This window comes from Aethalodelphis obliquidens, unplaced genomic scaffold (genome assembly GCF_003676395.1).
Source record: "Aethalodelphis obliquidens isolate GAN/ISIS:26980383/991018 unplaced genomic scaffold, ASM367639v1 scaffold6, whole genome shotgun sequence".
In the NCBI taxonomy this organism is placed as follows: domain Eukaryota; kingdom Metazoa; phylum Chordata; class Mammalia; order Artiodactyla; family Delphinidae; genus Aethalodelphis; species Aethalodelphis obliquidens.
Window position 1 is genome coordinate 23,451,010 of NW_020837950.1, and position 144,179 is coordinate 23,595,188.

General features: G+C 38.4%; 1 protein-coding gene and 1 pseudogene across 3 annotated transcripts; both read right to left on the bottom strand.

Annotated features, from left to right (window-relative positions):
- Positions 1-3,005: 3,005 nt before the first annotated feature.
- LOC113618882 (recombining binding protein suppressor of hairless) lies at positions 3,006-120,599 on the bottom strand. Of its 3 annotated transcripts, XM_027103208.1 has the most exons (12): positions 120,217-120,458; positions 77,545-77,727; positions 47,420-47,458; positions 30,950-31,045; positions 23,865-24,030; positions 19,463-19,637; positions 15,491-15,628; positions 15,223-15,335; positions 9,073-9,213; positions 7,859-8,014; positions 7,369-7,472; positions 3,006-7,208 (listed from the first exon to the last, which is right to left on the bottom strand). In XM_027103208.1, exons 2-12 carry the CDS (start codon positions 77,559-77,561, stop codon positions 6,893-6,895), a joined length of 1,461 nt encoding a protein of 486 aa, XP_026959009.1. In that variant the 5' UTR covers positions 77,562-77,727; positions 120,217-120,458; the 3' UTR covers positions 3,006-6,892. The 3 variants fall into 3 exon arrangements, with proteins under 3 accessions (XP_026959009.1, XP_026959007.1, XP_026959008.1); XM_027103206.1 differs by lacking the exon at positions 77,545-77,727 and having other exon boundaries at positions 120,450-120,599; XM_027103207.1 differs by lacking the exon at positions 77,545-77,727 and having other exon boundaries at positions 120,217-120,465.
- Positions 38,645-43,667, bottom strand: LOC113619219 (60S ribosomal protein L9 pseudogene; annotated as a pseudogene).
- Positions 120,600-144,179: the final 23,580 nt, after the last annotated feature.

The window sequence follows — 144,179 nt, forward strand, 5'->3', positions numbered from 1 at the left end:
TTTTGAAAGCACCCAGTGAATGTCTAGCATGTGTTTGAAAAAAAAAAAGTGTACAGCAACATATATGTCAGTGTACAATTTTAGAAACCAAGGATTGACAAAAATCCTAGGGCTTCCCTGGTGCCGCAGTGGTTGAGAGTCCGCCTGCCGATGCAGGGGACACGGGTTCGTGCCCTGGTCCAGGAAGATCCCACATGCCGCGGAGCGGCTGGGCCCATGAGACGTGGCCGCTGAGCCTGCGCGTCCGGAGCCTGTGCTCCGCAACGGGAGAGGCAGCAACAGTGAGAGGCCCGCGTACCGCAAAAAAAAAAACAAAAAAAAACTCAGTTGTGAAGGTTTAAGCAGGGGAAAACCACGATCACCGATTTTGTGTTGTGTTGTGAGCAAGGACAAAAAGCAGCCTTGTGTGGAGAAAACTTCGTTTCACGATAAAAGAACAGCTGCCAAAAACGGCCCAAGAGGCTGCTGGGAATGACCTCGTCACACTCTTTACTCCTTTATATGAAGAAGATGGGGCGGGGGTGGCGTTCTGGATTGAGAGTCTGGGATTTCAGCACCAGTGGAAATGATCGACCAGGCAGAGGTGCCAGAAATGACGGACCTGCATGTTGACTGTACTCAATGCGCAGGGTAGTAGAATACAAGGAGGTGAAAAGCAGGGACTACAATCAATCATACACACCTAAACCTCATACTTCCCTTTTAAAAAACTTGTCATAGAATTCCACATTTTCAAGTGCTACTTCCAAGATTGCTCTAGGTCCTGTTGGGATAAGTTCCTGGACTTGGCCCTATTCAGAATTGGCTGGGAGCGGTAGGACACGGAGATCAAGCCGTGGTGGATGGTGCCTGAAAACTTTACCTTTCCTTTAGAATTTTACATAGAAGAGGACCAGGAGGAGCCCCTCTTTGGCCACCTGGACTCGCACCTGGCCCGCGTCGAGGCGCACAACCAGACCCTCATCCAGCTGGAGACGCGCCTCACGGCCACGAGCCTGACGCACGTCCTCACGTGGGACTGGTTGAGTTGAGGCAGTGGCTGTTCCACATGATCTGGAGCCTTGGGACTGGGACCCCCAAAGCCGGGCTGGAGGGTGCAGGATGCTGCGGCTGGTGTGGCGCCAGCCCCTGACCAGAACCACCTGGCCGAGCCCCCAACCCCATCCATCGTGCTGGACCCGCCTGGCCTGTTTTCATCCCACAGGAAGGGGAGGACCATCCCTCTTCGGCCTTCTCAGGCTTGCCCTTACCGCATGCTTGGTTCTAGATACCTTTAGATTTCACTGTGTCAGTAAAAGGATTTTGCTCTCCCCTGGGCAGTCGAGACTTGAGGGGGGTTTTGGCTCGGGCATATGGGTAAAAACACCTGAAGGGCACTGACACGAGGCTGCATTTGTAGCCCAGTCTTGTCCCTCAAAGGCCTAAGTCCCCCGGGTGTAAGAAAGTGGTCCACCAGCAAAGATCCAGTAAAACAAGTGGCCCAATGTAAAAAAACAATAAGAATAAAAATTTAAAAAATAAAGTGCTACTTCCGCAAAGCAAAACATTCTATAAATTCCATTATAAAACCACCTAGCTGTGTTCATCATGAATGTTTTTTGTTATAGAGTTAAAACCTTGTTCCTTTTCTGTATTAGATAATACTTACCTGCCTTTTCTTTAAACCAAGATGAGTCATGAGTTCTTACATATGTGTGCAGGACACCTTACACTATTTATTGAACACCTGCGTGCCAGCCACACAAAAAACCTTATCCTTAACACAAAGAACTGTGGATAACTGTCCAGTCTTGCAGGTCCTATGGGAGCTGTGGCACCAGTTCTATCCCTCAGCCGTAAGCTTTAGGGTCTAACCTATAGGTCAGGACGAAGCACCTCATTTGTACTTTACATACATCAACTTAATTTGTCGTCCTCATTGCTGTCTAGCGCTAAACTAGGGTTTTTCAGGGGTTTTTGGTACTGTATCTTTCTAGATTTTTGTTTGTTTAAGGAGAGGACTTGCTTCTGTGATCCCTCACCACTAGCACCTGATGCAGCTTGCCCTCTGCATGTTTTTAACTGGCAACCATCTATGGGTTCAAGGACAAAAAATATACACATATATATACTTAATTGGACCTTTCATTAGGTTGCTTAGAAAGTGATCATATACTATTTATAACAAGGGGTAGAAAACATATTATTCCCATCTAAATTCTAAACCAAGAAGCTATTACCCAATCTATACGTAGACTGGGAGTTTGGAACTGACATGCACACACAGCTATATTTAAAATAGATAACTAACAAAGACCTACTGTAAAATAAATAAATAAATTGTTTTTTTTAAAAAAAGAAGCTATTACCAATCCTAGCCATTAAAGCCTCACAACTCAAATTCCAACTATATTGTTTCTAAATTATTTAACGATCACTATTTTTAGATGTATTTAGCAAAAATCCTGATAACTTTGCTTATATTTTTTTCTTCTGGGGGAGATCAGATAAATGAACTTGTTATGACTGAAAAAATACGTAACAACTTCCCCCCTTTACTTTCTGTTTCCCTATTAAACAAAGTACGCTTTCTCTCCAACGAGGAGCTCCCACCAAAAAGGAAAAAACATTCTATGTTCTTTCATACACCAAACCAAATGACAACCTTACACTGGAAAAGCAAGCTACTGTTAAATAATGCTCTCCAACCTTGTTGAGATTAGCTCGAAAAGTTCCTGAATTGGGAGACAACCCTTGAGTGGCGAAGCCCATTTCCCCGTGAAGAAGAAAGAACCACCCCCCGCAAAAAAAACTTTCTCTTTTTAAAGCACTGTGTAGTTTAAAACATTAAAAAAAAAAAAAATCAGCACAGCCATCACTTTGATGTGATGTAGATTAGATAGCAAGGTAAGACTGTAAATGTACCAACTGTAATATGGAATTTAATTTTATCTCTATGAAGTATTCTGAAATCAAAGACGATAATACATGCATCAGGCACATCCAACAGAAGACTTTTACAATGGTTTACATTTCCTTTTTATTTATTTCTTGAAACTGCCCATATTGCAGGTTTCTCATGGATGAAATATGGAACTGAGCAGATTCTTTTTTCTACAAAATTATGGTATAAACTTGCTCAATTTTCTATCTTATTGCTAATAAACCTTACAGGTGCACAGTTTGTAAAATAAACCCCTTAAGGACTGAATGCATAGAGCATGCTGCAAGGTACAAGAAATAAGCTAAAAATGAGCATATAAACCTACATCTGGACCAACACAGTACTGAATGCTGGCAAACATTTATCACAACACATGGAAAAATTAATAAAAGGAAATACAGTTCAGTCCTGAAAGGGTTAAATAGAAACCCTAATATATTATTGTTTCTAACCATCATCCCACATTACAGTGCTTGAAAACAAAGTCGAAAGTCTGGCACAGAAAATTACACACATTTGTTCAGTACTCATCAGAAACACAGCTGCTTTTGAAATCAAAAATAAGTAACTTGGTTAATAATTGAATAACATTTTGTTTCAAAAAGGAACACCCCCCCACCCCCTGCATGGATTATCTGATTAAACATGACTAGTTAGTTTAGTTCTTAAAACCTGTGTTGGAAATTGAGGGCACAGATGGTACTCGTTTCATTAAAAAAAAACAAAAACAAAAAACCCCCCAAAAACAAAAAACTAACCAGTTACAACTGCAAATAAGTCTGTGCAGTATGAGTGACAAATATTTCACTAATTAATATATATATGAGGATGCATTTAGTTGCCACAGTTTAAGAAAAGTCAGCAGCAGGGTAAATTTTATACTAGTGTTCAACTCTGAAATCATTTAAAATAAAAAGGGCATTTTATATTTAAAGCCTTTAGCTTGCCATCCCAATCTACGTGATCAAATTCAACAGAATAAAAACATATTGGATAACAGACTCAGCTTCTATGCATATTTTCAGAAACTGCATAGAATCATAAGAGCATAGCCTACACTTCTAGTACAGAATTAAAAAAAAAAAAGCTTGGACGTACTATACTTTAACTGAAGTGGTTACCATTCTGAGAGTCTTTATAAGGGATAATGACCAGCATCTCTAACAATGCCACCATTGGAGGAGGGGCCGTGTTCTACCATAACCAGAGGACAAGGCTCCTGAAAATAATTCACAAAAAAATTTTAATCAGCTGATAAAAGAACTACTAGTAAACAATAAGCCACAACAGACAAATCATTTCAGTCTTTAGTTTGTGGTATGTAGAATGTCATAAAATAGTGGGGGGGAGAATGCCTGTATAAGCATATTCTTGGACTTTTCAAAAATAAAGAGGAAAAGGGTTTACAGTCTAATATTTCAATTATCTTATTAAAATAAACAAAGAGCCAAAATTAGATATAGCTAAACAGTAAAAAAGCAAAAGTTAATTTTAATAAAGCCATAAACTTGAAAAAATTATTTTGAGTTGCAATGCTGGGTAGGAATAGTTTGTTCTTCAAAAGCATCTCATCTGTTATCAGTTAATTTAATATAATTTGGTAACTAAATACCAAACCTGGGAAGTGGAGGAAACTTGTGGCCCATTCAAAGTAAGGCAGCACTGAAAACATTTCGGCGCTCTGAACAAAAAGCACTGTGTAAAGACTACTTCCAGACTCAACAGAGAGAAGAATAAATACTACTCATAAACAAGCAAGTTTGCAAGAAAAAGCCAGTAAACAGTTAAAACAAAGAAAGATAAGGCCACAATGAATTCTGCCCTTGGTCACTGAAACAGATTTAAAGTGTGAGGCAGGATTAGCTTACAAGAGAAGCTAGTGACGGGAGCAGACTTAAAGAGAGAAAGGCTATATATAGTATAATGCAGCCTGTGAGTAATTAAAAAGGCTTGCAGTAAAGAGAAGACCACAATAACTTTTATTTAACCACTAACATGTTTTACAAATGACTTCCCCCTTGAAAACTGAGGAAAAAGTGATGTAAAGATGTTAGGAATTGTATTTACAATGGCAGAGTCTGAGCAGAAGAATGAGTAATGAAGATATCAAAGCTGGGGGTGGAGGGGAGTGGGGGGAAGCTACTAACAATGATGTTTTAAAAAGTCTACTGACGGAAACTTTTCAAAATAGCCCAGGACACCAGAAAGACAATTTCTGTATGGAAACTGCAGGAAGTTAGTTTTGCATTCTTAAGGTACTTGTGGCTCCTGTTTTATGGGACAGTAAAAGCTTACCACAATCTAGAGGTAGTTTTTACTCAAAGAAAGATGACTGTATTACTAGACCATGTCCTGTAACATCACACACATAGTTCCTGTAGAAAACGTAGCCCAATGAGGCTGCTGCAATTTCTAAGACACCAAACATAGGCGTGCCCAAAGTGCAGGAACAAAACCAACGTGAAACCGGTGAGCCCAGCACACACAGCCAGCACACAACCCTGAATGCAGCCAAATCTTAACTGAATGGAGAAGAAATGCTTTCTGAGTAGGAGACATTTGTGAAGATGCTCAGTACTGGGGAAGAGAAAACAAAAAAAGGCAGGGAGAGAAATGGAAAGATAAAGTACATTTGCATTTTTATAATCTTACAGCTATCTGTTCCTAAAGTACTGTCTTCCAGCTATTTTAGTTGGTCATCTAGTAAAAGCATCTTGTTTCAAGGTTACAATGATATTTTGGCCTAGGCTACCCCCCACAAAAGAAAGTAAGTAAAAACATGCTTTTGCTGAGATTTTCCTCATTATACAATAAGGGCACCATCTACCAACTGGTAGCAAATACTTCTGATGATATTTTTTTGTCATATGCCAACAAGGCAGAAAAACACCCTGCTGAATGAAATCACTGGGAATATTCTAGCTTCAAAATAAAATGTTTAACTTACACATAATACAAGTTATGTACAAGATTAGGAGGAGGGAAAACCTGAACAAATCCTGGACCGCATAGATACATTTCTGCACAGGAAAAGGGAAGGGAACACTGTAAAAACCAACATGTTCCACGCCATTAACTCATTAATGGCTAAATGGCCACATTTAATTCCAGGTAAATGTTAGAACCTCTTGGATTACAACTATAAATACATTTTTTTAAAAAAAGGAACACAGAAATAACTATCAACGGTGTCTGAGAATAGAGACTAAGTCAACGTACGTTGCATGTATTGCAGGCAAGGCAGAGGCATTTTTTTTAAAGCTTTTGCACAGACTTCAAATAATCTTAAAAGAAATATGCAGGCCTTTACAAGATTTGACTTGCTGACATCAAAACACCTTCCACTCATGAAAAGTCATAAGACTTCAGCTTTTAAAGAAAATAATAAAATAAAAAGAACAGTTCCAGCCTTAGACCAAAAAGACCTGGAGGAGTATGGTAATTAGATTAAACAAGCATGGTCAGGCCTGGAACTTGAATGTACTTAAGAGCAAAAGCTCAAAGGGGGTGGGGAGGAGAACAACCTATTTGGTAACAAAGGTGTACTATATATACTGCGATATAAAAAAGGTATGGTGAAAATGTACCTTTTACTAAAGCTTATACAAGTTCCTTGGTCCATAAAAACTATGTTAGATTTTCGTCTTCTAGTTTGATTACCTTTTACTCCAGCCACATCTCTATTTCTTGCCCATTTAAACAAAACCAAACAAAAACCAACCAAACAAAAATAACAGCTGAAAAAAATCAATTTCCAAAAGTTTGCACATTTTGATGTTTTTTTGTTTGTTTTACTGTGGCTTCTGCACTTCAAATCAGCACTTGCAGGTAATGGGGTTTTTGAATAGTATCACCGGGTACGAAAAGTTTTCCCAAGAAACCACAAAAGATTGTTCATTTTTTTCTTTCTTTTTTTGTCAACATTTTGCTGCACTCAAGTCAGTGTAAGTCCTAGCAAAAAGACGGTAGTTAGGACACAACTGTTGCTGTAGATGACGTGACATTGGTTGAATTTGTGCTGACATTTGTGTAACTCCCCTCGCTGTTTGTGTTTGACTCATTAGGGGGCACTTGGCTAGAGTTGGCTCGAAGGATTGCTCCTGCCGCGCTGCAATGTGGCCGTGGCCCCGGTTCTGGGGTGTAGGTAAAGGTAAGGCTGGTGGAATAAATGATTCCATCATTACGGACCAAAGTTACTGGAACCTGGACTGGCTGCCGGACCCATCTCCAACCTTCTCGGAATGCAGAAATGTCTGGGACAACACAGAGCATACTCTCTCCACATCTGAGGAGGAAATAGAAATCACTTAAAAGCACAGAAAATTTTAGAACTGAAACTTAAAACAAGGTTGCTTAAATACAGGACAACCAGTATCAGGAAAGAGTCTCATGTACCCACACCCCCATCCAAAACTCTAGATGATGTAAAAAATTATATTAAGTACCTGTACATAGTTTCAGCTTCTACATCCCCAAACCACACTCGTAAATTTGGAGTGAAATTCTGTCCTGTAAGTTCAAGCATTGCTACGTCCCCACCGCCATTCAACTGCAATTCACAGAAAATCAGAACAATGTTGAGAAAACTTTTCATTTTTCGTTAAAGTACAGTTTCTCATTCGACTATCATGTGCAAAAAAATGGATAAATAAAATGCTTCTTTTAAATGACATGATTATAAAGACAAAGTGAACTAAAAATATCGCAAGCTAATATACAAACTGATTTACATTTAAATTTTCTTGCATAAAATTATGTTCCTCTCATTTTCTTTTTTTAAAAAATCAACAAATCATGTGTAACAAAACCTCCAAAAAAAAAACTCCAAATCACAAGATTTGGAGAAAAATCAAATTTATTGTGAAATAAAATTATGCCATGTCATAGCTGAGATCAGCTGCAAAGAGCTAAAAGTCAACTTGTAAGTGGTCTCACCTGAAGACTTTCTACAACAGGCACCGGTGTGACTGGGGCAAGGACAGGGCCCATCCCCTCGTAAAATGTATACTCTGCCTTATCCGTACTAATGATTGTCCAGGAAGCGCCATCATTTATCATCTCTTTATTTGGTTCTTTTGGGCATGGAGTGGCCTTATGAAAAAATTGGTTAGAAATTGAGTTTTATATACACTGCAGTATAAGACACTTTAACAAAGTAACACTCATAGACTGGCATTAACATGAAGAGAATTTAGTACAAATTTATAAACTTCCCAAGCACGATGCTTCGCCAATCCCTAAACAAACAGAATGTTAGCATGGAAACCTCACATATGGCAGGTTTTATTTTAATACAAAATATTTCAATGACATACTAAAAACTAATAATACCTTCAGAATACCATTTGAGTATACCAGTACCTGTATAATTTCTTTAATAAAAGATCAGTATCTGTGATGTAAATAGCTGTTTAAAACTCTTTAGGGATCCCTGAGAGAGAGAGAATGGGAGCCCCCTCCTGCTCAGAGAACAGCTAGAAACTTATGTACTTTCAGCTGGAAGGAACCGAGATATTGACTGACAATCCCCTACCCCTATCTCGAAACACCTAGGCCAGACCATCAGTGCTGGGTTGAGGAGACTGGCTGTGTGTGCATCTCTCTGGAAAGTCTCCAGATGTTCAGAAATGAGTTTCATGTGAAAGTATAACTATTCTATTAAGTCATCTGTTCATGTCATAAATGTCCTCATGAAAGCCTTCTGAGTAAATATAGTTAAAAATTAGCTTTTGAAATGTGTCATCATTACTATCTTAGAAGACCCCAATATAAATCTGATGAGAATTATGAACGCTCCTCCAAAATAGGCATGTATCATATACAATGTTGTCTGCACATAATTTCAGGTGATTTACTGAATACCCAACATCTAGTTTTGGATAATCTGAGGGGCTCTTTGTTCCTCAGAACTAGACGTTAACTGCTTCTCTTAGAACATTTTCATAGTTTTGAGTTCTTCCTTGATGTAAGATGACTGCTATATCCGAGGAACATGTGGGCTAAGGACCCTTGAACTTGAGATAAATATCTGAACACACAGCTTCATGTATTCGGATACAATTAACATTAAGCGAGAGTTTCATGTTTCTAAATGCTGCTAACCTAATAGTTTGCACATTTTAGATTTTACCAGTAATTTAAAAACATACCTGAAACTGAATTATTCTTTCTTGAGAAAGGCACAAGTACATTCTTTCTGTATCCTTAAGGTAAAATGCACATTTATGGAGCTGTGACACAGGATCATCTGCATCCAGTAATGCGGTCTGCTTATCAACTTTCCTAATTATCTGTATTTCAACAATTAAAAAAGAAAAGATCATCACATACGGAGTTTTCATTTCGTACACTGTCAAGAGTACACAGAAAGAATCTGCTATATAATAATACATCACAGTTATTTGTCACATACCTACATACACAAAAGAATTTACAAACAATAAAGCTAGGTATAAGAATACTTTTAGATTGCAAGCATGTTAAGAATGTAGAGATGTTACCTTTTTCCTTGAACTCCTAAAAAAACAGGGCAGACTGGCACCTGTTTTCTAGATCAGTGGTTTTCAAACTTTAATGTCCATACAAATCATCTGGGGTTCCTGTTAAACACACATCTGTTCTGATCCCACAGATCACACACGGGGCCTGATATTCTGCATTCTAGCAAACTTCCAGCTGATGTTAATCCTGACCTTTCCAATAATATACAACGACAAATATTCCAACATCAAAGGGGAAATTATCTCTAAAGGCTACTATGGGTGTGCTAGTCAGTACCTAAGTCCAGTATCATACTTATACGTTGTTTTAATTTTAACCTAAAAGAGGTTATCATTTTGCAGATTAGGAAACAGGCTCAGAGGTCAGGTTAAGTTCCTCAAAATCACTTGGTTAGTAGCTCAGGGACCAGAATATGATTCCAAGGCAGGCTGCTTGTCCAGCCTGAACTCTTTCCATTACACACCATGACCTTATAATCCAAATATTCCACAAAACACATATGGATATCTGAAAGATAATCCTATCAAACCTTAGACGTTACTTATCACATGGAAGGTAATCACTAAGTGTTTGAGGACTACGAAAATCACTCCCAACAGCATACAAACATGTTAGAACTATTTCTCATCTAAAATCAGAAGAAACCCCTTCCTTGACTACACATCCCTGTCCTTCCCTCTCACCACCCTGTTTCTCTGCTCTCCTTTACATCAAAACTCCTCTTCCTCACCACCCCAACTCCTGAAATCTCTCCAGCCTTTTGTCTCAAAATTGCTCTTGGTGAGGCCACTAAGGACTCCAAGACTGTTGAATCCCATAAGCACTTCTCTGTCCTCATCTTATTAGCTTTCTCAGAGGCATCCGACCCACACATTCTTCCTTCGGGGATACACCTGCTCTAACCGGCCTTTAGTCTCCACAGCCGAGTCCCCAGATCTCTTCTCTATCCATACTCTATACTTCCTATACTATTTAGAAGTTGGCAACTCCTAAATTTGTATTTCCGGCCATAGCCTTTCTCAGGCACTCGACGTGTATATTTAACTACCTATTCAACAGTTACACTGAAAATGTCTATTAATAGGCATCTCAATCTTAATCAAAAACAGAATTTTTTATTTCTCCCTAAATGTGATCCTCCCTCAACTCATAGCTCAATAAATGACACCACGTTCACTCAATCCTAAAACCGTGGAGTCATCCTTGACTCCTTGCTTTCTCTTATACCCAAGCTGTCAACAAATTGTTAGGTCTACCTTCAAACAAATCGGTCACCTCTCATCACCTTTCCAGTACCATCCTAGTCTAAGGTACCATCATCAACTTCTTGCCCGAATTTTGACAAAAGCCCAACCACCTTTCTCTTTGTTTCCACAGCTATGTCCCTATGCTCTCTTATCCACAAAGTAGCCAGAATTATTCTTCCAAACATAAACCAGCCATCATTCCCTGTTTAAAACTCTCCAGTGGGGATGTCCCTGGTGGCGCAGTGGTTAAGAAGCCGCCTGCCAACGCAGAGGACACGGGTTTGATCCCTGGCCCAGGAAGATACCACATGCCACAAGCAACTAAGCCTGTGTGCCACAACTACTGAGCCTGGGCTCTACAGCCCACAAGCCACAACTACTGAGCCCGTGCACTGCAACTACTGAAGCCCACACGCTCTAGGGCCTGTGTACCTCAACTACTGAGCCTGCGTGCCGCAACTACTGAAGCCCACGCACCTAGAGCCCGTGCTCCACAACAAGAGAAGCCACCGCAACAAGAAGCCCGTGCACCACAATGAAGAGTAGCCCCCACTCGCTACAACTAGAGAAAAGCCCGCGCACAGCAATGAAGACCCAATGCAGCCCAAAAAAAAAAAACACACACACACACAAAACCCTCCAGTGGCCTCCTATCTTACACAGATAACAGAAAGTCCGTAGTGTAGATAGAGAGAGGGACTTGACAAGATGTTGCCCATGGCTAACCTTGCAGAATCATGTCCTGGCACTTCCCCCCGCACCCCGACTTGGCTCTAGCTACAATGGCTTCCTTGCTAGTCCTCACACATTCCTGTCTTAAGTTCTTTTTGCCCTCATTCTGTCAGCCTGAAATGCTCCTCACCCAGTTTCTGCTTTTCCAACTTCATTCTGGTCTCTGTTCAAATAGCCCCACTTCAAAAAGACTTCTCTGACCACTCTAAGCACTCCCTTTTCCCTATCCCTTTATCCTGTTTTAATGTCTTATCACTTACATTAACCTTTTAACACATTATATGGGTATTTCTTTAGCTGGTTTTCGTTGACATCCCTTCCAAAATGTAAGCTCCGGGCTTCCCGGGTGGTGCAGTGGTTAAGAATCTGCCTGCCAATGCAGGGGACACAGGTTCAAACCCTGGTCCGGGAAGATCCCGCATGCCGCGGAGCAACTAAGCCCGTGCAACTACTGAGCCTGTGCTCTAGAGCCCACAAGCCACAACTACTGAGCCCGCATGCCACAACTACTGAAGCCCACATGCCTCACGTGCCTAGAGCTTGTGCTCTGCCACAAGAGAAGCCACTGCAATGAGAAGCCTGCTCGCCGCAACTAGAGAAAGCCCACACGTAGCAACAAAGACCCAATGTGGCCAAACATAAATAATAAAATAAAATTAATTAATTTAAAAAAAAATGTAAGCTCCAAAAGGAAAGAAAGTCTACCTTGTTCACCAATGTATCTCCAGCATCTAGACAGTTCCTGGCCCATGGGTTCAGGGCTATTTGTAGAATGCACGTATGCATGTAGGACTGTAATACTTTGCTCCACAATGAACACCCTTAACAGTAGCTACTCACAAGATATTGTGAGGACTAAATGAATCAATATATGTAAAAGTGCTCAGAACAGTGCTATTAATATTATGCAATATTATTGGGTTTTTATTACTTGATTCACACCGGACATATTCCAAGATGATTTTTCTTTACTTAAGCCACAGCTATTACAAATCCCAATCTTTTAAAGTCAACATTCTTCATATTTACATATTTTTAGCTCTGCAGTTTATTAGTCAGAATATTTGTCATTCTACTCACATCACCACTAATTTTTGAGTTTAAAGGGAGACACTACACTTTTAGCAATTACAGTTTCTAAGATATTCTGTGAGACTAATTAAACTCAAGCAAAATGTTTCCATTCAATGCTAGTCTTAAAGGTTTATTTAAATTTAATGATGTTTGGATTTTAGGGAAATAAGTGAATTTTGAATGATGTAAGTTTAAAGCTTACTGTAAGTCTACCACACTCAACTATGACTTCACCACGTAAGAGTCAACATTTGCCTATGACACTGTCATTTCTGTAATCCACTGTTTCTCCACTACCTAGTAATAATAAGCATATTGAGAACATGGGCCATGTTTGGTTCAATTTTATTTCCCATAATAGTTCTCTGGACATAGACACTGCTGAATGACCTAGTCTCACCAATAAAGAAACCAAATATGTCCCCTACTATTTGGTATCAAACTTGCTGTGATCATTTCTAATTATTAAGAACAGGAAAGAAATCTGAGAAACCAGATAGTATGAATGTTCTAACAAGCTATGTGTGATGAATTCTACATTCATAAAACACCAGATGTTACTCCAACCAGCTCTCTCTCTTCTACGCTGGCTTTGTAGGTTACTGGTACAGTATTTTCCATATTTCTGAGGTAAACAGGATACAGCTCTTAAGGACGGAAAACATATCTTATTCATATTCCTAGACTATACCTGGTAAATGCCCAGGCTGAATTCATGTCGCTGATTAGTTTACCTAACAGATTTTAGATGTCCCAAACCTCTGGGGCATCTGACAGCCTTGAGGAAGTGGGATAAATACTAATCAGTGTTTCTTGTTAGTTGGCTAGACCTACATAGACTATGCCTGTTTTTAAAGTATCCTAAAAACCAGGATTTCTCATTAGAACATTCATCCCATTGAAACTTGGTCTTGGAGGGAGAGTGTTTTCCAAGCAAAGATCTCCAGTAAGGCTAATATTCTAGGAAGCATAGCATGCAATGTTCAGATATTAAGACAGTGTCATCCTTCTTGAAAGCACATGAAAGCCTCCTCTGAAAAACGTGCCTTTGTTGAAAACTGCACGTAAGTGGAGGTATAGGAGGGCCTGAAGTAGTGCAGACCATATAAAGCCTAGCTATGTCTCTGAGGAATCTAATTCCTCAGTCACACAACCTCTAGAAAGAGGTATTTACCGGTACATTGTTAACGATGGTACTGCAACTTTTCCTAAGGCATTCTCTGGATCAGGTTTTTTATTGCAGCATTTTTATAATCAGAGCCCCATACTTTTACATGTTGAAAATATTCAATTAAAGATGATGTTCAAGGGGCTTCCCTGGTGGCGCAGTGGTTGAGAATCCGCCTGCCAATGCAGGGGACACGGTCCAGAAAGATCCCACATGCCGCAAAGCAACTAAACCCATGCGCCACAACTACTGAGCCTGTGCTCTACAGCCCATGAGCCACAACTACTGAGCCCGTGTGCTGCAACTACTGAAGCCCGTGTGCCTAGAGCCCATGCTCCACGACGAGAGAAGCCACTGCAATGAGAAGCCCGCTCACTGCAACAAAGAGTAGCTCCCGCTCACCACAACTAGAGAAAGCCCACGTGCAGCAGCGAAGACCCAACACAGCCAAAAATAAATAAATAAAATAAATAAATTTATTAAAAAACAACAAAAAAAAGATGACCTTCAAGCAACGCAGACCGGTACTTTACATGAAACTAAGTGAAAACACTATTTTAAGATTTGAGTCTGTCTTCTAAGTGGCCCATATATAAGCTGTTGCTGATCAGAGGCAAAGGCCTCTGAATAGTGATTCTATAGTACAAGCATTTAATACCAAAGCAAATAAACATTATCCTTGGAATACAGTGACACATAATGAATGAAAAGAGAAGAACCTGAGTAAATGTTGATTCAGCTTGTTTTTTGGTGTGTCTTTCTTTCTAATTTATGTACCCTTCTTTCCCTACCTTTCCCCTTTTTATAATTTGCCTCAGGTTCAAGGTTTTGTAAATTTATATTACTATGTTTCACATATTTTGGCTTATGAAGTTGAAATGGGAAATAAAATCACCTTGTACAACCATGACACAGAAAAATATAAAACAATTCAATAATATGATGCATTTACTTAGATAGTTATAGATCAACCCAGCTCCTGCTGAAATAGTCCCAGAAAATATCAGCCAATGAAATACTTCATCAAAGAGATACAAAGCATATTCAGGCAAGTAATACTAAAAGTTCTTCCATTCACTTAACCCCCTCCCCCAACCTGACCTTGAATCAAACTTACTCATAAACCCCCTCCATCTTTAATATAACTAAATTGTGTTCTGCTTCAGAAAAGGAGGGGGAAGATAACAAAGGGTATATGAGGGGCTTTTGCTTCATTCTGCTAAGAAAAGCAGTTTTTTACAGTTTTAAAAAGCCCCAAACACTATGCCTCTCTACCAGAGTAAGAAACACCAATTTTATTGAATTTTTAAATCCATCTTCCTTTGGGAGAATAAAATAATAAAAATTATGCTTGTATTTTTAAAGAAATTTGAAATTCTATGCTTTTGAAAACTTCGTCCTGTGTTGGGATGAAGCAGGTACCACAAAGAATGAATAATGTATCTACATTAGTTAAGAAAATAAATCCTAATGTAACTTTATAGTGCCCTCTATTGAACATATCCAGATATACAACCAAAAAGGGAAAAGGCCACCAACATTTATTAGAAACAGTCATGAAGTCATTAAGGCCGTACCAATCTTGGGAGTGCCATGCCAGTAACTGAACACACAAGTTTGACTGTTTGTCCATAATGGATGTATCCATCGCGGACTGTGAATTCTTCTCCTTCTGATTCATCGTCATCCACTGCAGTGCAATGGAAACAGATCAAATTATCACCTTTTAGAACTTATTAATCTGCTTATAAAAATGACGAAACTTAATATATCTGTATGTCTTATTAGTAAAATGAATTTAACAATTTCACACGAAAAAAATCAAATGCATATTTTTATACTCACAGAGATGAATGTAAAATGCTCCCCACTGCTGAGAACTGGCATGGAAATTACCTCCTTCTACATGCAAGTATCTGGTACTAACTGTCTGGGATCGAAGTCGATTAAACAGAGCCACCTTTGTTCCTGAGGCAATGCATACTGCAAAGAAAACACAGCTCCTATTTATGTGAGTGGGGTTTGGGGGCGGGGCAACAGTGGAGAGCAAGAAGGGACCAGTACCTGGTGAATGAGGACTATGCATTACTATCATTTAATAATTAATGGATTCTGCTAACAATTCTTTTAACCCTCTAAGAAAATACAGATGATACCCCCAAAAATCAAGGTTAACTCTTTATCAATAATGTCAAGCTAAAGATATACAATATGTCCATAAAAATCTTTTTTTTTTTTTTGTGGTACTCGGGCCTCTCACTGTTGCGGCCTCTCCCGTTGCGGAGCACAGGCTCCGGATGCGCAGGCTCAGCGGCCATGGCTCACGGGCCTAGCCGCTCCGCGGCGTGTGGGATCTTCCCGGACCGGGGCACGAACCCGTGTCCCCTGCATCGGCAGGCGGACTCTCAACCACTGTGCCACCAGGGAAGCCCCATAAAAATCTTTTTTAAATGAGAGTTACACAGTATGTTTAATGCGGTGCTGTTTTTAAAAAGGAAGTTACTTTTAAAATAATAAGTGTCCAACAGTAGGAAACTGATTAAATAAATTATAATATCATTCACCTATTTGAATGATGTGTATTTAAATGCATTGGTAAGAAAATATCTCCCTGATATATCACTGAATGGAAAGCACACTCTTTATACTGTGGTTCCATTGGGTAAACATATACATTTTTATGTGACAGCATGTGTCTCCATGTGCTCACATCTATTTCTATGGAATACATTCATAGAGAGGGGTGTGGAAGGATGTTTACCAAAGTTGATGGCAACTGCCTCTGGATACTGTGATTTTAGAGATTTTGCTTCCTTCTAAATACCTTACAGTATAGCATTGCATGAAATTTCTTGAAAAAGCAACCACATCTATGTAAGCAAGAAAATACTCTGAAAATGAAATATGTTCTCTGCCATCAAGTAACTTAGAGTCAATAGAAATATAAAATTAAAGAGGTAATCCTGTAATTTGAATTGGAAACAGCCTAAATACATGACATTATACCTCCTGATGCAAGAACACTACATCGCTGTGAAGTAGGCTTGCCCTCTAGTAACAAACAACAAAAAAGAACCAAAGAACAACCACCTTAAATCTGATCAAGTTTCTAAATTTACTGACAAAGACTCTCTCCTTGACCAAACTTTAGACAGGCTCCTCTGAGCCCTTTTTCCACCGGGACTCTTCCTTGGGCCCTGGCATTGGCCTGCCTAGCCCGGTTATTGCCAAGAATCCTGCTAAATCATCCTCCCATCCTTGATATCTGTTCAAGTTCCTCCCCTCCACCTTTATATCTGATCATCTAGGCCTGTCTTCATAAAAATTCTGGTAAGCTAGTTTGTCAAGAATCCCCCTTCCCTTCATGTCTCTCTCCTCTTAGTAACTTTCCATCCACTGATCCCCTCAACTCTGTTCCTTGGCTATAAATCCCCACTTCTCCTTGTTGTATTTGGAGTTGAGCTCAGTTCTTTACTGAAATCTCTTTTCCCTACTGCAACGGTAGTGAATAAAATCTGTTTCTAACCATCTTTAGTGTCCAGCTCTGTTTCTCTCTGACACTACAATTTACAGAAAATACATTAAACTACACCAAGGAAATATAATTAGCAAATTCCAGTATATGGAAATCTCTCATGGTCAACTGACTCAGTCTCTTGAATAAATAAACTACAAGAAGAGAGAGAGAAACAGAGAGATGTAGAGAAAATCCACAGATTAAAAAAAACTCAAGGACATGTCAACACAATATATAGAATAATATCTGGTGGATCTTATTTGAATTTTGATTCAACCAAAGGGCTAAAAAAAAAAACCCACATTTTAGATAATTTTAAATTTGAGCACTAGCTAGGTATTTAATGATACTAAGAAACTATTTCTTTTTATAGTTGTTTTATGTTTATTTTTATGTGATCATGGTATTGTAATTATATTAGAAAACAAGAGACCCTATCTTTCAGAGATACACAGAAATATTTACAGATGATATAGTGTCTTGGATTTGCATCAAACTAAAATGAGGGCAGAGGAAAGTGTGTGTGGGGGGTAGGGTTACAGATGAAGATAAATCAAGACTGGCTTGAAGTTAAGATCACTGCTCCAAGTTAGAGGATGAACACAAGAGGTTTCATGTCATTAATGCAACTGTCTACTTTAGTATGTTAGAAAATTTCCATAATATAAAGTAAATGATGATGATAATAATGACCAAGCAGACTAAAAACCATCCACTACATAAAATCCCATTAAGTTCATAATAAAACAAAACAAAATAAAAACAAGCAAATAAACCAAAATCCTAAAACCTCACTGGTCACCTTCAAAGAATACTATTGTTATTCTGCAAATTAGTAAATAAGAACCTATCCTGGCTTTTCTCCATAGACTATACTTAAAGCAAACAGCTAACAAATGCAAAAGTTAAGAATAAAAGAATTAGAAAAGTCATCATTTTGCAGCCCTTAATGAAATACTAGATTTAAGCAGCCATCATGAAGGGCTACTGAAATCATTAGGTTAAAGGTCGCTGAGGAACTTTATAACTAGTGGATTAGACTAACAACAGCTCAAATTACTATAACCAATCTTAACATAACAAGAAGTGGGATAACCAGATATTACATGACTTCTGATCTGATAGAAATGAACATACATAGGAGCAGCTAATTCTAAAATAAAAGTTTAACCAACAGTTTGTAGAAAATATGAGAGACAGAGGAACACGTAATCAGCCAGATCCAGAATATGGAAATTCCACAGGAAAAATGACCCAGTTTCAACAAATAAATAACACAGAAGGAAAAACAGGCTGGTGGAAAGAGAAGAAACCATTACAGATTAAAATGTATGAACCTTGTTTGGATCCAAGTTTGAACAAGCCAACTGTTAAAAACAACAACACAACTGTAAAAAGATATTTCTGAGACAATGTGATAAATCTGCACACGGACTAGCCATTAGATGGCATTAATGAACTACCATGAACTGTTGTTGGGTATAATGATGTTTAAAAGAATATTATCAGTTAGAGAGTCACTACTGCAGAAATGGTTGAAAGGATAGGATGTCTGAGATGTACATTAAAAAATTCCAGCAGTTGGAGGAAGAAGGAAGGGGTGGTGGTGATAGAGATGATAAAACAGAATTGGTAAAACCTGTTGAGGCCAGGTGGTCACCTTATACTACTTTCTCCCTTTTATGTAAGTTTGAAAGTTTTCATAATAAAAAGTTAAAATAAAGAAAACTGGGTACAGAGGTTGAAGTGTAAAATTCAAACAGCATTTATCTGCTATAGTCTAAAAATGTGCTGATGAGGCAGCAGTCTCTGCCAGTGCAACTACATCAAAATTTTTGTTCAGGTTCTCAGGACAGCCTTCCAAAGCCCATTTGATATAACAGTGTTTCTCAAAGGGGTGCTTTTGATATTCTAAGTGAATCAATTCTTTATGGAATGGGAACCTTCTTGGGCACTGCAGGACATTTAGACACCCTAATGCTAACATTACTCCCTCCAGTCACTGTGACAGCAAAAGGAAACTCCCATTTCTCCAAATGACTCTGGGTGGCAGTGATGAACCAATTCTGTTTAAAAACCACTTCCCTACCCCAGGTATTGCCCATTTTTAATTAAAGAAAAAGACAATAAAGCAGCAGTATAACTGAATATGACTTTTTCAGATAAAGTGAAGACCACAAAAATATTTGAAAAAAAGGAACTGGCTACTGAAAAGCAATTTTTAATTTAAAAAATAGCTGAATTTGTCTTATTAGTTCATGTTGGGAGTTGAGGACAAAAAAGAAAACAAGTATACATACAGTCAGCATTTTTCAATGACTGCTTCTTTTTGGAAGGTTTGGAGATGACTTTTATCCGCTTGCTGAGGAACACACCAATGTCATCACTATTGCCATAGAACATCTTTACAGAGAGCATGAAGTGCTTTCTCTTGTCTGAATCAGATATATACAATGTTTTGGCCGTGCAATAGTTCTGTGAAAGAAAAGGCAAGTTTTAATAGCACCAAAACCCTGTCAGCTATGTACCTACAACTCAGTATGGCCACGTCTAAGTTTGATCAGACTTAAAGGCAGTAACTCCACAGAAGCGCTGATAAAACCAACTGTGAAAAGTACTGATCTCTGAAAACAAAGTACAAAGTCTTCCTTATCAAGTCTACGAAATACTAACACTGTGTTGTTTTCCCCTCTCAAAAAGGCTTTTAAAAAATAGTCTTTTCTTGTTTTATACAGCTCTACATCTATTTCACAGAATTACCAATGTTATAGCAGTAATTTTTTAAAATAAAATTTTACAGTTAAAAAATTCCATGACTGTCTTTCTGCAAATAAGATATAAAGAAGGCTATCAGAACTCAATTAAATTATGTAAAAGATTTTAGCACTGATCCTTCTCAAAATAGTGCATACAACGTTTTTTCTTATATAGCCGAACACTAGAGTAACCACCCATGAGTCTGAGGAAAACAATATTTTTTGAAATAGCTAACACTTTGCCCAATGGGATAATTCCTATTGCATCACCAAAAGAACTGAATTTAAAGGTACTAGAGAAAACAAACGCAGCAAAGTACTATGTCAGTTTATCAGAAATTAAATTCTGGTAACTGAAAGGATAGTATTAAAGAATTATAGCACTTGCAAAACAACAAAGATACTTTGAAATGCTACTATTTCAATTACATATGACAATTCTAAAATCTTTCCTATTCCCTTGATCCCTGTGAATGAGGGAAGAGGCTAAATTATTGATCTATTTTTCCAGATTGGGTAAATAATGCTCAAGTACAGCTTAAGTATTTAAAATTCTGAAATATATATATATATATTTTAAAATCATTGCTCTACTTTAAAATTAGGCTAAACAAGTTTCTTGACTACCTCTGCTGTGTGTTCCTGTTAGAAAGTAGTGCAAATGCCACTCATTTAGAAAATAACTAATGGGCTCTAGGTGTTTAATCTTTAAAATATTACTCACAGCCAATTTTAGTACCAGAACAAAAATCATGCCATACTTTATTGCATTTCTCAACAGCAAAGTTATATAAGAAAATTTAGGTGCCGTCTTGAATATTTTACTCAATTAAGTTTTTATAAATTCAAAAGGGAGAGAAAAGCTTTGAGAGGCTTTGTTCTGCACAAGGCAAAGTTAAGATAAAGCTCATAATAGTAATAAGAAAAATTAAAACAACAGCCTTTGCACTCACTCAGCTCCTTTCACTCCAGGATCTCTAAGTGTTCAGGGATGCTGAACCATGGCCCTGCCGTACTTTAAAAAGCTCTGAAAGTCAAATAAAGCCTGCACTATGGAATTATTCTACAACGTAAGACAAAGTCTAGGAAGATAGGTATTGATACACTAAAGAAGAGTACTGCCATGTAACAAAAATAAAATGTGTACCTAAATGAAAGCAATTAAATTCTAATGGCAAAACTTAAAAATGATGAGATCACTTAATTTGAGTGTTAACATTAGGGGATATGATCTATATCAGAAAAGAGAAAATACTGAAATCTAGCATAAATGGTAAGGTAGACTGGCAAACAGGAAAGGAAAAAAGAGCAGAGAAAATTGGGTCATAACACAGACACTCAAAGGGCTTTATTTTGTTTGGAAAAAGCAAACATACATATATCTCCTTGGAAGGAAAGGAAATATACCCCTAATTACAAAAGTGAGTAGTCTGAATCCACAAAAAAATTCTAATAAAGCTATCTCAGATACAATTTATTATTTTTTAAAAGCTACAAAGCTACTGACCACAAACTACTCAAATTTCACAAGGAAAAAAAAAAAAAAGGACAAGTCACTGATTCAGAAAGAGTATTACAGCTTTAAGACGCTAAGTAAATAAAAACTGAAGTTACATTTGCTTCATCATACCAAAAGGCTAAATTAGCTAATAAAATTCTAAAACAGAAAATGGCATATAATAAATCTGTCTATAAACAATGAAGAGTTTAACTTAAAAAACATCTTTCTGAAGACAAGATCTTCAGGAAAGAAAAAAAATCTGCCCTGAAATAAAAAATACCAAATATAATGCTACAAAAGTTTATAGAAATATCTGAATTGTAGAATTTGAATTATATAAACAAAACAATACTAGCAACATAGGTGTAGGGGATGTAATTCTTTAAAATAAAAATACAAGTGTGCTAATTAGGGAAGTAATTCATGTTGCATAGCTTACCTAGTTCCAACTATGTAAGATAAAAACTGAGGAAATGAATAGTTAACAAATTAAAAACATCAGATGCAAAATATTACCAACATACAGTTAAATGTCATGACCATAAGGGCTGCATATACTAGAACTTTGTTGTAATGAAGATTAAAATAAGGACAAATACCCAAAAATGCAAAATAAAATCCCTCCTTTTTCAATAATGACTAATTGTACCATTCAATGAACAGGCTGTTGAAAGAAAATAACATTACCTTAAATGAATGGAGGTTAAGTGAGATAGGACCAAAGTGCCTCTTTCTGAAGCTCAGCATCTATCCACTGCTTGGTCCATCTTTGCCTGCCTGGACCCAAACTTACCTTGTTCCTGTACCTTGATGATCCAAGCATATGATTATGCTGTTCTTTCTGCCTGGAATGACTTCTGCTGACTCTCAACCAGTCTTATTCTCTATAGACTTCTCTAATAGCATTTTTCATTATAACTAAATATTAACACATAATTTTGGCATACAGACACTGTACTACCCTGTAAGTAGGTGTTTTAAGCACTATTTAATGCTCAAGCTCTCAGGTATTCTCTTCTGCAAATTTGTAGGGCTTGGGGAAAGGATATAATGGCAGAAGTTGAAGAAAGATGTACTAAGCCATTATGCTGAGAAAAGCAAGTGGCGGTGCTGTTTGTTTGTTATTACCTCCCTTAAAATTGCTGGAAGCTGGAAGTGTTAAAGCAAGCAATGAAGTTCAATTGACACAATTATATACAATGGTAGCTAGAATCCCTGGCTTCTTACTACCTATCTGATCTAATTACCATTCACAGTTCCAAATGTCTAGATGTACAGCTTAGAGACATATCACTAAGACTTTCTATATAACAGAAAAATAGATGAGACATGACTAAGGCCTATTTGTTCAACCCACTACTTAAATATATCTTTTACCTTGGCTCAAGGGTCATAATTCAGAAATATTTTACACTGCTCTATTTTAAGATGAAACAACCTTTACTGTAGTAAGTTTTATCCCAAACCTAATTTAAAATACATAGTTGACAAGCCTTAATGATAAAAATATAAAGATACAAATGACATAAACATACTCAAATTTGAAGGAGGTTGAGGCTCCTTATTCTCAGTGCTCATTATCTGTAAAATGACTAAAATTGAATGAAAGTACAAATCCACTAGCTCACCACCCTCAACCTTGCCCTCCAAACTCCCATTCTTAGTGTCGGCTACAATACAGCAAACACTAAGACATTCAACAAAGACTTACTGAATGAGAAAACACCTATTTATGCAGTACTTTAAAAGACATTCATGTAGTCACTGAAATCAGAAATAACCATTTTTCAAATTTTAATATCAAGAGAAAACAAAGTAATAACTAATGCTAAGTCACTGAAGAACTACTTTTGAAAACTAAAGGTACAGACTGAAATAACTGCTTTCTAAATCGATAAAATACAATTAGTAAAACTAACTCATAAATTTTATTCCCTAGTAAAGTAATCAAAGAAAATACCTAAAAGTTTGAGTAAAGGTAATCATGGCTGTTCCTGTCTACACAGCATATTTCTGTTCTACACTGAAGCTAAGTAAAACATTTATGATGTTTATAACCCATAATACTTTGTTTCTAGTGTAAGACTAAGATTAAATGAGTAGAATAAAACATTATTGAACTATGTATTTTCATTGTTGTTTGACTATCATGCCCCTGTCAGATGGATGAGCAATTAGCCTCCTATACTGGCACCCAACAGAAATCTGATTCACAGCCTGCTAAAACTGCTAGCAAGCTGAGGAAGCTTATTGTGTGCCACCTTTAGATGTCAACAGCTCAAGCTCCATCAATCACGACTAAACCACAGCTACTTGAGAAGTTTATTTCTGGTTCTGATTTATATATTCAAAAGAGTGCTACCAATAGCCATAAAAGGAAAAAAAAAAATCACCACTACAAAAACAAGTAAGAAAATTGCATTCTGGTACCATGGTTCTCTTTACCTTTCCTTCCAAGTTCAGCTGCTGCATTTCTTGGTCACTATTTCCTATTCCAATAAATGCACACGGTTGAGACTCTTGTTCAGAACAACCATCGCGTTCCATTTGTTCTTTTTTTTTCTTCCATCCACTGCCCATAAGATATACACAAGGAGGAGGGCAAAAGAACCTGAAACAATGAGGGGGAAAAAACACAATGCAATTACATTCAAGAAAGCATTTCCTTTTCTTAAACACATGAATACAAAATCATGCTGAACTGCACAAAGTTAGCTCCTAATGAAACATTTTGGTGAAGTCTTTTGTAATGCAAATAATCATATCCACAGCACAGAAATCAAGACTTCCACTTCCATTTGTTCAGGTAAGGTTCATCTATATTGATGTTATGCATTCACTTAGCCTAGATATTTTTTAGAGCAGGGAACGTCTCTTTTCACATAGCTCAGAGTTTTGAACTACTGCAGTTCAACAAATCCAAAGTACTCTAACATATACAAAACATGGTATACCATCACAGAATCTGCAGTTACTGATTAACGTCTACTCAAAATGATGTATCATTAATTAATGACATTCTTGGTATGGATATTACTCTTAACTTCATTTGGTAATTAACCTGGAAAACAGAATTAGAGCAATGCCCAAAGTAGAAAATTTCGAAATACTAATACAACTAAGTAAAAGAATTGAAAGCAAAATGAATCATTGGATTACTATATATCTTACATCCTGAACACCTGCTGTATGTGGATGACTGAAAGAAAAATATACTGTATCCTTTCAACTCACAGACAACCAAGAGATTTGTTTCGCTAGTTGCCAAAAACCCATCCTCACAAATTCTTCCCACCTAGAATAATTTCCTTATAATCTTCTCTTAGTAATTACAAAATATCTACTTCAAAATCCCAGCTCAGGCAGGCCCCACATTTTACATAGTTCAGACCATCAATCCAGTCCTTGTGTAGGGTGTAATTCCTTTGCTCAATCACACACTGACTTACACATACTTTAAAACATTTATGTCGGGACTTCCCTAGTGGCGCAGTGGTTAAGAATCCACCTGCCAATGCAGGGGACACGGGTTTGATCCCTGGTCCAGGAAGATCCCACATGCCGCGGAGCAATTAAGCCTGTGCGAAGCCCGTGCTCCACAACAAAGAGAAGCCATCTGCAATGAGAAGCCCTCGCACCGCAATGAAGAGTAGCCCCCGCTCACCGCAACTAGGGAAAGCCGCCTGTGCGCAGCAACGAAGAACCAATGCAGCTAAAAATTTAATAAATAAATAAATAAAATAAAGTTTAAAAAACATTTATGTCATGTCTCGTCAAGGGGCCTGAAAACTCAAATACCTACTCAAATAGTAGCCAAGTAAATTCAAATAGCAGCCAGGTAAGCAATATAAATGGGTGGGCCAGCTGTACAATAAATAAGTAGAAATATCCCTCAATTACCCAAAGAAGTAGGTTCCCTCCCTTCTTTCTTGAAACACACAGCCCTCATGGTAATTCCAACTTTTTGTACAGCTATAAGCATAGAAATTTCTTTCTTAATCTTTTAAGCCCACTGAAAGAAAAAAAAAAAAGAGCTTAACTGCAAAGAGCATCAGCCAATGCTGTGTGGCTCTGATGACAAGGAAACAATTGGGATCAGCAAGCATGTGAGTATACACTCACCCACCCACTCACAGGGCTGAACTATGGGCGTGGAGGCCTAGTGCTGGCCACATCCTCCAACTTTCCAATAGTTGCCTGAAATCAAGTTTTACATGAAATTCCTAATTTTAAAATTTTGCAAATAATTTATGCCTTTTAACACTTTTTAGGCCAACAATGTACAGACTTAAAAAAATAAAAAACTAAAGAACTGTACACAGGCATGTGTGTGTACATACATACACACAGATACCATCATGCTGGATTTAGCTTTCAGGCCACCCTAAAGGTAGTAAATTGGGAGGCTGGGGTCAACATATATATACTACTATGTATACTAATGAGAATCTACTGTGTAGCACAGGGAACTCTACTCAGTGACCTGTGGTTACCTAAATGGGAAGGAAATCTAAGAAAGAGTAGATATATGTATACATATAACTGATTCATTTTCCTGTACAGTAGAAACTAATAACACTGTAAAGCAACTATACTCCAATAAAAATTAATTAAAAAATAAATTAAATAAAGGTAGTAGAGTAGTGTCTACTTGTTTGCTTCCCCCTCAGCACCTACTACAATACTGACTGAATTGAATCAAAATACATGGCACCTACTTTTTGCTCAACTCTACCAAAGACTACTTTAGAGGCAATCTACATACAATTTATAGGAAGTGAGCTGGGTTTATTTAATTTTCATTAATTCACAAAAATTTATTACACCCCTAGTCTATACTAGATACTGGGAATATATTAGTAGTTAAAACAAACAAAAATTCTTGTCCTAATGGAACTCAGAGTCTAATAAGAAAGACAATTTTAAAAAGCTAGATGACTAAAATAACATATATACTCTGTTAGCTGATGGTAACTACTGAGGGAAAATAATAAAGCAGGGAAGGGGTACTTAAAAATGTAGAAGACCTGGGTGGCCAGAGAAAGCCTATTTAAGAAGATGACTTTAAGTCATGACCTAAAGCCATGGGTTTCTAGGGTAAGAGCATTTCAGAAGAAGGAATAAATAGCAAGTGCAATGGCTCCAAAGTAGAAAGGACTACAATGGATGGCGGAGAAACAACAGACCAGCGTGGCTGGAGCAGAGATGAGAACAACAGGAGATGAAGCTGGAGTAATGGGGAAGTAGACCTAGCAGGTCGAAGGGGTCAGGCTGAGTTAGGATGAAAATCTTCTGGGGTCTTCTCATATGTATCTAAACCAACAGAAAGGAATCAGAGCAGCCTTTGTTCCTGCATACTCTCTGTCACCATGGACATAGAGGTCACAGCCGAGGCAGTGGGCTCAGTTCCAGGTCACTCCAAGTTTGGAGGGATGCCTGGATTAGCTGGGCTAGTTCAGGAGTTGGCTCAGTTCAAGTCTGCACCACGGATCTTTCTGGCCTCTAATGCTGGGAACCACCCAATACTTACCATGGCACAGATTCAAATATCTAGCTGGCACACTATCAGGAAGTTGAGAAGGCATCAATTTTGGAAGCTTGTCTACTATTAGTATTTTATTGACAGATGTTAAGCCTCCTTAGTAAGTTGGTATATCAGCTATAAAATTCGAAAAGCTTTGTTTTACTATAGTGTACCAAATGTAGTGCTGGTTTTCTCAAGAGTACTGTGATAAAATGGCATGAAACCAACAGGGCATAAAAATCAGACAGGTTGACAAGAAATTCTTTACCACTCAAAACACTGACCTAGGTTCTATATTGAAAGTGCTTTCCAATCTTGTAATAAATGTAAGAAAAATGAAGATTCTTCAACTGCCTCTGAACTAGCCTTATTTTTATATCAACTCTACAACTATTCAAGAAAGCTGTGATGCAAGAAAATTGCAAATCCAATATAAACATTAAGATTATTTCTACCATGTGATGATGAAATCATATTTTAAACATCCCAATATTGTCACTCCCTAAAAATCAGCTAATGAATCAAATCTTCATTTCCAGAAACTTCAGTAGTAATATAATAATCAAATAGAAGATAAGCATCAATACAAAAAAATTTACAGACAAATGAAAGGAAATTAAAGGGAGGAGGGTAAGGAAAAAATGCCACCTAATTAACAAAAGAAAAATTAACATACACCTTTATAAGGTGTATGTGAATCGATGATTCTTTGAATTTGGACAGCTGGTCAATATGTACCAAACATTCAGTGAAAAGTCTGACCAAGTGGCTAGCTTTTGGAGTTTAACAGCTGCTATAAAAGGACACTTTATGAAACAATGTGCCTTTATTTTCTAATCTAAGCAACTATGACAAACAATGCTTTTATTTGCCACTTGGTGGCGATATGCACACATTTATGATTTCATTCATTTCCTAGTTCAACAGTCAGGCTTTATTTTCAGAGAGTGATTCAACAAGTTTTTCCTCATATCCTGAGATGAGGTCTGGAAAATACCTTACAGATTCAAAGAAACCTTTTTATTTAGCGCAATATATAAGATTAGACAAAATCCAAACACATCATTTACATTTTTTTATTTTGGCAGAATCATTATCCTTTGATGATTATTCATACTTCCCCTAACACAAAGTTGAAGAAATGTTAATATGTCTACTGGCATTTCCATATCTTTAATAGAAATTTGCCTCTAGACAAAATAATTTTTTCTTTAAGTTTATTTTTCAATTTGAAAAGACCTTCTTCGATTAAAAAGTAAAACTAGCCACTAACATACTAAGTGGGATACCAAATATGTTATGCAAATAAATAATCATCATTAGGTACAAAAGTGAATCCTGAGAATGATTTAAGATTTTAGGATAAAACTTCCTACCCCAATATTTCTAGCGTCATTCACTGGAGTTATTTTGTAAGCCAAGATGACTGTGGTCATGTCCCCAGGTTACCTCATGCCTAATGCAAGAAAGAAAGCAGATCTTCCTCTTTCCGCTGCACTCCACTAAGGAGTAAGGGAAAAGAACTCTTCCAGTAAGAGCCCTGCCAGTTATCCAGGAGGCTGACCTGTGTTAGCAGCCCCTGATGACTAATGCCTTTTTAAAATCAAGTAATTTTAATAGGTTTTTACCTTTACTGTGAAACTAGTGTATGTCTCTTCTGGAAATTTTAATAATACAATAAACATAGAAAGTAGTTACTCTGGCTTTTTCATCTTTTTTTTTTCAGTCTTTGGAGTCAGAAGCTTAGATTCTTTGCGCTTTCCTCTGACTGGGGTTTTAGACCCACCAGGCTATACCCCAAATAATAGAAAGAAATTGAAAATAAGGGCAACCATAATAACAGTTAACCATTAAATCACCTATTTTAACTTGATAAACCACTATAGCTTTGTATTTTTAACAGTGACTAACAAACAGGAACCTTATCTGGACTAATCTTTTGAGTAGCTCTTCCCCTTCTGTTATCTGCACTGGGCCTCTGTTATCCACCGAAGTATTTAAATGACTTAGTGACTTTTAAAATTCCCATCCAAGATGCTTTTGCACAGTACCTGGAACCTTACAGGTTGTGAGAAATAAAGAATAAATGAGTTAATAAATGAATCCAATTGTATTAAACTGAGCAACACTGCCCAGGTTGGCAGCTTATACAATGAACATATGTTTTCCTATCTTCATTAGATCCAGCCCAATCTCACTCTGCTAATGGTAAAAAGAGAATCCCAGACAAAGTGAAGTTTACAAAGTTTGTGTTTTTTAGACGTCTTTAGGTTCTTCAGGTACCTTTTCCATCTTCAAGCCTGCTGTAGATAATTAACACTCAAACATAAAATGCAAGGCTATGAAAATTAGGGAAATGAAAAAAATATGAAATTTGGAATTACAGACCCAGGAGTTCTAATCCTGGTTTTTATCAACTCCTAACTAAAGTGAATCTGGGCATATTTAAAGTCTCTGATCTTTAGTTTCCTCACTCACAGAATGGGGATTAAAGCATGCCTACTTTACAAGATTATTCTGAGGATTAAAATTTAAAGACATTTGTAAGGCATTTCCAGAACAATGTCTAGCTCGTGACTGGTTAAAGGGAAGCTGTTCCTTCTTCAGATTCACCATGAAATACAAGGCTGACCATTTAGACCCATCTCAAGTAATGAGGGTATTGACTTATGCTGTTTTGCTTGGTTGGGGGGAAGGAGACAATCTCCTATATACACGTGATTTCATTATTGGCGGGGGGAGGGGGGGAAGAGCAGACAGAACACCTGAATTTCCAGTAGCAACTTCATGCAAAAAGGGGTCACTATCTCGATTTGGTTTCTTTGTCCCAAACTGCAGGTACCAACTTCTTCACACATTTAACTCTAAATCAGATGATTTAAGTTCCATTAGTAAAGTAATCAGAAATTTAGTAAACTTGAATAACTAAAAAAGAACACTTGGCAGTATGAGTCCTCAATGCTGTTTTCAGCTGTTCATCCTCTTTGAGGATAACATTATCAACTAAACAGTTTCACCTTTTTTTCAGCTCAGATTTAGAGGACTTTGAGAAAGAGACTATTTAAAATTCTTCCAGCCTGTAAATTAATATACTACCTTTCCCTTCTCTTATGCATATGCTAAGATCTCCTTTATCTCACAAATTCTAAGATTCCACTCATTCCTTTCAATCCAACACCCAAACCTGAGTTTTCATTCCTTCTCCCAATTCAGTTTTGGTGCCTTTCTAGCGAATCCAAAAAAATCTTTCATCTTCCCCCATAAGCAGCCTTTGTCTACAAAATGCGTAACACAAGAATGCTGTCTGAAAGACAAAGGCTTGAGAAACTATTAACAAGAAAATTCCAGGAACCAAGTGAAAAAACAAATAACAAAAATCCACAATTATATACCAAAAATGCTGAAATTTTAAAAATACTAAGACAAACACTAAATATTAAAATCCCTATTATAATTTAATTTTGGCTAATCTGATTTATAGGTCATTTCTGTAGTGCCACATTCATGTGGTATGAGTACCAGCTCAGCTTTGCTGGGTTTTTTAACCTGAACAGGCACAGGGTCAGGGTGGAGAGGGCTGGGAGTACTTTTCTTCACAATCACTGCATAATTCAACTTGGGGGTTTAAGCCTTTTTCTTTTTAAAATGGTACTTTTGGGGTCACATTTCTTTATAAAACTACATTTTCCACCGAAAGGAAAGCTACTTTTTGAATGAGCTAATGTATCACAGAAATACTTAGAGAACACCATGCAGCCCCAAATAAAAACTATGGATTATTTCATTTTGTGAAATCACGGATTTAACCAGAAGATCTTTACTAAATAAGCCACAATTTACTTTGTTTCTCCCTCTTCAATAGAGATAAATCCCCCATTTTTCATTTTGTACTTGCAAATTAACCCAATAGAAACCATCCTCTTACTTGTATATTAATACATCACTTGCAAATTCATGATAGCCATTATTAGCCATTAATTATCTACCAGAAAAACAATAATCTTACCTTTTTTCATTTCCATATGACTTCTGTGCAACTTTTGCATGAAGAATAAGTACTGTTTGATCCCCTCGCTCTTTTAAATAATTTCGCATAGCTTCCCTAAAATAAAATATAAATATCACCATTACAGGGGTAAGATTTAGAGTATTACTATGCTCTATAATGAGAATACTTAAGAATATGTTTCAAACAAACAACTCCAAAAATGAAAACAATGAAGCAAAACAAACCCATGAACTAAATTTAAAGAATATTATACAATGGGGAAATATATACTGCTCATCTTCAACTCTATTCTTTGTTCTTTGAAAGAAGCTGTCCCTCGCTCTTGGAATTTATGATATAACTCAATTAAACCACAATTACAACTTAGAGAATAACTAGAATCACTATGTACACTGCTAATTAGGCTTTAAACCCTTTATAAAATTAATGCATGCAATACTTTTGTATTTAATAATCTGATTCACTACCACCACTAGCCCCTCTCCTCCAGCTATTAGAATGAGTATTTTTTACTGAATACAAAGCCATAAGAAATCCTTAGGTCATACAAATTTATTATTACATGTTCTTAAAGTAATAACCCTACAAAAGGACTAAGAAAGGGCTACCATTTATATACAGATACATAATTACTCTCAAGGATGTTACTAAACACATAAAGTTAATAAAAGCTAATGCAAATTAGTGAAAAACAATTAAATTTTGGAAAAAATACAATGTTAATTATTTCAAGCACAAAATACTCCAACTATCTATTTACTATGCAAGTGTATAAAAAATTCAATGTCTTAAAAATATTCACCCAATTATTTTGCTAAGCAATATAATAGAGTATGAAGAACACAAGGTCTACACAGATCAAACTTTACATTTCTGAATCAGTAGAATCCCAGTTCTTGAGATGTTTAACACATTACAAAATAAAGCAAAAGTGCTTCAAAGGCAATCATCAAGAAACTTTTAATAAAGTGAATGCTATTTTTATTTATAAGTAAAAGACAAATGTATAGGGGATAGCTACAGAATAGTAGTAAGTTATTAAACGTGGGGAATTCTAGACTTCTGGCACTTTGAAACTAAGTGGCCTGGGGCAAATCTCTTAACCTCATCTAGCTTGAGTTTCTGTATCTGATTATAACAATAATGCTGACATAACATAGAGTGGTTGTGGGGATGACAGCGTTTATGTTTAGTGACTGAAAACCTTTTGGCTCAAGGCAGGAATGGTAACACTGGAATCCAACAGATTGCACGTTATTCCTTACCACTGTAACAAAGCTCAAAGTCCAGTAAAGACAGCAAAAAATGTTTGGAAAACAAATTGTAATGAGATTTATGTTCCAAATAGAGGTATGACCAAAGAGCTCCAATAGGGAGTGCCTATGTAAAGGAGGGGAGGGGTGATAAAGGACCACTCCTAGGAAAATTTTCTTAGAAGAGCTAACTTCTGAAGGAAAAGGAATAGTCACAGTAAGTGGGAGGAAGAAAGAGTAAGGCATTCCAGGGCCAGGGAGAGAAGTATGGATGAGCAGGAATGACCCTGCAAATTTGGGTACAGCAAGAGATTCAGGCTGAGGAGTAAACCAGCCACAAAAAACAATAGTAGCTAAGATTTCTGGAGTGTTTACTATATGCCAGGCCCTGAATAAATGCATTATTTCACTTAATCCTCAAAATCCAAAAGGTAAGTATTGTTAATACCATGGTGAATGTCTTGCAATTAATAAATGGTACTCAGGAAACTGAAACAAATTCTCTAAAATTCTAAAGTGAGCCATGGCAGTGAATAAAATTGAGAAGTTGGGTACAGTCAAATTGTGAAAAGCCTATCAAATCCCTTGAAAATCTGACATTTGTAAACTTAAATACTAAGTATAAAAGTTTAAGCTAATTCAAATATCACCCTATGATAAGATGGTGATAAAAGTGGTAGCAGGTAATAAAAATTTTAAGACACCTAGAAAAAACTTAAAATAAAAAAATCCATCTCTTTGAGAGTTAGGAAAAGATCATCATTTAATTTTATCTCCACTCCATTATAGAAAAACACCATGCTGTGGAAAGTGGATTTTCAATCTACACAAAAGGCAATGCAAGATCTTGAGGTTTCTTTTAAACATACAGTTAATTTTCCTTTATAGTTAATTCTAGTGGTGAAATAGAGAAGGGGTTTTAGAAAGCATAGAGAAAAGACAAACTTGAAAAAAGGCTGACACACCAAGAAAGAGGTAATAGAAGACAGTACAGGAGAAGACAGGTTTTAAGTCTTTTGTTTCAGGAGAAGCAAGTGTTAATAGGTTCTACTGGACAAATGTCAACTCTGAAGTGCCCCAGAACTCCAAGCTGGAAGTATTTAATAGGTTGTTGGAAACAACCATCTGTAGTTCCAGAGAGGGATCTGGGCTGGAAAAGTAGGGTTCATTGGTATACACAGTTCATAAATAAAGCCATGGTAGTCAATGAAGTCTCCCAGAAAGAAAACACAGTGATAGGAGAGTCAAGAAGAAAATGTATAAAAGGAAATGAAGAACCGGTAGGGGTAGAACTGAAACTGTCTATTAGATGCTATGGAAGGAGACAACCTCAAAAGAGGGGAACAATCAAAAGGTAAGATGCTGGAGAGGTGAAGGTCACTTTAATTTTAGCAAGAAGTCTAACAGCCACCAGCTAAAGCCTCACAAGTTATTTGTAAAATGAGAGGCCACTGTGATGCCTAACAAGTAAGAAAAGAGCCATAGGTACTATCTGGAAATACCCTCTAGGGAATGGAGAAAGCAGCTGACTATGTACAATGATTGAAAATCGGTATTGAAGGACTGGCTAATGTTGAAATCCATAAATGATAGTGTCAAGTCCCACTAACATTCCAAGGGAATAGAGACAGCACATTCTCAAACCTGCTGGGTACTGGACAAGAAGTGCAGCGTGGAGAGGATAACGATTAATAAGGGATTTGAGGTGTTAATAAGTCACGTGACTGACCATAGCATTCAAGGTAGATAAGAAAACAAAAGCTAAGCCAGGAGAAGGTCAATATCTTGACAAAACTGGCACAGAAGCCCAGTCACTGGCATAAAAAGTTGCTATGAAAAAAAAAATTTTAAGAAACCATTTTAAATATATTTCCATTTTAAATATATTTCCCCACGCTGAATTCTATTTGCATTTACAGTCTCTATTTTATCATTTAGCAATTACTTAATATGTTGGTCACATTTCATGTCTTTTTTCCTTGTCTTCCCAAAGAGTATGCAAAGCCTTTAAGACACACTATTAGGTACATTTTAGAAATGGAGGAGGGGTTAAGTAACTTTCCCAAGATGATACTGAAGTCCCAGGATTCAAATTTAGGCAGTCTGGCTTTGGAGGACAAAATTAATACTATCAGATACTTTTGCACTGGTATTATGAGCACAGCTTTGGTATGAAACAAACAGGGAGAGGTCTGACTCTTGACGCCTGTCAATGACTAAGCCTGAGTTTTCTCACCTGTTTTTTTTTTTTTTTTAAAAGACAGTAATAGCTCATATTGTGAAAAATATTTTAAATTAAGTACCCCCACAAACTGACAAATATCCAGTGTCAGTAAACTCTACCTATTATTTTCTGAGAACAGTGGCAGGAGGGAGGGGAAGATGGAGGTCGGAAGACTTACACTGAAGTTTAAGGGCAAACTTGAAAATGACCTGGAGGTAAATCATCAGGTGTCTCACCTGACTTGCAAGGCACAAGTTTTTGCAAGCATAATAGGTAAGCTGCACTTTTATACATCTTCCCATTAAAGATTTATTGAGAACCTATTACATCCCAGGCACTGGTTATCGTGCTAGCTGAACTGTTCACAATAATGATTACAACAAAAGATTACAGATCTCAAGGTATTTATGATGAATACAAGATGACAGCTCTAGTTTTCCTTGTCTTTTCCCTTCATATTTATAATACAAATTCTTGAAAAAAGCAATTAGAACCTTAAGTAACCATTAATAATAGTTGTCCTGTAGTAGTAATTTGCCAAATAACTTCTTTCAACAAGAAAAAATTTTCCTTTGTTAATAGAATATCAAACATTAAAATTATGTTATCTGGCAGTTAAAGGTTGACAGTTTTGTTGTGCACCTTAAGGAGCCATTAAAAAAGATATAGGCAATATACTCAAAAGAAACACAATTAAAAAGTAAAGACCATGGAATGACAGCCCATGTGCTCTTCATTTAGTCTAAGGTTTGGTTAATTGAATAGGGTTTCAATTTCAGCAGTGTTGACATCCTGGGCTAAACAATTCTTTGTCCTGAAGGAGCTGTGCTGTGCATTGGAAGGTGTTTAGCAACATCTCTAACTTCTACCCATAAGAAACCAATAGCACCTTTCCTACAGTTGTGACAACCAAAAATGTCTCCAGATATTGCCAAACGTCAGAGGGGTAAAGGGGGAGGTCACCTGGGTTGAAAACCAGTGGATTAAAGAAAACCAAAAATGTTCCAACAGTAAGTTGAGAAAATCACTCAGTCTTTTTAAGAAAGAATGAGGGAAATTTTGTCATTTGAAAACATAATATAGGTGCTGTAAAAACGTTACCAGTAGAATTACTACTTTGTATTACTGAATTGTTAAAAAACAGTAACAACAAAGCTAAAACTCATAATTTGTTGTAACAGTTACTATCTAACAAGTTTTGAAGCTTATGTATTCTTTGTTATTTCATTTAATAATTCCTTATAAAATATTCATTCTGAATGAAAGCCAATTAACAATTATTTGAAGAACACCATGGAGCAACTATTTTTGAAAGAGTTTACTCACTTAAAACACATTAGCTTAAACGTTTAGAAAATCAGAAAATTTTACCAGTATTTTTACTCACATGAAAGCATGGCAAATGCCATTCTAGTTTGACATGTTTAAACTATCACCATCTTCGTCAAACTTCTGGCTCTTTTTTCCTTTATAAACGTCTTTTTTTTTTTTTTTAATATCGCAAACAAAATTCACAAAAAAGAACATCCTTAACAGTGTTAACCCCTATTCTTCTGAAAATAGAACCCTTACTTCCTCACCACATTCATGTACGCCGCCATGATTAGGCCAAGGGGCACATAAGTGATTTAAACCAGATGTACATGTGCGTGCACACGTTGGGGGCTGGGGGGAAAGCATTTGAGCTGGGAGCTAAACATAGCCAGTCCCAACTACTCAAGGAATGAAGTGGCCCACAAACTTGGAAAGTCCAGACAGCCATCCTTACAGATAGGATCAGTCCCTGTATTACTCAAATTGGAATTTTGTCACTTGTAAAATCCAAATAATAAAGGTTCCAATGTGAACTGTCTTCTGGTAAAGAAACCTAGTTTTGCTGTATCAAGTGTGCCCAAAGTAATTCCATACACACACCTCTGTACCTGCAAACATTTTAGAGAGCTGCAGTGTATACTTTGAGTAGTATTCAGTATACTGAATACTACTACAGGCCACAGGTCAGCAAACCACACTAGCAGCCTGTTTTTGTACTCTCTAGGAGCTAAGAATGCCTTTTACATTTTTAAAGGGTTGTAAAAAAGAACAGGAGTCTATGCAACAGAGATAGTATGCAGACCTCAAAGCCTAAAATATGTACTACTTGGCTCTTTACAGAAAACATTTGCTGACCCCTTCGTAAGCAATAAAAAATAAAATGATTTTAAAAGAAAAGTTGCAAAACTGGAATTTCCCTGGTGGTGCAGTGGTGAAGAATCCGCCTGCCAATGCATGGGACACAGGTTTGATCCCTGGTCCAGGAAGATCCCACATGCTGCAGGGCAATTAAGCCCGTGTGCCACAGCTACTGAGCCTGCGAGCCACAACTCCTGAAGCCCATGCACCTAGAGCCCATGCTCCACAACAAAGAGAAGCCACCGCAATGAGAAGCCCACGCACCGCAACAAAGAGTAACCCCCGCTCGCCGCAACTACAGAAAGCCCACACACAGCAACAAAGACCCCAAACAGCCAAACATAAATAAATTTATTTTAAAAAATTTTGTTTAACTGTGTCAGAAAAACTGTGTTTTTAGAACACTATCTAAAAGATCATCCTCTAAATAACAACACACTTTTTCACTGTTGTTTAAGTTGGAAGATGGGGGTTAGGATAGAATAGGGTAGGTTTAAGAGATTTTTTTTAAGGGAAAGAAACCCTCTCTGAATTGAAGTGTCCAACCTCCATACACCCCAACGAAAAGCGATATAAAATTCCTTATTTATTCATTCATTCGTTCATTTATGGCTGTGTTGGGTCTTTGTTGCTGTGCACGGGCTTTGTCTAGTTGTGGACAGTGGGGGCCACTCTCCACTGTGGTGTGCGGGCCTCTCATCGTGGTGGCCTCTCCCGTCGCAGAGCACAGGCTCTAGGCACCCAAGCTTCGGGAGTTGTGGCTCGCAGGCTCTGGGGCACAGGATCAGCAGTTGTGGCGCACGGGCTTAGCTGTTTCGCAGCATGTGTGATCTTCTCGGACCAGGGCTCGAACCCGTGTCCCCTGCCCTGGCAGGTGGATTCTTAACCACTGCGCCACCAGGGAAGCCCTAAATTATTTTTGATCAAATACAAGACCCTAAAATTTTCCTAAAATGGAAAACTCTTTAAAGGAGAAATGAGAAAATATGGTGAAAAAGAGCCGATGGGACCTAAACTTGCTATACTGTCAGAAGGGAAAATGTCCTGACTTTTGAAATTAAAGTTAAATTTTTATCACAGAATTGGGAATTGATTTTACATTCCAATTTTCTGTTTTATTCAAACTGTTTTACTAAATTGCTTTATACTAGCTTTGATAATAAAGAGTAAAAAATCTAAGTTTGCCCTCTTTAAGAGATTTAAACAGAAATAAAGCTTACCTAAATTCTCCCCTAGAAGACACACTAATTTCTTTTATGGTATTTTTAAAGGGTAAAATGCTACTAACATTTTTTACAGCTTTACTGAGGTTTAATTGAAATACAGAAAAATGCATTTATTTTCAAGTGTACAATTTGCTAGGTTTTGGCATATGTATACACCATCAGCACAATCCAGAAAGACAGTCATCATTCCCAGTTTCTGTCTCTCCCCAACCCCAAGAAACCACTGATCTACTGTTATTATAGATTAGTTTGCATTTTCTACAATTTTATATAAAATTGTACTTTCTCCTGACTTCTTTAGAAAATTGGACATAATTATCCTAAGATTCCTCTATGTTGTTGCATGTATCAATAGTTCATTCCTTTTCATTGCTAAATAGAAAGCCATTGGAGAATATACCACGATTTGTTGGTCCATTCACGTGTTGGTGGGTATTTGAGTTATACCTATATGGCTATTATAACTAACACTTCCACAAACATCTGTATTCAGGTCTTTGTATTAATACGTTTCCATTCTTCGTAACTGAATATGTAAGAATGAAATGGCTAGGCCATATGGTAGGGGAGTTTTAACTTCTTAAGTACCATTTTATTGCGCTTCACTTTATTGCACTTCACAGATAGTCTTTTTTCTTTTTTAACAAATTGGAGGTCTGTGGCAACCCTGCATCAAGCAAGTCTTTCAGCACCATTTTCCCAACAGCATTATTTTTTAATTAAGGTAAGTACTTTTTTCCCCCAGACATAATGCTATTGCATTAGACATAACGCTATTACATTATAGCGTAAACATAACTTTTACATGCAACAGAAAACAAAAAAATTTGTGACTTTTTTCCCCCAAATCAAAAGAGCTTTTATTGCATCTTTAAAATATCACAAATGAGTCCGAAGAATCATCTGGCATCTTGCTGTTTCTGTAGCCAGACCACTCAAGTATTATTCATCAGCCTGCTGAACTGTTTCTTTTTCCAGAAACATAGATACCATCCAAAAATTTTCTGATATCCTTGTTTTTAACTGTTGGGGCTTGCTGAATCAAAGCAGCTAAATTCGACACAAGTTCAATGTCGTTTCCTTCAAGAATCAACTCATCTTTCTGGACCTGATACTGAGGCAACGCCTGGCCTCATCCAAACCCTGAGGATGTATTTTTCACCCCCAAAATTTTGGATTTCAACAAGAGAACCATTCTCCTGAATATCAACATTGATGGGGAACTGAGCATATACAGACCTCATAACAGAAGTCCAGTGTAACATCCTTGATCATGTTCTGTATACAACTACAGACAGTGCAAACAGTCGCCAGTTCCCTTCTATTTCCCCACCATTTGTGAAGCCAGAGTGTCTTCTTTTTCTTTCCAAGGAGACTGAGTTCTACATTGATGTGACTGAAGTCCCTCTAGAAAATTTGTGTGTCTTTCCTGTTTTCGTCTAAAAGCTGTATAATTTGACATTTTACATTTAGGTCTATTTTGATCTAATTTTTGTATATGGTTCCAGGTATGAATCATAGTTATTTTATGTTATGTAAGTGGTGGGTGCATATGGTTATCCAACTGTTCCAGAATCCTTTGTTAAAAACCCTTTAGCTGACTAAACTGCCTTTGTACCTTGACTGAAAAACTTATCTCAAGAACAATTTCTGGCCACTATTCTGTCGCAATGATCTACTTGCTATCTTTAAACCAATACCATCCTTGGTTACTGTAGCTATCTAACAAGCTTTGAAATCAGGTAGTGTTAAGTTCTTACTGCCCTTTTTCAAGGTTGTTCTGGCTAGTCTAAGACATTTGCATTTGCATCATAAATTTCAAAAACAGCTTGTCAACTGCTATAAAAAAGCCCATTGGGATTTTGATTGGGATTATGTTGAATCCATAGATGAATTTGGGAAGAACTGACACTATTGAGTCTTCTGCTCAAAGAACATTTATTTAGGACTTTTCAGCAATGTTTTGTAGTTTTCAGTACATAGTTTTTGCACATCATGTGTCAGATATTTTCCCCTAAGAATCACATATTTTTTGATGCTACTGTTTTTTAAATTTCAATTTCCCACTGTTCATTACTAGCATAAAAAACACAATTCATTTTTGTATGCTTTATACGTTGACTGTGTAGCCTACCACCTTGTTAAACTCACCTATTAGTTCTAATAACTTTTTTTTTTTTGGAAGATTCCATAGAGATAATACTGATGTCTACAAATAAAGTCAGTTTTACTTCTTTACAATTTAGATGCCTTTCTTTTTCTGGCCTTACCCGTACTAATTAGAACCTCAAGTACAATGTTAAATGGAAGTGGTTAAAAGTGGACACCCCTGCATTGTTCCTGATCTTGAGGGAAAACATTCAGTCTTTCACAAGTATGGTGTTAAATGTAGTTTGTTTATAGGTAACCTTTATCATAATGAGGAAATTCCCTTCTATTCCTAGATTGATGAAAATTATGATGAAGAATGAAATGTCAAAAGCTTTTTCTAAATCCCTGAGATGACCAAATGATTTTCCTTTTTTGTTAATGTATTAAAATGACATTGATTGATTTCCATTTCTGACATAAATCTCATTAGATCACGATGTATCATCCTTTTAATATATTGTTGGGGGACTTCCCTGGTGGTTCAGTGGTTAAGAATCCACCTGCCAATGCAGGGGACACGGGTTCGAGCTCTGGTCCAGGAAGATCCCACATGCCATGGAGCAATTAAGCCCATGCGCCACAACTACTGAACCTGTGCTCTAGAGACCGTGAGCCACAACTACTGAAGCCCACACGCCTAGAGCCCCTGCTCCACAACAAGAGAAGCCACCGCAATGAGAAGTCCATGCACCACAACGAAGAGTAGCCCCCGCTCGCCGAAATTAGGGAAATCCTGCGCACAGCAATGAAGACCCAATGCAGCCAAAAATAAAAATAAAATTTAAAAAAGAAATAAACAGATCAAAAAAAAATACTGTTGGATTAATTTTGAAAAACTGTTAAAACATTTTATATCTGTGCTCATAAGGAATATAAGTCCACAATTTTATTTTATTTTAATGTCTTTGTCTGCTTTTAGTAACAGGGCATCACTGTCCTAACCGAATGAACTGGGAAATGTCCTGCTTTCCAGTTTTCTGGAAGAGTATGTATAGAACTGGCATGATGTATTTCTTAAATGTCTGGTAGAATTCAATAGCAAAATCATCTAAGCCTGGAACTTTCTATGTGGAAGGTTTAGAATTACAAGTTCAATTTCTTTAGATATAGGGTTATTCAGGTTATCTATCTGTTTCTTCCTGAGTAAGCTTTGGTAGCTTGCCTGTTTCAAGGAATTTGTGTATCTCTTCAAAAGTTGTTGAATTTATCGGCAGAAAGTTATTTCTAATATTTGCTTGTTATCCTTTAAATATCTGTAGAATCTATAGTGATATTACCTTTCTCATTCTTGATGCTAGTAATTTATACAGAAACAGATTTCTATTTGATATGATTATCCTTCTGCATGAAGGATTTCTTTAACATTTTTTGTAGCTCAGGCCTGTTTATGATTAATTCCTTTTCAGTTTCTTATGTCTAAAAATGTCTTTATTTTGCCTTTGCTAGGTATAGAATTCTAGGTTGCCATATTTTTCCCCCTTGAGTACTTTAAAGCTCTTGTTCCACTGTCTTCTCCCTAACAAGGTTTCAGATGAGAAACCTCTGTCATCCTTATCTATATCTTTTTTTCCTCTGTATATAATTTATCTTTTTTTCTCTGTTGCGTTTAACATTTTCTCTTTATCACTGACTTCAAGCAATTTGATGATGATGTGGTTTAAAAAAAAATGATAGTTTTTGCACTTGGGATTCACTGAGTTTCTTGGAACTGTGGTTTTATAGTTTTCACCAAATTTAGAAAATTTTCAGCCATTATGTCTTCATATATTCTTTTAGTCATACCTTCCCCTTAAATGACTCCAATAACATGTATATTGGTGTATTTGAAAATAAACCACAGCCCATTAATGATCTTTTTTTTTCCCGATATTTTCTCTGTGTGCTTCATTTTGGATAGTTTCTATTGGTATGCCTTCAAGTTTGCTAATCTCTTCTTCAACAGTGTATATCTGTGATTAATCCCACCAAGTGTATTTTTTCATTTAAATACTTTAGTTTTCATCTCTAGAATTTGCTTTTGATCTTCCCTTTTTTATCTTCCAGGTCCTCTACTTAAGTTGTTCAACCTCTCCTCTAGCTCAGGGATCTACAATTACAGCCTGCATGTCGAACACAATCCACCGCCTATTTTAGAAATAAAGTTATACTCCAGTATACAGAAATGTCCATTGGTTTACACATTGTCTGAGGCTGCTTTTGTGCTACAACAGAGTTAAGTAGTTACAACAGAGGCTGTTTGGGTCACAAAAATACCTACCATTTTACCCTTTAACAAAAATTTTATACACTCCTGGTCTTAGCTTCTTTTTTTTTTAAACATCTTTATTGGAATATAATTGTTTTACAATGGTGTGTTAGTTTCTGCTTTATAACAAAGTGAATCAGCTATACATATACATATATCCCCATATCCCCTCCCTCTTGCGTCTCCCTCCCACCCTCCCTACCCCACCCCTCTAGGTGGACACAAAGCACCAAGCTGATCTCCCTGTGCTATGCATCTGCTTCCCACTATTTATTTTACATTTGGTAGTGTATATATGTCAATGTTACTCTCTCACTTCGTCCCAGCTTACCCTTCCCCCTCCCCATGTCCTCAAGTCCATTCTCTATGTCTGTGTCTTTATTCCTGTCCTGCCCCTAGGTTCTTCAGAACCACTTTTTTTTTTCGATTCCATATATATGTGTTAGCATACTGTATTTGTTTTTCTCTCTCTGACTTACTTCACTCTACATGACAGTCTCTAGGTGATCTTAGCTTCTTAAACATAAAGAAGACAAATGTAATAACTGTTTTAATGTCTTTGTCTAATTTTATCATCCGTATCATTTCTGGGATGGTTTTGACTGATTTTTCTTATTATGAATTATATTTTCCCTACTTCTTTTTACAATTGGTTATTTTGATTAGATGTTAAGACACAATGAATTTCATCACCTTTTTGAGTGCTGCATATTTTTTATTCCTTTAAATATTCTTGAGCTTTGTTTTAGGACACAGTTACTTAGAAAAAGTTTTATCCTTTCAACCTTGCTTTTAAGTTTTGTTAGGTGAAACCAGAGCAGCATTTAGCCTAGGCCTAATTTTGTACCACTACTGAAACAAAACCCTTCTGAGTACTCTTGTTGATGCGCTGTGAATTATGAGATTTTTTTCCACTTTGGCTATTGGGAACAGGCACAATTCATAGTATTGAGGGAGCTCTAGGAATTCTTTCCTCTAATTGTTTAGGTTGTTTTTCCTCCCAACCTTCGGTAGTCTCCTCACACAGGTGGTAATCAATACTCAGCTTAAGACTAGAGAGGACCCTCTGTAGATCTCTGGAACTCTGCATAGCTCTTTCCTCTCCAGTTCTCTGCCCTAAGAGTTCTGGCCACCTTAGCCTCCTTATAGTCCCAGCTCTACCTCCACAACTCATGGTGCTTACTAGGCTCCACCTGGATTCCCCTTCCCTACATCATGTACTGGAAACTTTCTCCAGGCACTAAGCTGAGGCAATTGTAGGGCTCACCTCATTTGTCTCCTGTCTCTCAAGGATCACTGTCCTTTCTTGCCTGCCATTCAATATCTTGAAAACCACTGTTTCATATATTTTGTCCAGGTTTTTAGTTGTTTTAGGCCGAAGAGTAATTCTAGTCCCTGTTACTCGATCTTGGCTAGAAGCAGAAGTCCTAAAAGCTACTAACATTTTCCAAACAGGGAAAACTGCTTAAAGGGTAAATGGAAAATCATGATAAAGTAGATGGGACCTAACTATATTATTGTTTATATTTAAGGAAAGGAAAGGAAATTTTATATATGCAGGTAACTATTCATCAAAATATATTTTATCAGGGACTTCCCTGGTGATCCAATGGTAAAGAATCCACCTTCCATAGAGTCTGTCATACAGAGTGAAGTAAGTCAGAAAGAGAAAAACAAACACCGTATGCTAACACATATATATGGAATCTAAGAAAAAAAAAAAAAAAAGTTCATGAAGAACCTAGGGGCAAGACGGGAATAAAGACACAGACCTACTACAGAATGGACTTGAGGATATGGGGAGGGGGAAGGGTAAGCTGTGACAAAGTGAGAGAGTGGCATGGACATATATACACTACCAAACGTAAAACAGATAGCTAGTGGGAAGCAGCCGCATAGCACATGGAGATCAGCATAGCACAGGGAGATCAGCTCGGTGCTTTGTGATCACCTAGAGGGGTGGGATAGGGAGGGTGGGAGGGAGGGAGACGCAAGAGGGAAGAGATATGGGAACATATGTATATGTATAACAGATTCACTCTGTTATAAAGCAGAAATTAACAAACCACTTTTAAAACGCCAAAAAAAAAAAAAAAAAAGAATCCACCTTCCAATGCAGGGGACATGGGTTCAATCCACATGCCGTGGGGCAACTAAGCCCACGTGCCACAACTACTGAGCTCACGCGCCTCAACCAGAGAGCCTGCGTGCCACAAACTACAGAGCCCACATGTGCCACAACTACAGAGCCCATGCGCCCTGGAGCCTGTGTGCCACAACTAGAAAAGAGAAGACCTGCACGCCACAACTAGAGAGAAGCCCGTGTGCCACGACAAAAGATCCCGCATGCCTCAACGAAGATCCTGCGTGCCACAACTAAGACCCGACACAGGGCTTCCCTGGTGGCGCAGTGGTTGAGAGTCCGCCTTCCGATGCAGGGGACACGGGTTCGTGCCCCGGTCCGGGAAGATCCCACATGCCGCGGAGCGGCTGGGTCCGTGAGCCATGGCCGCTGAGCCTGCGCGTCCGGAGTCTGTGCTCCGCAACAGGAGAGGCCACGACAGTGAGAGGCCCGCGAAAAAAAAAAAAAAAAAAAAAAAAAAAAAGACCCGACACAGCCTAAATGAATGAATGAATGAATGAATGAATATTTTATCGTTAGGAGTCACTTGAACCTATTGCTGCTGGTAATGAAATTAAAATATTTATCTATTAAATTTTAAATTTCAAAATGCCTATATATGTGAATTAAGCAATTCCAGTTAGAATTTCAAGATATATAAAAATAATTGAAAATACATTAACATGGACCTGTGAGATAAGTTATATTTTCCCAGCCCACTTGATCTGAAATACACCTTAAATTTTTTATTTTGAATTTCAGGCATACAGAAAAGTTACAAAAGCACAAACAATTCCTAGTCCCCATTTCCCCCAGACTCTCGAATGTTAATATTTTACCATATTTGTATATTATGGGTTTTTGTGGGGTTTTTTTGCGGTACGAGGGCCTCTCACTGTTGTGGCCTCTCCCGTTGCGGAGCACAGGCTCCGGACGCGCAGGCTCAGCGGCCATGGCTCACGGGCCCAGCTGCTCCGCGGCATGTGGGATCTTCCCGGACCGGGGCACGAACCCGTGTCCCCTGCATCAGCAGGCAGACTCTCAACCACTGTGCCACCAGGGAAGCCCTATATATTTTGTTTTTAAAACCATTTAAGAGCACATTATAGACATAAAGTCCCTTTTTCCCAAGATACTTGTGTTTATTTCCTAAAAAGACAGTCTCTTATACAATCACAATGCAATTATCACTGGTAATAGATTTTATTCATATGTCTCCAACTGTCCCTCTAATGTCCTTTATTGGGGGTGGGAGTATGGAGCAGTATTGAGAAACAGCTGTCCTCAGGCCAAATCAGAATAGCCTTCAGTTTGTTTGTTTTTTTAATTAATTTGAGCTGGAACACAGACACACCATTCATTTACATATTGTCTATGGCTGATTTGGGGATGCAAGAACAGAGCTGAAAAGTCAAAACAAACTCAGTGTGCCCCAAAAAGCCTAACACTTTTATTATCTGGCCTATTACAGAAAACGTTTGCCAACTCCAGCTTTAGAGCACAAGAAAAATTTGTTCCTGCTCCAGGTTCAGTTGAATTTGTCATGTTTAACTTAGTTGTCATGTCTTTTTGGTCTCCTTTACTCTGGTACTCCTCAGTCTTAGTTTTTCGTGATTTTGAAAATTTTGAAGAATAGATGCTGTTTATTTTATAGAAATGTCCTTCCATCTGTGTCTGTCTGATGCTTCCTTATGCTTAGATTTAGCTTATGCATTTTTGGCAAGAACCACTACAAAAGTGATAGTATGTCCTCAGGATGCATATGATACTTAGTTGTCCATTATTAGTGATGTTAATTTAGAACGCTTAATTAAGGTGGCATCTGCCAGGTTTCTTCACTGTCACGTTACTGCTTTTCACTTTATAATTAACCATACTTTGTGAAGATATGCTTAGACACTATAAAAACACTTTGTTTCTCATCAGACTTTAAACCAGTAGTTTAAGAATTCACTGATGATGTTGGCCTGAAACGATTATCACTGTAACGGTTGCCAAAATGTGCTTTCCTAGTTCCATGATTCCTTCTACACTTATTAGGTGGAATTCTTCTGTAAAGAAAAGCTATCTCCTCTCCCCCATTTATCGAATTATTTATTTAACTCAGTGTAGACTTCTAAACTGTCCTTTTATTTTATGGGTTTTAATCTATTACTATCATTATTTATTTTGATGACCAAAGTGTCCATGATTTGGCTAAAAGAAGCCTCTTCAAACTAGCTCCCTTTGTGTGTACTTCTGGCATGCCCCTGTCATTCTTTGAGTGAAACAGCTTTTTTAATAATAGTAATAATGTGGAAATAACCCAAGTGGCTATCGGTGTGAATTAAATAAGGAGCAGTAGGAAGACAAGGAAAATCTATGGATACACTAAGGAGAACAAGGTAGAAGATCTACAGTTAACAGAACAATGGCAGAGTATGATGCCAGACTTTAAAAAGAAAAAAGACAGGTATATGTTTATACACACATACGATTTTCTTGAAAGATACTAACGACACAGGGTAGCATTAACTCTAGGACTGTAACTGTGGAACTGAATGTCTTATTTTTATTTTACAATCACTGATGGTTAGAAATTTTTAAAATCATTTTCAAGACTAACACTTTTAAATTTAACATGTGTAATTAAAATGCATACCGTAAAAAATTACATAATTAGAATATAATATTTATAGTCTCATTAAAAATGGATAATATCTTTGTTTTAAAATTCTTTTCTAAAAGCATTTAAGTATCTTTCAAGTTCCAGTTGTGATCAACAAATTGTGACTGGCTAATGAAGCTAGATATAGGAAACTATCTTTACATTGTAACCCTTGTTATATTAACTATATAATACTCAATATTAATTCTTGAAAGGTTTCATTTTTCCCTTTGAACTGTATCCTCTTACCCTGTTTTTTGAAGGAAGAAAAAGGGGAGATGTGGGGAAGGGAGGGTGGAAATACGCTTATGATCTAGATACCATTATGTGAATAACTTCTTGCAAAGAACACCTAATATAACTTCCAAAATGACAGGATCTAACACTTTTATAAAATGTTTGGGTGAAAGACTAACATAATGCTTACCTAGTAAGTCGTTTAGGTGGAGGCCGCTCACCAAATTTTCTAGAGAAAAAATAAGAAAAAAAAATTAAATAGGCTGTATGACCTGCTCCACAGTAAGCTTTTTAGGCACCATGAAATCTCCTTTACGACTTATACTTCAACCCTACTAAAGTCCAGTGTAAAAAGAAATCCTCTAGTAAACACCTATACCCAGTTATAACAAAATACATTCTTTAAAACCATTCCTAAACAAAACAACAAACTCTAACTAGGCCTGACACATCCACTCTAAGCATGTACCATGCTGATTAGATGAGGATGACAGGTACCTTCCAGAGACACCTTGCTAAAAGACATCTAACCAAAGACCCCCCTGCCCCAGTCTCACATAATCTGGAGCACTCAAAAAAATCCTCACAGCCCAAGAGGCGGTGTAGAGCTCACAAGTGTTTACCATGTGCCAGGCACTATGTTATACATTTTTTCCCCTTTTTAATCATTATAAAATAATTCTGGAAGATACATATTGGCCCATTTTAAAGATGTAGAAAGCAAGTTGCCCAATATCACAGAGTAAATTAAGTGACAGACAGAGTTAAGATTTAAACCTAGATGTTGACTACTTAATTAGTTTATAGCATATGGCCCTTCAAAAATAAATATGCTACATGTACTAGCATAAAAGCATTTCAGTTGTTTGGGAGAGGGCAAAGAGAAAAGCATGAGCAAGGATAAGCACAATTTAGGTTGGAATTAGAAATACATACACCATGCAGGTTAAGAGAAAGACTCAGAGTGAGATTAGCTGAATTCAAATCTATGATTTGGTATTGGGTTGGCCAAAAAGTACCTTTGTTTCTTAAGTAAAAATAAAAGACACATTTTTCATTTTCACCAAGAACGTTATTGAACATATTCACTGTTTTGTTCTACCACCTTCTGCCATTTTTCAGGTAACTTCGTAATTCCATTTTCCCAAAACTTTTTATCTTTTTGAGCAAAGAACTGTTCCAGGTCCTTTTATAGTCTTCCAAGGAATTGAAATTTTTTCGGTTAAGAGAATTTCGTAAAGACCAAAATAAATGGAAAACCAAAGGTGCAATGTCTGGTGAATACTCGAATGAATCAGAACTTCCCAGCCAAGCTGTAACAGTTTTTGCCTGGTCATCAGAGAAACGTGCAGCCGTGCGTTATCCTGGTGGAAGATTATGCATTTTCTGTTGACTAATTCTGGACGCTTTTTGTCGAGTGTTGCTATCAGTTGGTCTAATTGGGAGCAGTACTTGTTGGAATTAATCGTTTGGTTTTCCGGAAGGAGCTCATAACAGAGGACTCTCTTCCAACCCCACCATTACACGACATCCCCTTCTTTGGATAAAGACTGGCCTTTGGTGTGGTTGGTGGTAGTTCATTTCGGTGCCCCACGATCTCTTCCGTTCCACATTGTTGTACAGTATCCACTTTTCATCGCTTGTCATAATTTGTTTTAAAAGTGGAACGTTTTCATTACATTTCAGTAGAGAATCGCATGCGGAAATACAGTCAAGAAGGTTTTTATCGCGCTATGTGGAACCCAACCATGAAAGCGATTAACATAACCAAGCTGGTACAAACTATTTTCAGGGCTTGATTCAGATATTTTGAGTATGTCTGCTGTCTCCCACGTGGTAGAACATTGATTGTACTCAGTTAATGTCTCGATTTGATTGCTATCAACTTCGACTGGTCTACCCAATGGTGGAGCAGCGTCGAGCGAGAAATCTCCAGCACAAAACTATGCAAACCACTTTTGACGTGTTCGATCAATCACAGCACCTTCTCCATACACTGCCCAAATCTTTTTTTTGCATTTCAGTTGCATTTTTGCCTTTCTTGAAATAATAAAGCATAATATGCTGAAAATGTTGTTTTTCTTCCATCTTCAATATTAAAATGGCTAAAGAAAAATTCATCAATTTTTTTTTTTTTTTTTTGCGGTACGCGAGCTTCTCACTGTCGTGGCCTCTCCCGTTGCGGAGCACAGGCTCCGGGCGCGCAGGCTCAGTGGCCATGGCTCACGGGCCCAGCCGCTCCGTGGCATGTGGGATCTTCCCGGATCGGGGCACGAACCCGTGTCCCCTGCATCGGCAGGCGGACTCTCAACCACTGCGCCACCAGGGAAGCCCCAAAATTCACCAAGTTTGATAAGTCTTTTTTTAAATCATGCTGATATGACAGCTGTCACATACAATCTAACAAAACTGTCTCGAATGAAGTTTTAGACAACTAAGCGCTACTAAAGCCATCTTACGGACAAAACTGAACGAACCTTTTGGCCAACCCAATATTTACTTCCTGTGCAGCCCTGAAATTATTTGACTCTCTACACCTCAGTTTCCTTCCTCATCTGTAAAAAGGACACAGTGGTTGTACTGACCTCAAGGAGTTGCTGAAGGGATTAAATGTGCTAATTAACATATAGAAGATACATAGAACAATGCCTGGAATACAGTAAATGACGAATAAATGTTAGTAATTATTACTGTTTTTTAGTTATAAATGGTTATGCCAAAATAACTAAAGATATTAAGTGTGATATTAATAAAGATAAGTATAAGAGGAAGAAACGAATCCCTATGTGATGACCTCCCTATTTCCTCTGAAATAAGATCTTCTGAAAGACATGGTGGAGGCACACAGCACTTGAAGAAAAATGATCAATAGAATTTTGTTTTCTTTTTAAAGCAAGATTGCAGTTATAGTTTAAGTGACTTGTTCATAATCACAGTTATAGGTTTGTGAAGCCTAATTTGACTTAAGATTTCTCTACTATATTTGTCGTATTTTACATAATTATTAACTTTGATGACTGAAGTCTTAGAATCCCATGTACTTCCTTTTGTTGAGTAATTTAATGCTATATGACATTGTTTATGAACTCCATTTATAAACAATGGGCATCTGTGACTTTGAATATTTTGGTATTTAACTCTAAAATATTAAAAAGTGACTTTAACTGAAATAGCACTAAAAATGAGCAAATAATCCAAGTTTCTGTCAGAAGAATTAATAACAAGTAATTCTCATTGATTTTATCCTATAGGATGTTCAATTTTAAATACAATGATTTAGTAGTAATATAAGCAAGGCTGCTGAAGACCGTAGTTTTAAAACACTGAACTATTGGCTAATCTATGATGTGAACTCCAATTATGAAGTTAAAGGCTCTACTCCTGAATCTTTTTCCACAGGAAAGATTTTCTTTTGAACCTTTGAGATTGACTAAATGTACCACTGCAGCATATGATTAAAATAAAACTGCCTCACTAGAATATCTTACGAAAACCAGGAAGTTTAAGACAATCTTTAAATTACTTCTTCACATATGTATTTAAGAGCAGTTATACTTTATAAAAGAAGCAAAGTGAGGTGTGGCCAGAATCTAACTAAGGGCTTAAAATGGTGAAAATTTTAGAGAGAGACACAGTCAACAAATGAAATAAAACTTTTCAGTGAGAATCACGATGCCACTAACCCTTCAAACTAGCTAATAACTCCAACCATTAAGCATCCTTTGGGATCTAACACAGAATTGAACATAAGTTTATTACATGGCTAGTAAGAGATCCACTGCACTCAAAATACAAATGCAAATTGTTTCTTGGTGCTGTGAAATGCTTACAAAATTAGATTAACAACTGAATGCTGATTAAAATATGTCTACATTCTTTTTTGGAGCTACCCATTAGATGAAGTCAACAATCATATAGCATGCTTGTGCAATATCACTCCTGCCCCAATAAAAAACATGAGCAAGAGAACTCAGCAATTTGCCTGCTAAGCCTAAACAGCATTTCAAAATGATGCAGTATTCTGTCTAGGTGCTATCCTAAGGCTAGAAAGCTTATAAATGTTAATAAGATTCAACTGGTTCTTCAGTATATAATAAAGCATCTCCAATTGTGTGCAGTCTCAATCCTCTCTTCAATGCATATGCCATCACATTCATATCTATCCCATTAAAAACTAATGGTTGGGGCTTCCCTGGTGGCACAGTGGTTGAGAGTCCGCCTGCCGATGCAGGGGACACGGGTTCGTGCCCCGGTCCAGGAAGATCCCACGTGCCGCGGAGCGGCTGGGCCCGTGAGCCATGGCCGCTGAGCCTGCACGTCCGGAGCCTGTGCTCCGCAACGGGAGAGGCCACAACAGTGAGAGGCCCACATACTGCAAAAAACAAACAAACAAACAAACAAAACTAATGGTTACTGCAAATATCATATGATATTGCTTATATATGAATCTAAAATAAAAGGGTACAAATGAACTTATTTACAAAACAGAAATAGAGTCACAGATGTAGAAAACAAACTTATGGTTACCAGGGGATAAGGGGGGAGGGATAAACTGGGAGATTGGGATTGACATATACACACTACTATATATATATAAAATAGATAACTAATAAGAACCTGCTGTATAGCACAAGGAACTCTACTCAATACTCTGTAATGGCCTACATGGGAAAAGAATTTTAAAAACAAAACCAAAAAAGAGCAGATATATGTATATGTATAACCGATTCACTCTGCTGTACACCTGAAACTAACACAACACTGTAAATCAACTATACGCCAATGAAAAATTAAAAAAAGAAAACCTAATGGTTACTGTATTTATTAGAATGGGGGAAGGATAAGAAAATGAGGTTTCCGAGAAAATTCATAAAAGTGTTTAGTAGGTTCACAATGCACAATTCTGAAGCTCACAATTGAACTAAATTCTAATTATTCAATAAAATTCATAGGTCTACGTATTTAAAACTGTCATTATACCAAGATACTATATGCACCCTATGCTTATCAAGATCCATTTTCCTCTACTAATCTGATGTATTGATAGAATATACAAAACTTCAGGAATTATCTACTACAGAAAGAAGGCCCATCTTTAAACATGAGTGACTTAAGAAAATTCATAATGTATATTTACATTATGCAATCAAAATAACCAGTTTTCAGCAGAAATGACAAGTCAGCTAACAATTACTCAGAGACTGATTATGATTTAAAGATTAAGTTCTATCCCTCCCTTTTGCAGTAGGGAATGGTGAGACAGGCCGGTACAAATTTATTATCTTTACTTGTAATCTATTTTTTGAAATTTTATTTATTTATTTATCTTTGGCTGCTTTGGGTCTTCATTGCTGCGTGCGGGCTTTCTCTAGTTGCGGCGAGCGGGGGCTACCCTTCATTGTGGTGTGCAGGCCTCTCATTGCAGTGCCTTCTCTTGTTGCGGAGCTCGGGCTCTAGGTGCACGGGCTTCAGTAGTTGTGACGCGTGGGCTCTAAAGCACAGGCTCAGTAGTTGTGGTGCACCGGCTTAGTTGCTCCATGGTACATGGGATTTTCTGGAGCCAGGGCTCGAACCCGTGCGCCCTGCATTGGCAGGTGGATTCTTAACCACTGAGCCACCAGGGAAATCCCTTGTAATCTATTTTTAAAACAAGATATCTATTGATGTGTTGACAACTGAAAACCAGAAATAAATTGGATCAAACAAGTTTAGGCCACTCTTCCGTAAAACACTTTCATAATAGGTGCCCACTATATTTAACAATGCAAAAACAAAAAAATCTAAAACCTTACGTACCCTAGGAACACCTTTGATTTTATGAAGTACTGACTTAATTCCTCATTGTAACAAAGAATCACTGTTATCCAATTTCTCTTTTTGATATTATAGGTTGTCAATATCTCATTTGCATGAGTAGGTTTCTCAAATTTTTTGCACACTATATAAAGCATAGTTTTGATTAAATGTGATCATCAACCCTGTTATATATTTAAAAGAAAAAAGTTGTAATTCTGGACTTTTTTTAAGTAACAAGCAAAGGTTAGCTTATATAAAGGTAATTACACCCTTTTCTTCTGTTATGTATGCTTCTCCCTCATATTGGGATTGGTGAACAAAACACAAAAATCTATGTGCTGGATTTCCCTGGTGGTGCAGTGGTTAAGAATCCGCCTGCCAACACAGGGGACATGGGTTCCAGCCCTGGTCCGGGAAGATCCCATATGCCACGGAGCAACTAAGCCCGTGTGCCACAACTACTGAGCCTGTGCTCTAGAGCCCGCGAGCCACAACTACTGAGCCCACGTGCCACAACTACTGAAGTCCACGTGCCTAGAGCCTGTGCTCCGCAACAAGAGAAGCCACCGCAACGAGAAGCCCGCACACCACAACGAAGAGTAGTCCCCGCTCACCACAACTAGAGAAAGGTCGTGCGCAGCAACAAAGACGCAATGCAGCCAAACATAAATTAGGAGAAAAAAAAAAAATCTATGTGCCATCATTAGTAATGCTCATATAATACTATGGCTCAAGAAAACTTACACTGCCCAAAGTATCTATGTTGTAAGTATAATTTTAGGCTAGCAAACTCATTTTACTTTAATTTCACTAGCTTTCCCTTTCTAAGATAACAATGATCTTTTATTCAAAATAGAAAGAGCTAGGGAAAATATTATTATAGCTAAATCTATTTTCATATACCTGGCAGTGTGAGGATTTTTTTAATTTTGCCATCAATCACTAAACATAGCACTTCCTACCTATAAATAGTATTAAGATTCCCACATATCCTCCAATCCATTTGAATTTTCAAATAAGTAAAAAACCTGCATACACTTTACACACTTCTTTCACTTCTTTTTTGCTCATGGTGGAGATGTAATATTGTTTTCCCCACAACAGATACATTTCCTTCTATATTAACCAATCTGTTAAGGAAGTATATGACTACAAATGTATTGAGGACAAACATGATAATATCAAAACTTCACCATCTTAACACCTTTTCTAGCTAACAGATGATTCACGTGAGAAAAACCAAGTCAAAATTCAAAAGGCGGGGGCTTCCCTGGTGGCGCAGTGGTTGAGAGTCCACCTGCCGATGCAGGGGACACGGGTTCGTGCCCCGGTCCGGGAAGATCCCACATGCCACGGAGTGGCTGGGCCCGTGAGCCAAGGCTACTGAGCCTGCGCGTCCGGAGCCTGTGCTCCGCAACGGGAGAGGCCACGACAGTGAGAGGCCTGCGTACCGCAAAAAAAAAAAAAAAAAATCAAAAGGCGGGTGTGGAAGGATAAGAAACAACTTTTTTGAATATAGAACAACTTAGTAATTACACTGCTAGAATACTGTCTAGTAACAATATTAGAACTTCCAAGTTTAAAAACATAGAGCTGGATGGAAAAGCAAGCTCAAGTAATGTGGGAAAAACACCTTTTCTAGCTAACAGATGCTTCACACAAGAAAAACCAAGTCAAAAAGCAAAAGGCGGGTGTGGAAGGATAAGAAAAAACTTTTTTGAATATAGACAACTTAGTAATTACACTTCTAGACTACTGTCTAGTAACGATATTAGAACTTCCGAGTTTAAAAACATAGAGCTAGATGGAAAAGCAAGCTCAAGTAGTGTGGGAAACTATTCTGCCCTTGGGTGTAGAACTAAAAGTAATTTCCTCTATTTTTTTGTATTTCACAAATTTTTTGCTTCATGCAGAAACGATATTACAATAAATTAACTCAAGACACACTGGTGTGGTATTTGCAGGAAAAATGTAGAAAAGAAAGCATGAACAATTCAAACTCATAATTAAGCCAAACTCTGCACCAAATCTGCTGTAAACAGTACAGTTCAAAAAAGTACTAGAATTCTTGAAACATGATTCAAGATACTGAAATTAAACAACATTTGCTGGGAAAATTAGGAAACCTGATTCATATACTCAAGAATCCATACCTGATCATTCCACCAGGAGAAAGAAACAAATAGGTGATATACACTATCACTATAGTCTATGCTAAAATATAATACGAAAAACAAAGCAAGTGGTACTAGGAAGCTGTTTAGTAATTTACTCACAAAAATAGAAGATGCTAGTTAGAAAGGACTACATATAACATACCGTCTTTGTCTCTAGATTCATTCATTCACCTAGTATGTACAAAATATAGGTACTTGGTATACATCAGTGAACAAAAGAAACACAAAATCCATGTCCTTATGGAACTTACATGCTACTAAGACAAATGGACAATGGCATATGTTCAAAGATATTATCTATATAGTTTATAAAACAAAAATGTAAGAAACAACTTAAATATTGTACTTATTGAATATGATTTAAAAGATTAATATTTGACTAATCTAAAAAATATATTTAAAGTAAATATGTAACTTATTTTTACTTCTAAAAGCTTATTCATTCTATACCTATGGCAGAAAACAGCCTACGTATTAAGTCACATAACTTTGAGCAAGACATGTCACCCTTTGTCGCATTTCAACTTCTAGCTTTGAAACTACTCTTACTTTAAGAACCATATTTAATGGCAATAATGCTCAAAACCTGTCAGGGTGTAACTAGTGGTCTTGGATACTGTAACAAAGACAATCAAGGCAGGAGACTGGATACTGTAACAAAGACAATCAAGGCATGATGTAGTCTCCGAAACCATCACATTTATTAAGCATGTTTCTGTTAGAACAAGTATCCTATGGGGTAGACTTCAAAGACATGCCACACTTGCAGCTGACCCCATCATGCTCCCCTTCTTACTAGTATACTGGGTAGAGAATATTTGAAAAGCACTGCTTCCTTAATTTTTAAAGTCCCTTTATCCTACCTTTTCTTTTTCAATTAAAACCACAACAACAACAAACTTAACAGTCTGTCAGCAGTTTGTGTAAAGAATCAGGAAGAGTGGAAAGATACAAAGAATGAGTGACTGGGACCATCATTTCCAGCTATTCTCAGCATCTGGCTTTTTAGGTATCTCCAATATTATTATTACCAGGTTAGGGTAAAGATGTCTTTTCTAAAAGCCATACCTGAGGAGGGATTTCCCCCAATTAAATCTGCAACAGCCATAAGCCTCACCACCCAGTTAGCACAACTGAGTTATGAGAACACTGGCATCCATTAACATCACATATAAAGATCTTATATGAAAAGTATATGTCTTAAAACCTATGGCTCAACAAGAGGGAGCAATGAGACACTGAGCAAAGTACTCCAATTTCATGTCAAGAGACTGAATAGGACAAATTGACATCAAATGCCTCCTAACGTGATGCATAAGAGCACAATATCACTTCTGTGATACCACTGACCAAAAAAAAAACACAGAACTTGAATCTAAACATGAGGAAACATAACATACCTAAATTGTAGAATAGTCAACAAAGTAAGTAGACTATACTTTTCAGAGCATCAAGGTTGTGAAAAACAAGCAAAAAACTGAGAAACTGGCCCAGATTAGAAGGGACTAATGATCACTGAATACAACAGACTATCCAGAATTTACTCTGCTATAAAAGGACATTATTTAGACAAGTAACAAAATCTGCATAAAACAGTAGATTAGAAAATAGGATATCAATTTTAATTTCTGGTTTTGACAGCTGTACAGGGGTTCAATAAGAGAATGTCCTTATTTTTTAGAAACACTGTAGTGTTTAGGGAGAAAAGGGCATGATGCCTAATTACCTTCAAAGGGTTCAGGGAAAATAAGTATATATGTGTATGCGTGTGTGTGTGTGTGCGTGCATGTGTAGATACACAGAAGGATAATGCAAATGTGGTAAAATGTTAATGACTGACGTATCTGGCTGAACTTCTTTGTAATATTCTTGCAATTCTTCTGTAAACTGAAATTATATCAAAACAAAAAAGGCCACAATCAGAGAAGCACTAATCTCCTGATCAAGTTGCTGGCCTCACTCTAATTGCCACAGAACCTGGTGGTGACAAACCTATCAAAAAACATTCAATGAAGTTGACACATAAGACACTCTATGGCCAGCTTCCTGGCATAGCTCTTATGTTCTTACGACAATCATTTAAGAATTGTTAGGACTTCCCTGGTGGTGCAGTGGTTAAGAGTCCACCTGCCCATGCAGGGGATACGGGTTCAATCCCTGGTCTGGGAAGATCCCACATGCCGCGGAGCAACTAAGGCCGTGCACCACAACTACTGAGCCCACGTGCCAGCCACAACTACTGAAGCCCACGTGCCTAGAGCCTGTGCTCCGCAACAAGAGAAACCACCACAATGAGAAGCCCGCACACTGCAAGGAAGAGTAGCCCCTGCTCGCTCTAACTAGAAAAAGCCCATGTGCAGCAACAAAGACCCAATGCAGCCAAAAATAAATAAATAAGTAAATTTATATTAAAAAAAAAGAATCGTTGCTGTAGATTTAAAGTTTGATAATACCCGTTGTTGACGTACAAGTAGAGAAACAGGAATTCTCATGCACTGATGGGAGTTTAAATTTGTAAAATCTTTTGGGAAGACATTTGGCAGTGTCTATTATAATTCAAGATGTGCATTTCCTTGAATTCCTAGCCATTTCTATTCTGGAAATTTATTATATAGGTACACATAAACTGTGACTATGCAAAAATTTGTATACGAAGATATTCAATAAAACATCATTTGGGGCTGCCCTGGTGGCGCAGTGGTTAAGAATCCGCCTGCCAATGCAGAGGACACGGGGTTCGAGCCCTGGTCTGGGAAGATCCCACATGCTGCGGAGCAAATAAGCCCATGCACCACAACTACTGAGCCTGCACTCTAGAGCCCGCGAGCCACAACTACTGAGCCCGCATGCCGCAACGACTAAAGTCCGCGTTCCGAGAGCCCGTGCTCCTCAACAAGAGAAGCCACCGCAAGGAGAAGCCCCTGCACCGCAACAAAGAGTAGCCCCGACTCACCGCAACTAGAGAAAGCCTGTGTGCAGCAATGAAGACCTAAAGCAGCCAATTTATTTTAAAAAAGCATCATTTCTATTAACAAAAAATTTTTTAAATCCATATGTACAATTAGGAATAGACTGCTGGTTACACATAGCACCTCCCAGTCGTGCCCGCCCCCCCCCACACACACACAAGGAGAGAAAAAAGAGAGAAAGAAAAGGGGGGAAAAGCTATCCCATTAGTAGCATTGATCTTTTTCTTCTCCCCACCCCACCCACCCCCGGCCATGCCGTGCGGCATGCGGGATCTTAGTTCCCCGACCAAGGATCGAACCTGTGCACCCTGCAGTGGAAGGAAGGAGTCCTTACCACTGGACCACCAGGGAATTCCGAGTAACATTAATTTTGAATGAGGAAATGAGATCTACATTTTCATCTCCTTTCCCCAAGTGCATATGTAAAACAACACACAAATACATACACCCTGCTACGCCCAGTATTAGTGATAATGGTGGGCAGCAGCAAAAATTCCATTTTGCTCTAGAATGTATTATACAATTTGACAGATGTTTTATTCATTACTAATTAAGTCTGGCTTAGGTAAACAGCAAAATAAAATTTCAGTATCTAGACATCAGTTAAAGCCACTCATACACCAAGTCTAGAATACAGATGGCTTAAAATAGAAACAGAGAAAAACATGTAAGTTAAAAATTTACCCCCATGGGGACATATGTATATGTATAACTGATTCACTTTGTTATAAAGCAGAAACTAACACACCATTGTAAAGCTATTATACTCCAATAAAGATGTTAAAAAAAAAATTTACCCCCAAAATGGTCTCAGTAAGCAAATTTCACTAGGGGAAACATTTTAGAAAAAAGTATTCCAGACCCAAATAAAGAACACACCTTTATGGAAAACATACTTCCAAAAAAGGAAAACATAACGCAACATAAAGAATTTTAAAGAGGCTCCAATCTTAGCCGTCTGTTTAATTTTTGCTAAGAACTTCTTCAGACACCTCACTTGATCTTATGCACTACCTTTTAAGACAGTGTTTAAGAGGTGAAAAGCGTCATCTGATGAGAGCACACACACAGTTTGTCACCAATGCAAGTCATGGGACAGGCAGCCACATATTGCGGTAAGGGCATGGACTCAGGAGCTAGATTGCTTAAGCTCACATTCCACCTTTAAAGCAAACTAGTGGAAGTTCCTTAAACTCTCTGTGTCTCATTTTTCTCAACTGAAAACACAGATGAAAGTATGTCCATGTAGGATTCTTGCAAGAATTTTAAAAGTTCGTAAGTGTACAGCACCAAAAAGAGTTCTAGGCCCTGAGTAAGCACTAGACAAACACCACTACTGCTTCAAGAGTGGATTACTGACTATTTGCCCTAACAAATACGGACAAAACACCACTACTGCTTCAAGAGTGGATTACTGAATATTTACCCTAAGAAACATGGTAAAACTGAAATAGGCCCTTCAAGACAAATACATATATTTATATTGCTTTAAAATATATATAATCATACATCTCACAAAGAGATTAATATCCAGAATACATAAAGAACTATAACTCAACAACAAAACATCTGATTTACAAATAGGCAAAGGACTTGAAGAGATAAGAAGATATGTATCTCCAAGAAGATATACAAATAGCCTATAAGCACATAAAAGAAGCTCAACGTTACTAATCATTAGGGAAATGCAAATCAAAACCGTAATGATACCACTTCACACCCATCAGGATGCCTATTATCAAAAAAAACAAAAAATAACAAGTGTTGGTGAGGATGTGGGAAAATCTGAACCCTTGTATGCTGCTGGTGGAAATATAAAATGGTGCAGCCACTGTGGAAAACAGTATGGCAATATCTCCAAAATTAAATGTACAATTACTACATGATCTACCAATTCCACTTCTGGGTATATACCCAAAAGAAGTAAAAGCAGAATTTCAAATAGATACTTGTACACCAATGTTCAGAGCAGCATTATTCACAATAGGCAAAAGGTGGAAATAACCCAAATGCCCACCAATGGATGGACAGATGTGGTATACACATACAATTAAATATTATTCCACCTTAAAAAAAATTCTGACATACGCTACGTACAATATGGATGAACCTTGAATACATTGTGCTAAATAAAATAAGACACACACAAAAGGACAAATATCGTATGATTCCACTTATATGAGGGACCTAGAGTATTCAAATTCAGTAGAATGGTGGTTGCCACGGACTGATGCCAGGGGTGAGGGTAAGGGAGCATGGAAAGTTACTGTCTAATGGGTACAGTTTGGGACGATAAAAAAGTTTTGGAGATGGATGGTGATGGTGGTTGTGCAATAATATGAATGTACTTAATGCAACTGAACTGCACACTTAAAAATGTTTAAAATGGTAAATTTTATGTTTTATATATATTCTACCGCTCAAGTAGTACATTTAGTTTTGCTTAAACTATGGCTTAGTGAGGGATAATAGCTCAGCTTTGAGGGGTATCCTAGGTTACTGCCTGGTTAGGTGGCGGCAGCTGTCCAGTAACTTAGAAAAAAACAAACAAGTGGGTGCCACAACAAACAAAAGAAAACCATGAGGAGTATATGTACATATATAAAAATGGTTCCTACTACCATCAAGGCAAAGATACAAAAGGAAAGAGAGAAATCTGTCCTAGAATCTACACCTCCCAAGGTAGCGCAGCCCAGAAAGCATGCAAACAATCCATCGAAGACTGTTTGGGGCTGAACATCTCCCATGGAAAATGCCAAGTGATCATGGAAAGCAGCTTGTACGTGAGATGAAATCACATAGTTTTTGCCATTGCACCCCCCCATTACTTCTCACCCCCACCTCAAATTATAAGCAATGAAGATCTTTTTTTTCCACAAAACTTCTGCCAAAGATGTTAAGGGTGTCAGTTCTCTGAAGTCATTTGAAAATTCTTTGCAGGAAGAAAGAAATCTGATATTAATCAGAAGTTATTAATTTTCTCTCATCTTTTGAAATGCTCTTTCCAATCCTAGTGAGACTTTTTAAAAAAAAGGAAGGAAAAAAAAGCCAATAAAAGTAAATGGGGCTTTTTCCCCCCTTATCCCCTTATCTAAAATGAAATTTAGAAAGCCATAGATAATAACTATCCATAATAGGATTTCTTCACCTGTTCTCCTTGGGTCCTATTCTTGAAAAGGTATGCAACATTTAGTGTGTAGTTCATTTATCTAGGAAGGGATCCAGTTACCTATATGCTAACCACTGTTCAGGACAGGTGTTTGGCACTGAGAGATCAGATCCCCAAGAAGTGACCATCAATGGTTTCTGGTAGGGAAGCTTGACTATAGCAGAAAGGGCCAAAGAGATTTTTAGTGGGGAAGCATATGAGGAAGATGAATAAGTTACATTTCAGGAGACCTCTCAAAGTAAGTTCTTGCCTCCATGGAATAAACAAACTATGGAAAAATAGGTGATTTTCAGTTAAAAAAGAAAGCTACTAAGTCAAAAGACTTTGCAATTTTAAAGCTGGGCTCTATATTGATTCCTAACACCCTAGAAATAAAAATTTCCAAGTAACTGTTGAGGAATCAAAGGATTAAACTTGGTAGAGAGAAACCAGGCATTGTACTACTTAGCTCCCATCACACGGAAAGTATGAGTAGAAAATAATATTTCCCTGTAAAAGTTAGGTCCAGTGGACCTCTCTCTAAATTAATTGATTCAGCCTGTGGAATGGAACAGCCTCAGAAGCAACATCATGCAATGAGGTGGTACATGAAGGCCCAAGACTTTTCCTTAATGAAAGTACACCTGAGAATATAGTGATACTGATAAACCATTGACAACAGTTTAAAATACATGCTTGTTGACTTGAGATTATTACTGCACATGTTCAAAAGTAGTAAGAACGCTATACCTCCCCAAATGTGTATACATGGGTACCAAAAGACATCTACAACAATGTCCACAGCATCATCAGACATAATAACCACAATCAGAAACTCAAATGACCACTGTCAAAGGATCAAATAAATTATAGAATAATCATACAAGAGTGCTATTCAGTAATGAAAGTGAACAAATTATCATTACATATGCAATAATGTTGATTACTAGCAAAACAAGTCAGATTCAAAAAGGTACAAGAATTGTATGATTCTATTTATATGAAATTCAAAAAAAAAAAAGCAAAACTAATCTACTGTACTCACAAGAATACAGGTTACCTTTGAGAGGGAGGTACAGACACTAGGAGGAGCTATAAGAAGGGTCCCTGAAGAGCTAGTAATATTCTGTAACTTCATCTGTGCGATGGTCACCCATGTATATTCACTTTGTGAAAATTTACTTTATTGTACATTTATGATTTGTGTGCTTTGCTTTTCTGTAGGTATATTACCTTAATTGATAAATATATTTCTAGATATATAAATATCTAAGTTTCTTGAATGAATGGATGGTTTTGAAAAAAAGTTCTTTCCTAGACTTTATTCCTATTGTCTTCAAATTGTATTTTAACATCAAAATTTAGAAGCCAGTGATTTCTAGTCCTCGGCTATACCATTCCCGAATGTATGTATTTCATATCAAGAAAGGTTAGTATAAGGGTATAAGTCCTGACAAAATTGGTCTTCTTCTCTCCATCCAAACTGCAGATCAGAATTTACAATCTCCTCTCCTAATTAGTAGGCAAAAAATCAGGATCAACTATGGTCCTCTGTTGGGGCAAACCTATTCCAGAGTAGGCACTTAAAAAAAAAAAATCACTAATTATGCAGTGTCACAGAAAAAGGTTGAATGTGTACTAGGATTAGAATCTTCCTATTTGTTAATTTTTAAACGGCTTCCTATGCCTCCCTCAACTAAAACCAAGATGAAGAAGAAGGATAGAGAGAGTGGCATAATTAATTGTTTTCCTACAGTCTCACTCCTTTGTTCTTTCATTAACATTTAACATATTAAAGTGCCTACTGTATGTTAGGCACTGTAGTAGACACTTGGAACGTACAACAGCAAATAAGAAACATGATCCCTATGCAGACAGAATACACTACAACAGCAGGATCAGGCTATGCACTGTGCATGCATATCTCACTTCACACACACACACACACACACACACACACACACACACACACACACACACACACACACACACACACACACACACACGTCAATCTTACTAAGGTAGGTGCTATTATCCGCATTACAAGATCAGCTTAGAAACCACCTTGCCCAAATTGACACAATGATAAGTTTGGTTTAAAATGTAACTAGAGAGATAGCCTCATCCACCACAGAGCAGATAGCAGAAGCAAGAACTACAATCCTGCAGCCTGTGGAACAAAAACCACATTCACAGAAAGATAGACAAGATGAAAAGGCAGAGGGCTATGTACCAGATGAAGGAAGAAGATAAAACCCCAGAAAAACAACTAAATGAAGTGGAGATAGGAAACCTTCCAGAAAAAGAATTCAGAATAATGATAGTGAAGATGATCCAGGACCTCAGAAAAAGAATGGAGGCAAAGATCGAGAAGATGCAAGAAATGTTTAACAAAGGTCTAGAAGAATTAAAGAACAAACAAACAGAGATGAACAATACAATAACTGAAATGAAAAATACACTAGAAGGAATCAATAGCAGAATAACTGAGGCAGAAGAACGGATAAGTGACCTGGAAGACAGATGGTAGAATTAACTGCTGCAGAACAGAATAAAGAAAAAAGAATTAAAAGAAATAAAGACAGCCTAAGAGACCTCTGGGACATTAAACACAACAACATTCACATTATAGGGGTACAAGAAGGGAAGAGAGAGAGAAAGGACCTGAGAAAATATTTGAAGAGATTATAGTCGAAAACTTCCCTAACATGGGAAAGGAAACAGCCACCCAAGTCCAGGAAGTGCAGACTCCCATACAGGATAAACCCAAGAAGAAACACGCCGAGACACACAGTAATCAAATTGGCAAAAATTAAAGACAAAGAAAAATTATTGAAAGCAGCAAGGGAAAAACGACAAATAACATACAAGGGAACTCCCATAAGGTTAACAGCTGATTTCTCAGCAGAAACTCTACAAGCCAGAAGGGAGTGGCGTGACATATTTAAAGTGATGAAAAGGAAGAACCTACAACCAAGATTACTCTACCCGGCAAGGATCTCATTCAGAGCCGATGGAGAAATCAAAAGCTTTACAGACAAGCAAAAGCTAAGAGAATTCAGCACCAACAAACCAGCTCTACAACAAATGCTAAAGGAACTTCTCTAAGTGGGAAACACAAGAGAAGAAAAGGACCTACAAAAACAAACCCAAAACAATTAAGAAAATGGTAATAGGAACATACATATAGATAATTACCTTAAACGTGAATGGATTAAATGCTCCAACCAAAAGACAAAGGCTTGCTGAATGGATACAAAAACAAGACCCATATATATGCTGTCTACAAGAGACCCACTTCAGACCTAGGGACACATACAGACTGAAAGTGAGGGGATGGAAAAATATATTCCATGCAAAAAGAAATCAAAAGAAAGCTGGAGTAGCAATACTCATATCAGATAAAATAGACTTTAAAATAAAGAATGTTACAAGAGACAAGGAAGGACACTACACAATGATCGAGGGATCAATCCAAGAAGAAGATATAACAATTATAAATATATATGCACCCAACATAGGAGCACCTCAACACATAAGGCAACTGCTAACAGCTCTAAAAGAGGAAATGGACAGTAACACAATAGTGGGGGACCATAACACCTCACTTATACCAATGGACAGATCATCCAAACAGAAAATTAATAAGGAAACACAAGCTTTAAATGCAACAACAGACCAGATAGATTTAATTGATATTTATAGAACATTCTATCCAAAAACCACAGATTACACTTTCTTCTCAAGTGCGCATGGAGCATTCTCCAGGACAGATCACGTCTTGGGTCACAAATCAAGCCTCAGTAAATTTAAGAAAACTGAAATCATATCAAGTGTCTTTTCTGACCACAACGCTATGAGATTAGAAATCAATTACAGGGAAAAAAACCGTAAAAAACACAAACACAAGGAGGCTAAACAATACGTTACTAAATAACTGAAGAAATCCAAGAGGAAATCAAAAAATACCTAGAGACAAATGACAATGAAAACACGATGATCCAAAACCTATGGGATGCAGCAAAAGCAGGTCTAAGAGGGAAGCTTCTAGCTATACAAGCCTACCTCAAGAAACAAGAAAAATCTCAAATAAACAATATAACGTTACACTTAAAGGAACTAGAGAAAGAAGAACAATCAAAACCCAAAGTTAGCAGAAGGAAAGAAATCATAAAGATCAGAGCAGAAATAAATGAAATAGAAACAAAGAAAACAATAGCAAAGATCAATAAAACCAAAAGCTGGTTCTTTGAGAAGATAAACAAAATTGATAAACCATTAGCCAGACTCATCAAGAAAAAGAGGGAGAGGATTCAAATCAATAAAATTAGAAATGAAAGAAGAAATCACAACTGATACTGCAGAAATACAAAGGATTTTAAGAGATTACTACAAACAATTATATGCCAATAAAATGGACAACCTGGAAGAAATCAACAAATTCTTAGAAAGGTACAACCTTCCAAGACTGAACGAGGAAGAAAGAGAAAATATGAACAGACCAATCACAAGTAATGAAATTGAAACTGTGATTAGAAATCTTCCAACAGGGCTTCCCTGGTGGCGCAGTGGTTGAGAGTCCACCTGCCGATGCAGGGGACACGGGTTCGTGCCCCAGTCCGGAAGGATCCCACATGCCGCGGAACGGCTGGGCCCATGAGCCATGGCCGCTGAGCCTGCGCTTCCGGAGCCTGTGCTCCGCAACGGGAGAGGCCACAACAGTGAGAGGCCCGCGTACTGGGAAAAAAAAAAAAAAATCTTCCCAACAAACAGAAGTCCAGGACCAGATGGCTTCACAGGTGAATTCTATCAAACATTTAGAGAAGAGCTAACACCCATCCTTCTCAAACTCTTCCAAAAAACTGCAGAGGGAGGAAAACTCCCAACTCAACATAATAAAGGTCATATATGACAAATCCACAGCAAACATCATTCTCAATGGTGAAAAACTGAAAGCATTTCTTCTAAGATCAGGAACAAGACAAGGACGTCCACCCTCGCCACTATTATTCAACACAGTTTTGGAAGTCCTAGCCACGGCAATCAGAGAAGAAAAAGAAATAAAAGGAATACAAATTGGAAAAGGAGAAGTAAAACTGTCACTGATTGCAGATGACATGATACTATACAGAGAATCCTAAAGATGCCACCAGAAAACTACTAGAGCTAATCAATGCATTTGGTAAAGCTGCAGGATACAAAATTAATGCACAGAAATCTCTTGCATTCCTATACACTAATGATGAAAAATCTGAAAGAGAAATGAAGGAAGCACTCCCATTTACCATTGCAACAAAAAGAATAAAATACCTAGGAATAAATCTACCTAAGGAGGCAAAAGACCTGTAGGCAGAAAACTGTAAGACACTGTTGAAAGAAATTAAAGATGATACCAACAGATGGAGAAATATACCATGTTCTTGGATTGGAAGAATCAATATTGTGAAAATGACTATACTACTCAAAGCAATCTACAGATTCAATGCAATCCCTATCAAATCACCAATGGCATTTTTTACAGAACTAGAACAAAAAATTCTTAAAATTTGTATGGAGACACAAAAGACCCTGAATAGCCAAAGCAGTCTTGAGGGAAAAAAAGGGAGCTGGAGGAATCAGACTCCCTGACTTCAGACTATACTCCAAAGCTACTGTAATCAAGACAATATGGTACTGGCACAAAAACAGAAATATAGATCAATGGATCAGGATAGAAAGCCCAGAGATAAACCTATGCACCTATGGTCAACTAATCTATGACAAAGGAGGCAAGGATATATAATGGAGAAAAGACAGTCTCTTCAATAAGTGGTGCTGGGAAAACTGGAGAGCTACATGTAAAAGAATGAAATTAGAACACTCCCTAACACCATACACAAAAACAAACTCAAAATGGATTAGAGACCTAAATGCAAGACCAGACACTATAAAAGTCTTAGAGAAAAACATAAGAAGAACACTCTTTGACTTAAATAACAGCAAGATCTTTTTTGATCCACCTCCTAGAGTAATGGAAATAAAAATAAACAAATGGGACCTAAGGAAACTTAAAAGCTTTTGCAAAGCAAAGGAAACTACAAACAAGACGAAAAGACAACCCTCAGAATGGGAGAAAATATTGGCAAACGAATCAACAGACAAAGGGTTAATCTCCAAAATATACGAACAGCTCATGCAGCTCAATATTAAAAAAACAAACAACCCAATCAAAAAATGGGCAGAAGACCTAAATAGACATTTCTCCAAAGAAGACATACAGATGGCCAAGAAGCACATGAAAAGCTGCTCGACATCACTAATTATTAGAGAATGCAAATCAAAAGTACAATGAGGTATCACCTCACAACAGTTAGAATGGGCATCATCAGAAAATCTACAAACAACAAATGCTGGAGAGGGTGTGGAGAAAAGGGAACCCTCTTGCAGTGTTGGTGAGAATGTAAATTGATACAGCCACTATGGAGAGCAGTATGGAGGTTCCTTAAAAAACTAAAAACAGCATTACCATATCACCCAGCAATCCCACTACTAGGCATATACCCAGAGAAAACCATAATTCAAAAAGACACATGCACCCCAATGTTCATTGCAGAACTATTTACAATAGCCAGGTCACGGAAGCAACATAAATGCCCATCGACAGATGAATGGATGAACAAGATGTGGTACATATATACAATAGAATATAACTCAGCCATAAAAATGAACGAAATTGGGTCATTTGTAGAGACTGGATGCATCTAGAGACTGTCATACAGAGTGAAGTAAGTCAGGAAGAGGAAAACAAATATCATATATTAACGCATATATGTGGAACCTAGAAAAATGGTACAGATGAACCAGTTTGCAGGGCAGAAACAGAGACACAGATGTAGAGAACAAACGTATGGACACCAAGGGGGGAAAGCAGGGGGTTGGGGGTGGTGGTGTGATGAACTGGGAGATTGGGATTGGCATGTATACACTGATGTATATAAAATGGATGACTAATAACCTACTGTATAAAAAAATAAAATAAAATTCAAAAAAAAATGTAACTAGAGTATAATGTCCATGATTTTCCATGTAGTCTGCAGTAAGATAGAATTTAATTACACTTCAATTCTGGATACTAACATATGCAGAGGTATGAATATAAAAATTATGAAAAGATTATTAAATGTACTAACTGACCCTAAAAGTTTCTATGCTATAGTATAGACCCGTTTTGCTTCAGTGAGGGGTCAACAAAAAACCTGAAAAGAAACCTTTCATTACACTCCCAATACTTCCGCTACTGACTAAATTTTATAATTGTAAAGGATAATTTTTTCTTTGATTACTAGAAAGTGAAAAAATATTTTCTAAAGCTATAAATGCATATAATTGAGGAAGTCTAAAGACATCTGCTGTGGGAGCATACCTTAGCTATTGCATAAACAGACACACATGTTCACCCATATCTGTAGGTCAAATTTTTGATGATTACTCTTTCGTATTCCCTGCACAAAGACAATATGTTATATTGTTCATGTGATAGTGTCTACCCTATCAATCATAATTTCACAAAGTACGTTTTTTTTCTGAGTTGAAAAGGACCAAGAATACGTAGAAAATTCAATTTTCTAAAAATTATAAAGACAGTACCAGCCCAACCTCTATCAAACCATTTTTTGGCCAATTTCTTAAATAGCCAAACCTCTAAGATACAGTTTGGTATTCTAAAATATTTGAATTCTGCAGTGCATCTGCCTTTTATTATTATTTTTTTTGCTGTACGCAGGCCTCTCACCGTTGTGGCCCCTCCCGTTGCACAGCACAGGCTCCGGATGTGCAGGCTCAGCGGCCATGGCTCACGGGTCCAGCCGCTCCGCAGCATGTGGGATCCTTCCGGACTGGGGCACGAACCCGTGTCCCCTGCAACGGCAGGCGGACTCTCAGCCACTGCGCCACCAGGGAAGCCCCTATTCCCTTTTAAATAACACAGACCAGAACATTTATGGATGTGTAACCAAAATAAGGTCTAATTCATAAAGGAAAGACTACGATTCAGGTTTACAAGGAGTTAAACCTTTTCAAAGAAGCCTGTCCCTAAGGGAAAAAAATAAAAGATGGCAATTATCATTTTAAAACATGCAAAATAGGACAGTGAAGGGAGACTATTCAATAAACAAAAATAATAAGGTGGTCAAAATTCGTATATTCAGAATAGGGAAGAAAAGATTTCCAGAACGTTTTTTATAACACCACTGCATGAATAAGGAAATGCCTTTCTGCTTGAGTGTTTATACCCAAAACAATACATTTCTTTTGAACCGTAACTTAACTTTCTGTTATCACGTCATGTTATAACGATCAAACCTAATTTTTGTGGTAAAGCCAAAAACCACTCTGAAAAAGTGGTCTTAACCACAATTCAAAGCTTAAAGAATGGCTTTTCTGCCAAACCTTATCTGAGCCATTAACCTGTCGTGCTTTCATACACTGCTAGGACCAAAAAGGCAGGCCCAGCAGCTAGCATCTGCTCAGGCAAGCCTCACAAGGAGGGGCCATGGGGCTCTGCAAGGGGAATACACAACACGGGCACGGAGGTTGATGGTACAAAATCTGGCAGCAAACTGCTTTGCCTTGGGTGGTACAATAGGCAGCCTAATACTTCAACAACCATCTGAGGAGCCTTGGCTCGGCACAGGCAAAAGAAAGATTCTGAATTGAGAATCACCATAAAGTGATTAAAAGTATAGACCATGAGTAAATTATAGTAGTAAAACACTAGAACAGGAGGCAAAAGCCTTGGGATTTGATAGCAGCAATGAGGAAAACAAGTCTATACTCTTAGCAGGTGTAGACTTAACTGTCACAGTTTGGGCCATTCATGCTATATATTTACTTGGTATTTTGCTGTGCTATGAGTTCAAATTATGTAAAGCTGTTGTGTTACAAATTTACTAGTTAACTGGCTAGTCAACTGCCCCTAACGTCAGCTGTCTAACTAGAAAATATGAGGGCACAGTTTTTCTTTAAAGATGAGCTGCTCGGGCTTCCCTGGTGGCTCAGTGGTTGAGAGTCCGCCTGCCGATGCAGGAGACACGGGTTCGTGCCCCGGTCCGGGAAGATCCCACATGCCGCGGAGCGGCTGGGCCCGTGAGCCATGGCCGCTGAGCCTGCGCGTCCGGAGCCTGTGTTCCGCAACGGGAGGGGCCACACAACAGTGAGAGGCCCGCGTACCGCAAAAAAAGAAAAAAAAGATGAGTTGCTCCATTGCAGCAGCTAATTCTTAACATTCCTTTCTAACCAACTTCTACACATGCATGTTTCCTAAAGACACTGTGGTCTCTCTTCTCTACAGTACTAGTATTATTGACCTCTTCCCCTCATTCTTGCCTTCCATCACAAGCAATTCACTGACAAATGCTATCAGCTGCATTCCCAAATTATCTTCTATATCTCCCCTCCCTGATTCCATAAGGTTAGATGAAGCTCTTATTACAACTTTTATATCCATAGCATCCTAAACTGGCCTCATGCAGTAATACAGACAAGCACATAAAAACAAACAGAATATATCCACTTATATATGCTCTCATTTAACTCTCATTAACAATTCTGATAGGCATTATTTCAAACTTAGAAGGGAAAACTGAAGCTCAAAGTCACAAGGTAGGACTTTCCTCTGTTTCTGATTACACACTGATCATACTAGGATTGAAGATTACATATAAATATATAAGGAAGCCATAGTCTAGTCTTTAAACCACTTTACTTTGCCTTCGCAAAATAATTGTTTTTTCCCCAATTTTAACTTCTATTTGCTTTTATCCATTAAACAAACCACCTATCATATGAAAATTTATTTAAATGTTTCAGAAAAATCACTTCTTAACTTGTAAACTATTTCTCCGCAAACCAGAACTGCTGATTCTCAAGGATGAAACGCTGTAGTAATCCAACTAGGGAAAACGGAACGATGCCACATTTAAATAAACCAGGAAAATCTGACTGTGTTAACAGCTCTAGGAATTAGTCAAATCTAGAGCCTTTAAAGAATTATAAGTATCCCAGTAACGAAGAAAATGCCAACCTGTTTCCATAATAAACTGAAGATGCACAGGGGATTTTTTTAGGCTGTAACTTTTATGCTGGACAAATTTGTTTTAATGGCATTAGTGTACATTAGAGAAATATGCCCAACACTATAAGCATGTATTGTTCATAATTAAAATTGACTTAACTGCATAAAATATTAAGTTTTCAAATGCAATTCTGTACACAGTGTGTGCTCACTAAGCGAATGAACCATAATAATAGCAAGTCATCTTGCTAAAAGGATAACAAAACAGTCATGAAATCGTAGCTCTTAAACTATAATATTATTTAGACCAACTATTTTGAATTAACAAATGATTATGAACAAACTGATCTGAAATGTCTAATAAGTTATTTTCTACAGTGGAGGAAAAAATTATAAATGGTCCACCAAACGAGTTCATACTAACTTCACAAATTTTATAAGAGAAAAAGGAATTAACTATTTTACCAAGTCCAAAGAGCTAAAACGATGATTAATTTCCTTACCCTAATGAAACTTACTTTTCCCATAAAGAATGCCCTGCAAAGACACCATGCTATAGGTAATTACTGTTACTCGCACTACAACAGCAATGTAGTTTAATGTGGTATGCTGACACTTCAAAAAAGTGATAATCCATGTTGTTGGCAGATTCTATTAGGAAGTGGTATCAAGATCTAAATGGGGCTACAAACAATACAGCCGAAAAGAGGTCCTTAGAAGTTTATGTTCTTTCATGTAATTTTGTTGAGTCTAAAACTAATTGCTAGGAAAACTTACATACACCAGGTGTAAGTCTTCAGCAATTTCACGCAGGCAATTTTTTTATTGTTTTTCTGTGGTACACGGGCCTCTCACTGTTGTGGCCTCTCCCGTTGCAGAGCACAGGCTCCGGACGCGCAGGCTCAGCGGCCATGGCTCACGGACCCAGCCTCTCCGCAGCATGTGGGATCTTCCCAGACCAGGGCACGAACCCGTGTCCCCTGCATCGGCAGGCGGACTCTCAACCACTGCGCCACCAAGGAAGCCCGAAAACATCTTTTTAAATACTCTCAAAGAATCTAACCTTCATTCTTAGAGAGTGTTTTTGACTTGTTTTCAGTAACCAAAAGTATACTGGAGCCATATCTAACAGCTGACCCAGTAATTTATAACATGCTGTTTCTTCTAATCCTAGACCTGCGGTTGGGGTGCTGCCTCCAGTCAGTTCTCTCAGTTCTTGGCCAACTAAACTAGAAGGTAGTTTAGTTTCTTCCTAAACTACACTTCAGGGACTCCCCTGGTGGTCCAGTGGCTAAGACTCCGTGCTCCCAGTGCAGGGGGCCCAGGATCAATCCCTGGTCAGGGAACTAGATCCCATGTGCCGCAACTAAAGATCCCGCATGCTGCAACTAACAAAAGATCCCACTTGCAACAACTAAGATCCTGCCTGCCACAACTAAGACCTGGCACAGCCAAATAAATCAATAAATATTTTTTAAAATAAAAAAAAAAACTACGCTTTAGGAGGAAAAATCTTTGAAAGAAAAAGATGACAAGCTGCTCTTGTGCGTTATGATAACCAAAGTAAAAGGAACACGGTTGTGCACAAACAAATGCCACGAAGTGACAACATGAAACCTTGCACTCAACAGGATAAGCAGCATGAGGCAGAAAGTGATGACGTTGGAAGTAAATATGACTGAAATAATGATGAAAAGCTAAGCAATGCTACTGCTAAGAGGAGAAAAGGTTGGACAGTCTGGGAGAAGACCAGGTTGGGGTGGGGGTGGGGGGACACTTGGGGAAACAGTAATAGAAAAAAGGGATTCAACTCTCCCATTCTCTGAATCCACAGGTTCTTGTTCCCTGCCCGCATCACTAGCAACAGTATGTCTTTACGCACTGACGCAAAGACAAGCCACCAACGTGAAAGCAGTTAACCCACGGGGCGGGAGGGAGGTGGGATTTCTTTACCTATCCTCTATAATTCCAAAAGATAATTTCTAGGTTTAATACATCATTCCCAATTCAGAGAAGGAACATATGTGTTTTTGACTCAATTTCCAAGAACTTGCAGAGAAACATGAATTGTACTTATTATCTTTTGGTCTCTTATTTTGGCAAAGATTTTTATCCATTGTTCAACTCCTGAGTGTAGAAAACTAATGTACAAATTCCATTGTTGTGAAACAATTTACCAGAAATCTTCATTCTCGTATTGTTTTCTAGGAAGGAGGAAACTGTATTTCAAACACAATCTTAAAACATGAATATGCTGATACTGTACTACTGTACTGTACTACTCTGAAGCTTTACTTTTTAAAAAATATTCACCAGAAACTCTGTGATCATCTTCAATATATCTGTAAAGCAAATATCTGCTGTTATGAGGATACTGGAATAGGCAGAGGCACTAATCCAAGAAAAATAAAATTTTAAATATTATCAAAATCCTCACAAAAACAGAAGTTCTAACATTTGACTACCTTAATATTTGTGACGTATCTAATTTAAGGTTAATTTTTTTGGCAACATTAAACTTTTATATTTACCTCCTGAAGTTAAGTACCTGGTATATGAAAAAGTCCTAAGATACAAGGAATGGGAAAATGAAGTGGGTGGATTTTAGTATGTATCATCAGTTTTTTGGTACTTTTTAATTGCATGGGTCATTTTCATCAATGCAAAGAAAGTAAATTCCTTCACAACTAGGAAATATTATAAATTTCTTACCTATGAGCCTTTAAATATTTACGAGGGCAAGCAAGCAAGAAAACACACACACATACACACACCCCAAATAACACAACAAAAAACAAGGTTTCATAGCTAACTGTTTCCTACTGTCAGAGAGAAAACTACTGAGCTAACAATCCTGTTTTAGATATCTGAAGTCTTCTCTGGCTGAGGTCAGTTTGGCAATATGGATTTATAAGACTGAGTGCCATACAGTTTCCCAGATGATCATTAACAGAACTTAGGTCTGCAATACAGTACACATACATACCCTCAAAACAAGAGTTTTACAGCAACTATATCATATGATCCATTCATGGCATTTCCTATCCTGTTCTTTTCTGCTTCATATAATTTGCAGGGTGGGGGGGAGTAGGGGAGGAGAGCAACTTATTGAATTGACTCCAGAATGGGCTACCACTGGCAGTTTGAAAACCACTGATCTATGAGTTGATTAACACATTAACAGAATGCATGCCAAGGGGCAGTTTACTAGATTACTCTACTTGATAAAATATCCTTAGTTAATGCCACTCATCAGCTGCTGCTATTATGTTCCCCTTTTCTCCCTGCTCCTTAGATATTCTCCTGTAACGCAAAGCATGGTAGGAAGATCCTTGAAGATGATATAGAGAATATGGCATACCATTAGAAGCCACAGACTGGAACCTATCCTGGTCGCTTTTTCTCAGCAAGGAAAAACAATATAAACCTAATAACACATCTCAGGGACATCTGTGACTATGGGAGGCATACACTGAGTGGAACCAAAACGATCCAAGCAACATAAACATAAATGTGCATATATCTTGTTTATTTCAGCTTTTTTAAAAAAATGAAACAAGTTTTTTTAAAAAATGCTCTTTTCTACATTCACTGCACTGATTTTATTTTCTATTACAATACATGTCTTAATGCTGATCATAACCCCCACTAAATCGAGTTCTTAACCAACTAAATCGAGTTCTTGACCCACTAGTGAATGGGCTGAAACCTGCAATTTGACAAACACAGCTTTAAAGGACACACAAATCGACCTAGCAGGATAAGAGGACCAGAGATAAATTACCAGTCTCCAGTGGCCACCTTCTTTCACTGATGAGAAAAAAGCTCAAAGAATTGAAAACATGGGCTTCCCTGGTGGCGCAGTGGTTGAGAGTCCGCCTGCCGATGCAGGGGACACGGGTTCGTGCCCAGGTCCGGGAAGACCCCACATGCCACGGAGCGACTGGGCCCGTGCGCCATGGCCGCTGAGCCTGCGCGTCCGGAGCCTGTGCTCCGCAACGGGAGAGGCCACAACAGTGAGAGGCCCGCGTACCGCAAAAAAAAAAAAAAAAAAAAAAAAAAAAAGAATTGAAAACATTAGTCAAAGAGTGATTGTTTATTTAACTCTAGGAAGATCATAGAAGAAAGTATAAGATTCAAGAAAATAAATAATGTAATAGCATCTCACCCCGCAGAAAAGAGGTTCCTGATCTGGCATTTAATAATCATCATCAGGCTTCCCTGGTGGCGCAGTGGTTGGGAATCCACCTGCCAATGCGAGGGACATGGGTTCGAGCCCTGGTCCAGGAAGATCCCACATGCTGCAGAGCAACTAAGTCCGTGTGCCACAACTACTGAGCCTGTGCTCTAGAGCCCACAAGCCACAACTACTGAAGCCCACGTGCCTAGAGCCCGTGCTCTGCAACAAGAGAAGCCACTGCAATGAGAAGCTCGTGCACCACAACGAAGAGTCACTCGCCGCAACTAGAGAAAGCCCACAGGCAGCAACAAAGACCTAACGCAGCCAAAAATAAATAAAATAAAATAAATTTAAAAATAAATAAATATAAATAATCATCATCACTGTTAATCTAACACTGGCTTCTTGCATGCTCAATCCTACACTAAATGTGTATGGAATTTATTTATATATATGTGTGTGTATATATACATATACACACACATATATAATGCAATATATAATTACGGTATTATATTTTTAATACACAAGTTTATTTTTTTTCCAGATCATTCTTTCAACCTGTCAAAACAAAAAAAGTAGTGCCAGATTTGAAACACAGATCAGCTGGCCGCAGAATCTAAGCTCTTAACCACCAAGCTATAAACTCTTCCAAAGAGAAAGGAGTTCCCAAATCTGGCTGTGCATCAAGAATCCTCTGTGGCATCAAAACAAAACAAACAGATGCCCAAGTACTACCCTAAAAAGAGATTTTTTTTTTTAAGTTGAAGTAGCAAATATTATGGAGAAATCTATTTTGTAAACAATGTATCAAATACCGTCTCCAACCAAAGAAACCATCTTTTTGGAGAGTAGACACTGTTGTATTGGACATAAAATACCTGGTGGAACTTGGTTAACAGGCAGCTGACTTCACCTTGAAACTTGATTCACTGTCATTATAGACCAGAATTTAATATAAAGCAGTTTTGTCTTAGGTTTAATAACTAAATTCCATTAATAATTTAACTGCTGACATGTCAAGAGGATCTTAACATAAGGTAGACTGATAAAAATTACAGGCTGCACCAAAGTATTTCTATTACACTTATATATCCATGATTTAAACATCTATCTTCCCAACATGTTTTCCTTCATTACCTAAAAGATAAAGAATTTTGAACCCGATGTAACTTTATGAACTCAGCATTCTCCCTGGGCTGATTCACTTCCACTACCCCAAGAAAACATCCAGTAGCAAGCAAACAGTACAAAATTAGGTTTCCAAGGTTTCCAATAATTTAGAAATGGTTTTGACTACATCACTCAAATAAAATGTTATGAACATAAAAACTTTAAAGATTTTTGATGGTTAAGTGGGTAATATGAAGCCTAGAATTACCACTACTAGCAACCACAAGTAACAGTGGGACTACATACCACAAACACATGAAAGATTAACTGTATACATATGGTGGTGAAGAGACAACAATCACAGTATTAGTAAAGAATTACTCATTTTCCTCTCAGTAAAAATTCTTTGTAAAAGACAAAAACAAGCACAAACTATAAATGGTCCAAGTAAAAATTATTTCGTTTGGTCAAATTAATACTCCAACTGAAGAACTGTATCCAATTATTTCCTGTTCAGGCTACCATGAAATGACAGCACTACAGAGAAACTAGTCTATGATGTAAACCAGAAAGATAATTACAGACTAACATATGAATAATCACTAAACTATTTCGTGAAAGAAACTATAGCCCATTACTATTAAAATCTAGCAAAAATATCTACCCTAGTGTCTCCTATAACCATATCTCAAAGGGGGGTGGGGAATCACTCAACAAGCTTGTGATACATGGTTTTTTTTACAACAACAAATACTTTTGCCATAACCACATCTGCAATCTAAATATTAAAATATCTTAAAATATGCAATAATTAAATATAGAACCATGAGTGTTCACTCTACGCATGACCTTGGGGCCACTGGAAGATTTCTAAAGCATACCTTTTAATCCACGCCATGATACTTCAAGAACATGTTAAGGTAAGTCACAGGCTGGAACACTTCGATGCACCTCAAAACACCTCAGCCAGTTTATCTGTATCATTCTCCTTTCCTTTTGAGATCATAATGGTTCCGAAGAACTATAATGCTTCCATTGGAATGACAGTTTCATAATTTCAATGACTTAAAAACAAAAACAAAAAATAAGAACTTAAGTGTTGGTATGTTAAGCCACTAGTGAGTGCACTGTGTTAATTGCTGCCACGGCTAAGAAAAACAAAGCAGCTACTGCTACTACCACGTAACATTTTTAATATGACCCTGATGTGAATAAGGAGGAGTACATGCTTAGTGGTCAGAGTGACAGCCCTTGCTTTATAGAGATCTATCCAAAGCCCACAAATCTCTTTACCCCAACTGATTCTTCAGTTTTCTTCTCAAGGAAAGAAAATAACCTAAAAGACAGGTCTGAATACTTGGGAGGTGCCAGGTTCACCTCTGACCAACTATTCTGTGTTGAATGAGAGCTGGAAATCACCCACACACCTGCATAAAAGGGAACTCATTAATAGACACAACAGGGATTCCTTCAAACAATGCCCCTTCTGGTGTTAATATTACTGAATCATTTTAATTCCATGGAAGTCATTAAACTGTAAAAAGTTACAGTTTCTAAAGCTTACTTCTATGAAGAGCATGCAGATAAATGAACAGATCCATGGCTAACTATCAGGTTTTAGTGCTTCTCTGTGATTGCCTTGACAGGTTACCTGATTCCTCCTTCCTCCTCACCCCACTCCACCTTTCTTACATAAAAACATTAAAAACACTTCATTACTTAAATGATACAGTAAGAAGTCTATGTATCACATTTTAAATCTAAGAATTCATTCTACTTCTGCTTCAAGTTTGGCACTCTATAGTTACAAGAACGAACGAATACTCAACCTACACAAAGGAAGTAAAACTGATAAATTATCAGTAATACACATACATTTATGTCATAAAGCAGTTAACATTACTTTAGGATGACTGATAGGAAACTTTTAATAAAAGCAAGCAATAAAAGGGGCTTCCAAGGAAAGAAAGTAGCTGGGAGAGGTTTGTTATACTCTGGGTTTGTGGGGCAGCTCGTGCAAAGGTTAATAGACAAGGAATGGCAGACAACAAAGTTTCCCAGCTAGAGCTAAAAAGTACGTGCTAAAGAGAAAGAGAAATTATTTCCTGTTTGAAAGGGTAGATTCAACTGATGAAAACATTTCAGGTCCACTGTCAGAAAAATTACATATTGCTGAGATTTAGATTTATTGCAGGTTGTAGGGAATACAGACTACAAAATGTAGGTCACTCTTCAGAAAGCTGGTAATAGTGGCATAATTGGGAAAATACTAATGAAGAACAGAAACAAGGGCCCTGGTCCAATGAAATCACTGTAGCCACAACCATCTTTAAAACTGATCATTTTACCGCTTTAGTGCAACCTCCCGACCCTTCCCCCTCCAGCTTAAAACCTTTCAAAGGCTCTATATGTGTTACAACCTCCTGGGAGGAAACACACATTGTTTCCTACACTCTGTTCCTCCATGTTTCCTACACTCTGTTCCTCCAAATAAACTCTGGACTATCAGGTTAATGTTCCTGAAGTACAGTTCCTCCCTTGCACATAAAGAATGATGTTAATCACTGGGAAACAAGGCAGGATATAAATACATTAGATAATAAAGGAAAGAATAAAAGCCTAGGTCTGTAACACTTACTCATTATCTCATTTAATTTTTCATAACGCCATTTTACAGAGGAGAAAACTGACACTCTGTGGTCAAGTGACTGACCAAAGAAAACACGCAATATGAGAAAAGAACTAGGCCTTCAATCTAGACCCTCTAGCTGGAATTTCAACACTTGTTCTATGCAACATTGTTGTAAAATATTGCTGGAGGAAGGAGGTGGTATTGGGGCTAACATTTGTTGCCAATATGCCAAGAATCATGCTAGGGACTTAATGGTATTTTATTTCATCCTGATTTACCACTCATAAGACTGACTAGTTGCCTCCTTTTACAGGTGAGGAGATTGAGGCTCATAGACATTTAAGCATTAATCTGTTCAACATAATGCATCTGAGACTGAAAGAGGTTGGTCAGATATTGTCTCATATGTCCAACCCTAAAACTCACACTCACGTTGCTTGGCCAATCTATCTCCCAGAAGCAATCAGAAGAAATCAAATCCAAACTTAAGTTTTATTTTTCAACCTGGCTGATCTAACAATAATCTAATTTTATAAATGCTGCTGACTCAAAATGTAGTCAGTGTATATAAACAGATTTTTTAGCTATGGTTTAACAAGACACTATATGCACATTCACTAAAGCCACTAAGAAGGCTTAGAATCATATTTAATAACTCAAATCAGAAAGTTCATTTGATTCTTACAAATGAGATCCAGTTTTTTCATGAAGTTATGCACTTGAAGATCTTTTAAAACTGACTTGTAAATCATGGTAGTTATCAATATAAATTTTAGTTGACAAAACAAAAATAAGCATAAAAGTTATTTTCCTTAAGAGGGTGCACTACCATGTTTCCCATGGACTGCTGTTACCAGTCTTGGGCTCATGGAAAGCAAACCATTTATTAGGTGAGGGAGGTGAGGCCATTCAGTCAGATTATCAGTAATTAAAAAAAAAAAAGAGAGAGAGAGAGAGCAAGCAGATGGTCAGCTCTCTACAATGCTTCAAACCATGTTAAACTAAGAGTAACAAAAAGCACTGGAAAAATTCCCCAAATTAAGGACAGGAAACTCCTAAGTAACTTCAAATTTGAATAGAATCCAGCACTCACGTTGCATTCCAAAACTGCCTGCAGAAGCGATCAACAGAACTACTATACCAGTGTTTTTGGTAACAAGTTAGATGACTCAAAGAAACCATTTTTTAAATTGCTGAAACAGAATTTTGCAGAATTACCATATTTAAGGGTTCAAAACTGTTACAGGAAGAAATTAAATAGTCATTTAACAAATCTTCATCAGGGACTTCCCTGGTGGCGCAGTGGTTAAGAATCCGCCTCACAATGCAGGGGACGTGGGTTTGATCCCTGGTCTGGGAAGATCCCACATGCTGTGGAGCAACTAAACCCGTGCACCACAACTACTGAGCCTGAGCGCCAGAGCCCACAAGTCACAACTACTGAAGCCCACACACTGCAACTACTGAAGCCCGCGTGCTGCAACTACTGAAGCCCCGTGCCTAGAGCCCGTGCTCCGCCACAAGAGAAGCCACCGCAATGAGAAGCCCGAGTGCCAAAACGAAGGGTAGCTCCTGTTCGCTGCAACTAGAGAAAGCCCACACGCAGCAACAAAGACCCAATGCGGCCGAAAAAAAAAACGAGAAATTCTGATGCCCAACTACATATCTTTTTTTTAATAAATATATTTATTTTTTATTTACTTATGTTTGGCTGTGTTGAGTCTTCATTGCTGTGCACAGGCTTTCTCTAGTTGCGGCGAGCAGGGGCTACTCTTCGTTGCGGTCTTCTCATTGAGGTGGCTTCTCTTACTGTGGAGCATGGGCTCTAGGCACGCGGGCTTCAGTAGTAGTTGTGGTGCCTGGGCTCAGTAGTTGTGGCTCGCGGACTTTAGAGCACAGGCTCATCAGTTGTGGTGCAAGGGCTTAGTTGCTCCGCAGCATGTGGGATCTTCTCAGACCAGGTCTGGAACCCGTGTCCCCTGCATTGGCAGGCGGAGTCTTAACCACCGTACCACCAGGGAAGTCCCCCAACTACATAACTTTAATTTCAAAATTAATGTGTATTAAAACTCTATGCAAAAAAAAAAAAACTCTATGCAATTGTCTACAAAACATTTCACTTCTTTTGGAAGAGACAGAAATACATTTTCATGACAGTTGTTACAGCCTCCTTCACTATGTTGTGTCCAAAGTGGGTAGCTTTTGTCTTTCATCTCTGTAAAACTATTATCTAACCACCAAAGCCTGGAACACAATTGGCACTCAGGACTTAAGCATGTGAAAATGTTATAAACCCCATTTGGGACACACAACTGACACCTAAATATAGAACGTTCGTGATGGAGTGCTTGTTTCATGTGCTCTAAAATATGTTAGGCACACAAATATTCGAGTGATTTGAAGAAATTATTTAGAAATGGCTTATACATGCTGCAACAATATCAAGAACAACAGAGACTTTGAAAGAAGATGATTTAACATGGACACCATTTTTTGACTACTGAATTTTGTTTGTTTTGTTTCTGACTACTGAATTTATAATACACAATGATTATTAAGGTATAAGATTAGCACTGCTGCTAAAACATAAGCTTCAGGAATGTAATTAGAAACAAATGCCAGTAACTTCAAACTTCTATGCTTTTATAAACAGTCTCACATAGAAAGCTGAAATGACAGTAATGAATGCATTCCGAGGCTCACTGCAATATTACCAAGCAAGGACTGGTAATTTCCAACAACACAGGAATAATTAAATCATGATGGCAATAAGTCAGTAATGTTGAAATTTATAACATGGTAATATTCTAATTATAAACATGGTTAGTTAACTAAATATAGTGTTGGGACTTCCCTGGTAGTCCAGTGGTTAAGACTCCACGCTCCCAATGCAAGGGGCCCGGGTTCGACCCCCGATCAGGGAACTAGATCCTGCATGCCGCAACTAAAAGATCTCACACGTGGCAATGAAGATCCCACGTGCCGAGACTAAAACCTTGCACAGCCAGATAGATAAGATAGATAGATAGATAAATGGTGTTTTCTCACATTACATGTTGTGTGTGTGTGTATATATATATATAAAGTACAGAAAATTATAAATATATTTATAAATATAAATATGTTAAGTTCCATAAGATCAAGAACCATTTCAAACGTATCGCCAGCATTTATCACAGTGACTTCACACAGCCGGCAATAAAGCTTGGTGGTTAGAAGAATGGACTCTGAATAGGCTTGGGTTTGAATCCCAGATCCATAACTTACCAATATATAACTCTGAGCAAGTTAATTAATCACTAGGTAACTTAGTTTCTCCTTTTGAGAAATTGGGATAAAAATTTCATGTAATAGGAGACAAGGGATCTAATATATGTAAATCCCTTAGAACAGTATCTGGCACATAGTGATGACTCAATGAATGGGGTTGGGGAGGTATGGAGGAGAAACAGTAGATTCTCAAATACCCAAGTAAATGAATAGACATTATTTTTAAAACATACACAGAAATGTTAGTAGGCATATGCAAACATTAAACAGGGTTTTTCAAACTTTGCTAACCGCAACCGAAAGTAGGTTTTAACGTAACAGCCACACACACATTCTGGTAGATAAAATCTATTCTATTTTATATCATGAATTTACTTAAAATGCTGGTTGTAACCCAATAAATGGATTTCACAATTAGTGAATCACTTTCTAAATGATGGACTCACAAATAATTTCTCCTTTATTTTTATCCTGCCACTTTAACTTTTCTTAACAAGGAGCAAGAAAAATTAACTATTATATCAAGAACCTAAGGTCAGAAAATACTCCAGGTTGGGGAAAGGTGCAGGGGAGGGATAAATTAGGAGTTCAGGATTAACATATACACACTATTATATATACAATAGATAACCAATAAAGACCTACTGTATAGCACAAGGAACTCTGCTCAATGTTATGTGGCAGCCTGGATGGGAGGGGAGTCTGGGAGGGAATGGATACATGTATATGTATGGCTGAGTCACTTTGCTGTGCACCTGAAACTATCACAACATTATTAATTGGCTATATTCCAATATAAAATAAAAAGTAAAATAAATAAATAAGTAAAAATAAAATGGGAAAAAAAAAAAGAATCTAAGGTCAGAAAATACTCCAGACTGGGGAAAGGTGGAGGGGAGGGATAAATCAGAAGTTTGGGATTAACATATACACACTACTATGTATACAGTAGATAACCAACAAGGACCTGCTATATAGCACAGGGAACTCCACTCAATATTCTGTAATAAACTAAATGGGAAAAGAATCTGAAAAAGAATAGATACATGTATATGTATAACTGACCCACTTTGCTGTACACCTGAAACTAACACAACATTGTAAATCAACTATACTCCCGTATAAAGTAAAAATTTTTTAAATAATAAAAAAAATTTTTTAAAACTCCAGAAAAGGCTTTAATCTGTTATATATTTTTAGTTTTGTTTTATAGTCTTCCAAATTTTATTATTTACGTTTTTTTTTTAATTTATTTAATTTATTTATTTTTGGCTGCATTGGGTCTTTGTTGCTGCGCACGGCCTTTCTCTAGTTGTGGTGAGCGGGGGCTACTCTTTGTTGTGGTGTGCGGGCTTCTCATTGTGGTGGCTTCTCTTGTTGCCAAGCACGGGCTCTAGACACGCGGGCTCAGTAGTTGTGGCACACAGGCTTAGTTGCTCTGCGGCATGTGGGATCTTCCCGGACCAGGGCTCGAATCTGTGTACCCTGCACTGGCAGGCGGATTCCTAACCACTGTGCCACCAGGGAAGCCCTTATTTACTCTTAAACCACCAGAAATCTCAATAGAAAACTTTAAAAGATCATCAAAAGGTGATACAAAAATTTGCCTGCTTTTAAAATATACCTAGGTAGACTTACTTGTGAAGTTTTGACAAAGGGAGAACACAACATTAAGAGGTATGAAAGAAAAAAGGTTGCTGGGTTTGGTTTAATTGGACAACTGCTGGATCCTTCCTGATCCAGCTTCTGGTCTCCTCCTAGCCATACAAACAAAACATATGTTCTGGCCACACTGGAAATTTGTACATCTCTCAGAGGACACCATGGTGTTTCAGATCTCTGGACCTTCGCCCCACCCTCCCACATGCACAAACTGCAGGAGCAGTGGGTAAAATAGAATTTAACGTCACATGGTATTGTTTAAAAGGAGAATATAAGAATAAAGGAGGGGGGCTTCCCTGGTGGCACAGTGGTTGAGAGTTCGCCTGCCGATGCAGGGGACACGGGTTCATGCCGCGGAGCGGCTGGGCCCGTGAGCCATGACCGCTAAGCCTGCGTGTCTGGAGCCTGTGCTCCGCAACGGGAGAGGCCACAACAGTGAGAGGCCCGCGTACCGCAAAAAAAAAAAAAACACCAACAACAAAAAAGAATAAAGAAGGGAAAAAATGAAATAGGTGAGACTAGGAATGAGAAACAAAATTTTTTAATGTTTTTGGTGCCTGCAATAGATGACATTCTACATGCTGAGCTAAGTTAGTGTTTTTCCATAAATTCTCACAAGCTTATTATATAAAGATATTTTTAAGAAGAAAAATACTAAATACTGAATTGATGAAGCAACGTATTTTTAATTAGATACCATAATTTAGGGAATGTGTTCTACAGACACTTTATTTTTAAATGAATTTTGTCAACGAAGTACTTGGAAACAGTCTTGTTAAATAATGACAGAAAATTAACCATTGCTATTATCTAAAGTATGAAAATCACATATTCCAGGTATTTCAATTCTAAACTTGTTTTTGCCAGTGCTAATAAAGGTTTCAAATCTGGTTTGAGTAACTTTCCAAGAATCTTTCTGAGAATCATAAACTATTCTGATTCCATCGTAATAGTAAAGCTGTAACTCCTTTTCCAGCTAAACACTGGGGGCAAGGGAAAGTTAAGCACCTAAGAGGCTAACTGAAGATCAATGAGACCCACTGACTAAAAGACGCTTGACATCTAACAATTCTGGAAGATGGAATATTCAGCTAATTTTATTTCTGAGGAACTCCCAACTGGGGAAGCTCTTTTCTCAAAATGTATATCCTAAAATTTTCAGTAACAGCGTTATAAAAACTATCAAAGTGCCTGATGCTGCTGCTGCTCTTAAAGTGGCAAACATCCAGGGTGTCAATTGGCATATGCCTGAATTTTTTGCTAGAATTCTAGATGGCACAGTATGGACAGGTATAATTTGAATATAAATACACACATGCATACACACACACATATACACACACAACTATCTTTTTTCAAACAGATTAGTGTTAGCAAGTTGACCAAAGCTAGGAGGGTGGGGAACGTGGTAAGGGCGATGGAAGAACTACACTGTTCAAAAGTGCTGAGTAAAGGATGTTAAGGAAGGAAAAGTAGTAATACAGTAAATCAGCTCATAAAAACTACTATACATTTATTCAAAACAAGCAAATCAACAGAAGCTTCTTTCCTTTCTAGGATTTGAGAGGAAACTAAGGAAGAAATGCTAAAGAGTCTGAATCAAATTTACCTCTACTTTCTTTTTTATGTAAATATTTATAAAAATGGTTATGAGTGAATTCAGTTTCTCCATACCATTTTCTTTCTCCTTTGGTTTCACTGCTTAGGTCTCTTTTTGTTTAAAATAAAACGTAAATTTTGGTGGCTTGAAAAATAGTGTGGTCATGAGTATAAAGAATGTGCTGATCGAGTTCTGGGCTTGGGAGTCAGGCGTCATAGGTTAGAAACGCACTGGATATGTAACTTCTGACCAGTCACAACTTCTCTGTAGATAATAAGAGAATAATAAACTACAATATTAATGCTTAAATACTGCTTAAATGTGAAAGTACCTAGAACACTGCCCACCAGGGCAGGCATAAACATTTACTGACTCTGAAGGCACAATCTGATAATCAGTTACTGCTAATGTCACAATTCTAAAGCCAAAATAAAACATTTTCCTAAAAATTTTTTAATTTAATGTTCAATAAATACTTATGTTTAAGTTTTAAATTTTTCACACTTATGTTTATTTCAATTATGTGGATGATGATCCAATCTGTAGCTCTTAATTCATGCCTTCAAGCATTCTTTCTCTTGACAAATTCATTAGTTCAACAAATATTTGAACATCTACAATGTGTCAGCCCTTTTTTAAGTACTAAGGATACCTCACTGTACAGATAAGACCAAAACGCTTGGCAGCACAGTTTACGGTGTAACTAGAATGTCAGATAGTGGCAAATGCTACGGAGAGAAACAGAAGGAAAGGATAAGAAAGACAGGAGGTGAGGTGCAATTTTAAATAAGCCCTCAGTGAGGTAATATTCGAGCAAAGATCTGAAGGAGGTGATGAAAGGAGGAAGATTTCATGCAAAGGTAACAAAAAGTAGGTCCAAGAGCCCTAAAGCAGGAGTGTTTCAGCGAGGAACAGAGACTACAGGAGAGGCGTATCAGGAGACGAGAAGTTATGTGAGTTTGTGTGAGTACGGGTGGCGGTGTGCATGTACATGTTCAAGGGACACCACAGATCACGAAGGTCTTGAGCTTTTTACTCCAAATTTTGAGTCAAGGAAGATCAAGATCTAAGCAGAGGAAGATCAGCATGAATTGGCTGCTGAGCAGGGAAAGAGAAAAGGTATAAAGGGAAAAAGCAGTAGAGACCAGTTAAGAGACTATGGTGACTATGTAGGTTAAAGATGAAAAAGTCTCACACAGGGTGGAAGCAGTGGGAAGTGTCACAGGTGATGAAACTATGGCCTTTTTTTTTTTTTTTTTTTGCGGTACGCGGGCCTCTCACTGTTGTGGCCTCTCCCGTTGCGGAGCACAGGCTGCGCAGGCTCAGCGGCCATGGCTCACGGGCCCAGCTACTCCGCGGCATGTGGGATCTTCCTGGACCGGGGTACGAACCCGTGTCCCCTGCATCAGCAGGCGGACTCTCAACCACTGTGCCACCAGGGAAGCCCGGGCATATTTTAAAGACAAAACTAACAACATCTGATGACACTCTGGATCGTGGAGTTGAAGAAAAAAGAGGAAGAGAGCAATGGTGACTCCAAGGTTTCTAGCCTAAGCAACCCAAAGGATAAAGTTACTTAATGAGATGGGGAAAACTTAAGGAGAAGATCTGGGGTGGGGAGGGTTCATTTTTTAATTTTGTATCTATATGAGATTGTGGTTGTTCACCAAACTTATTGTGATGTATGTAAGCTATCATTATGCTATACACCATAAACATACAATGCTGTATGTCAATTATATCTCAATAAAACTGGAAGAAAAAATACATTAGGAAAAAAAGAGGGGGTTTCAGTAGCTCAGTTTGGATATAATAAATTGGACATGCTCAGATATTATAACAGAATTTATTACAGTTTATCAGAACTTTCTGCAAAGAGTAGGGAGGTATGACAAGTCAAGTTAGTCTATTTAGTTCTTGCTTGTAGTTGGAATTTTTAAAAAATGAGGTAAATGTATTATTTACTAAACAAGTGTTCTAATAATCTTAGCATTTTAATTATGCATCCTCTGCCATCTATATCTGTCAGTGTTAAATAAATGATAATGTGGTAAAAATATTTTTTAAAATCTCTAATTACAGAGACTAACTTACGGGAGACAGTCCATATTCAAACACTGTACAGGTAAAATAATAAAGGCAATCTCAGATAAGAACAGGAACCTATTATCTGATGCTCTCTAGTCACCAAAATGCTTCTCAGTCTCAATCCCATAGACTAGAAACAATAAATTTAACAGACAGCACATATGAAGTGCTTTCCACATGCTAAGCATCTCATTTAAATTACCAACTACCTTCTATTAGCTTACCTATTACAATGAGGCTGAAAGAAATTAATAAAGTTAAAGAACTGTCCTATAACTTTAGCCATACTAGAAAGAACTAGTTTAAAAGTCTCTAAGGACTTCTTTTGATCTGTTGCTTTAATTTTCCATCACCATGCTTCATCTAGATTTTGTGTTCTCTTCAGGCTTTTCATTTTCCAATGCCAAATGATAGGAAAGGAACATGAAGGAAAATGATGTATTAAAGAGTTCCAACACATGTTCCTGAGATGGAACTGTGTTGAAATGTATTAACAGAAGTCACAATTTCAGGCTGTGGGCTTAGAATTACAACTCTGCTAAATAGAAATGAACTGTAGAGAACTTGGAAAGTGAATATGTGTTTTCTAGGGAGTAATGAATAAAAAGATAAAGGAACCTCTCTGATATACTTATTCTCACCTCACTGTTCTTATTTTAACTTCAATTAGAAAATTACTGCCACAAAGTATCAAGATTTTAGAGACACTTTCAAAATTAACAGGTAACACTTGACAATTCATCCCTATTTTAGGATAACCTTATCACAACTTTTTTCATCAGATGCAGGGGCTGTTTTATTTCACCTATCTAATAGTTGAAGGTCTTCAAGCAGTTCTTCAGTCAGACTAGAACATGTACAACACCATCTCTGTTTTGGGCACTTCAAAGTGTACATAATTTTGTACATTTTACTTAATCCTCACAATAATCCAATGATTATATTAAAAACCGCAAGCCTTCTAAGTCCGGTTAACTTTATACTATACCTCCATTGTGGTGTCTACCACTAGCAGGATAAGCATTTTAGGTCATTTTTCCAAAAGTCATAATATATTTGAGTTGTACAAAGTATTTATATGATCTTCTGTAATCATCCTTGTGGCAGCAAACACTATTTTCGAACAGTGGGTCTCTACAAGACTGTAGTGGTTTGCACAGTTTTATCAAACTCAATTTTATTATATGCAATCTTCAATAACAAAAAACCGAAGATTCCCCCCACCAAAGAAACAAAAACACAAAAACAAACAAACAAAAAACTCGAACAAATGCAACCCAAATGTCCACCAGGAGATGGACAGATTTTTTAAATGTGGTACGTGCATACAATGGAATACTATTCTACCTTAAAAAGGTAGGAATTCTGACATGCTACAACATGGATGAACCTTGAAGACATTATGCTAAGTGAAATAAGCCAGTCACAAAAGGACAATGCTGTATGACTAGGTAACTAGAACAGTCAAATTCATAGAGATAGAAAGGAGAATGGTGGTTACCAAGGGCTCAGGGTAAGGGGGAACAGAGTTATTGCTTAATGACTTCAGAGTTTCAGGTTAGGAAGATGGAAAAAGTTCTGGAGATGGATGGTGGTGATAGTTGTACAACAACATGAATGCACCTAATACCACTGAACAGTACAGTTAAAAATGGTTAAAGTAATAAATCTTACATTACATATATTTTGCTACAATAAAATAACTGAACACACATCATGGAAATACATCAACAGCAGATAGTGAATTATCTTCTTCCTTATATTTTAATAAAGTTTCCCTTATTTTACCCCAAACCTATTTCTCATTCTAGTTTTGTTTTTGTAAATGGTGCCGCCTACCCACTCAGATAGCCACAACATTCAGTTTCTCTGTTGTCATCCTAAGCTTACAAACTGGTTTTAACTCTGTACCACTGCTTGAATCTGATTCTTTAATTTCTAATGTCACGGTCTTCATTACAGCATTTGATTACTATAACAGTCTCATAGCCAATTTCCCATCTCAAAAACCTAGCCTTCACAGTTACTGCTTTTGAAATAAAGCTCATGTGTTAAAACCTTTCCAAAGGCTCCCATTGTCCATTCAAGTTTAAAGTTCTGAGCTACACAGTAAAAATACTTTGCTACTTGATCCAACCTACCTTTCTAGACTTGTCCACAAGCCCCTCTTGCTTCCTATACTCTACACATCAGATTCTTTACTCCCTTTTGTCTCACCGTATTTACTAGGCTGTCCTGCCTCCATGCTTTTTCTCACACTTCTCCATCTGTACAGAAGTCCCTTCTTCTCAATTCCTATTGAAATCCAGTCATCAACTCACACACTGCTATACATATGGGTGTGAGTTAATATAAGGTTCTGGAGCTGGCAGTATCTATCAAAACTACAAATGTACATATCCCTGCCACCAGCAATTCCACTTCTAAGTGTATGTCTTACAAAAATACTCACAGATATGTGGCTACGACACAGCGTTGTTCCTAAAAGAGAAACACAGGTAGTTGTATGCCAAATGCAAACTGGCTAATAAATTCTGTTACATCTATATTATGGATATGGAATACTACACAGTTTTTTTTGTTTTTTGCGGTACGCAGGCCTCTCACTGCTGTGGCCTCTCCCGTCGCGGAGCACAGGCTCCGGACGCGCAGGCTCAGCGGCCATGGCTCACGGGTCCAGTTGCTCAGCGGCATGTGGGATCCTCCTGGACCGGGCACAAACCCGCGTCCCCTGCATCGGCAGGTGGACTCTTAACCACTGCACCACCAGGGAAGCCCTACACAGATTTTTTTAAAGAAAATTTGGGGGGGGGGCGGGGCGGGGGGTACCGCGCCACGCAACTTGCAGCATCTTAGTTCCCCGACCAGGGATGGAACCCAGGCCCATGGCAGGGAAAGCACCAAGTTCTAACCACTGGATCACCGGGGAATTCCCAAGAAAAATAATTCTAAATGCATGCTAAGAACTCAAGAATGATTAACTTTTTAAAGTAAACATAATATATAACATACAAATACAATAATATGAGCCCATCTGCCCTCTAGAAAGCCCAAAGTATATGGAAAATTGTCTGGAAGAATGTATCTCAAAATTTTAAAACTGGTTACCTCTGGGGAAAGAAGTAGAACTGGAGGCTTCTAAACTATCATAATAATGATACAAGAATATATTCCTGTATTAATTGTATAACATTTCAAGGAAGAAATGTTTTTTATATATATATATATATATATACACGTATATAAATGTGTGTATATATAATATATATGTGTATATATATTATATATATACACACACACATATATATATACACATATACATATATATAAAAGGAAGAGCTTATACAGACAATCTCTCTCACTCCTGATCTATTTGGCCTGATCTGGCTCCTACTCCATTTATCCAATGATACAGAACTTAACTGAATGGCACTGGCTACACAGAACAGAAGCACAAGCAGCCTATCTTGGCACAGATTTATCTTGGCTCAGGCTCCCTAATGACATTCACAGCTGCCAGTGACACACGCCTCAGGTCCAGGGAGAAAACAGCCACATTCTCACTCCGCCACTACTCAGGCTTACTCTTCGACTGACTTTGTTTTCATCCATTTGAAGGAATGTTTACAAACTGAGCACTCATGGTTTTTTAATTAATCCATCTGTCTCCTATGAGAACCACACCCTGACTGGGAGGGACAGAGAACAGAGAGTACCCAGGTATTCTTTTTTTTTTTTTTTAACATATTTATTGGAGTATAATTGCTTTACAATGGCGTGTTAGTTTCTGCTGTATAACAAAGTAAATCAGCTATACATATACATATATCCCCATATCTCCTCACTCTTGAGTCTCTCTCCCACTGTCCCTATCCCACCCCTCTAGGTGGTCACAAAGCACCAAGCTGATCTCCCTGTGCTATGCGGCTGCTTCCCACTAGCTATCGATTTTACATTTGGTAGTATATATGTCCATGCCACTCTCTCACTTTGTTCCAGCTTACCCTTCCCCCTCCCTGTGTCCTCAAGTCCATTCTCTATATCTGCGTCTTTATTCCTGTCCTGCCCCTAGGTTCTTCAGAACCACTTTTTTTTTTTTTAAGATTCCATATACCCAGGTATTCCTGAACAAAATCTCATCTCCCGATTTCCAGAACTCACCTTCCTCTAGCATAATTTAAAAGTTTAAGGGGAATTCCCTGGTGGTCCAGTGGTTAGGACTCGGTGCTTTCACTGCTGAGGGCCCGGGTTCAATCCCTGGTCAGGGAACTAAGATCCCACAAGCCACACAGCGCAGTCAAAAAAAAATTTTTTTTAAGTTTAAAAATAAGAAGAGGAATAAGAAATCCTTCATGAAGGCTTTGCTGAAATCCCCAGTCCAAATTAATCACTCCTTCTTCTTCTGTATTTGTGAAATGTCTCTATTACAGGAGTCATTATGTTCATCTTTATATTACAGTAAAAGTTCTGAGCATAGCTGGATTCTGCACTAAGGTACAAACAGCCAAAGACCAAACTGTCTTAACTCATCTTTTATAAAACTTAAGGTGTTCAAAGATCTTGCCTGTAACAGGTTTTCAAGAAATGACTCCTCAATAGAATTTGTTGAAAATAGTTCAGTGCATAGTACTAAGAATAAAAATGTCAATAGGAAATATCAAATCAAATAAGAAGGATCAATGAGAAGTTTTAAATGGAGTTCCTGTTCAACTTATTTGGTTAAATGAAAGCTTTGAGTTGGAAGAGAGAATATAAACCTTAAAAACCACTACATGTCATAGGCAAAAGCAGTATAGAACTTTTAACAGCGTTCAAACGGAAAAAAGTTCATCTCCTCTGAAACCTAAAGGAAAAAACCTGTTTGTATCCCCTTACATCACACGAGCCTAAATACAATTACAGCCTCTTCACTTTCTGATTATTTTACCAGTTTCCTATATAAAATTTTGCCAAAAAATGAAAATACAAATCTCATTTACCACATTTTGTGTCTGTTTTCCTTGTGACCTACATTTGACAGTAAAAACAAAATCCTGCCTTCTCATATTTTATATTAAATAAAATTGATAAGCATCTAAAAATTATTTGAAAAATGTTAAACTTGCTGAAAATATTTCTTGACAGTGGTATATGTTATGCTATGCTCTGAAGAGTACTATGAATTATAAATGACAACTGCAAATTAAGAGCTAACACTTACTATTAGTAAATTCAGTGTGTAAAAAAAATTGTCAGGAATTATCTCCTTTATTTCCTACCAAACTCTATGGACAGGTATAATTAATTCCATTTTACAGATACACAAATTGAGGCTTAAAGAAGTCAAGTAACTTGCAGAAAGTGACATTTAAGTGATAGAGCCAGAATTCAAAGCCTGGTCTTCCCGATTCCAAAATTAATACAGTTGATTCTTGAACAACGTGGATTTGAACTAGGCAGGTCCACTTACACACGATGAATTTAAACTATGCAGGTCCACTTACACACGGATTTTTTTTTTCTCCAATAAATACACACTATAATACCATGCAATCCATGGTTGGGTGAATCCAAGGAAGCGGAACTGTGGGTACAGAGGGCCGACTGTAAAGCTACATGAGGATTTTCCACTGCACAGGGGTCTGATGTCCCTAACTGCCAAGTTGTTCAAGCGTCAGCTGAACTCACCTGCCACTCACCCTATGCATTTAACAAATCAAATCAAAACAAGTGTAAAGTCTGTTCAGCTATAATGTATGCTCTTTGCTGTGAATTACTTCTTAGGCAACTAGAAATAGGTGAATGATGCTAGTGTAAAAGGAAGTTATGTTGCTTCATACACTATTTTTCCTAGCATGTTAATGTTTTGAGGCAAAGGGGAAAGCTTTTCCACAAATAAAGATGAAAGCTTAGTAACAGATGAATATTTTAAGGAAAAAGCCCTGAAAATCTACAAAAGTACTTTTCTTTCTTTCGAGTAGTAGCTGGTTTAGCGGCTTCAGGAATTGCTACTCTTTCAGCTAACTGGGTTAAGCTATTTGACAAAGCTGCCTGTGCAGATGAAGAAGCTGCAAAAAATTCACCCTGTATTAACACAATGGATTGGGACTTCCCTGGTGGTGCAGTGGTTAAGACTCCATGAGCCCAATGCAGGGGACCCGGATTCGATCCCTGGTCAGAGAACTAGATCCAAGATGCAGGCCGCAACTAAGAATTCGCATGCCACAACTAAGGAGCCCGCATACCGCAACTAAGAAGCCGGCGAGCCGCAACTAAGACCCAGAACAACCAAATAAACAAATAAATATTTTTTTAAAAAATGGATTAATGAAGAAAGCTACACATAGGATTAGATTTTTAATTTTAATGAAAATAGTCTCTTAGAAGCAATGTCCTTCCAGGACCTACAACTAGAAGAGGCTGAATCCAAGGTTCAAGATTCCAAAGATTGATGGTAACACAAGGTACAAATGCTAGTCCTTTGTTTTTTTAGGATTGCTATTGTTTTTAGTTAGTATCCAAGATCAGTTTCATGGAATTTCAATAGTCTGTCCCAAACCTTTTTTTCCCCACGAGTCTTATTACTTTCACTGCACAATTTTGCAAATCTCAAGTTTTGTCAAGCTACATATTCACCCCTCAGTATTTGCAGGTGATTAGTTCCAGGACCCCCCTGGATACCAAAATCTGCAGATACCCAAGTCCCTTATATAAAATCACATAGTATTTGCATATAACCTATGCACATCGTCCCATATATATAGTTTTATTATTGTTATTCTTTTTTTTTTTTTTCGGCTGCGTTGGGTCTTAGTTGTGGCATCTGGGATCTTTCATTGCAGTGCACAGGCTTCTCTCTAGTTGTGGCATGCAGGTTTTCTCTCTTTAGTTGTGGCGCGCGTGAGCTCTGTAGTTCGTGGCATGCAGGCTCTCTAGTTGAGGCACATGGGCTCAGTAGTTGTGGCACGTGGGTTTAGTTGACCCGCGGCATGTGGGATCTTAGTTCCCTGACCAGGGATCGAACCCACATCCCCTGCATTGGAAGGCAGATTCTTTACCACTGGACCACCAGGGAAGTCCCCCCCCATATACTTTAATTCATCTCTAGATTACTTATAATACTTAATACAATGTAAATGTTCCATAAATGCTATGTAAATAGTTGCCAGCAAGTTGCAAATTCAAATTTTGCTTTTTGGAACTTTCTGGATTTTTTTTCTCCCCAAATATTTTCAAACCACAGTTGGTTGACTTCTCAGATGCAGAATCTACAGATACAAAGGACCAACTGTATATGGCATTATGGCAGAAACCCCTGTGTGCATTAGACAAAACAATCCCTATGAATCTTTAGTACATGGATTTATCAAAATGCCACGGTTAGCTTTTTGTTTGGCTTTGGTTCTGGCTTTTAAAAGTGTGACGTGGCTTCCCTGGTGGCGCAATGGTTGAGAGTCCGCCTGCTGATGCAGGGGACACAGTCATGCCCCGGTCCAGGAAGATCCCACATGCCATGGAGCGGCTAGGCCCGTGAGCCATGGCCGCTGAGCCTGCACATCCAGAGCCTGTGCTCCACAATGGGAGAGGCCACAGCAGTGAGAGGCCCGCGTACCGCAAAAAAAAAAAAGTAAAAGTGTGACGTAAATGTCAATGCTACAGAGAAAATAATAAAAGTGTGTTAAAACTGCTACCATTAGGACAAAAATGCAGTAGTAGTGATTAATGATATTTTGATGATTTGCTGTTGATCTTTTTTTTAATATTTATTTACTTATTTATTTGGTTGTGCTGGGTCTTAGTTGCAGCAGGTGGGCTCCTTAGTTGCAGCTCGAGGGCTCCTTAGTTGTGGCATTCAAACTCTTAGTTGCAGCACTCAAACTCTGAGTTGCGGCATGCAGGTGGGATCTAGTTCCCTGAACAGGGATCGAACCCGGGCCCCCTACATTGGGAGCACAGAGTCTTAACCACTGCACCACCAGGGAAGTCCCTGTTGTTGATCTTTAAACAAAGATCAACGTCAACCAATTGTGATCCTAAAGTAGACATGAAGCGCGCGCGCGCGCACACGCGCACACACACACACACACACACACACACACACACACCTCAAAGCAGCCCTTAATGTACTTCATTTCTTAACATATCAACTAGAGAAGATGATCCTATGGGGAGTGATTCTACTGAATAATCTATTATATAAACTAAGGCAATGGAGCCTACCCAGCATGCATGTATTTCCAAATTTATAAATACAGCATCAAAACAGAAAGCTCATATAGAAAGATAAACATAGTTTGTATAGAAAACAGGCCATATAATGCAGATATTTTGATACACAGTTGCCCAGAATTAATTGTTTATAACATAAAGCATTCTCAGAAAAAAAAATCATTCAAGTGATGCCTTGAGATTGAAGTATGTGGTTAAATGTAGGTTCAGGTTCTGGTACTAATTCCAACATGGAAAGGGGACTTCTCATACCAACAAGCAGTTCCCTGGACAGCAGAAAGGTGTCCTACAATTCAACTCAATTCTGACACTATCTACCGGGAGATAGATCTCCGAGGTTCCAATGACCTCCAACTCGGGTTTCAGAAGCCAGTCTCAAGCCCAACTTATTACGTGTGTTTCTGACCAGCCAGCTATACAGATCAGAGGTTCCCATGACCCCCTCCTTGGGTTCGATTAATTTGCTAGAGTGGCTCACACTTACTACATTACCGGTTTCTTATAAAAGGATATAACTCAGGAATAGCCAACTGGAAGAGATGCAAAGGGCTCGGTATGGGGAAAGGGCCACATGTTACCACATTAACATAACAAAAGACACCTTTATCACTCAGGAAATTCCATGGGTTTTAGGAGCTGTGAGCCAGGAACCGTGGACAACACCAAATACGTATGAGAAATATATTCTGGTCATCTGATGACCAGATTTATAAATCACAACATCACAGTGGTAAAAAATTTGTTTCTTCTTCCCATTAGTCTTAATATTATACCTCCCTATTTCCCTGTTTCTATCTAAACAGTCTCAGAATTATGATCCTCATATGTCAGAGATTACATACAAATCTATACAATATTACCACATGTATTGTTTAAATCAACAGGGTTGGGGGCTTCCCTAGTGGTGCAGTGGTTAAGAACCTGCCTGCCAATGCAGGAGACAGGGGTTCGAGCCCTGATCTGGGAAGATCCCACATGCCACAGAGAAACTAAGCCCATGAGCCACAACTACTGAGCCTGCACTCTACAGCCCGTGAGCCACAACTACTGAGCCCACGTGCCACAACTACTGAAGCCCACGCGCCTGGAGCCCATGCTCCACAACAAGAGAAAGAAGCCACAGCAATAAGCCCATACACCACAATGAAGAGTAGCCCCTGCTCGCCGCAACTAGAGAAAAGTCCACATGCAGCAACGAAGACCCAATGCAGCCAAAAATAAATTAAATCAATTAATTTTAAAAAAACAGGGTTGGGAGAGACGTTTTGCATTTTAATAGAATAAAGCAAGAAAATTTCAAGTAATCATTTAAGAATTCCAAAATTAGTGTGTAAACACTCATTTACTCCAGGAAAGTTCCCTTCCTTTATTAATTACCTTTGGCTTGAGCAAATAAATTAGTTTATCTTCCCTAAGTGTCATCAATTTAGAGTGAAAGTTATTCAAAATCACATTTCTTGCCTGAGGGACAGTTTTTGATCCATCACCATGCAAAATCCAGAAGCCATGCCAGCAAATTATTCCAGTACATACATCCTCATCTCCCAATCTCACACCCAAAACCTGTTTCCCATATCAAATGATAGCAACCCTGTAATTACCATTGCTCAAACCAGAACATGAGGTTAGCTTTGATTCTTGTCTTTACTTCACATACCATATCTAATCTAGGCACGCTTTGCCTCAGGGTCTTTACATTTGCTGTTCCTGCTTGCTGGAATGTTCTGTCCCCACATAAAACATGCCTCACATTCTCAACTTATCCTTAAGGTCCTTTGCTCAAGTGTCACCACCTCAGAGACCCACTTTATCTTGTTGCAACCTCTTTCTGATACTCCCTGTCCTATTTCCAACACTCTTTCTCTTCTGAAGCCCTAATCTCAATAAATATTTAACTTATTTGGTTTTTGTCTCTCTCACTAAAATGCAACCTCTATACACTGGCAGATTATACATATTTTTATATATATATTTTGGTCTGTTTTGTCCACTGGTATATCCTAGTGCCTGGGACATAGTTGGCACTCAAAATCCTTTGAATACATCACTAGGGCTCAGTCTATGTCAGATGATCCCAACCTGAGGGAATAAAAGGTGTTCCACAATGTGAAAGGTTGATAATGGTGTCCTCACTGACTGATCTGTTTCAGCACATCACAAATTTCCTAGTTTAATGACCTGAGCCCTCAAAAAAACAGGTGAGGGACTTAAGATAATTTCTGCAACAAAAGAGGTATTGGAGATAGTACTAATAATTTAAGCACACTAAATAAATAAATGGCAGAAGGGTACCTCTTCCTCCTAGTATTCCCTCTTTACCAAGTAAAAATAATGATTAATCAGATATAACAAGACAGTCAAAAAGAAGATAATAATAACCAAGATAACTTTTTAAAATATAGATTTACATCTATTATCAACAGTAACTTCACTGTATATATAAATTTTGCCCCAAAATATTAGCAAATGACAGTGCAAAGCAATCACAATTAGTAAAATACTTAAAATTTTAAGTACTTAAAACATAACAGGTCTCTATAGGTTGTGAGTTTTTTCTCTCTGGCAAGGTTTAAAGTCATGATTTTCAATTCAGTACTTTGGAAAATGTCATTGAGTTTACATGCTTCTTTTGTGACTTCTTATAAAACAGTGTAAGATAAAAAGCCACAGGGACTTCCCTGGCAATCCAGTGATTAAGACTTCACACTTCCACTTCAGAGGGCACAGGTTCGATCCCTGGTTGGGGAACTAAAATCCCGCGTGCAGCGGTCAAAAAAAAAAAGGAAGCCACATATCATGGGAAAGACTTATTCTTCCTGTCATGGTAGAAAAGGCTGAAGTATGACTTGGGGAATAACATGAACATAAACCAAAATGTATTTTTCTGTCAGTAAATTACTATATAAATATGCACAGAAAACACTGTTGAAGATTATGGGGGGGGAATTGGTATTAGAAAAAACTACATAGTGCGGGAAATTTGTCATACAGTAGGTAGTTATGTTTTTTCTGATATGCCTCAGTTTATTTAGTCTTTGCTGGCTTCTTAATGAAATGCAAAGTTTTCTAAGAAAATATCTATAGGAAAACATATTCTCAACTGCAAAATCATTCTACAGTTAAATATTTACTGAGTGCCTTTTACATGACAGGAACTCTTATAGGTACAAGGGATAGAAAACTGAACAAAAAGACACAATGTCTTCAGGAGGGAGCTTCTTTGACCTATTTTAATTAAAGCTTTTTATGGAAAATCAGTAAGAGTATTATCTGCTATGAGAGTGGCTGCTTTAAGCAAAATAAAACAAGATTTCTATAAAAAGCTTACTGAGATCCCATCACACAAGAAACTCATTCATTTAATCTTTCAATTAGGAAGCAAAGAAAATGACAACAGAATGACACAAAGTACTACCAGATGTCATGGATATGGTTAGTTACACTATATCTTCATGAAACAGGGAGTAACCTTGAAAACCTTTTGTACCACATAGAGGTTTGCTCTTCATCTTGTGGCAAAGCACTTAAAAGGTTTTGAAACTTGACGAGTTACTCATTTTTCTTACACAAAAAGGTCCCCAAATTGATTACTTTTCCTGTGAAGACATGCAGCTTCCTGTAGTATGTGATCTAGCAGTTACTTCTGTAAAATTAAAAACACTTAAGGTAAGCATGGCATTTTAAACAATGGCTTTTCAACTATGAAAATCACCTGATTTGTATAGAACTAACTTAAAACTAGCCCTTTGAATGACTCTCAAAGTATTAACCAAGATTTTTAAAAAATGATGCATATTATATATACCACAATTAAAAAATAACAAAGTAAACTTAAATACACTACTCTCAAAAAATACTTGTGAAGATAAAAAGGGGTTCTACCATTCTATTAAAAGTATCTTCAAAATTTTGTTTACCTCATTTTTATCACAAAATTTTTTAACATTTGAAATTTCTATAGATACTTCAATGTGTATATTAGTAAAGTACAACACTTCATTATAATTTTTTAATACACAATCACATATACTGGGGTACACGTTAACTTTCTACTGATATAGGTAAACAACCAAAAGTCTGAGACTATAGTACAGTACAAAGCAAAACAAAGTGCTGCACAGGCCACATAGCTCTTGTAGTATATGGATCAAGACCCCAAAGACAGGCAATCTTCTTTGGCTTCGTATGAATTAATTAAATCCACCACCTCAGTCACTAGGGACACCAAGCAAAAATATATGAAAGAATCAACGAATAAACATCAACCCTTGAGGAGAAAAATACAGAATATTTTCCCTCATTAAAATGAGATAGTCAGGACTTCCCTGATGGTCCAGTGGTTAAGACTCCACGCTTCCACTGCAGGGGGTACGGGTTCAATTCCTGGTCAGGGAAGTTCTACATGCCACATAGTGTGACCAAAAAAAAAAATTTTTTTTTAAATGAGATAGTCAATGTGGAAAGACTCTGAAAAGTTAAGAAAATCAAGTTCATGAATGTCTTCATTGTCACATTACTGAATGTGTGCCCCTGTCCCCAACAAAACCCCCTTTAATGTTGACTTTCCATTAATACATGAGAAACTGCACAATGTTACAGAAAAGGCACCAACAGGAGTTCCCATATAAATTTCATCCCCTTCCCTCTTTGTGTTCCTTCCAATAAGCATCTAAACATGTCAAGCCTATTCCTCCATCACAACACCTAGGTTCCATTCCCACCAAGTTCTGAACCACTGCTCTTGAAAGACCTGTCTCCACTTCCTCAACCTATGTCAAACCACATTTTAGCTCCCACCAGTTCTTACCAATTTGAAGTCCTAAAGTCTTACCAACTTGAAGTCCTAAAGTGCTAAACTAGTGAGCATTTGTGTTTATCCCATTTGCCCTCTTTGTAGCATGTGACACAACTGACAAGTTTCCCTCCTCCTAGAAGGACTCTCTTCATTTTTGTGATACTACACTGTCTAGGTTTTTGTCCCACCTCTTCTATTACTAGTTTTCCTTTACTAGTTTTTACACCTCTACCCACTCCTGAAGTATTGATGCTCACCAGTGGTTTGTCTCTGCTTAACTCAACCTCTCCCTGAGATTTTGCCCACTCCCAAGGTTTTAATTAACATCTAACAGTCTTCAAGTATGTGTGTACAACCTTGACCTCTCTCTCCTGAGCTCCAGGAACCACACACAATTTATATATGTAACTGGCCACTGGATATCTTCATCTAACTTTCTCACAATGGCCTCAAACAAAACATGTTCAAAACCAAGAACTCCCCACCAACACTAACTCTACTCTTCTACTATGCCATTTGTCACAGTGCCATCTAATTTTAACAAATGGCACCACCATCCCCCACCCCAACAAAATGTGTAAAGCACCAGAGGTTTTTTTTCCTTCTTTACAATTTTTTTAAATATTTATTTATTTAGTGTTTATTTATTTTGGCTGTGCCAGGTCTTAGTGGCAGCATGCAGACTTCTTAGCTGTGGCACGCATGCAGGATCTAGTTCTCCGACCAGGGATCAAACCCGGGCACCCTTCACTGGGAACTCAGAGTCTTACCCACTGGACTACCAGGTAAGTCCCTTGACAAATTTTTAATAGCTCCAAAATCGAGATATATATGCCAAGACTCTATTCACTCTTACAACTTACCCCAACCAGTTATACTAAAGAAATAAAGCACTACCCTGTCTTTTCAAAAGGCAACCTGTCTTCACAAATTTTGTCACTAGATTCCTTTCATATATTTAAAAATGACCTCAAAAATACAGATAATTCTTGCTACAGAGTAAATATAGCTTACAAATGCAAAGTTTTTAGAATCCTAATAGTTGACTCGTGTTTTTGAAATTTTAGGAGCGTAAGTATACATGTGAATCCCCAATATGTCTTTGTTTTAAAATGTCCAACAGGGGAATTCCCTGGTGGTCCAGTGGTTAGGACCCTGCACTTTCACTGCACAGGTTCAATCGCTGGTCAGGGAACTAAGATCCCGCAAGCAACGCAGCGTGGCAGAGCCAAAAACAAAACAAAACAAAACAAAATGTCCAACAGGAAAAGGAAAACAGACACATTAAAAGGGAGAAGATAATACTATTAATAGCAAATAAAAGCTCACATTAGAGCAGAAAAAATAAGTGATTTTGTCATTTTAAGTAATTGTATCACTGTATTCTCTGAAAATCTTCCTTGTACACAACAGAAACCTATCCTTAATCCTAACAAAAACCTACCAATGCCTCAAACCACTGGATGGGCTAGTCATCTGACCAAGCAGAAATGAAAAAAGCACTGATGTCAGAGCTAATGAAAGTCAAAAAGTGGAAGAGGTAGCTAAGGAATCCCTGAGAGGATAGCTGAGGCATCAGTATCCATTACTAGGTGATTCCTCTCACAGGAACAGACTATCTTCCCCCAGGAACGTGGGAGTTATATATACTCTCAACTTTTGTAAATTCTCAAGTTCACTAAGTCATTTTAATAACTACATCATATTCTATTGTCAGGTGTCATCTTTCAAAAGTATACCAAGTTGGTGTGATTAGGAAATCATCCAACATAAACAGGAACCTCAGTAGCACTGTTAGGGACCAGTGCTGGAAAAGCTATCTGTTTATGGAAATAATACTTCCATTTCCCTAGTGATTATAGCTACTAGTGACAACTGTAAGATCCCAAGAGAAGAAAAGAAAATTTAACTGCCTCGAAACTTTAATTATTCATATAAACTAGCCAAGAAACTAAAGTTAAATGTTACACAAAGTGCTCTCTAACGCCCTAATATTTTTGGCTAATTTTTCCTTTGGTAGCCCACATCTGCTCTGCTAAAATCTGATTATGAATCAGAAGTAACTCACTGGGAATGCATTTTTTTTTTTAAACTTAAAGGAATAAAACACTTTATTTTAAAAATTCGAATACGCTTCAAATGAAAGCTGCCCCTTTATTAAACACCCACAAGTTTCAAGCTTTGTACAGAATATTAGAATACTTGTTCATACTCTTTTGGAGGAAAATTGCCTGTTCTGCCTCACTTGTTTTTTGTTGACATTGACGTTTTAGCTCCACTGTCATAAAATGACCAGTTCTTTAAGATTTGATCAAGAAACAAGTTTCTGATCCACAGAAGTAGATCATGAGGTTAATGCAGAAGTCAACTGGCGATGTTTCTGTCAACTGTTACACTTCATGTCCTCTTCCTCCTCCGACCTCCCCGGCCACCGCCTCCTGGAGATCCCTTCTCACCTGAGGCTGAGGTAGAAACCTCTGCAACGGCAGCGGCTTACATGGATCTATATAAAACTTCTGTAGTTTTTTAAAGGAAGATGCCTTCATGTTCTCTGACAATTTAACTGAAAAACAAAATCTCTAAGCTGTCCAAATATTTCATCCACTTTTCCAATTTGTTCTTTGTTTTCTAAATAAACTCGAGCACTGAAATAAGGCACCTTATTCTCATCTATGGAACATTTACAAACTATGTCATCTTCACAGAGATGCATGAACTCTCCTAATAAAACTACTTGCTCTGGAGGTCCTTGGTCCTGGCCTTTGTTAAAACCTCCGCGGCCGCCCCTCGTCCAAATCCTCCTCTGCAGCCGCCCCTCGTCCAAATCCTCCTCTGCAGCCGCAACCTCTGCCTCGAAAAGACATGCTCTGCTCTCACCGGAGCCACGTGCACCTCAGGCGCTGGGAATGCTTTTATATCTAAAAGTAATTGTGGATAATAACTACAATTCACAAAAACTGTTATTTTTAATGTGCATAAAATCCTGTCCCACACAATAAAAGAAGTTACTGTCAAGGTTTAAACTCTCTTAACTACGAGGAAAAATGAGGCAATTTAACAACAAAAAAGTTCATTTTAACAGCATATTCAACCTGTACTTTTTGAATATCTTCAATACTAAGCAATTTGGGCTTCCATGGTGGCACAGTGGTTAAGAACCCGCCTGCCAATGCAGAGGACATGGGTTCGAACCCTGGTCCAGAAGGATCCCACATGCCACGAAGCAACTAAGCCCGTATGCCACAACTACTGAGCCTGCGCGCTAGAGCCCACGTGCTACAACTACTGAGCCCGCGTGCCACAACTACTGAGCCCGCATGCCTAGAGCCGGCGTCCCTGCTCTGCAACAAGAGAAGCCACTGCAATGAGAAGCCCGTGCACCATAATGAAGAGGAGCCCCTGCTCGCTGCAACTAGAGAAAGCCTGCAAGCAGCAAGAAAGACCCAATGCATCCAAAAATAAACAAATTTATAAAAATAAATAAATACATAAATAGTTTATAGGTTTGCAAATATATACTCTAATAACTTCCTAAATACTCACTATAATCTCACATATACAGTTATGGGTTTTTTTGGTTTTTGTTTTCTTTGGTCAGGGAGCCTCATTTGTTTCAACTATCGCTCCTACCACTCTTCCCCTTTTTTTTTCTTTTTTTGAAATAAATATTTCCTAGAATTCTTTTCATTGGAGAAATTTATCTTCTAGATATTTTGATAGAAAATACCAAGGCTCACCTTATTTCTTGTAACTCAGCTCCAGGTGTGAGCTTTAGTATCTCAGAGTAAAACTACTTTTAATAATTTATAGTTAACTATTTGGATCTGCTCAACAACGTATTAAAACCATATACTTTTGAAATGAAAACAGGTATACGCACTGTACCTAAAACTGTATGTATGAGCTAATCACACCAAATGGAAAATATTTAGTTCCAAACAATCCAACATTTAAACAGCAGACACAGGTAAAGCATCATCCATAAGTGCTATTACACACAGTAACTGCTGAGGGCAAAAATATTTGATGACAGAAACCATGTCCATAAAACAACTAAAATGACAATTTACCTTTACACATATCCAAGTAATACACTTAAAGATCATCAAAAAGTCAAGCAAAACATTCCAAATTCCTTCAAAGTCATAAGAAATAAAGAGCAGTAGCAGAAATGACTGCTCCAAAGATTCCCAGAATAGAAACACTCTCTCAATTTGTACTATCCTAACTCACTCCCCTCAAAACACATTCACCCTTAGGGAACAAACACAGAATTCATTGCAACTGTGGCTACAATTTGTAAGCAGCCTTTCATTGCTCCATAAAGGCTCATCATTGTAGAAGTTCATCAGTTTTTAAGCCACATCCACAGCCGCTGTCTTAGTTAGAAAAACAACAAAATTTGACAGCAGAAACCTTAAAATAAAAGATTTACATAAAACAAAATTAAAAGTACTTCAGCATAATAAAAAGAATGAATGTATCTAGAGTACCAAAAACATGAGACTTGAGTCATTTTTAATAGTGATACCTTTCATTTACATGGTGTAAGAATTACTCTCTAAGCTCTCTGGCACATATAGTATCATTTCTAACTTAAAGCCTAGATCAAAGATATCATTTACACAGAAAATAAGCAAAGCAGGGATATTACCAAATTAGTTAGCGGTGAAGAGAATCTATTTCATGACCACCAGCCTGTGTTCTTTCCACAACCTTCCTTCCAAAATCATATTCTAAAATTCAGAGGCAAAAATCCCACATAAAACTGTTCTAAAAAAATATCTATTAAAAAAAGTCTATTAAAAACAAAAATCCTGCATAAACCAATTCCCTATTCAACTTTACCCTCCTGCCTCAGATCTATTCTCTGCCTGGACTGAGGGAAGGGGCTCCTCTGGTTAGTGGGCACAGCCAATCATGTGTTGATGGATAACTAAGCAGTAACTACACGTGGGGAAGCATTATCACATATTAGACTGCACAATCACTAGAAGACGTTCATGGCAATGGAACTGGAATCCAGAGACATGAGTTTGAATTTCAACTCTCCCACCAACCAACAGGTAAGCTTGCTTAAGTTTCTGTAAAACAGAGGAACACTATCTTTCTCACTAGAGGATGGCAAGGGCTAAATACAACAACAGACCTCAAGACTACTGAACACCATATTCAGGTATTGAACACATTAGATGAATCAGTATTTATACCAGGGGGCTTATACAATTTTATAAGTATAACACATAGTAGTAAAAGTAGGACTAAAAGTAGGACTAAAAGTCCTAAAAGTAGGACTTCAAATCAAGGAGAAAACAACAGACCATTCAAAAAGTGATGCTGTTAGAACACTCCGTTCATTCATTCAACAAATACATACTGAGTAGCCACTACATGCCAAGCACTATATTCTAGCAGGGAAGAGAAATAAATAAAAGGCAAATAACATATATTGTTAGAAGCTGACACATGCCAGTGAGAAAAATAAAACAGGGAAGGAGCACATAATGTGGGATAAAAAGTAGGATAAATGTAGTAAAATCAGAAAGCACTAGAAAGGAGACCAAGAAAAAGGTGCCAGTGAGGTGGGAAACTAGAAGTGTGGTATTCTAGAAGGCAAAAAAATGTTTGAACAAGACATCAAATGCCACTGATCAAGTCAAGTCAAATAACATTTGAAAAAAAAAAAAAACTACTACATTCAACTGTGTGCAGGGAACTGGTAACCATGAGAAAAGCAGTTTTGCTGAAGTGGTCCAGACAAAAAGCCTGGTTGGAAAAGGTTTAGGGGAAATGGAGTAAGAGTATCTGGAGATAGAAAGAACTCTTCATACGAAGTTTGTTGCAAAGAGGAATAGAGAAATAGGAACTAGAGGCGAGGGCTGAATCCAGAGAAGAAATAACAGCATGTTTGTATTGTCAAGAATGTTTCACTAGGGCTTCCCTGGTGGCAGCAGTGGTTAAGAATCCGCCTGCCAATGCAGGGGACACGGGTTCGAGCGCTGGTCCAGGAAGATCCCACATGCCTCCGAGCAACTAAGCCCGTGCGCCACAACTACTGAGCCTGCACTCTAGAGCCCGCGAGCCACAACTACTGAAGCCCGTGCACCTAGAGCCCATGCTCTGCAACAAGAGAAGCCACCGCAATGAGAAGCCCGCGCACCACAACGAAGAGTAGCCCCCGCTCGCCGCAACTAGAGAAAGTCTGTGCACAGCAGTGAAGACCCAACGCAGCTAAAAATAAAAAATCAATAAATTTATTAAAAAAAAGAAAAGAATGCTTCACTAGAAAGGTAAAAATTGAGACCAGAGGAAAGGCTAGAGGGCTAACCAATGTCCTAGAGTAGCTGAGAAGGGAAGGGATCTAGGGCACAAGTAGAGAGTTTGCCCTAAAGTTTGGAAGTATACTCACCCCACTGTAAGCAGTGCATTAACTCTGGGGGTTGGGATTTAAGTGTGAAGAGGAACTGTCTTATTCACTCTATACTAATTTCAGTTTACAAGTAACATGTATTTGTCTAAATTACTTTTTAAAAAACTCAAGACAGGATTTTAGGATGGTGGTGGCAGCGGCAGGTTTTCAATCTCTCCACATAAAAGAGCACCTAGACAACAAAATCAAAATCTATGGACACCATTTACAACAAAATTAGGTTGCCAAGTAACCCCAAACCTCTAAATACTAACAACTGTACACTAGCAAACCACCAACTGCCATAGACTGAAGAAGGAACTGACAAGGCTATGACAGTGGTCCAACCAGGAGATGAAGCTGACCTGGAGAATAAAGCAATGGCAGTGAACAAGGAGAGGAGAGCCCAGAATATGAGACAAGTAATCTTGAAGCAGAAAGGGAATGATTTGGTCATCAACAAAATAAGAAAATACAAGAGCAGGAGGAAATGAGGAAAATACGGAAGTTCATTTTTACCTGCTGGATAAACAATGGCATTAATAACAGATATCAAGCCTATTTTATAAGATGGTATAACAGGTCTATTCGGTGAAAAAAACATGTTGCTTTGGATAAAACAAGTTTGGTGGGCCTACAAAACAACCAGTAGTAGTTTTAGAAATATGTACCTAAACATCTGAGGTGATGATACACATATCAAGTCAAAGAATAGATAAGACAAAAAGAGAAAGACAAAGATTGCAGACCACAATATTTAAGACTAGAGGAGGAATAGGTAGAAAAGATGGAATGTCCAAGAGATAAAGATAGTGTCTTATTAGTCATGAATAAAGACACCATGGTCAATAAAAACAAAGGAGGCAGAAAAATTAAACAAGGTTTTGGGATCCAGTTGAAGGGTTATTTATTGATGGCCTGGGATGAAAAACCAGATTTTAACATTTAACAAAAAAGATAAGTGGTAAAGAAAAGATCTGGCCCTGGCTTGAATGAGAAATAAGAAAGGAAATCAACAGTAAGCAATTGTTACAGAACAGCCTAGTCTGGCAGCCCCTTGCATACATACATTTGATCCTCACAAGAATTCTGACATATGCTCCCCACTTTACAAATGGAGAAACTTAAGTTACAACACAATTAGGTAACTTGTCCAAAGCCAAACAATGTGTATACAAAATAATTAAATGACCTGAAAATTGGTCTTTAGGAAGAGAAGGAATAAGACATAGATAAAAACTAAAAACACAAATAGGAGAAAGAGGATTAACTGATTTAACATCAACCCAGGAGTACCTGACAAGATTATTTTTTAAATGATACAAAATTTTACTTAAAGATAAACGATGCTACTTCAGAGAACCTTCTGAGTTCAAACACTAGTCAAGAATATATATTTATTTTTTAAGTAATGTAATAGAGAAGAATATAATAATCTCCTTTTCCTTAAAGCCTTGTGTTAGGCTTACCTATGTCTGGGACTGTCTTGCCACCTAGTAGAGAGCTTGGAAGCTTTCAAATGATTAACATTTAGGTGGAGAGATAAACATAAGCTCTCTGAGTACATGGTAGTGCAATGACAAAGGCAGAAGGGAAGCTGTGTGAACTTGGGTTAAATCACTAAATCCCTGACCCTCGGACATCTATAAAATGGAGATACTATCTCCCTTCACAATGTAGTTGAGGACTCAGTAGATATTCAACAAAATGTCAGTTCCCTAATCCCCTTAAATATTCTGTTTGCTAAACTACTGACATCTTTTAATATATCAATAAAATAGAGTGTTAGCATTTCCATTTAAAACAAAAAAAGTTGAAGAATATGCTCCCAAATTGATAACAGTAGTTAATTTCCTGGTGGAAGACTACAGTGGCTCACTTTACATGACATATTTAAATAACTTTTGAGTTTCTTATAACAAACATTTTTCCAACAAGAAAAATAATCAAGATGAGTGTTTACAGATGACACTAACTAGCCCTTAAGGAAAACTTCCACTCGATAGTCACTTCCCTGAAATAATTTTAGAAACAAGGTAAAATACAATGAAAAAGTAAATCAACTGCACACCTAAGCTACCATGTGAACTTAAATTGTAATGTAATTTAAACGATATTTAATGTACCAACTGACAACTTCCAGGACTTACAGCTAAGAAACTAGGATTAAATGAATAACATGCCACTAAATTCTGTATTAAAATGTACCTATGACACGATAGCATAGGGGAAGGCCAGAATGAAAAATACTTGTTACCAATAATTATGAAATCATCTTTGAAAGCTATGGCTCTCCAGGTTTGTTTTCTTAACATTACAACAGTGAAGCAACAACCCCCACTAATTCAGTACAATCCATTTAATCAAATAATGACACTCATTACTGTAAGCTGTAAGTAGAGTACCAAACCAAAACTACCACTACTATCTTTGGAATGCTGAAATGGATTCAATTCACTTCCTTGACATTTGGATAAGCACAGATGACAGACACAACAGATTTAATGAATTCCATAGTCAAGAGTATCATATTGTTTTGACATAAATACACTAAAAAATCACTCTATGAAAATCATAAGGTTCATAAACAAGCCCATCTTTCAGTATATGATTTCAAGTTGTGGCCTCCTTCCCTATATAAGTCTTCTTTTTTCTCAATCTCCCCTCCTGTCCATTTTCTTGGAAATAGCCAGCTGCAATTTAGTGCAGGTGGCAAAACTAAGAAGCTAAGGAGGCAAGCAGCAGAGACTGGAGTGAACCAGGGGTAAGTGAACCCAGGCAGTTCTTGCACAGGGGCAACTAAAGCAGACTGGGTGAGGAGGTGTGCAGTGAGAACAAGTGTGTGGCCACCCTGGTCAGTCACAAGTACAGTACAAGATAAAGAAGGCAAGCAGCATCAAGAACAGGAAAACAGCAAAGGAAGAAAGAACAGGCAGGCTCAGAGCTGACCTCTTATTAAGCAACACTGGCAGCAGTACTCCCGGGTTTGGGGCTGAGAAATTTGTATTCTTGATCTAAGCCCACAAAAATAGGGGGAAGAAAGTATTTTAAACAACAAAGTGCATGTAACATTAAAAGGCAGCTTAGCGGTATAAATACAAAAGAGTGAAAGCCCAGCATAAATCTCTCCCCTTAAAAAACAAACCAGGGGCTTCCCTGGTGGCGCAGTGGATGAGAGTCCGCCTGCCGATGCAGGGGACACGGGTTCGTGCCCTGGTCCGGGAAGATCCGACATGAAGCGGAGCAGCTGGGCCCGTGAGCCATGGCCGCTGAGCCTGCGCGTCCGGAGGCTGTGCTCCGCAACGGGAGAGGCCACAACAGTGAGAGGGCCGCGTACGGCAAAAAAAAAAAAAAAAAAAACAGAACAAGTCTCAGCTCAGGCACTGAATGTGTCTCAGCCATTAACTAATTGTAAATTATTTACTCTGTCTCTGCCTACGTTTAAATGAGTGGTTACTTTAGAACATATGATTAACAAGGTCTTTTCCAGGTCTGAAGTTTCCTGAATCTAACAGATTTAACAACCTGTAACATTTGTCACACAGGATGTAGTTTCTTTCTATGGTATGTTTGTTACTCCACAACAGGGAGAGCACAGTACACCAGAATATAAATAAGAGAATACAGAACCGTGTCCAGTATCCCTACAGACCACACTTCATCATCATCTTTCATTAAATCCAGGAACAAACAAATTCCCAATCTTCTCCTTTAAAGCAATCCACAAAGTCTTAAGAAAAAACAAGGCCTAGGGGCTTCCCTGGTGGCGCAGTGGTTGGGAGTCCGCCTGCCGATGCAGGGGACATGGGTTCGTGCCCCGGTCCGGGAGGATCCCGCATGCCGCGGAGCGGCTGGGCCCGTGGGCCATGGCCGCTGAGCCTGCGCGTCCGGAGCCTGTGCTCCGCGACGGAAGAGGCCGCAGCGGTGAGAGGCCCGCGTACCGCAAAAAAAAAAAAAAAAAAAAAAAAAAAACAAGGCCTAAAATCTAGGCACCAGGCTTCACTTTAAATACACTCAGAGATGGGTAATTTAGTCACTGTGATGTGAATTTTAACTAAGCTTCACTTCAGCTCCTTTTTACAGGACATATTCTAATGCCATTACACTTTTCTGTTTTTCAATACTCTGAGGTTTCTATTTGCTGTATGTTTCATATCCCACTTCAAAAAGTATAGTCCAGAACTGGCAGAAAGCTAAACAATAATCCAGGGGGTCAGTTTATCAGTGGGCTCTACATACAAAAGCCAATCTATGCTGAATTTCAGCTTTATCACTTAGACTAAGTGCCACCTAGTGGCAAGTATTGTATTTTATTAAATCCATTCAAGCCATGTTCATCCAGCAAGTACAAACTGGCCAATAGCAGTTGCTCCACAATCATGCAACAAAAGTAAAATATTGGCCCAGTCTTTACAAAGCTCGCTGATAGATTAGATAAATGGATATAGACAGAAGAAAAAAAAAAGATAATACAAGTATATTTACACAACTGCAGAAAAACGTTAAATGTTATATCAGAAGCATGCAAAAATATTCAGTATTTATTTAAAAGAAACAAACACTGTTAGGTAGGTTCTCTTACACCTGTTCACCTCACTCAGACTTTCCCACCTGTAAATACTTCATCACCCAGGTTTCAATCGTTCAGTGTCCCCCCACCCGGTCCCACCTTCTCTTCCATGCTTCTCCCCACCCCCATCTAATATCCTTTAAATTCTATTCCAGAAAGGGGGAAGAGGAGAACCTATTTTTTGAGCACCTACTACTCCCAGAACTGAGTTAGGCATTTTATATCCTGTATCTCATTTAATCCTCATATTGATACCATGAAGTATTATTTTCTCCCACTTTTTAGACAAGGGCAAGACTTAGATTAAGTGACATGCTCACAGCCACAGATTTTATCTACTGCATCGATTCCAAAGCTCCCTATTACCACCCTGCCCCCAAAAGTGTTGCTTTGTTCCTTCCATTCCTAGGCTTTCCAAAATCAGACTTTGCTCATATATATTTCTCTTATGTTCTCCATCAACTCCAATCTATTTTACACTACAATTGACCCTCGAGCAGCACTGGTCCACTTACATGAAGATTTTTTTCAGTAATGAATACTAAGTACCACGTGACTCAGGCTCATTGAATCTGAAGATGGAGAACCATGGGTACAGAGGAACCTCAGGTACCTGAAGGTCCTACTACAAGCTATTCGCCCCAACCCACCCCCCCCCACACCTGTGTTATTCAAGTGTCAACTGTATCTACACCCAGCCTCACCTCTTCAAAACTCGGTCAGTGCCCCCCCCCATGCCTGTTTGATATTCAAACCCTTGGCTTAGCACTCAAGGTCCTCTAAGAGGCCCCAACCACTTTTCTAGCTTTATTTTCTACCACTCCCTATGACCTCTCCTCTCGAATTAAAAGATAATCATTTGCACCCATGTTCCCATCAACATTATACATCTGTTAAACACATATAATCTCCCTTATTATCTGTGTACTTTCCACTAAATCATGAGCTTCACTGGACCATTTTTTAGCCATCTTTAAAAGGTTTTATACAGCGGTCTTATACCTATTAAGTGCTCAATAACTTTAATAAATACATTATTAAAACAATTATAAAGAACCACTAAAGCATGGTTATACTCTTCATTTCCCTTAACCATTCCTTCATGTCTGGGGATCTCAGTATTTCTACCTTTTCCACTTGGTGTATGGATCAGGAGCTCTGTACAGAACTACATAATTTTTTCCATGAAAAAGTTCCTCATACTCAAACCGAAAGTTAAATGATTTGAAAAAGTATGCTGGAAACAATGGTGACAATAAAAAATTCAGTGGTTGCAGGATGGGATAAGGCAGGAGAGAGCAATGGACAGGCAGAGCACAGAGGATTTTCTAGGGCAATGAAGCTACTGTTTGATACTACAACGGCACATACATTTGTAGATACGTTATACATTTGTCCAAACCCACAGAATGCACACCAAGAGTGAACCCTAACGTAAACTATGGACTTGGGGAGATAATAATGTGTCAGTGTAAGTTCATCAGTTATAACAAATGTACCACTCTGTTGGGGGATGTTGGTAATACAGGAGGCTATTTGTGGGGGGGCAAGGAGTACACAGGAAATATCTGTACCGTCCCCTCAATTTTGCTGTGAAACTAAAACTGCTCTAAAAAATAAGTTCCAATTAAAAAAAAAAAAAGGAATTCCCTGGCAGTCCAGTTGCTAGGACTCGGCGCTTTCACTGCTGGGGCCCGGGTTTGATCCCTGGCCGAGGAACTAAGATCCTTGAAGCCGTGTGGCACGGCCAAAAAAAAAAGTATTCTGGATAAAAAAGCAAGATCTTAGTGGATCTGCAGTTTTCCAAAAACGGAATACCACTCTTCCAAAAGAAGTTGTTTAAAGAAAAAATATATAACACTGATTCTCTATTTTATAAGGCAACTGATACTGCAGTTATATAACACAATCTTTACAACACTAGTAAAAAATAACAGGGTTTCATAAAGTGATGAACATTTTTCCTAGTTATATAAACTGTTTATGAGAAACTATTCTTATTCATTTACAACTCTATCATCTAATTAACAAGTGTACAAAAAATGTTAGTTCTAAGGCCAAATTAAAAATATGGAATATAGATGGGACTTCCCTGGTGGTCCAGTGGATAGGATTCCACGCTCCCAATGCAGGGGGCCAGGGTTCGATCCCTGGTCAGGGAACTAGATCACGCATGCATGCCACAAATAAGAGTCCGCACGCCGCAACTACAGATCCAGCCTGCCGCAACTAAGACCTGGCACAGCCACAATTCATTAATTAATTAAAATACTGAATATAGAAAAGAAAGCATGGGAGGGGAATTAAAAAGGGTCAACTTGATTTTCTAGTGTATTCCATCTTACATCCAATCAGCACAGCATTTTCATTGCAAGGCTTTTTCATTGCAAGGCATTTTCATTGCAAGGCAACTTAGGATACCCAAGATGCAGTGGTTTCTTTCTTTTCGTTTTTGTAAATTTAAATATTCCCAAAACTGCCATGAACTTACCAATGTGACTGAAAAGCTGTCATGCTTATCACTCTTCATTGTCTCAACACAACAAACCTACACAAATATTTATACAGATAAGTAATTACTACCAATTATACAAACCAAGCCAGAGTGCCTCCAATGCTTGCTTTTTCCCCAGTAGTAAGTTGTGTTCAGGAAATGCATTACCCTTTTCACACCATTAGGATTATCATTTCACTCCCTGAAGCAGAATCAGGCCTGATGAGACATAAGTGACATCTTGATGTTGTACCAGGCCTAACGGGCATCCAGAACTATGGGCAAGGTGTCCTGAGAGATGGTAGCAGCTGGGCATTCAACATTCCTACATCATTATAGCTGTCCAAGCAGAGAAGAGAGCAGGAAGAAGCAGACCCCAAAAAGTTGGGGGCGACTCAATGACAACATGTGTGGTCAAGCAGTAATGTATCAAATATGTCTGCTCAAAATGCCAAGGCATATATTCAAAGGGCTGCAGTCCTCTGCACTAAATACACTGCTGCCTTCCTAAGACATGAGCCACAAACCACAGGTTGCAATATAAGGAAGTTCATCTTGAATCCTGCCTGTGAAAGGTTACCAAAAGAAACTGATTATTAAAATTAAAGTATTTGTATACAGTGCTTTACTATTTACAAATCACTTACACATCCATTGTTTTGACACACATTTTACCTTACTTGATAGTCACAATGTATCCAGCAGATAAACACAACAAAATTATCATTACTTATTTTATAGAGGTAGAAACTGAAGCTTAAAGAAATTATCTATAAGTAATCTGTCCACAAAACCTGAGCCTTCCTGAAGATTATAAACTTATTTGGTTCAATCGTGTGGATCCCCCCAAAAAAGCAGCCTACAGTGTCTTAAGGTTTAATGCATGTCCCTATGCATCTAAGAAGTACTTAAAACACTTAAAAATAATGAAACCTTTTGAAAAACACTGAATAGTCAACCATACAAAAAAACAAAATATTTAAGCTTGTCAGTTTGTACAAATACACTACTTTCTAAAAATCCAAAGGAACTTTTGCCTAAGAATTTTACTACAATGTTGTCAGGGGCTATAAGACTGTCTTTGACTGAAAATATCAATTCCTTTGGGTACTTCAGCAATTAAATACCCTACAGAATCAATATATTCCCTGTACACATCAAATTCTGCTTACACGAACCATGTTGCTTCATGGTTTCAAAGTTCTCTGAGTCCTTTGTTCAAAAAACTTTTTACTGAGTCCCCATCATGTTCTAGACACTCTTCTAAGAATATATAATTTTTTTTTAACGTTATCTGTCATCAAGGGACCAACAGCCTTTGGGTATGACAGACAATTACAATTCAGTATGACACTTCCAAGTGAATTATACCCAGTCCTTTAAGAACACACAGGAGGGGTACTGAACCCAGCCTGGTGGATCAGGGTAGAATATCCTCAGACCAAAATCTTGAATAATAACCTACCTAACACCAGCACTTTTCAAGCACAGGGATACATTAAACTGTGGAGCCCATACAAGGAACTCCAAGTTCTTGAATATGGCTGGAGAACTGAATATGAAGGGAGAGAAAGGCAAAACAGTTCAGCTGGAGAAAAGGTAAATGAAATAGTTATACAGGACCCTATATGCCATGCTAGCTAACATTTTTTGAGCACTTGCTATATGCCAGGCATCCTCAAATGCTCTCTTGCATTTAATCCTCACAGAGAACCACTGAGCTAAGAATAATTACCTTGCAACTGATGGAGGAGGCAAGGAGAGGTTAGATCGTTTGTCAATCTTATAGAGGTTTTAAGTGGCAGAGACAGAACTGGAACCCAGTTCAGATTAAATCCTAAAAGTGAGCTCATAAACTCTCCACTCCACTGCCTCTCTTAATGAAGGCTGCTAGGGGGAGCCATTGAAAGGTTTTTAAAATAAGGAGTGAAGTGATCGGATTTGCTCTTTAGAACGACTATGTGGAAGTTGGACAAAGGGGGTGAGTCTAGAAGCAGAAAGAGGAAGCTGCCAATGTCTGTAGCAATCCAGGTGAGAAACGATGAGAGCATGAATTGTGGCAGTGAGGATGAAGGAGACAGATTCAAGAGTTTTTCAGGACGGAAAATTATCAGTTCTTAGTGATTAAACATAAAGAGTTAGTGTGAGAGAGAAAACCTGGCTTGGGGAACTATTGGGACATGACATAATCTACCAGGAATAGAGAAACAACTGGTTTTGTTTTTTCAATAAATATCTACAGAGTATCTCCCAAATGCGAAACACTTTTCTAGGCCAAAGGTCAAGTCTGAAATTATGGTACTGGTTGTTAGAAAATATTGAGAGTAAATGACAAAGCATTAAAAAATATAAGGTATATTGAAAATTAATCACTACTATTAACAGACTTGGCCTAGAGTCTAGTGAAAACATTTTGTGCTACCATTTAAAACAAAAGAGTACCACATGCAGAAAACAAATCAACAGAGGAAAGGCATCCCACAATTTTAAAATGTGTTATTATATTTGAGTTTGACAGATCTTCACTCTCCTACACAACACAAACACACACACACACACACACACACACCCCACCCTGTAATGTGTTTTACTTATCCCTCTCCCTCTTAAAAACAGTATCAATTTTATTACCCTAACTATAATACATATTTGGAGATTTTTCATCCCACTATCACCACTGTGATTTGCCAAGAACTTAGTTCATAACCTCCTACTTGATTTCCTATAAAATATGACCTACTTCACACTGGCTTAATTCAGTAACAATTCCTAGATTTTTTAACCACACCTTTCATCCAAGGATGCTCTGTGCAAATCCTAAGGCACAGCAATCCTGTGCAGATGTGGCAAGTTACTACAATTCCCATTTTACTACATAGTTAGGAAATTGGCCCAGGGGAAGTAGAGTAACTTGGAAATAATCACAAAGCCAGATGCCAAAAATAACAACTTTTAGCCAATCCATGAGAAAATACTGCCCCTAGTTGAAATAACATGAAATTTAGTATTAGGAGGAAACAAAATGTGAATAATGTTTTAAAGCCAAGTCCTGGGTTTTTTAAATATATTTTTTTAAATGACCGAATACTAAAGATTTGTAAGAACTTTCAAACACACCATTTTTTTCCCTAATACTTTATCCATCCAGAGAGCCAAAGATTATTTAATGAATTACATCTGGCAAGAGTAGCTTCCCTCCCACCCCCAAAACGTTTTTTATCTTAGCCACTTAAGACACTGATAGAAATCTGTGGGTATAGAATAGGTAAGTTTTAAACAAACCTATTTAAGAAGCATGTATTAGAACAGGAGTCAAAATACCCCAAGTAAGCCTCTTATATTTTTTCCTGAAAGTATACCCTCTGCAGATCCATCTGCAATACGCATGGACAATACATTTAAAGCTTTAATAGTCAATACTCAAAATGAAAGTTTCCCAATTACAACTAATACTGTATGTTTCTAAATATGCTGCTATTTAATATGATTCAATAAAGGTAGTTTTATTTGGTCATGAAGTAAAGGTCTTACACGATTTATAAACAAAAAAACACAACTTGATTTTTAAAAGTTGCTTTTATGAGGTTTGTGTGATCATTCTTATCTGCACACATCAGAGCAAAATACCTTCCATTATTACAAGGTATTTGCTTACAGTCAGAAACAACAGTGTGTGCTCAAGATTTCACCTTCAAAAAGAATGATTATGCCCTAGGAACAAGTAAGGAAGACAAATGATTATAGGTGGAATCCACTCATGGAACCCAGACTGCAAATTTTCACAGAAGCCTCACATATCAATCATGAAAGATGATTTTCCATTAAGTAAAATTCAAACTAATTCATACTAATTCTAATCACAGCCTTATAAAAAAAATGCTTTCTTCTCCACCAACATTCCTCACATTTGTATATCCTCTACTAGTAGCACTTCGTGTGGTTTACAAATGAAATGACACTCCAAGTGATTTTATGGATAACGTATCTTCTAAAAGTAGTGATCAGCTAGTTGGGGCGGGGGTGTACCTCCTGAACAGTCTACTCAGCCTAGTAATACTGGTAAATCTAATACCTCTCATTCCAGCACCAGAATATCCAGGCCATTTAAACGCACCATACCACCGTCCCCCAACTCCCACACCAAACTCGAAGCTTTTAACATTTCCATAACAATAAGCACTCTGAACAAATTAAAGCTCCTTTAACACTAGAAGTGCCTTTACCTTACTTAAAGACTATTACTTAAATGTCTTTTAATTGCATTTGATTAATGCATTCCACAAAGATTCCAGAAGCAGTAGTCATCAACCCAAACTGCACTCTTAAGTGCTTTTTCCTCGTTTCAACTTCGAAGATGGGGCAGAAGAGCTGTCATAAATCTACAGAGCAAAAGCACATAACTGTAAACTATCTAAAAATTAAGAAAAAGTAAAATATTTATATCAAATTTCCAAGCAGGATGCCCTCCCTTTTTCCTTGCAAAGCAGCAGTTACTGGTAAAATAACTGAACTCTTGAAAATGCTGAAATTCTCCACCCCAAACCAACATTCACAAGTTTTTTAACACCAAATACTCAACTGCTATGCACGTACCAAATGAATATCCAACGTAACAATTTAAACTATTCTCGCACGCCAACAGAAAAAAAACACCTTTCGTCTCTACAACACCCTCAGGTAACCCAGATGCAAAGCTACGACAGCTGCCCTTGGCCTAGGCCATCAGAAACCAAGGGGCGGGAGGGCGGGTACTGGTGTGGCGGGGGGGCGAATAACCAAGAGACCTTTTTCCAGGGCTACTGTTGCCAAGCAAAACAACCAGGGGCCCAAAGAGACCGCGAAGAAAACTGGAGACACTGTAATCCCGAGAGAAAGGGGTGGTGGGGAGGTGTGCACGCAATCCCGAGAGAAAAGGGTGCGGAGAGGAGGAGCGCTGAGGAGGAAACCAAGTATCCCCACGCATCTTTCAGACGCACAAAAACAACAACAAACCCTAGGGTCTGTCTGTACTTAGGAGTACCAGATGGAGTCCCCGGGGCTGGGACAGTTCAGCCGACAAACACCGTGGATAGTGGATAAACCAACCGATGATGGGAGGTGAAGGGGGTACCAAACGAATAAACCACTGAACGGGGGAGACAAAGCCTCCGGGGGTGATCAAGGGCCAAGCAGAAAGGTGAGAGGGAAACGCAAGAGAGAAATAATGGGAGAAAAATTAGAAGAAAAACAGAAATGTGGTACCTGGGCTGTGGCAGGTCACTGAGCTACCGAATAGAGAGGGGCACAACAAAGGGGCACGGGAGGAAGGACAGCTGAGGGGAGGAGATGAAGAAGGGATGCGGGGCGCGACGGGTCGGACAAAGCGCCCAAGGCGGCGAAACAAAGGGCCGGGGGTAGAGAGTCGCGGGGGGCAGCGGGGAGAGACAAAGCGCCCGGGGCCGGGGGCACCCGCCCGGCGAGAAGGCGACGACGGCCTCAAGGAACAAAGCTGCGCGGGGCCGGGAGGCAGGGCCAGCAAGCGGCAGCGCGGAAGGCGCGCTGCGGGCACGGAGCCCGCGGGCCCCGCGCTCCGGGCCGCACTCACGCCCGCACCCACCGGCCTCGCCGCCGTCGCCACCCGCCCTCACGCGCCGGAGCCCGAGCCACAGCAGCGCAGAGCGGGCAGCGCACGGCCACACGCCGCCGCCGCGCTCGGCGCACGCTACACCGCCCCCGCGGCCCCCGGACGCCAAGCGTGCCGCGGCCCTCGAACCCGCCACCAGCCGCGGGCTGCGAGACGCCCGCAACTTTCCCGGTTCCCAGCGCTCCGATTCCCCCAGACTTACCCTGTCACAACAGGCGCCATCTTCCACAAACTCTCGCCAAAACTCCAACCCTCGCGAGATTCCCCCTGACGCCTTCCCTGGTCCCTCTCCCCCGCCCCTTCCCTTTTTCCTCACTCCTCGATTCCACCCAGCCCCCGCGCCCCCTTTTCCCTCGCAGCAGCCGCGAAGAGCCAGACGCCTCGCGCCGCCAGCGGAGTAAGGGATACAGCTCACTGCCTTCCCTGGAAACCTACCCAAGAGATGGAGCATGCGCAGGCGGCTCCTCCGCGGGCGAGCCCTCCATCTGGTACATGGGGATCGCTCCGGTTATCCGGGTTTTGGGACGCGCCCTGAGGGACGTACGTGGAGACTGAGGAAAACCGGAGGGGATTACAACGGGGACGGAGAATGGAGGGGTCAGGAGGCGGAGCCGAGGGGAAGAGCGGAGGGGTCCTGGGAAAATCTGCCGCGTTTCACAGGCCTAGATGAAACACCTCCTCAAATGGGTGTTTTCCAAGTGGCTTCCCGCTCACTCTAGTTCCCAGCCCTTTTCATTCATTCAAACGTTCATTGGACGCCTCCATTACGGTAATGTCAGCGTTAGGTGCTGGAGCTACAAAGATGCCTGGAGTTCGGACGAGTGACATACCAAGAACTATCTTAGTTCATTCGACCCCCTTGCTAACAGAGAGACAGACAATATTACATCGTGGTCCGATCCTCCAGAACTCTGTAAATGAACAACTTTTGCAGTTGAGCTCTATTAGAGCCTTAGCTTTCTTCTCCTTGGGTGTGAAATTAGGTCAGGCCAAGGCCTCTGGCAAAGACACCCCTACTGTGTCCACTTCGCATACACACGCCAGAGCACCGCGAAGCTTTCTCCATAAGTGAAAACTGCGTTGTAATTGAAAGCCACCACTCCCCCACCCTGCACTCAAGCCAAAGGTTTTGCTTGGGCAGAGAGCTGCCTGTCGTGTAAATCTCCCTAGGACCTCATCGCAGCCCCCAGACTTGTGTGAACCCAGATGTATACGGGGACAGACTGACAAGGTCCTCCCGTGGGCCTGGCACAGTCGAGGACGCTGCTCGTTGCCCGAAGTGCATCTCAGACAATCTAAACCTGGAAGCCCCCGAGCAAACTTGGCCCGTCTGGGCACTTACTAGAAAGGTGCAGGACCCGAGCCCTACCTCTTCCTCCCTACCTGCAGCACCCCTTTCTTCCCCCCACCCTTGCCCTTTCAATTCCTAGAGATTCCCAGATCCAGCACTGCCTCCCGCAGGGAGTCCCAAAACCCGGAGAACTGGAATCCAGAGCCCGAAACCTGCTGAAGGCGCTGCAGGATTGGCGCGGCACGAGCGAGCGGCACTGCGCATGTGCCCAATGCGGGCAGCCCAGTCTCACGCTACACCTCCTTCCCACCGCCTTCCACTACTCGATTCAGACACAACACGGGCCGTGGGAAATTTCTTAAACCTCGCGAGAACCCTCCCACTGTTGCCTATGCTTTTGCTCCAAATCTCGCGGAACCCAGGAGGGACAGGTGTTTGTCTACAGCAGCTCCCGGCGCTGTTCGTGCCGCGCGTGCCCGGGCGGCGGGCGCGGGCGGGGTGGGAAGGGAGCGGCTCTTGGAGGAGGCGCGGGGGCGGGCTGGAGGGGTGCGCGCGGCTGGGAGCGCGGGGCGGGGGGCGGAGGGCTGCTGGGAGGGGCCCGACGTCTCGCACACACACGCTGCGTGACGCTTTGTGGAAGGAAAATGGGGGTGGTGGAGAGGCAGCTTCTGAAAGAAGAAGGGGAAGCCTGGAGATTAGAAACTCCTCCTGGTGTGGATGGTAAGAGGTCAGACTCTAGGGCAGGAGGAGCCCCAGGCCGGTCACCGGGGAGGTTTCCTGTCGCCCTCCACGCGCCTGGTACTTTCCTAAAATGTTTTTGACGCCGCGCCCCCGGCCTCCGGGAGCTGACGGCCCCCAGTGTCGGGTTTGAGTCATGCCTCTGAGTCACCCAGTCTGGCCACCACTTTACTTGCTTTAAGACAAGTTTGGATTCCCTTAGCTACTCTCTTCTAGCGAATGGTTGTTTTCTTTCTGAGGTACCCGCTGGTCTCAAGAGTTGGGTAGGGAAAAAATTGTGCTCTGTGCGCTCTTGCGTTGTAGACTTGCATAGATTCCGCCTCCCACTCGGACACATTTTTTTAATTTCTCCCCCTTAATCTCTTTTTAGCCTTTTGAAGTAATCCGTATATATCAGTTTCTGCGGGGTTTTTTTGGTTTTTTTTCCTTTCCCCTAATTTAACTTAAAATACTGGTTTTGCTTTCCTTCACCTTTTTATGTGTTCGTTGAAATATTCATTCCAAATTTTAGGTATTGTTTCATCAGATGCTTTAGTGACAGCTGTTTTAAGTGCATTCCTTCTTGGTTTATTTATCTGTCCAGTAAATTCCGGTTTGCATTCTTCAACCAGGCACATTTCAGATTGCCTTGGTGTGGTTTCTGTAACCAGCCTAGCCTGGCATTATCTAGGAACTGGTGTCTTGATGACATCGTAGACCCACAAATGTAGAGTTGAATTGAGTTTTTTATTTTCGGAGAACAGTGAGTCCTTTAATAAGGGTTCATGTCCTGCTAGTTATGTAGTGGACAAGAAATCAAGTTTTTTAGTTGTTTCCAAGGTTAGTTGTGTGTGTGTGCACGTGCATTTGCATATCCCTTTGATTAAGTATTTCACAAAAAGAAGATGCAAGAACATTTAATGCAATATCTCACTGCAAGGCTGATTTGGAATAGTCTAGCACCAGGAGGAGAATGATGCCCATGGGCACACATTCCTTTGAGCCTTCATGCCAAGAAGGTATTTCAGTCATGGCCTTGTCTAGGCCATTAATTGCATCTGGAACCATGACCATCTGAGAGCCCCAGCCACAGAGAGCCATGGTAACCACAAGTCAAATCACAACTCACCTTCACCCTAATACCTGCTCTACCTGCGTTCTTTCCCCATCCCAGTAAATAATTCCATTCTTCCACTTATTTAAGCCAAGAACCTTGGAATCATTCTCACCTCCTTTCTGTCTCACATCCAACATCCAATCTAACAAAATCTTGCTGGGTCCACCATCAAAATTGACCCACAGTCCAAACACATCCACACCTCCATGGCAACCAGCCCAGCCTAACCCATCTCATTTCTCACCTGGTTTTCAGGAAGTCTCCTAACTCATTCTGCCTTCATCCATTATTGCCTTCCCTCAGTCTGTTCTCAGTAGAGCATTCAGAGTCACCCTCTAGAACCCTCCAGTGGTTTTCCTATTTTCCTATGAGGCCTGCCGCCCAGACCTCCTGAACTCCTTGATCTCACCTCTTCCCCTTGCTCACTGAGCCCTAAGCAGCAGCCTTCCTTGCTGTTCCTAGGACATACCAGGCACCCCCTCAACTCCTACCTTTGCTCTTTCCCCCAGATGCCTTAAAGATCCTTCCTTCACTGCTTTCAGGTCTTTGCTTAAATGTCACCTTCTCAGCAAGGCCTTCCCTGACCACCCTTCACGAAAGTAACTCCTCATACCCCCTGTTCACTCCTTCATTTTTCCCATGGCACTTATCGTAAACTAACATACCATATATCATATCTGTGTATTGTGTTTACTCTCTGCCTCCCCCCATTATAATGCAATCTTAATGAGGGCAGGGACTTCTATTTTGTTCATTGTTCACGCCTCAGCCACCAGAACAATGCCTGGTGCAGGATATACGCTCAGTAAGTATTTGTAGAATGAATGGGATGTCTTCCACTTCTAGAACAGAGTAGAAATGATTCTGAAGACTCACTAAGCCTTCTAGGGTTCAGAACAATACCGAGGTTAGACCAGTAATGAATATCCCAATGCCAGCTTGCCTGGAGAGGAGAAATGAGCCTACAAAGCAAACACCTGTGTTGACTTTTTGCAAAAAATATTCTTACTCCTGAGTTAGACCAGTAGATGAACCTATACTTAACTTGAAGGGTTTCCTTTACTCTCCATCCTAGAACCTCAGGAAACAAAACACTATTGGCAGAATATAAAGAAACAGGTATTCTCATGTGTTGCTAATGGAGTGAAAACGTGTATAATCTTTATGAAAACCATTGTGATAAAACTTACCACTACCTGTTAATCCTACAATTCTGTTTCTAGACATCTATCCTGCAAATAAACTCATAGTGTGTGAAACAACCTGTACATATATTGTAGCATTATTGATAGTAGAGAATACTGATAACAACCTAAATGTCGATGAAGAGATGTCTTATTAAAAGAAAACCACCAGGCTTTCCTGGTGGCACAGTGGTTAAGAATCCTCCTGCCAATGCAGGGGACACGGGTTTGAGCCCTGGTCCAGGAAGATCCCACATGCCGCGGAGCAACTAAGCCTGTGCACCACAACTACTGAGCCTGCGCTCTAGAGCCCGTGAGCCACAACTACTGAGCCCACATGTCACAACTGCTGAAGCCCACGCGCCTACAGCCTGTGCTCTGCAACAAGAGAACCCACCACAGTGAGAAGCCCGCGCACCACAACGAAGAGTTGCCCCCGCTCACCACAACTACAGAAAAGCCCTTGCACAGCAATGAAGACCCAATGCAGCCAAAAATAAATAAATTAATTTAATTTAATTAAAAAAAGAAAACCACCCTGATATATTCATAGAATTGAATAGTATGCATCTGTTAATAAGCAGAGGCTGCTTTTTATGTGCTTATGTGGAAGGATCGCAAAGTTTAAAAAAACAAGGCGCAAGGGACTTCCCTGGTGGTGCAGTGGATAAGACTCCACACTCCCAATGCAGGGGGCCTGGGTTCAATCCCTGGTCAGGGAACTAGACCCCATATGCATGCTGCAACTAAGAGTTCGCATGCCACAACTAAGAGTTCACAAGCCACGACTAAGGAGCCCACGTGCTGCAACTAAGGACCCTGCCTGCTGCAACTAAGACCCAGTGCAACCAAATAAATAAATTTTTTTTTTAAAAAAAAGGTGCAAACTAGTGATAGATAAATGTATACTTATTTGCCTATATGTATCTAAAAGGGTTCTGGAAGTACACAGGAGAAACTGTAACAGTGACTGGTTCACTGTAAGGGACTCAGTTGTTGGAGGATGTAGGTGAAGAGGTGGCTTATCTTGGATCCTTTGAATTTTGTACCAAGCACATGTACTGCCTGTTCAAAATTTAAAACATTTTAATTAAAAGGGGGGAAAGAAAGAAAAGGAATAAATGTGCAAGAAGAAAACAATGACCAAAGTGTTTCCTTTTTCCCACCTGCTAAAAAATTATTTTCTAATAGAAGTCATGTACTTGATGTACTGTCTCAATAGAATTAAGAACTGCAGAACTGTCAGGACTTCACCCCAATCATTTGGTAACGCTGAACTCAGTCCATTCAAGCAGCAAGTTCAGAGTCCCTATTACTCTATGTCAGGCATGATCTTTGGTAGTTTACAAAGGATAGGTAGTGCAGAGACCTCAGGGGACCGCCCCCCACCCCGCCCCCGGCCAGCAGAGTACACAGACCAGCTGCAGGATAATTCTAGGGTAGAGGCATGAGTTTAATGGCATTGGGGTACAGTGGAAAAAGCACCTAACTCTTGCCTGATGGGCCCAGGGAAACCTTGCAGAGATGACTTTTGAACTAAATCTTAGTGGAGTGGGAGTTCAGAAGACAATAAGAGGAGGAAGCATAAGAAGCACAGGAAACAGCATGTTCAGGCTCTGAGGTGTGAAACAGCATCTTGTATTCAGGGGAACTCCAGGTGGTGCATGTAGAAGCGGGGGTAGGCAGCGTAGGCAGGGTCACGAGAAGGACCTGGTAGAAGGGTGGTCCTCAAAAGTTGGTGGGCCCAATCCCTAAGACTTAAAATGAGTAAATCTGGGTTGAATCCCAGGAATAGGCTTTTCTAGCAGGCTGGTCAGGGATTCTGATGCAAATTGTCCATGAACCAAGCTTTGAATCTTTGTTGTAGGAGTTTGGTGTACTCTTTCTTCAGGAGTTTCACATTAAAGGGGCCAATGGTGTGTAGTTTCTTTGTTAAAACAATAAAGGAAATATTTAGCTACTAAGAGGAATAAGTTTGGAGGCCCCTACGTGTATATCCAATAGACATGTGGAGCAGATAGTGGCAGTGAGATCAGCACATTTGTGATGGGATCACGTTTCGCTGTGGTGGTTTAAACACAGCGGCATGTTTCAACATTGCTTTCATTCTAAAGTTAAGTTACACCAACTCATATTAATGAGACACACTAAAATATTGAAAATTTTATTGAATACTAGGCAGCCCCATGATGGAGAACATGGGTTCCAGCATCACATTGCATGGTTCCAGCTGTAAGACCTTAGACCAGTTATTTAACCTGTCAGTGCCTGTTTCCTCACGTATACAATGGAGAAAATGGCAGCTAATTCATAGGGTTGTCATGAGGATTCAATGTGTTTATTCTGTCTAAAGCACATAGAATGATACCTGTAACATAATTGCTATAGTAGTGTTCATTTTTATCATTATTTAATAAATCCATAAGTTGCCTTCATCCCATGAAAATTCTTGCAAAGCATGTCAAAATGTCTTTAATGCTTCAACAATCAATGTTAAAATAGCCAAACATAGTGATGATTTTATCCAGATTGATGTTGATTCATTTCTTTATCATACCCATTCAGAAATGGCAATATCATTATTATTATTTAATTTCTAAGAGATTCACGTGGCCAAAAAGGTTAGGAAACCTGCTGTAGATGGCCGACAAGAGCAGGGCTTGATGTGAGCAGATTGTGAGGTGGTTGTGTGCCTAAGAAAACCTTACTGATAGCTCACGTTAGAAATTAGGAGCCTTTTACTCCACAGAAGTCTCTTAACTCATGGTTTTCATTCATCCTAATACCTCCCTTTTTTAATAAAAGTATCCCTATCATTTTCTACTGTGTGTTAATTAAAATTAATAAAATGTATAGAAGATTGAAAAAGTGTCAAGAAGGATTCCATAAAGACTATGTGATTCTATAAGGAAAACAAGCTCTAATTCTAGGATTAAAAGAAAGAAAGAACATTGAAAGTAAGTCACAGAGTGGGCTTTAGGAGAACTTGAGAAACAAAAAGTAAATATTCACCCTTTGCTTTCCAATTGCGTTTGATTTTAAACAGGATTCTTTGGCCCTGGGAATTTGATTTATTTTCTTTTTTTTTTCTTTCTTTTTTTTTTTTTAGGTCCAAGTAAAACAAAGCTTAACATGTGCAGCAGTTCAAGAAGGTGAAACAGGGGACTTCCCTGGTGGCGTGGTGGCTAAGACTCTGAGCTCCCAATGCAGGGGGCCCGGGTTTGATCAGTGGTCAGGGAACTAGATCCCACATACATGCCACAACTACGAGTTCGCATGCCACAACTAAGGAGCCCACATGCAGCAAAAAGCAGCTGGTGAGCTGCAACTAAGGAGCCCTGGAGCCGCAGCTAAGGAGCCCGCCTGCCGCAACTAAGACCCAGCACAACCAAATAAATAAAATAAAAATTTAAAAACATACACAACGTAACAATAAAATATAATTTTTTAAAAAGGTGAAACAAGAAAAAGAATGCGCCATTTACTCTAATGATGTAGAATGCGAATGGAATCAAATGTACCTTTGGTGAGAATGTGTACAAGGTGAATAATCTATCAAAAGTTGTTGCTCATGTAATTGAAAGAAAATGTTTCCATGTGTGATTGATACATCTTGTTCTTTCTATGCCATAAACAAGATAAAGCCAGTTAACACTATCTATGCAATCAATGAAAACAGCGTATGAGTTGTAAAATTCCAGTTATCTATTTATAAAAGAATACATTTGAGTTTTGATTTTCTAAACGTTCCCCTTTGTCATGTATCATATATTGTGGTTTTTGGTTCTGTGTTGGGTCAATGTTGAACACTCATAATTAACAAAACAGCTGGGGTATAAAGGAAAAAGCATTGGACCAGCTCTCCCATTGAGTCCTACATCCACCACTAGCCAGCTGGCTAACTTTGGGCAAGCTAATATTTCCTCATGTGCAAATGGGGAATGTAAAACCTATGGCTTACGGTCATTTTGAAAATTATTTGAGATATTACATGAAATAACTGGGTACATAGTAAGTACTCACTAAATGCTGCTGCTTTAGGAAATTGTACCACCCATGCCAATGCTGTTTTCTTTTCTATTAGATGGACTAGGACTCCCTGCCTTAGAGATTTGTTACACAGATCAAATCAGATAACGACATAGATAATTAAATGGCAAGAATTATCTTTAAATAAGTTTATTGTATTTATTTTTGGTTGGCACATTTATTTGTAAAAATTTGAGTATGGTTTTATACCAAATCAATAGAACAGACAAAGATCCCTAAATTTTCTCCTCTGGCCCATGTTACTATTAACCTGGGGCGTAAATGACCTTTATCAGTTTTTCAAAGAAAGCCTACCAGAAAGGTTTCACCCTTTGCATCTGTGTTGTTTTGTGTCAGAGATAGTGTAATGATAAGCATCAACTTGCAGTTATGACCTTTGTGGCTAGCATCCTTGTCCAAAATAGACTAAGAACTAAGAAGATCAACTTTGGAACCAGTCTATTCAACCACTGACAAACAGTGAAAGATATCAAACGATTCCTATCTTGTGAAAAACCAAACTCTGTCAAGGACAGCTATCAAAGACAATGGAGAATCCCCTTGAACATCATAATCAAAATTGTACATTGTCACTTTTAAAACAGCCATGATGTCAGTATGTCAATATTTTTTATTTTAATTAATTAAAAAAATTTTAATTGTCATGTCAACAAGGGGAGTTTAAAAATGAAATCTTGTGAAATTACTGCAGGAAAAAATATATAAGATAATTTCTAAGTAAGCTATCAATAAATATTGAGTACAGATTTAGTTTAATGTAATAGGAAAAATAAATGTTTCATCTCAGTCTCATAATGATGTACTTAATTTGTAAAATGCATTAGAGAAACTATTTAAAGGAACCTTTGAAGACTCCGTGTTACATATTATAACTGGTATTGTTTTACATGAACTTTTTTTCTCTTAAATGGTTATTTAACAAAATTCTATCATGATTAGCATTCTGTGGAAGGTAAAATAAATTGTATTAAGGTGTTACTAATATCCCACTAGTGGAAAAAACATTTCTCAAGATCTTAACTGCAAATCTCCTCCCACTTAAGTTCTTTGGGAAGATTTGGAAATTTATGCATGCTTCTTTTTTCTTTTTTTTTTTTTCTTTCTCCCAGCTTTCAAAACACTTGGCTTAAATTCTACCCTCAGAATTACTTCTGACTTCAGTGAGAGTTATAAACTATTGTTTGGGAGAAACAACTGTCTCCTACTTTTCAAGTCTAAAGCTCTCCCGAAAGGTTCTTATGAAATGTGAATCTGATTTTCATCATGCAGTTTTACCTACATAGCATCATAGTTTCCTTCACCAGCAAACACTAAGTATTTTATTTTTAACCAGCAAAGCTATATCTGTATTTGCATGGTACTTTCCAAGTTTCCAAAATAGGCAACAAATCACAGAATCTAAGCCAAACAAAAGGACTTAAGAACAGAAAGATAACTTCTGAAAAACAGATTACATACAGAAGTACTCAGTTTTATGAAACAGAGGATTTTTTTAAAGTTGTATGCCAATCTAACATGCAACCGAACCCCTTTCTATTTAAAGGGATACTGTGATATGCAATTTGTGAAATGACAATAAATATGAGTGAGTCTACACCATCCCAAGCCTTCTCACAAATATCATCTCAGTCAGTCCTCAGGACAAAGCTGCAGATAGATAATTTTATTCCTGTTGTAGCTGAGGCTCAGAGAGCATGATTTGTACAAGTTATAGTTCTGGAAGTGGAATTTATGCTTGTGAGATTTGTTTGGACTTTTTTGCTATATTAAGTTATTTTATTATTACAACCTGATAGAGAATATCTTGTGTCATATACTCAAAGTATCAGATTATAATTTTAAAAATTACTTACAAAAATATAAATGCTTAAGAATGCAAAAGATTTATTTTTAAATAGCAGGTAATATTTTATATACATAAATCAATCGTATGAACTAGTAACAGTGGCTAAGGATGGGTAGCCAAAGCAGGGAGAAGACCTAATACCCTTGTGGATTTTTTCCCATGTTTATTATTTTAAAAAATAATTCACCAAAGACATTACAAGAAAAGAAACCTACAAACCAATAAATATAAACACAAAAATTCTCAACAAAATTCCAGCAAACGCTGAACAAACTAGGAAGGGAACTTCCTCAACCTGATAAAAGCATCTGTGAAAAATCAAGAATCAGTGTCATTTTAAAAAATAAAAGATTGATGCTTTCCCACTAACATCAGGAAGTAGACAAAGATTTCCATTTGGACCATTTCTATTCAACATTGCACTGGAGGTGCTACCCAAATAATTTGGCAAGAAAATGAAATAAAGGCATTCAGATTAGAAAAGAAGAAGAAAAAGTGTCTCTATTTTCAGATGATAGGACTTTATATATACAAAATTCTGAGCACTCCACTAAAAATGTATTAGAACTAATACACAAGTTCAGCAAGTTTGCAGGATACAAGGTCAATATTCAAAACTCAATTGTATTTCTATATATTTGCAAGGGACAATCCAAAAATAAAATTGAGACAATTCCATTAGCATCAAAAAGAATAAAATACTTTGGAATTAATTTAACAAAAGGAATGCAGTTCTTACACTCTGAAAACTATGAAACGTTGTTGAAATAAATTTTTTTAAAGAAATTTTTAAAGATCTAAATAAATAAATGGAAAGACATTCATGTTCATGGATTGAAAAATACTAATAAGATGGCAACGCTCCTCAAATTGACCTACAGAATCAACACAATCACTATCAAAATTTCAAGTGTCCACTTGGCAGAAATGGACAAGTTGTTCCTAAAATTCATATGAAGTTTTAAGGAACCCAGAATAGCCAAAACAATCTTGGAAAAAAAAAAAGAAAAAAAGCTGGAGCAGCTACACTTCCCCTTTTCAAAACTCACTACAAGTCTTCAGTAATCAAGACTGTGTGGTGCATGCATGAGGTAGACATATAGTTCAATGGTGTAGAATTGAGAGTCCAGACATAACTGTCACATTTATGGTCAATTGATTTCCATCAAGAGTGCAAAAACAAATCAATGGGGAAAAAGTAGTCTTCATAACTGGTGCTGGGACAACTGGATAGCCACATGGAAAATAATAAACTTGGGCCCCAAACTTCACAACATATATTAAAATTACCTTAAAATGGATCATAGACCTAAATGTAAAAACTAAAACCATAAAGAGGAAAGCATAGATCTTCATGAACTTGGATTAGCAATGGTTTCTTAGATATGACACCAAAAGCCCAAGCAACAAAAGAAAAAATAAATAAACTGGGCTTCATTAAAATTAAACTTTTGTGCTTCAAAGCACGCTCTGAAGAAAGTGAAAAAGACACCCCACAGAATGGGAGAAAATATTTGCAAATCATATATCTGATAAGGATCTAATATCTAAAATATATAAAGAATTCTTAAAACTGAATAGTAGAATAAACCATAATGGAAAAGAATATTAAAAAAAAGATTTTATATATGTATAAAACTGAGTCACTTTGCTGCACAGCAGAGATGGCACATTGTAAATCAACTATACTTCAATTTTAAAAAAACTAAATAAAAAAAGGGAAATAATCCAATTTAAAAATGAGTAAAGGCGCTAAATAGACATGTCTCCAAATAAGACATGCAAATGGCCAATAAACACTTGGAAAAATATTCAACATCATTAAGCATCAGGAAAATGCAAATCAAAACCACAATGAGATACCATTTCGTACCCACTATGATGGCAACAATCAAGAAGACAGATAACGACACGTTGTCAAGGATGTAGAAAAATTAGAACACTTGTACACTGTTGGTGGGATGTAACATGATGAAGCCATTTTGAAAGACAGTCTGACAGTTCCTCAAAAGGTTAAAATAGAGTTACCATATGACCCAGCAATTCTCCTAGGTATATACCAAAGAGAACTGAAAACATATGTCCAAACAAAAACTTGTACATGAATGGTCATGGAAGCATTATTTGTAACAGCTGAAAAGTAGAAACAAACCAAATGCCCATCAACTGATGAATGGATAAATTAAATGTAGTATATCTATAAAATGGAATATTATTAGGCCACAAAAAGAAATGAAGTACTGATATATACTATAACATGAATAAACCTTGAAAACATGCTATATGAAAGAAACAAGTCACAAAAGGCCCTCTGTGTATATGAAATATCTAGAATAGACAAAATTATAAAGATAGGAAGTAAATTAATGGTTGCCTAGGGCTAGGGAGTATTGGGAGGGGTATGTTGTGAGTGACCACTAAAGCATATAGGACTTCTTTTGGAATGATGAATATGTTCCAAACTTGATTGTGGTGATTGTTGCACAACTTCGTGAATATACTAAAAACCATTGGATGTACACTTTAAAGGGTGAATTATATGGTATGTGAAGTATATCCCAATAAAGCTGTTAACAAAAAAAGCAGAAAAAAATTAAAATTTAACTTTATTCATTTAGTTGCTTTAAAAGTCAATATGATCTTAACCTTTACCTTAGCCATATGCTGATATAAATGTTCATGTGTGGACTAATAAATAATAAGCTCCGTAGAAAATTAGAGAATCGTCATCACTATGTCAACTGATTTACCCTCTAGCATCATAGTAAGTTTGAGATTATATTTCTGGCAAGGATGATATTTCTTAACATTTCGGAAGTGAACTGACCTTGTTTTAAGATAAGATTAATAGCTGCAATTTTTGTTTTTGTTTTTGTTTTTTTTGCGGTACGCGGGCCTCTCACTGTTGTGGCCTCTCCCGTTGCGGAGCACAGGCTCCAGACGCGCAGGCTCAGCGGCCATGGCTCACGGGCACAGCTGCTCCGCGGCATGTGGGATCTTCCTGGACCAGGGCATGAACCCGTGTCCCCTGCATCGGCAGGCAGACTCTCAACCACTGCGCCACCAGGGAAGGCCCAATAGCTGCAATTGTTGAGTACCAACTTAATCCAAGGGACTTCATGTCCAGGATCTCATTTGATGCTCTTACACCCCTGAATAGGACTCCTCCCCCTTTTAATAGCTAAGGAAGCTATGGCCCAGAGAAATTAACTAAATTTCCTTAGCTCACAGTTATAGATATAGCAGAATATGAACATTTCCTGTCTTTTGCCCTATGCTGGACCTACTGGGTCACCTTCTCCCTCCTTACCTTTGATGAATTAAGAACCCAAAGTCCAGGGACTTGTAGGGTAATTACATAATAGGTATGCTAATATTACCTTGAAGACCTAAGAATTGGGACACCACCTCTAGGCTATTCCTGAGAGCTGGTGATGGGGAGTTGGAGGGTGGGGGTGGGATGTAGAGGAGATGGAAATGGAAATTCCTTATTTTCAAATGTGGAGGAAGTGATGAAGAAATTGAAAAGGAAGCCCCAAAGTTTCCTTCCCTCTCTAAAGCTCAATCAATTTAAGATTCCACCTTTGTGGAGCTGAAGGTAATTGGAATTCAGATAACTATTTCTTCCTCTCCTGACTTAGTCTTATCCCAGGATTCATGATTGAGAAGGTGTTTCCTTTACGTCTCCAATGTTTACAATTTCATCAGGAAGTGTGTTTTCTGACTTTTTTCCCCCTTAGCTGCACTATTCTGGCAAAACGCATGCCATCAAAATCATCTTTGCAAACTTAGTCTTTTTATACTTATTTTTAAAAATTATCCTTAAGTCTCATATTTAATTTCAATCGATAACGATGTCCACTTCCAGTCCTTAGCTAAAATTGCCTTTAAATATGTGACAAACAGCAAAAACTGCCTTATTAAAAAAAATTATTTTATTATTTATTTTTAGAATGGGTCTATATGTACACATGAAACAAAATTTTAAATTCACAGAAAGGAATGCACATAGGGTTGCCAGATCTAGCAAATAAAAGTACAGGACACCCAATTACAGCTGAATATCAGATAAACAACAGCAACAAAATTTTAGCATAAGTTTGTCCCATGTAGTATTTGGGACATACTTATCTAAAAATTATTTGTTATTTATCTGAAATTCAAATTTAAGTGGGCGTCCTGTATCTTAGCTGGCAACACTAAATGCAGAGAAATGTAAGACTCCCTTTGGCTGGGGTCTCCCAGGGACCCAGTTGCCCTCTCCAAAGAAAATCCTATCACCAGTTTCTTGAGAATCCTTCCAGGGATATTCCATAGCCAACTTTCTTTTACAGGAGTCACCTTATCAAGCCTCAGCACAAAACAGAATCTGAAAAAAAAAGGATCTAAACAATATAATGATGTCCGTATTTTTAATTTGGACTCATAGCAGTTACTAAAGGAACTTAATGGAGGCCATGCAATGCACAGAGGAGGAATTTTAGTTCATACCAACTGGGTATGTTCCTTAACTTCTAGGATCCTTTACAAAAGGAGGTAAATATTAATAATCACCTCATATGTTTGTAGTGAATAATATACGTACAACATACATGCAAAATGCCTGTCATAACAACGTAGGCGTCAGATCAGCAGAGTTCCCTCCCTGTTTGGGTGTTTTGGGATACTCATCTGTAACTTTCTTAAGAAGTTCAACTTGAAGGCCCCTGAATGGAAATACAGGCCAGATTAACTGAGGGTGTCTCAGTATAACCTTCTAAATTTGCAATCAAGTAACTAACTCAATTGCCTCATTATAGCCTCTACTCCATCAAATACGATGGCTCAATTTATCCTATCCTACTTTCCACCTTATTGAATCTATCCCTCTGTCATCTGTTGATTGAAAAAGAAATATTTACTGAACACCCACTCTGAGCCGGGAACTCTTGTAAGCGCAGGGGAGACAGGTCTGAGCCAGTAAGACAAGATCACTGCCCTCAGGGGACTTGTGTTCAAAGATAGAGACAGATAATAAAGGGGTAAACAAATAAGTAAGACCATTTTAAATAATGATGAAAGCTAGACAAAATATTAAACAGGAGTGAAAAATGCTAAGAGGGGAAGGAAGCTCATTTTATTTAGATCAACTGCCCTCTTAATGGTAAATTCCTTTCATTGTGCTTAAACTGCTCAGAAGTACTTTAATTGTGTTATTCTTTTAAAAAGATTTTCAAAAAATACAACAACCTTTACAATTTTAAGTTCACTCTTTAGACTCTAGCAGGATGTAGATACCGAGGTCTTTTAAAAGTATAGACTTGGATATTCTATCTTTCTTTGGTAAAGTTTACATAGGAAAAGGAAAGTGATTAGCATTCAAATTCTGAGCGCCGATTATAAATGGACGAAGCCTCTTACCAGCTATTCACGTTTATAATCCACCTCCCCATACCCCTATCCCATCCTCCCACCCAGTGCTGGGAGTTAGGTGTTTTTATGTTTATTTTATAGGTGCAGGAAGTGAAGCTCCCAAAGTTCAAGTGATTTGACCGAGGACACCCAGGTCAGAAGTGGACAGACCAGATTTGATGCCGTCTTTCTGCCTCCACGTCAAGAACCCTTTCACTTATACCAGGTAACCTATAATTTGCCATTCCCTCCAAAACCTTGCTACTTCATTTAAAAGGTTTTCATTTAAAAAAATTACTGTGAAGGGAGGTGGGGTATGTTGAGATTTGGCATAAGTGTTTCAGCATCGTTAAAAAAAAAAAATCACAATATGTTACTTCCCATTTCATTTTTTCTGTTAAGTCACATATTATCAGAGCTAATATTCAGAAATAATTATCCATTTGTAAGGAGAGTGATTACTACACTATTTTAAAAGCAGTCTTAACTATCTTTTCTGAGAAGCAGCTTGTTGTTTGCCAGGATAATACAAGTCCTGTGTGTGTATTATAAAATTAGCAAGGTTTATATGAAGAAAACCTTTTTCCTTTGTTCCATCCAGTGAAATGATGCCTTTTCATGATGATTAAAAGCAAAACAGCCTAAAATACTATATTAGTTCACCAAAATTTCTCAGAATGGTGTTATTAAAACTGAAACTGAAATATTATGGAGGTGGTAAACTCTACTCACATTCAATTATCTATGAGCAAAAAAAAATTAGATATCGTCAGTATCTGCAGATCTACACTATGTGTTAATAATGATGCTGAAAACAGCATGAAATTTAGGGTGAATCCTCTAGGTAAGGATTCTTCTAAACAGTTATAGAAGAGTTGATAAATTAGTAGACCCTTACAGTTAACTGAGGTGCAAAATTAGACGCACTTAAGGTGTTCTATTAAACTTTGCTAAGACGATAAGAATCATTTTGAAATGTGACTGGTTTCCAGCTTCTTAGTGGACTCTCCCTCCCCTGCCCTGTCCCTAAATAGTGTCTCTTTTGAGGTATAAAGTATTTATTTCATAGCCTCATTCCTATGTTGGAGTTCTTTTCTTTCATTTTTTGGAGCTGGAGGGAAATGTGATGTTTCTAAAGGACAGGTTGCAGATTTTGAGATAATAATACAGCTTTCTCTGTCTTACCTTTTCCCTTAGAAGTCTAGATTTTAAATGCCTCTAAAATGGTTAGACTTAATTCTACTTAAATACACTTGACAGATTTACTTCTTAAAAGTTCTTTCTGTTTTTACTTTGTATTTCAATAACTTCACTGGTCTTCCTGCCTCTAAAATGTGGATTTTCCTGATCGGTGACATCATTTTTGGTGTTGTCCAGTGTTCTCCCTGCAATGCCCTCCCACCCTGAAACAGTCTCCACTATTAATAATAATCACCTAACTAATAAGAACAGGCCTGCCAAGCATACTGCTTTGAACTTGAGTTTTATAGGAATTTATAAGCCAGACTGTTTCCTCAAATTATGGTTATATTGAACAAATATTAGTTATTAAGAAGATCCTTTTAATGCCTCTTCTTCCTCTTCATTCACTCTAAAATGTTTGGTTCCTTTTGGAGGCACACAACTTGGTCCATCTCGTGTAAATCCCCTGTAGGGTTTGTAAAACTGCAACCCATAATCCCCTCTTGAAAAAATACACTGATTATTTGTGCTTATCCTAGTTCTAAATATTACAATAGTTTCTGGATTTTTGCCACATTCCTCTTTAGATGGTCATTTGGGAGACTTTGTTTATAATATGTGTTTTGAATGAAATTTAAAAATTCCAAGACCACAGGATGTAAGACTCAATTGTGGGTTAAACTTAATTTTTGTATTTTTTCAAAGAGGCCTTACTTAGATTACAACAATAGCAAACATTGAATAGAAAATGAGAGAAGGTATGTTTTTTCCAAGGATTAGTGTTTGAAAGAATATAAGAAACCACAGTATTTCCAAGGATTAGGGAGTGTTTTCAAAGTGGCCTATACCATTCAGTTGGTGGTTTAGGTAAATTAAAACATTAAGCTGTTTTATGTACATCAGGAGAAACATTTTCTTTAGTGATTGTGCTAATTGTGATTTTAAAATCAGAAACAAAACCTTGAATTTAAAATAGCACCCCTCCCCTAGAAAAGTAGTTAAATTCATCAGGATAAACAGTATAATAGCATTTTTTATTTTTTCAATTTAAGGCAATGTTAAAAATATAAAAGCTCCTCTGGGACTTTTTCCTTCTAATAAATTCTGTTTCTTCCCCTCATATTCTTTGTTTATTTTAGAAGCTGATGCTCATTAAAGAACCCTCATAGATTTTTTGACAAAATGAATTGGATTTTTTAATGTAAATTAAGGCTTTTTGCATCTGATTACGACTTCAGGAAGTTTTTTAACTTTACAAATGATAGACTTCATAAACCGGTGTGTCTGACTTTAGTTGTTTTGTGCTCTGGTTCTTTTGCCTGTTGCCTCTTGAATATATCCTTTTACTCCTCTGCTTAGAAAACAGAAAACAGTGCCCACAATAAGGAACACTTGTAAGTTAAGGCCAGCATCCTCTTTAAACATTCTCAGTCACTATACACTGACGGATTTCTCCTCAAGATGTTTAAGCTTACATTCTCTCTATAAATCAATCTCTCTCTCTCCCTCTCTCTCTCTTTCACACACACATATGCACACATACACACACACACACACACACACACACACACACACACACACACATATGCCAGTGATTTCTATGACATAACCTTTCTGGAATTCTATAAACACAGGATATGCAACATGGGTTAACCACTTGTCTAGAAAAGAAAATAAGCAGACAGTTGCCCACAGAACACATCTTACATTTGAGCTCCGACCTATGCCAAGAAAGTGATCCAATGAAGTGATCACTTGGAGTCCCTGCCTGAATAACAGCAGGACCTTGAAAGCTCTGTTGCTATTTTAAATGGATGTTGCTTGTTAACAGAATGCAGAATGAATTATGGCCTCTGTATTAAGCGCTTTCATTGTTGACCTTAATCTTCACAGAGGGTGAGGTAGGTAGCCAACTGCAAGTATAAAGCTTATATTAGGTACAAAGGAAAAGATTCTACTTAAGAGAAAATAGGATAGAAACATTAAGTCACAGGCTAAAGTAAAATCTTTTGTCATTCATCAAGGTAAAGAATAAGATATTAACCATTCAGGGCTTCTCTGGTGGTGCAGTGGTGCAGTGGTTAAGAATCTGCCTGCCAATGCAGGAGACACGAGTTCGAGCCCTGGTCCGGGAAGATCCCACATGCCGCAGAGCAACTAAGCCCGCAAGCCACAACTATTGAGCCTGTGTGCTACAACTACTGAAGCCCACGCGCCTAGAGCCCGTGCTCTGCAACAAGAGAAGCCACCACAATGAGAAGCCCACATACCACAATGAAGAGTAGCCCCCACTCGCCGTAACTAGAGAAAGCCCGAGTGCAGCAACAAAGACCCAACGCAGCCAAAAATAAATAAATAAACTTATTAAAAAAAAGAAAAAAATTAACCGTTCACATTTAGCAGCTTCCTTAGAACATTTATGAAATAGAGTGAAGAATAAATGAGTAAATAAATGCCGTAAGTATTGCCCTTCTTCCCTAAGCTGATAGACTGATATTGAGCCTGATGGATATTGCTCTAACACAGGGACACCATCCACCACTTTAAACTTAGCACCTACATTCAACAGCAGACTTTTAGGTCCAGTTCTACTCCCAGCTACGTAGGCATTGTTAGAAGTGGGGTAAGTAGGGATGTGACTAATAGTCTTGTGTCCCTGTAATAATAGTGGGAGATCACTGTGCTAAATGTTTGCAACTTTTCTATTCTACAGAAGCGGTGACATCAGGAAGTGATACTACTAGTGGTGATGACAGAAACTGCCATTTCAGGGAGTCAAATGAGTTCCTCTAAATTCCACTTAAGACAGATTCAAAGGAAGGCTCTTCAGTGGAGGCAGAGGGAACACTCACTCCACTGCACCCTGATGGACTCGGACTCGTTTGGGCTCATTAATTCAGGAGCTATCATAGCAGCTCTAAATGGGAAGAATCTGTTTTCACAATTACTGATATCAAATAAGCATCACAGTGAGGCAGGAGATAGATGAACTCCAGGCTAGACATTTACAACCAGCCTCCTGTTTATATTTCTTTTTTTTTTTTTTTTTTTTTTTTTGCGGTACGGGGGCCTCTCACCGTTGTGGCCTCTCCCGTTGCGGAGCACAGGCTGCTCCGGACGCGCAGGCTCAGCGGCCATGGCTCACGGGCACAGCCGCTCCGCGGCATGTGGGATCCTCCCGGACCGGGGCAGGAACCCGCATCCCCTGCATCGGCAGGCGGACTCTCAGCCACTGCGCCACCAGGGAAGCCCATGTTTATATTTCTTGAGGCAAGAAATAGATGGGCTCCAGGTTAGACATTTACAGCCAGCCTCCTGTTTACACTTCCAGATAGAAATAACAACAGGAACAGGGTAAAAAGTTGGACTTTGCCTCCGGTGGACACTTTAAGGTAACAGTAATGGCAGGGGCAGAGAGTAGCTGAGTCCTGTCCAGATAAAAGATAAAGAGACCACATATTCCTCATTCTTCAGGTCAAGGAGACCTCCCCGACTACACATGCTCAGAAGGGCTCTTTAGGGGTCAAAAAGGAGAGGGTGCCACCCCATAATGGGTGTTGTCAACCTTCCCATTGGCCTCTGCGCTGGAATCCATCTTGGCTAAAAGATGCGCACGCATGTCGGGGAGGGACCTAGGACAGGTCAGGTGTGGAAAAAAGTGAGCTAATTGGCCAAAGGTAAACAAAGATCCGGAACTTTAACTGCTTCTTTACCGCGCTCCCCCTCATTAGGGAGGATGCCCACACCCTTTCTCTCTGGGTGTTCTCTCTGCCTTGCTTCTGTCTTAACTAAACAAACTGTTTCTCTGTGTGCTCTCCTACATGTTGTGCTATGTCTCTAATAATAAACTTTGTACCTGTTTTTGCCTCCTTGAAATATTCTTGCTTTCAAACAGGGCAAGAGCCAGGGGAACTTTGTTTTGAGTCTCTAGCCCTTGCTGGTCTGGCGGCTAGGATTTCTGGTTCTCATCCAGGCTACCCAGGTCCAGTTCCTGGACAGGGAACTGAGATCTCCCTTCAAGCCACCACCTACTGCTGTCTCCACAAGATCATCAGGAGTGAAGTGATTTACTATGGTTATACAATTACACAGTTCCTCTAATTTTACCCCTGGGGTAACTCGACAGCATCACAATCTGAATGTGAACCTGGCAGAAGGGCTCCGATTGTGGAGGCAGGGAATTCCTTAGGAGGCTCCTTTCCCTTCAGAGATCCTTGAATTAATAATTACTGGGCGAGCAGGGACCAAGGTGGTGAGGATTCAGCACCATTGCCATTCCTTTGAGCCCCAAATCAGCCCTGTGATTGATCCTTTGGTGCAGCATGGCCAACAAGGATGGAAGGGACCTCCAGCAAACTTGCCTTTTTCACAGGAATGATTCTGAGAATTGGGTGTAGTAGGGTAAAGTGGGCCTTTGGAATCACTACACTTCTTTTACCTCTCCTACCGCTATCAGCATTTTCCTCTCACTCCCATCTCCTCAATGTTCTAGTCCTGCATTCCATCTTGTCATTTTCCTAATATTTAAAAATGTTTTAAATATTTTCAATTATTTACAGCACTTCATCCCCAAGCCCAAAGCTACTTGGTCCAAACAGGGCAACACTCAACTAGGTACTCAATGATTCATCTTTGATTCCTCTCTTTTCATCATCAACCCTATCCAATCCATTGGCAAGTCCTGTTGGTTCTATCCTCAAACTATGCTCCACGTCTAATAATTTTTACCGTCTCCCCATTACATCCTAGCCCAGGGTACCATCACCTCTCTCTAGGTACCTGCACTACCTTCCCACCTTCTCTCTACTTTTACTCTATCCCCTACAATCCATTCTGTGCAGGATATCTGAAGTGATCTCTTAAAAATGTAAATCATGGATCATGTTACTTTCAAATTTAAAACCTTCCATATACAAGTCTACCATTTTTGTTATTCCTCAAGTATTTTGTCATCATCATTAGCATTGAAAATTCTTGAACAACAAAGCTGTGTGCTGTCTTACAGGAAACAAACTGGGAACTGAGGGCACTACCTTCCAGAGTCAGGAGAAAGGGTGGGTGGTGATGGCCATCAAAGGGAGGAAAGCTAGCAGAGCCCTGGGGACCTGCAGTCAAGGAAGAAAGGAGGCTGCTGAGAGCTGACTTGGGCCTGAGGAGGGGTCTAGGCTGAGCAACAGACCCCTAACTGGCCTCTGAGGCTCTATAGGGTGTGGCTTCTGCCCCCTCTCCAGCCTTTCCCCTCACTCTCACTCCCTTCCCTGAGTCTTGTGCTCCAGCTATTTTCAAATGTCTTTCCTTCCTCAATGCAGGAATACAGACTTGCCCTGCCATTCTTTTCCTCTACTTAGAAGGACTTTCACTAGCTTTTCTTCCTGGTAAATATTTATTCAGTTCATACAATTCCCCAATAGATTTCCCCTACCACAATTTTTTTTTTTTTTTTTTTTTTTTTTTTATATTTTGGCCACACCGTGCAGCATACAGGATCTTAGTTCCTTGACCAGGGATTGAACCCTCACCTTCTGCAGTGGAAGCGCAGAGTCTTAACCGCTGGACTGCCAGGGAAGTCCCAGCTCCCACTACATTTTAACATCTTAATTTTCCCCCTTGCTCTGAAGTTTGTACAGTTGTTAAGCCTATTCTTTTACTCTAAATGACAACTTTGTAATAATATCTTCCAGTAGTTTTCCAACTTTTGAAGTTTTCTACATGCCATGAATATTAATACTTACAATTCTATTTGATTAACAAGAAAAAAAAGATTATGCTGAACAACGGCCTATTGAATTGAAAAGGCAATGCATCTGATGCATTGTTAAGGCTAATGCACATGTTAACCAATGGACCAGACGAGCATCTAAATATACTAGTCATTCTGACAGGTAGCTTCTCTGCTCTGATCGCCTCCTTTTCTGGACTCTGGATCATTGCACAAAGTAACACTCATTTCTCTCTACTCTTCCCATGTACATTAATTTTTTTCTCTTTACAACACTTCTCAAACAAGTATTATAGAAATATAGTTAATAAAGAGAAAGCAAAACCTTATAAGTGAATATCTATTTGCTCAGGGCACATAAACAGTGTTCAGGGAGAATGCTTTTTCTTTTTTTAATGAAGGATTATTTATTTTATTATCTATCTACTTCCTTGAAGGAAGACCAACTGGTTTAGAACAGAAATAAAGGCTATTAATTTTTATGTATTTCATTCACAATTCTATTCTGGAAGGAGGATTCCCATTAATAATAGAAACATTTATAAGTATTATAATATCTAAATAAAAGTACACTAAGTCATTTACTTTGGGGTTAATATTTAGGGTGTATATTTCAGCTCACTGGAGAGTTCCTGACAGAACCAGAGTACTTGGAAGAAGGCACATTACTGAAGCTAAACTTGAGTTCTTTTATAGCAGGACTGGACAGCTGCTTGCACCTGCCTTAACTTTTTTTTCAGGCTGAAGTTATCTATTCCAGGATCCTATGTCATGCAGTATAAAGCTTTGGTTTCAATCAGTCACTAACACAGGAGCTTGGATATACTTGAAATTCCTTTTGGGGGAAAAAAATTGGCCAAGGCTTTTGGCAGCACTGCTTCTCACACCCAGGCCAAAGTGGGCTGGCTCTCTATGGGGACAGGAATGCGTAATGGTATCTCACCCTTAAAGTCACAGAATCATAGCAATTTGGCCCCAGAAGTGACTTTGGAGTTCATGTGGTCCAACTTACTTATTTGACATTTTTCTATAACATTATGTTAGCATTCCTTGCTCCCTTATAGCAGGTAGCTGAAGCCCTTAAGTTAATTGACAATATAGAACATTTGTACTATAGGTGCCTGGTAGAGGATGTCAAGACAAAGAAATAAGATTAGGCAAGTCATTCAAGCACTCTCACTTAGAATTCCGGATACTTAAGACAGTCCAGCAGACAGATTAACCATCTATTTATGTATATTCTCCACATTACATTTCTTAGTTTAATAAAGTAATTAGAGGGCAATGAGCCTGGACCACATTTTCATTAGCCTCTTGCTCAAATATATTCACCAAATTAAAGGTGAGGTATGTTCTCTGTGAATATATACAGGGTTGAAATGAGAATATCTTCCGCACAAGCACAGCTGGAGACATTGACCACAGTGTCAAGTGGCATTGTCTCTACCCAGATCCATGTAATAAATTCCTTCTTGAATTTAGTTTCAGGCAATGATAACTTGTGTGCTTGCGCCTGTCAGAAAGTGAAACCCCTGTAGCCTATCATGTTTCTCCTTTCACCTTCGCTCTCAGAAATATATGAACCAAATTTATTGCCAAGTGTTGTAGTCTGACCAACTCTGGTGCCTAGAGGTTACTCCTCCTAAATATTTTATTTGTAAACCACCT

Excerpts from the sequence above, each read along its gene's own strand:
- LOC113618882 (XM_027103206.1), bottom strand. The coding sequence starts at position 120,508 with ATGTACCAGATGGAGGGCTCGCCCGCGGAGGAGCCGCCTGCGCATGCT. Across the intron at positions 31,046-47,419 it reads CCACCTAAACGACTTACTAG|GGAAGCTATGCGAAATTATT; the intron begins GTAAGCATTATG and ends ATTTTATTTTAG. Across the intron at positions 9,214-15,222 it reads GCATGGCACTCCCAAGATTG|ATAATTAGGAAAGTTGATAA; the intron begins GTACGGCCTTAA and ends GTTGAAATACAG.